The 102,500-nt window shown below is 45.7% G+C and overlaps 4 protein-coding genes and 1 long non-coding RNA gene across 5 annotated transcripts; 2 read left to right on the top strand and 3 right to left on the bottom strand.

Annotated features, from left to right (window-relative positions):
* Nucleotides 1–23,104: 23,104 nt before the first annotated feature.
* On the bottom strand, nt 23,105–53,042 carry LOC138371103 (uncharacterized). Its single transcript, XM_069335843.1, has 4 exons — nt 53,003–53,042; nt 40,700–41,419; nt 31,482–31,660; nt 23,105–23,383 (listed from the first exon to the last, which is right to left on the bottom strand). Exons 1-4 carry the CDS (start codon nt 53,040–53,042, stop codon nt 23,105–23,107), a joined length of 1,218 nt encoding a protein of 405 aa, XP_069191944.1.
* A 716-nt stretch (nt 53,043–53,758) lies between these two features.
* Nucleotides 53,759–60,638, top strand: LOC138371101 (antifreeze protein Maxi-like). Its single transcript, XM_069335839.1, has 2 exons — nt 53,759–53,769; nt 59,903–60,638. Exons 1-2 carry the CDS (start codon nt 53,759–53,761, stop codon nt 60,636–60,638), a joined length of 747 nt encoding a protein of 248 aa, XP_069191940.1.
* Nucleotides 60,639–60,844: 206 nt separating this feature from the next.
* Nucleotides 60,845–61,417, top strand: LOC138371100 (uro-adherence factor A-like). Its single transcript, XM_069335833.1, has one exon. It carries the CDS (start codon nt 60,845–60,847, stop codon nt 61,415–61,417), a length of 573 nt encoding a protein of 190 aa, XP_069191934.1.
* Nucleotides 61,418–61,750: 333 nt separating this feature from the next.
* On the bottom strand, nt 61,751–70,718 carry LOC138371099 (putative per-hexamer repeat protein 5). The gene is made up of 3 exons (XM_069335826.1): nt 70,281–70,718; nt 69,671–69,798; nt 61,751–63,497 (listed from the first exon to the last, which is right to left on the bottom strand). Exons 1-3 carry the CDS (start codon nt 70,716–70,718, stop codon nt 61,751–61,753), a joined length of 2,313 nt encoding a protein of 770 aa, XP_069191927.1.
* Nucleotides 70,719–72,360: 1,642 nt separating this feature from the next.
* On the bottom strand, nt 72,361–99,017 carry LOC138369801 (uncharacterized). The gene is made up of 2 exons (XR_011229978.1): nt 98,876–99,017; nt 72,361–72,715 (listed from the first exon to the last, which is right to left on the bottom strand). It is a non-coding gene; the product is annotated as an uncharacterized lncRNA (long non-coding RNA).
* Between the last annotated feature and the right edge of the window lie 3,483 nt (nt 99,018–102,500).

Below are 102,500 nucleotides of genomic sequence, written 5' to 3'. Positions count from 1 at the left end.
TGTATGTATGTATGTATGTATGTATGTATGTATGTATGTATGTATGTATGTATGTATGTATGTATGTATGTATGTATGTATGTATGTATATATGTATGTATGTATGTATGTATGTATGTATGTATGTATGTATGTATGTATGTATGTATGTATGTATGTATGTATGTATGTATGTATGTATGTAACATACTAACTCTGGCCCCAGGCAGCACTCGGTACCCCTTACTCAAATCTCTGAATATGTTAGATATTAATTCACTGCACATCCTCTCTTGTGTATTCTATATATTTAAAACTCTGAATTGTAATGTTAATCCTGACCTTCAACGCTTCCTAGAAGGTTTTAACAGAACTCATTGGCACCACACCAGAAACAAATACCTATTTGATATTCCAAGAGTTAGACTTAGTCAAACTAAGAATGCTCTACAAATCAAGGGACCCAGAAGGTGTAATGACCTTGCCAATTATGTCAAAGATTGTACCTCTCTCAACCAGTTTAAGATGAAAACTAAGTACTACCTAATTAACTCCATGTAACCTACCTGACTTCTAAATGTCAACCCATGTCTTACTATTTAAAAAAAAAATGCTGTTTATTAGCCAACTTGTATATTGGCTATTTTCTACCAAGTTCCCCCTTTTTTTATATTTTATTATTATTTTTTTTCATTCAACACAATTTATACTTTAAGCTCAATTACAATTAAGTTTTAGTCTATGTTTTTTCCCCCACCTCACCTTGCCCGAAACGCTATACATACTAGTGGCTTTAGGTATTGTATTTACTACCTCTATCTTTAAATCTAACAGAATGTTTGTACTGTAACTCTGCAACTATGTATGTACTTTTCCTAAATAAATTATTATTATTATTATTACATACATACATATACGTCCAGTCACCATATAGCTATTTCAGAACAAAATCCAATACAGTTTATATTAGTGATACGCCACTGTGATGAGGAGTTTAAATATCACAGGAACTGCAGGTTAATGTGTGACATAAGTGAGGTTAGATGAGGCATCTACAAGCACAAGCTGGAGGCTGGGGGAGTGTTGTGGAGGCTGCTGGTACTATGTCCAGATGTTGGAGGGTGAGTTTGATCCCCCACGTTGACCGCAGAACGTCTAAGGTTACCTGCCACTCTCGCTTACCAAGGGTATCGCCCCCCCCCCCCAGACACATGCATCAGATTCTCAACTTACAATACTTATGATTTACCAATTTATGTTACTACACTGACTCTCCATTTCACAATATTGCATAAACTTGGAACTTAAAATTTGTCAATTTGTTTCATAAATTGATAACTTTGTTACCCATCATCTGGGTGGTAGTGAACCCCAAACCCATCTTGTGGGTGGTAGTGGACCCCAAACCCATCATCTGGGTGGTAGTGAACCCCATACCCATCTTGTGGGTGGTAGTGGACCCCATACCCATCTTGTGGGTGGTAGTGGACCCCATACCCATCTTGTGGGTGGTAGTGAACCCCATACCCATCTTGTGGATGGTAGTGGATCCCATACCCATCTTGTGGGTGGTAGTGGACCCCATACCCATCTTGTGGATAGTAGTGGACCCCATACCCATCTTGTGGGTGGTAGTGGACCCCATACCCATCTTGTGGGTGGTAGTGGACCCCATACCCATCTTGTGGGTGGTAGTGAACCCCATACCCATCTTGTGGATGGTAGTGGACCCCATACCCATCTTGTGGGTGGTAGTGGACCCCATACCCATCTTGTGGGTGGTAGTGGACCCCATACCCATCTTGTGGGTGGTAGTGAACCCCATACCCATCTTGTGGATGGTAGTGGACCCCATACCCATCTTGTGAGTGGTAGTGGACCCCATACCCATCTTGTGGGTGGTAGTGGACCCCATACCCATCTTGTGGGTGGTAGTGGACCCCATACCCTTCTTGTGGGTGGTAGTGGACCCCATACCCATCTTGTGGGTGGTAGTGGACCCCATACCCATCTTGCGGGTGGTAGTGGACCCCATACCCATCTTGTGGGTGGTAGTGGACCCCATACCCATCTTGTAGGGGGTAGTGGACCCCATACCCATCTTGTGGGTGGTAGTGGACCCCATACCCTTCTTGTAGGTGGTAGTGGACCCCATACCCATCTTGTGGGTGATAGTGGACCCCATACCCATCTTGTGGGTGGTAGTTGACTCCATACCCATCTTGTGAGTGGTAGTGGACCCCATACCCATCTTATGGATGGTAGTGGACCCCATACCCATCTTGTGGGTGGTAGTGGACCCCATACCCATCTTGTGGGTGGTAGTGAACCCCATACCCATCTTGTGGATGGTAGTGGACCCAATACCCATCTTGTGGGTGGTAGTGGACCCCATACCCATCTTGTGGGTGGTAGTGGACCCCATACCCATCTTGTGTGTGGTAGTGGACCCCATACCCATCTTGTGGGTGGTAGTGGACCCCATACCCATCTTGTGGGTGGTAGTGAACCCCATACCCATCTTGTGGGTGGTAGTGAACCCCATACCCATCTTGTGGATGGTAGTGGACCCCATACCCATCTTGTGGGTGGTAGTGGACCCCATACCCATCTTGTGGGTGGTAGTGGACCCCATACCCATCTTGTGGGTGGTAGTGGACCCCATACCCATCTCGTGGGTGGTAGTGGACCCCATACCCATCTTGTGGGTGGTAGTGGACCCCATACCCATCTTGTGGGTGGTAGTGGACCCCATACCCATCTTGTGGGTGGTAGTGGAACCCATACCCGTCTTGTGGGTGGAAGTGAACCCCACACTCATCCTGTGGGTGGTAGTAAACCCCATATACCATCCTGTGGTTGGTAGTGAACCCTATACCCATCCTGTGAGTGGAGGTGGACCCCATACCCATCTTGTGGGTGGTAGTCGACCCCATACCCATCTTGTGAGTGGTAGTGGACCCCATAACGATCTTGTGGGTGGTAGTGAACCCCATACCCATCTTGTGGGTGGTAGTGGACCCCATACCCATCTTGTGGGTGGTAGTGAACCCAATACCCATCTTGTGGATAGTAGTGAACCCCATACCCATCTTGTGGGTGGTAGTGGAACCCATACCCATCTTGTGGGTGGAAGTGAGACCCACACTCACCCTGTAGGTGGTAGTAAACCCCATATACCATCCTGTGGTTGGTAGTGGACCCTATATACCCATCCTGTGGGTGGTAGTGGACCCCATACCCATCTTGTTGACGGTAGTGGACCCTATACTCATCCTGTGGGTTTTAGTGGACCCCATACCCATCCTGTGGAGGGTAGTGGACCCTATACCCATCCTGTGGATGGTAGTGGACCCTATACCCATCCTGTGGGTGGTAGTGAACTCCCATATCCATCCTGTGGGTGGTAGTGGACCCCATACCCATCCTGTGGGTGGTAGTGGACCATATACCCATCTTGTGGGTGCTAGTGGACCCTATACTCATCGTGTGGGTGGTAGTGGACCCCATACCCATCTTGTGGGTGCTAGTGGACCCCCACACCCATCTTGTAGGCGGTAGTGGACCCCCATACTCATCCTGTGGGCAGTAGTGGACCCCATACCCATCCTGCAGGCGGTAGTGGGCGCCATACACATCCTGTGTGTGGTAGTGGACCATATACCCATCCAGTAGGCGGTAGTGGACCCCATACCTATTCTATGAGTAGTTATTGGGCCCAGACCCATCCTACAAGTGGTATGGACCCCCTTACCCACATAACAGGTGGTAATGGACCCTATACCCATCCTACAGTAGGTAGTAGACACTATACCATCCAGTTTGCAGTAGTTTACCCCATAGACTTTCCAACGTAATGTCGTTTTCTGTTGACGTTCCTACAATACATTCTTTAAAGATTTTTAAAGCACAAACTAGTGTATATAACGTTATATGGTGAAGCACTATTATTCTATGTAATAATTTATAGTGCTTATTATAATTTACTAAGAACAACTAATATTTCTTAAAACAAAGCTACGAAACTTCAGTAGAATGTAACTGATCTGTTATATTATAAGAGCATCGACAATAGCAGGTAAATTTCACAACCCATGTGGGACCTGAAAACTACAATTTTCATTATAATTGAACCAATCACGACTATTCTGCTGTCTACGGCGATGGACGGGTACTGTGAGACGTAAATTGGTACGTGAGGAAGAGTTTGGGCCTTGGAAAAAATGTAACTGGGAATATACCACATATGTACTAATTCATTTTCAACATATTGACTTTAAGAATTAAGTCATATATGTGCTGCCTTGTGCAAGAGCGAGTTGGGGGTGAAGTGGAGAGTGGGGGTGCTGGGTGTAGTTGAGTGTGGGGTGAGGTGGGGTGTAGTTGGGTGTGGGGTGTAGTTGGGTGTGGGGTGAAGTGGAGTGTGAGGTGTAGTTGGGTGTGGGTTTAATGAAGTGTGGGGGTGTAGTTGGATGTGGGGTGTAGTGGGGGTGTGGGATGTTGTGGGGTATAGGTGGGTGTAGGATGTTGTGTGGTGTGGGGTTTGGGGTGTAGTTGGGTGTGGGGTGTAGTGGAGTGTGGAGTGGGGTGTGGTGTATAGTGGGGTGTAGCAGAGTGTGGGGTGTTGTGGTGTAGTTGGGTGTGGGGTGTAGTTGGGTGTGGGGTGTAGTTGGGTGTGGGGTGAAGTGGAGTGTGAGGTGTAGTTGGGTGTGGGTTTAATGAAGTGTGGGGGTGTAGTTGGATGTGGGGTGTAGTGGGGGTGTGGGATGTTGTGGGGTATAGGTGGGTGTAGGATGTTGTGTGGTGTGGGGTTTGGGGTGTAGTAGGGTGTGGGGTGTAGTGGAGGGGTGTAGAAGGGGTGTGGGGTGTAGTGGGGGGTGTGTAGTGTAGTAGGGGGTGTGTGGTGTAGTGGGGGGTGTGGGGTGTAGTGGGATGTTGAAGGGTGTGTGGTGGAGTGGGTGAGTGGGGTGCTGAAGGGAGTGTGGTGTTGTGGGGGGTGTTGAAGGGTGTGTGGGGGTGTGGAGTGTAGTGAGGTGTTGAAGGGTGTGTGGGGTGTTGAAAGGTGTATGGTGGAGTGGGGGGTGTGGGGTGTAGTGTGGTCTAGTAGGGTGTAGTGGGGTGAGGGAGCCTGCCAGATGAGGCTCGGGCTCGCCCGGCCATAACGGTCTTGTGGTTAACGCGTCTGAAAGCGTTTAATTTTGATGACTTTGTAAAACTAAATTTCGTAGCTATTCAACTTTCATTGTTTTTCAGCAAGGAAATAAGACATTTCAATGCAATAAAATGATTACATAAATAATTTGATCACAATAATTTAATATGCAAATTACAAAAATGATGGAAATATGTCTAAATTAATATTCTTATAATGTTGTTGAGCATTTCAAATTCAGGATCCTGGGCCAGAGGCCGGTCACGGAGGCCCCACATTCCTTAGTCTGTCTGCCTCGTTGTTAATGTTAACTTGTATACTCACGCTGCACAACACCACCACCAGCACCCCTCCCCCACTCTTGAAATACTTCAAGAGTCAGAGAGAGAGAGAGACCTGGGGGTTGATATCACGCCAGACCTGTCCCCTGAAGCTCATATCAAGAGGATAACATCAGCGGCATATGCCAGGTTGGCTAACATAAGAATGGCATTTAGAAACTTGTGTAAGGAATCTTTCAGAACATTATATACTACATATGTCAGACCAATCCTGGAGTATGCGGCTCCAGCATGGAGTCCATATCTAATCAAGCATAAGACTAAACTGGAAAAGGTTCAAAGGTTTGCCACCAGACTAGTACCCGAGCTGAGAGGTATGAGCTACGAGGAGAGACTACAGGAATTAAACCTCACTTCGTTGGAAGACAGAAGAGTTAGGGGGGGACATGATCACCACATTCAAGATTCTCAAGGGAATTGACAGGGTTGATAAAGACAGGCTATTTAACACAAGGGGCACACGCACTAGGGGACACAGGTGGAAACTGAGTGCCCAAATGAGCCCCAGAGATATTAGAAAGAACTTTTTTAGTGTCAGAGTTGACAAATGGAATGCATTAGGCAGTGATGTGGTGGAGGCTGACTCCAGGCAGAGTTTCAAGTGTAGATATGATTGAGCCCAAAAGGCTCAGGAACCTGTACACCTGTTGATTGACGGTTGAGAGGCGGGACCAAAGAGCCAGAGCTCAACCCCCGCAAGCACAACTCGGTGAGTACCACCGCTACCAGCAACACCACCACCACCACCCCAGCAACACCGCCACCAGCAACACCACCACCAGCAACACCACCACCAGCAACACCACCACCAGCAACATCACCACCACCACCACCACCACCAGCAACAACACCACCACCAACATCACCACCACCAACACCAACACCACCACCAGCAACAACACCACCACCAACATCACCACCGCCACCAGCAACACCGCCACCAGCAACACCACCACCACCAACACCACCATCACCAACACCACCAACACCAACACCGCCACCAGCAACAACACCACCACTAACATCACCACCACCAACACTGCCACCAGCAACACCGCCACCAGCAACACCACCACCAACACCAACACCACCAACACCACCACCACCAACACCGCCACCAGCAACACCACCACCAGCAACACCGCCACCAGCAACACCACCACCAGCAACACCACCACCAGCAACACCACCACCAGCAACATCACCACCACCACCACCAGCAACCACACCACCACCAACATCACCACCACCAACACCAACACCACCAACACCACCACCAGCAACAACACCACCACCAACATCACCACCGCCACCAGCAACACCGCCACCAGCAACACCACCACCACCAACACCACCATCACCAACACCACCAACACCAACAACGCCACCAGCAACAACACCACCACTAACATCACCACCACCAACACTGCCACCAGCAACACCGCCACCAGCAACACCACCACCACCACCAACACCACCACCACCAACACCGCCACCAGCAACACCACCACCAGCAACACCGTCACCAACAACACCACCAACACCGCCACCAGCAACACTGCCACCAGCAACACCGCCACCAGCAACACCACCAACACCACCACCACCAACACCACCACCAGCAACATCACCACCAACAACACCGTCACCAACAACACCGCCACCAGCAACACCACCACCACCAACACCACCAACACCGCCACCACCAACACCACCAACACCGCCACCAGCAACACCACCAGCAACATCACCACCACCAACACCACCACCAGCAACATCACCACCACCAACACCGCCACCAGCAACACCACCACCAACACCGCCACCAGCAACACCGCCACCACCAACACCGCCACCACCAACACCACCCCAGCAACACCGCCACCACCAAAACCGCCACCACCAACACCACCTTCAACACCGCCACCCCAGCAACAACACCACCACCAACACCGCCACCAGCAACACCACCACCAACACCGCCACCAGCAACACCACCACCAACACCGCCACCAGCAACACCACCACCAGCAACACCACCACCACCACCAACACCGCCACCAACAACACCACCCCAGCAACAACACCACCAGCAACACCACCACCAACACCGCCACCACCAGCAACACCGCCACCAGCAACAACACCACCAGCAACACCACCACCAGCAACACCACCAACACCGCCACCAACAACACCACCACCAACACCACCCCAGCAACAACACCACCACCAACAACAACACCAACACCACCACCAACACCACCCCAGCAACAACACCACCACCAGTACCGCCACCACCACCAACACCGCCACCAACAACACCACCCCAGCAACAACACCACCAGCAACACCACCACCAACACCGCCACCACCAGCAACATCGCCACCACCAACACCACCACCAACACCGCCACCACCAGCAACACCGCCACCAGCAACACCCCCACCACCAGCAACACCGCCACCAGCAACACCACCACCAACACCACCCCAGCAACAACACCACCACCACCAACAACACCACCAACAACACCACCCCAGCAACAACACCACCAGCAACACCACCACCAACACCGCCACCAACAACACCACCCCAGCAACAACACCACCAGCAACACCACCACCAACACCGCCACCACCAGCAACACCGCCACCACCAACACCGCCACCAGCAACACCGCCACCACCAACACCGCCACCACCAACACCGCCACCACCAACACCACCACCACCAACACCACCACCAACCCCGCCACCAGCAAGACCGCCACCACCAACACCACCACCAGCAACAACACCACCACCAACACCACCACCAACACCGCCACCAGCAACACCGCCACCACCAACACCACCACCAACACCCCCACCAACACCACCACCAGCAACATCACCACCACCAACACCACCACCAGCAACAACACCACCACCAACACCACCACCAACACCGCCACCAGCAACACCACCACCACCAACACCACCACCAACACCACCAGCAGCAACACCACCACCAACACCGCCACCACCAACACCACCACCACCAACACCACCACCAACACCGCCACCACCAACACCACCACCAGCAACAACACCACCAACAACATCACCACCACCAACACCACCACCACCAACACCACCACCACCAACACCACCACCACCAACACCACCACCAACACCGCCACCAGCAACACCACCACCAGCAACACCGCCACCAGCAACACCGCCACCAACAACACCACCCCAGCAACAACACCACCACCACCAACACCGCCACCACCAACACCGCCACCAGCAACACCGCCACCAGCAACACCGTCACCAGGAACACCACCACCAGCAACACCGCCACCATCAACACCACCACCAGCAACACCACCACCAACACCAGCACCGCCACCAGCAACACCACCACCAACACCACCCCTGCAACACCGCCACCAGCAACACCGCTACCAGCAACACCGCCACCAGGAACACCGCCACCAGCAACACCACCCCAGCAACACCACCACCAGCAGTGCCCGACAGACCACTGGAACATTATCTAACACACATAAAGATAACATAAAGATTACATAAAGATGCTTAACGCAAATGTGCGAGATATGAGTAGAGAGTACCGGAGACATCCCACTGAAAGTAACCAAGAGTTGTTTAAAACTGTGTGTCAAGTAGCCAGGGAAGAGAAGATTAAAGAGCGGGAAAGACAATGGCTTGAGTTCACTAGCTCTATTGGACGGGAAACATCTGCAAGACAAGTGTGGGCAAAAATTCAGATAGCTAAGGGGGGCAGAGCCCGGCCTGCGGCTCACAAAGACCCCCAGGGTAAGGCTGAGGAACTAATTCACAAGTGGAGTGATGCATCCTCCTCCTCCTCTCTCCCTGCAGAAATCAGCAGGGAACAGCTCCTGCGACATGATGACAGAAGAATTAGGATAACAAGAGCACTGTCTAGTGATGACGAATATGGGGAACCAATCACAGCCCAAGAAGTAAGGGGCGCTATGAAAAAGGGTAAAAGTACAGCACCTGGTGAAGATGGCGTCACCTACGACATACTCAATGCACTGTGTGAAGTGTCTGGGAATCCACTACTCCACCTGTTTAACAAGTCATTCCTAAGTGGAGTGTTGCCCACACAATGGAAACACGCAATAATTATTCCCATACCGAAGCCTAATGACCCTGGCAATTACAGACCTATCAGCCTCGTGTCATGCACTTGCAAGATGCTCGAAAGGATCATCCTAAACCGACTGTTGCACAAAATAGGCAGGTTAGGGGAGGGGGTCAATGGATTTGTTAAAAGACGGAGCACAGCAAATTGTATAGTTAATTACTTGGCTAATGACACGGCTAGGTACTCTGTAATTGTTGACATCAAAGGAGCCTTCGACAAAGCACAGGGGATTGCGATCCTGGACGAGCTTGCATGCATAGTTGTCAAGGGGAGACTCATGAAATGGGTTGAAGACTACCTCACAGGAAGGAAAGCCAAGGTTTGCTTCAATGGAGCAGTCTCCAGAACAATGAATATGGAACTCGGGACCCCCCAAGGCGGAGTCTTAAGCCCTACACTATTCAATGTATTTATGAACGCCATTGCAAATATTGATTTTCCGGAAGGAACACAACAAGTGGGATATACAGATGATGTCCTAATACAAGCTCCCACCTTGAGAAAAATTGAACAGTCCATTGAACTCCTTGGAAGGAAATGTATTGAGCTCGGTTTCACTCTCTCCACAAACAAGACGAAGGCATACTCCCATCACAAGCGGAGAGCAAATGAAGAACTGCAAATTAATGGTGTAACACTTGAATGGGTTGACCACTATCGGTACCTTGGCGTCACTGTCGGCTCTAACAAGGGAAAGAAAGAGGAGCTCAATCAACTCATAGGAACATGCAAAAGTCGACTCAGGGCACTGAAAGCTATGACCTGGAATGGACATGGAGCCTCTATTGCCGTGCTTAAGATGATGTACACAGCCTATGTGCGCTCCGTCATAGACTATGCCGCACCAGTTCTGTGCACCTACTCCCAAAGCGATATGAAAAGGCTTGAAAGCATTCAAAATGAAGCCATGACAATCATTCTTGGAGTTCCAAGAACTGCCAAAACGTCTAATCTACGAGAGGAGTTGCCCTTCCCAGTGTTAAAAGCAGAATTCAGGAGCTGAATGCTAAGCTTGCAATTAGGATAGCCAGAGATCCCCATTACAATGATATTGCCAAGAAAAAACTGAGCTCTGTGCTACTTTCAGGGGGAAACAGGAGAAGCAAAAAATGGCATCACAGAGCAGTCTGCTACCTTGAAGAGCTTCACCTGCTTGAGCAAGCCCGTGAGCTCCTGCCTGTAGAGAGGTTACCTCCCTGGGAGGATGATTCATGCAAGATCATCATCAATGAAATGGCAATGAAAAAATCCAACATGATACCACAAGAAATGAGGCACAAATATCTCGAGGAAATTTATAAAGAAGCCGGAGATGAACTAGATCAAATCTACACTGACGGGTCTTCTAATCCTATCAATTGCAGGGCTGGTGCAGCATACACGGTAATCAAGGATAATACTTTCCAACGCAGAAATGAAGAAAAAGCACGTATTGAGAACTATGCCTCTTCAACGCAAGCAGAGCTAACTGCCATTGTTATGGCGTTAAGGTTTCTTGAACGGAACACTAATGGTGCAGTGATTTGCACCGATTCAAAAGCAGCACTGTAAAGCCTAAGTAAAAATCAGGCAGAAAATCTTGCAATAGTCGCTGAAATCAAGAGAGCTGTGAGAGTACTTACCAATCAGGGAAGAGTCATCAAGTTTCTGTGGATCCCCTCCCATGTTGGAATATGTGGGAATGAACGAGCAGATGTGCTGGCTGCTGAAGGCGCTGAAGGAGACCATATTGAATACTTCATACCCGAGACTCAACTACAAATTAGAGGTATTATCAGGCAACATCACCGTGACAAGGTAACTGAGGAAAGGAGGATAGAAGCACAAACCAGTGAATCTGTACGATGGTACAACATGGTTGCAGCTGGCAATCCCAGTCATTATGGCCGAAGAGGAGGACGACGAGGGAGAGAATTAGTAATAGCGAGAATCCGTCTTGGATACAAATATCCATGGAGATTTGGAATGGAAACAACAGTTGATCAGCGAAGTTGCAGAATCTGTGGTGAGAGTGATGGACACCGCCTTGACCACTATCTACGTGAATGTGAACACCTGAGAGACATTAGGAATATGTGTAGAATAATAAACCCCACATTGTTTGAGTTAGGAAAACACTATTTGTCAAATATTGATACTGTTCTTAAAAGATTTCCCCATTTTGCACCCGCAAGATAACGTAAGCTTTTAAGGGTTGATAAATGTTAATCTTCTTGTTTGAGGAGCTGATCACTTGAGACAGTTAAGCAAGTCCCAGCTGTGTCTGGGTACAAGTGACAGGATGAACAACCCAGCGGGTTTTCTTCCTATTGGGGAGTGTTGTACATTCTGCTATGGCGGTATGTTCACTCACAAGATGAGTGGTGCTGCCCAATAAACTCGTCCCTCGGGGCAAAATTAAAAAAAATAAATTATTATCTAACACAGTGCACAGTTACAAACCCATTTTGATTTCAACTTAGATTCAACAGAGCAGAAGAAGTTGTTAAACACATATGGCAAAATCTTACTGAAGCGACCATACGAGTCATAAATACTCATATTCCGCACTAGTAAAACAGAAACAAGCAACACTTAGTGGGCCAGCCAGAGGCTTAGGGCCCGCCCAGTGGGCCAGCCAGAGGGTTAGGGCCCGCGCAGGAATATCCCTGCAAAAAAAAATAAAAACAGCAACACTACCACCACCCCTGCAACACCGCCATCAGCAACACCACCACCCCTGTAACACTGCTACCAGCAACACCATCATCAACACCAGCAACACAACCACAACCAACACTTCCCCAACAACACCACACCAGCAACACCACCTCAGCAACACCACCACCACCAACACCTCTCTAGTAGTGGGGGTTATGCCATAGACCGACCGTTTTGTTTTTCCCGGGGTCGGTTTATGCACCCCCGATTATGCGAACTTTTTCCGGGGCCAGTCTATGCACCCCCGGTTTTGCAAACTTTTTTCCGGGATCGGTCTATGCACCCTGGGTTTTCTCAAATGTTTTCCACAAGTCGCTCTATGGCCCTTGCCATTTAGCGCATGAGGATTAAACGGTCGGTCCCTGTCATAGTCAAATTTTGCTACCCCAGTGACCCTTGCACATGCATCGCTAATGGTCAATGACGTAATCATCAAGCCAGTCTTCAATTTGCCTCGGGGTGGGATTAAAAGGCCGGCTCCTGGTGCACCCAAATTTCATTACCCCAGTGACCCATGCACAGGCATCGTTAATGGACAAATGACGTCATCAGCTAGCCAGTGTTCATCTTCCCTGAATAAGTCAATTTACTTATTTACTTATTTACAATTTATTTATTTACTTAAGTTCTTCTCCGATTGCCTTGAAATTTTCACACAACGTTCCATTCGCACCTGAGCGGGTTTTTATATACATATAATATAAATGTCATGTCTGTGACAGGAAAAAAACATGCTTTTTTTGAAAAGCTGTCTTTTTTGTGTGTTTTTTAAGTGAAGGAAATCTTTGAAACCTCTTTACCGATTGCTTTGAAATCTTGACACAACATTGCATTCAAATAGGCGAGTGTTTTTATATATCATTTATATACATGTCTCACCTGTACCAGGAAAAAACAGTTTTTTTTTTAATAACGCCATCTATAGTATGTATGAGCAACACACGCTAAAATCTCTGAAAGTTCTTCACCAATTGCTCTGAAATTTTGCCACAACGCTCCTTTCGAATACGTGTGTGTTTTGATATACTTACTATTTAGATGCCGCAACTGTGACAGGTAAAAACTTGCATTTTTTGAAAAACAGTGCTATGTGTTGCACGTAAGAGCAACATACAATATACAAGATATGGTACGATTCAACTTCAATGTTTCCGATTGCATTGATATATATTATTTTCATAGATTTTGATTTATTTTCATTTTGATTGAATTATTTTGTGTGACATTGCGTTACAATTGAGCTGTGTTGTTTACCATACCGTTCATTTCGTAAGTATAGGTAATTTGTTTCTTTTTTTATTGTTTTTTATTCCGTCTTTTTAACAGTTGTTCTTATTTTTCAGTGCAATTGGTGGTGAAATTGAGCTGTGTCGATTGGTCGGCGTTTGAATTGACATATTTCGTTAGTATTTTTTGTTTTTGTTTTGAAAACAAGAAAATGGACAACACGTTTATTTCACAGCTGCAAATGTGCAACAAACAGCTATGAATCCACCGGCTATAATGATAACTTCTTTCTTCACGTTACGTCAAAATGACTCATTTGCGAAAACATTGCTGTATTTGGAAGTGCCTACATATTTCACATGGAATGCCAGTAGAAAATCATTTGAACGATATAAACGAGGAGAGCGAGTCGACGCACAACCTGGCATATTCAAACAAACTACGATAGGCAGACTACACCATGCATTCCAATCAAAAAGATTGCTTCTTTCTTTGCATACTGTTGGTAAATGTCCCCTGTCCAACTTCTTTCCAGCAATTTAGTTTTGTCAGTGACGTAACACATGCCAATTTTCGTAGTGCATGTCAAGCTCTGAATTTAATGGAGAACGACCGACACTGGGATGTATGCATTAATGATCAAACGAGGTGGGGTCCCTCGATTGTTTCAAATGTGGGTTGACATTTATGAGTGAAATTGGGTGGTTATAAATAGGGGTTGCTTCGTATGGGCCAATAGGCCTTCTGCAGTTACCTTTGTTCTTATGTTCTTTTCCAACAGAATTTTTTAATTCACGCGATCTTCCAGGGATGCCATCACCGCACGAACTGCTCTTAAAATCGGTGTGCCAATTATCATGTTATGAAATATCAACCAGCCAAAGCTTAGCAACGGCACGCGACTTGCAGTAAAAAATTATTCAGCAACGTCGTAGAAGCAACAATCTTGACAGGACCTTTCAAAGGTGAAGATGTCCTCATTCCTCACATTCCTATGATTCCAACGGATTTGCCATTTCAATTTAAGAGATTGTAATTCCCAATTCGATTGGCATTTGAAATCACCATCAACAAAGCTCATGACCAATCTTTAGAATTGTGTGGTTTAGATCTAGATACGGATTGCTTCTCACATGGACAATTATGTGTTACGTGTTCTATAGTCGGCTTTTAGATAATCTTTATATCTTCACAGACAGTGGAACAAGAAAAAATATTGTATACCCACAAGCATTGTGAAATTAAACATGTTATAAACATAAATTTTCTCTTTTATGTCTTCTATTTCTCCAGACTTAGCCACAGCAACGGGTGGCGGGTTCAGCTAGTAATAAATGAAATTGCACAAGGCCTTTTGCTGGATCTCCTATTTATTTCCAATCTAAGTCAACCAAAACATGAACTAACGCTATTAGATGAAGTGCAGTATGCTTTTTCGCAAATAATAACCCCTTTCTTCTCCATTTATAGGCGTCAATAATGTAGCTCCATTAATATTCAGAAGGTCCTATTTATTCCCCTTACTTATCAAGAGGCTCTATATATAGTGTCCAGCCAAGGATCGTTTATTGAGCTTAGGAATGAAATCCATTCATATGAAACAAAGGGCAGCAACACAGAGCATAAACTAATGTGCATCTTAGAGTTCGCCCCCTGATACCTGTTTTTACCCAGGTCTTTTCCTAAATCTAAAACTTATCCAATTTATACCCATTGTTTCCTGTTCTGTCTCGTGTTGATACATTTAACAGGCTATTAATATCCCTCTTTATCATGTCCATTCAGTCACACCTCTATCATGTTGCCCCTTTTCTTCGCCTTCAAAGATATAATTTAAGCTTTGTCAATCTTTCTTCAGAGATTGCTTATCATGCATAGGGCAAATAAAAATGAAAACCGCTATCATCCATTTGTATAAAACAAACCCCCCCCCCAGGCATTGTGACTTCAATGCGAGTTCAGTAGTAATCCAATATTGCTGCATAAACACACACATTTATATGCACATGCATATATATATACAAGCACATCTCACATTCACTCAAAAACATGCCTCCCACACCCTACTGCAGCATATAACAAATCAAAATACTCATTCAGTGTACAAATATATGAACTACAATGAGTAACAGCAAGCTTCTCATGCGGTACAATGCACCAATGAGAGCGCAGCTTTTAGCTGACATTCTAAATGTGGTTCCTAGGAGGTTTATACATTAGTGCAATCTCTTAATTGCTCTCAATATCTCAACTGTACTCTGACATCACAGACGATATTCAGGTACCTTTGCTCGTATTTTTTCGCTCATTGCTCATATTTTCTGTTATTCAATTCATAAGCCCTAACAAACCATCCTAACCTAACTTATTTTATAACAAACAAATACATTTCTACAGACTCGTTATTTAGCGAAGTCACGAAAAGCGACCTCAGTATGGGGATCGAGTATTAGCTCCCATTAACAAATAGGTGTTAAGACACCACAGCAACCCGACTGTTCAACTATGTAAGACGTCACCAGATGAGCAATGTGGCATTGGTCTCCTACTTGCATATGTACTGTATTTGATGTTGATATTAAAAAATGGCTAGACTAGCCTAACCTAAGAATATACATTTTTAATCAGCTGCAACTGCAATCATTATGCAATAATGGATTCAAAACTAAAATCGTGACGTCATGGATAGGATGGATTACGAGAACTTTCAAATCCAGGGATCCCATCACAATGGTTGTACTCTTCAAGGCACTTGTGCTGTCCCGTCTTGAGTACTGCTCAGTACTCACTTCCCCCTTCAAAGCAGGAGAGATTGCTGAAATAGAGGGAATACAGAGAACATATACGGCACGCATAGACGCAATAAAGCACCTAAATTATTGGGATCGTCTCAAAGCCCTCCAAATGTACTCACTAGAAAGAAGACGAGAGAGATATCAAATAATATACACCTGGAAGATACTGGAGGGCCAAGTACCAAATCTACACAGTAAAATAACAACGTACTGGAGTGAACGACATGGAAGAAAATGTAGAATAGAACCAATGAAGAGCAGAGGTGCCATAGGCACAATCAGAGAACACTGTATAAACATCAGAGGTCCGCGGTTGTTCAACGTCCTCCCAGCAAGCATAAGAAATATTGCTGGAACAACCGTGGACATTTTCAAGAGGAAACTAGATTTATTCCTCCAAGGAGTGCCGGCTGTGGTGGGTATGTGGGCCTGCGGGCCGCTCCAAGCAACAGCCTGGTGGACCAAACTCTCACAAGTCGAGCCTGGCCTCGGGCCGGGCTTGGGGAGTAGAAGAACTCCCAGAACCCCATCAACCAGGTATCAACCAGGTCAATGTTGTACCGCAATTTAAGCAGAATCGTACGTCTCGCCGTACAGTAGGTAAGTTGTCCTAGTATCCATCTTAATCTAGGGCTGGAGAATAAAAATTTTATACATATATATTTTTTACTAGCTGTACCCGGCCACGCGTTACTGTGGCTCAGCAACTGAGCCACAGCAATCTTTCCCTGTCCCCCAGTCCTTCCCCATCATTCCGCCCTACCCTATTCCCTAGTCCACCCAACGATTCCCCACTCCTCCGTCCCCTCGTCCTGCGAACCATTCTCCTCTCCCCCACCCTCTCGTCCTCCCCACCATTCCCTCCCCTCCCCACCTGTCCCCTTGTTTTCCCCATTATCCCCCACTCCACTGTCCCCTTGTCCTCCCCACAATTCTCCCACTCCTCTCCCATCCCCCTCGTCCTCCCTACCATTGCCCCCTCCTCTCTCCCCTCTTCCTCCCTCACCATTCCCCACTCTTCTGTCTTCTTGTCCTCCCATCCATTATTTATTCCACCCTCCCCTTGTCCCCACCATCCCCAACTCTCCCATCCCCTCATCCTCCCCCCATTCCTACTCTGTCCCCTCTGTGTCCCCTACCATACCCCACTCCCATCCTCTCGTCCTCCCCACCATTCCCCACTCCCTTGTCCGATGCATTCCAATATGATCTGGTATTCCCCTCAGAAAATTTGGAACAACAAATAATCTGATGTTCCCATCACTGAAAAATAAGAACAGTAAAAAACCAAATGAAAAACAATGAAGTAATTAAAAAATAAACTATACTCATGAAATGAATGGTATGGTCAAAAACACATCTCAATTCTAAAGCAATGTCACACAAAATAATAAAATCAAAATGAAAATAATTCGAAACCGATGTAATTTCAATTTATCAATGCAATCAGAAACATTAAAATGGAATTGTAGCATATTTAGTATTGTGGGTACTACGTACAACAGATGGTGCTGTTTTTCAAACAAAGCATGGTTTTACCTGTCACAGGTGTGGCATCTACACTTATTCTCACAAAATGAACGGTATTGTAAACAACACAGCTCAATTCCAACGCAATGCCCAACAAAATAATTAAATAAAAATGAAAATAAATCAAAATCTATGAAAATTCAATTTATCAATGCAATCAGAAACAGTGAAATGGAATCATAACATTTAGTAAAGCATGTGTTGCTCTTACGAGCAACAGATGGTGCTGTTTAAAAAAAAATGCTAGTTTTTACCTGTCACAGGTATTTTATCTATATAGTAGGTATATAAAAGCATGCGAGTATTCGAATGGAACGTTTTGTCAAAATTTCAAAGCAATCGGTGAAGAACTTTTGGAGATTACAGCGTGTGTTGCTCTTACGTCCAACAGATGGCGTCGTTTTTCAAAAAAACATGTGTTTTCCTGTCACAGGTGAGGCATGTATATAGTATGTATAAAAAAAATATGCGCTTATTCGAATGCAACGTTGTGTCAACATTTCAAAGCAATCGGTAAAGAGGTTTCGAAGATTTCACTCACATAAAAACACATAAAAAACACAGTTTTTCAAAAAAGCATGTTTTTTCCCAATCACAGACGTGGCATCTATATGGTATGAATATAAAAATCCTCTTCGATGACAATGGAACGTAGTGTGAAAATTTCAAAGCAATCGGTAAAGAACTTTCGGAGATTAGTGATTTTGAACAAACGAACATTTCCATTTTTATTTATATAGATATCATGTATTTTCGTCGTACATGTAACAGATGGCGCTGTTTTCAAGAAATGCATAGTTTTACCTGTCACAGGTGTGGCATCTATACTTACACTTACAAAATGAATGGTATGGTAAACGCAGCAGCTCAATTTCAACACAATGTCACACAAAATAATTCAATAAAAAATAAAACAAATCGAAATCTACGAAAATAAAATTTATCAATGCAATTGGAAACATTCAAATGGAATTTGTGACATTTAGTATAGCGTGCATGTTGCTATTATGTGCAACAGTTTTCGCTGTTTTTCAAAAACGCATGTTTTTACCTGTCATAGGGGTAGCATCTGTATAGTAGGTATATAAAAAGATGCGCATATTCGAATGGAACGTTGTGTCAGACTTTCAAAGCAATTGGTGAAGAACTTTGGGAGATTACAGCATGTGTAGCTCTTACATCCAACAGATGACGTTGTTTTTCAAATAAAGCATGCTTTCTCCAGTCACAGGTAAGGCATGTATATAGTAGATATATAGAAACGAGCGCCTATTGGAATGCAACGTCGTGTCAAAATTTCAAAGAAGTCGGTAAAGAGGTTCCAAAATATCTCTCACAAGAAAAACACAGTTTTAAAACAAAAAACGTTTTTTTCCCTGACAGACGTAACATCAACATAATATGTAGATAAAAACCTACTCGGATGCGAATGGAACATTATGTGAAAATTTCAAAGCAATCGGTGAAGAACTTTCGGAGATTAGCGATTTTTGACAAGCGAACATTTCCATTTTTATTTATAGAGATTCGGAAAAGCATAGTTAGCATTTTATGACAAAATATACATTTCACATCAGAAAGAGTAATAAACTAATTGCTGATCGGAATAATCACACTAGTGCTACTACTGCTGCTTCATTGCAGGGGGGAGGGCATCAATTCAGTTCCTCAAGCATTTTCATGAACGAGGGAATTCCCCACTGTAACAGCAATTATGCAACACTGTATATAAATTATGTGCTTTATACTGCACAAAACTGTTTTTCTCGTACATCTGGCAACTCAGTACATTAATACCTGTGTTTATCAGCTAGACATTTTCCCCCCAGTCCTGAAAATTTTACAGCGAAAAAAAAATGCGTCTGGAGATGCAATTTTTTTTATGCATTCTCAAATTCAACCAAACAGCCAAACCCACCCTATCCTATCCTACTCCAACTAGCACTAACATATCCTCTCCATTCCAAACCAAACATAACCTAGCCGAACCTAGATCCAACTAGCAGTAACATATCCCATCCTTGTATGAATATTCCCTAACCTGGCCCTATCGGACCCAATTCTATAGAAAGCGAAGCCAGTCTAACCCATCCTAACCTTTCCTAACCCATTCCGAACGATACCTAACCCGACCTAATCTACCATACTCCAGCAATACACAATCGTATTCAAACCAAACCTAACCTATCCTATCCTAACCTGACCTAGTCTAACTGACTGGTGCTATCACATCCTATCCTCCAATCCAAACCTAACTTATCCTACTCCAGCTTGCACTAACATATCCTATCCAACAATCGAAACTAAACCTAACTTATCCTAACCCGACCTAGTCTAACTGACTGGTGCTATCACATCGTATCCTCCAATCGAAACCTAACCTCACCTATCCTCCAATCGAAACTAAACCGAACTAGACCTAAACTAGCTCAGACCAGCTAGTTCGGATATATCTACCCCTATCCTCCAATCCGGGCCTAGTCTATAACCAGACCTATCCTATCCAATCCCAATCCTAACCTATCATAGGCGTGCTTGTCCTTCTTTTAGTTATATTATGGGTTGTATATTGTGCATTTTATCATTTAAAAAAATTACAGCTACTTAGGTAAAAAACACAAAGCATCCTATTCCAATCCTATGCCGTGCTCTTTTAAGCCTCTTCCACATTCAACAGACAATAAAATGCAATAGGTAAAGATGAATACAGTTATACATTTTAGTCTTTATTATTACACACGAAGTAAGTAAGTAATTATCAATAAAAGGCACCAAACCAGGAAGGCTATGTAGCACCATCATATGTGCAGGATAATCAAGAGGGCACTAAATATTACCAAGGATGCCAATACGAGAACAGAAACGCATAAGGCGAATGATATCAAAAGTATCCGAGTCGCCAAGAATTCTATTGAGGGAAAAGTGACCGAGGGGGATGGTCGGAAAACAAGACACACGCTCGTCCTGGAAGTCAGGATTTTCAACAAGGATATGCACGACCGTAAGAGGGACAATGCAATTTGGTCAATAAGGAGCAGGGCGGCGCTCCATTAAGTGACCGTGAGTTAAACGGGTATGGCCAATACGTAAACTAGCCAGAGCCGTTTCCCACCTCCGGTTACGGTGGCAGGAGGAAGGCCACTGGGACACACGACTCTTATGAGTACGCAGTTTGTTACCAATAACAGAAGACCAACAACTCTCCCAGGGGGCAAGGATGGAGGCATGAATAACTGGGTAAAGGTCGGAAAAAGGAATACCTTTACAGGAGATGGGACAAGCGTGGATAGCTTCCTTAGCGGCAGCATCCGCACGCTCATTTAAAGAGAGACCAACATGGCTGGGAACCCAGCAAAACGAAACTGACTTAAATTTACTGGAGATAAGAAACAGCCAATGTTGAATCTCGACAACCGCCGGGTGGACTGGATTAAAGGACCCTAAAGCCAGGAGGGCGCTACGAGAGTCAACCACCACCACAAAGGAGGATTGACACCGGGAAAGCAGGAGACGGAGAGCATAGAGAATAGCATAAAGTTCTGCTGTAAAGATGCTAGCCTCCGGAGGAAGGCGACACATATAAGTGTTGTCAGGAAAAACAACAGAGTAGCCCACACCGGCAGCAAACTTAGACCCATCGGTGAAGATGGGAACGGAGTGGGAGTGAGAAGAAAAGTGCTCAAGGAAGAGGCGTTTCAGAACTGTAGGAAGGGTAAAAGCTTTAGTGATGCGGGTCAGAGAAGTACAAAATTTGGGAAGGGGGACCCTCCACGGGGGCAAGGATGGAACAATATGAGGAGAAACATTGGTAATATGAACCGAAAGAGAATCCTGTAAGCGAGACAAACGGACAGAAAGAGGAAGGAGGTGAAGAGGAACGGGAACTACATGAGGGGTAAAAGTCAAAGCACGATAGAGGCGAGAGTGAGGATGTTGTAAGGATCGCGCAAGATAGCGAAGACTGTAGCAATCACGGCGATCCTGGAGAAACAGAGAGTCAGTGTCAGCGTACAAGCTGAGGGTAGGAGTGGAACGAAAAGCACCAGAGCTGAGGCGCATCCCAGTATGGGGCAAAGGATCAAGACGGCGAGGAGTAGAAGGAGAAGCAGAAGAGTATGCAGGGCAACCATAATCGAGTTTAGACAAGACGAGAGAAGAATGCAAATAGAGGAGTGTGCGCCTATCCGCTGTGTTTTGTCCCATACTTCTTGGGGAGTGTGCTCTCCAAGATGTATGGGACAAAACCTTAAGTTGGTTAAGAGCCTTAGAGAATTCTACACGGAGGTAAGAGACATGGGGCGACCAAGACAAACGAATGTCAAAGAATAACCCCAAAAGCTTAGTGGAATCTTTGTACTCAAGGGGATGAGCATAAAGTGACAAAGAGGGACGAAGAACGACCCGCTTCCGAGTAAAAGTCATGGCACAAGTCTTAGTAGTAGAGAACTTGAAGCCATGATCGGTGGCCCAAGATGACACGGCATCAATCACAAGTTGAAGCCGCCGTTGAAGGAGAGGCGAATCATCACCTCGACAGCAAAGAGTAAGATCACCAACATAAAGAGCGGAGAAGATGCCAGAGGGAAGGGAGGAAAGGAGACCATTGAGAACAACCAGAAAAAGAGTAGTACTCAGAACACTACCTTAGGGTTTACCTTCACACTGCCGAAAAGAGGCAGAGAGAGTGGCACCAACCCTGACTCGAAAGGTGCGACGAAAAAGCTTTGAAGGAAGAGAGGGAGATTACCACGAAGGCCAAAAGAACGAAGTTGGGACAAAATATGGTATCTCCAAGTCGTGTCATAAGCCTTTTCCAGGTCAAAAAGGACGGCAGCAACGGAGGTCTTCGCAGCAAAAGCAGTACGAATATAGACCTCCAAGTTCACCAGGACATCAGTCGTGCTGCGGCACTTTCGAAAAGCAAATTGAGAAGGAGAGAGGTGGTGATGGTGTTCCAAGAACCACATCAGACGGACATTTACCCTACGCTCAATCAGGTTGCAAACACAACTCGTGAGAGCAATAGGGTGGAAGTCCTTAGGGGACGTACCGAGAGACCCCGGTTTCCGAATAGGGAGTACAACGGCATCGAGCCAGTCCTCAGGGACGGACGACGACTCCCAGACCTGGTTATACAGATTCAGTAAATACTGAAACGTGCACTGAGGGAGACGTCATCCGAGCCCTCTGCCATAGATCAGCAGAGGCCCAGGGCAGACTGAAGTTCAGAAAGAGAGAATGTATCGTTATAGGGAAGGCGGAGATGAGTGTGGAAATCTAAAGGAGAAGATTCAAGAACAAGCTTACGGAGAAGGAAGGATTGAGGAAGATGAGAACCAGAGCTAACAGAAGAAAAGTGGGAACCCAGTTCGGCTGCGACCTGCACTGGATCAGCCACAAGAGTCCCACGGAGGTGGAGAACTGGCGAGACATCTGGAACGAACTTGCCCGCAACTTTGCGGATCTTCTTCCAGATCTGCGGTAGAGGAGTATCGGACGTAATGATGGAAACATAAGATTTCCAACTCTCACGTTTAGTAGTACGGATGGTCCTACGGGCCACCACACTCGCCTTCCGAAACATATTAAAAGAAACAGCCATCTGCCGGCGGCGGTGTTTTTTTCCAGGCTGCACGCTTACAGCGGACCGCCCGAGCACAGTCCGCATTCCACGAGGGAACACACTTCCGTGTGCCCCAGGAGGATGACCGAGGGATAGAGCTGAGGGCAGGGTTGAAGACAGTGTCATAAAAAAGGAGGAGGGCGCGAGGAAGAGGCAGAGAGGAGAGGTCAGAGAGAGTAACACGGAGGGTGAATAGGCACCAGTCAGCCTTAGCAAACTGCCACCTAGGGAAGGAGAGGGGAGGGTGGAAAGAGAAAAAGAAAACGAGGATGGGGAAATGATCACTGTTATGGAGGTCATCAAGAACCTGCCACGTGAAATCTAAGTAAAGGGACGACGAGCAGAGAGAAAGATCAAGACAGGAAAGGGTGCGAGTGCGAGAGTCCACATGAGTGGGCTCACCAGAATTCAGAAGAGATACAGAAGAAGCGAGGACAAACGGTTTGAGAAGACGGCCTCGGGTGTTTGTCAGAACATCACCCCAGAGGGAATGTCGACAGTTGAAATCACCCAAAAGGAGCACCGGCTCTGGCAAGGAGTCCAGAAGGTGCTTAAGATCAGGAAGGGAATGAGGGACATTTGGAGGGAGATAAACGGAACAGACTGTATACCATTTACCCACAAAAACACGGGCAGCAGAACAATGGATAGGTGACGGAAAAAGGAGGGGGACGAAGGGAATATCAGAACGAATTAAGAAAGCAGTAGAGTTATGGGCCCTCGCAAAACCTGTCGGTGGAGAAAGAAAGAAATAACCACGAAAGTGACCAGGACGAGCACCAAGCATTGGTTCCTGGAGACAAACACAAAGTGGTGCAAACTGTGTAATTAGAAGTTGGAGTTCATGGAAGTTGGCATAAAATCCACGAATATTCCACTGAAGAATAGAAATAAATAAATGTAAATAGGAACACAGTTTATTAAAGAATCTGAGGATCAGGGTCAGGATCAGGAGCAGGGTCGGCAAAATCAGGGTTAGGGGGCATGGGTAAACTTAGTAAGAAGAGAGGGAAAGAAGCGGGAGGACAGACCAGAGGTGGACGAGCAGGGTCTGGAGGAGGAGAAGGAAGAGGAGGAGGAGGGGCAGAAAGAGGGGAGCGCACCTCATCAAGGGCGGTAATCGAGATGGAACCGGCGGCTAAAGAAACCCCCACAGTAGGAACAGGAGGCTCCACCACCGAAGCGGGAGGGGAAGGAACGATAGAATCAGAGATAGGGGGTGAAGAAGAAAGCGAAGCCTTCTTACCGACTGTGGAGGAGGAAGAAGAGCCAGGTTTACGCTTCTGACTCAAAGAGACAGGCGTCCCAGCAGCAATGTAATGGGCAACAGACTCCAGCGTCTCGATAGGAGAAGAGCGAGAGCAATGAACACGACCACCAGGAGAGCGATGGACATCGGCCCGCACAGTCAGGCGGCGTGGAGAGCCAAGAGACAGAGGAGAATGACGGGAAGGAGGACCAGAGGGAGAGGAGAAAGAAGACACAGGAGACGTGACAGACTGGGTAGAAAGAAGGGGATTCCTAGACAGAGAACCAGGACGGGTACCCTCCGGGACAAAACGGAGAGAAACAGAGGAGGTATTGGAGGGCGTGTCCGGGTCTAAGGCTTGGAAACGGTTGTGAGACTGAGGAAGGTGGGAAGGACGAGAAGAGGAAGAGCGCACCATGCGAGCATAGGAGTCGCAAGCGAAAGAGGGGAGACGATGAACTTGGCGCCGAGCCACAGGAAAAGACAAACTGTCCCTGTGCTTCAAGTTGAGGACAGCCGCCTCAAGTTTGTAACGAATACTCATTCGAGAGAAGGTAGGGTGGGCCTCACCGCAATTGAGGCAGCGGGCCTGGGGAGAAGTGCACTCCAACTTAGAGTGACCTTCGCCTCCACACAAGGGACAGAGAGAGACAGGACTAGAGCGTTTTAGGGCACCATGCCCTAACCTCCAGCATTTACTGCAGAGCCGAGGAAATGAAATATACTCCTGAACGGAGCATCTGGCACCAGCAAGAATGACAGAGGGTGGAAGGGACCTACCATCAAAGGTAACCTTCACAACTCTAAGGGGCAGACGGTGATGACCGCGAGGTGGACGAGTAAACGTATCCACCTGGAGGACAGAATGACCCTGGGCCTCGAGGATATGCTTGATATCCTCGTGGCAGTCTTTGAAATCCCTAACACCGGTCGCAACATGGTGCGGGAGGAGAGCAGTGCCAACACTGGCATTCAACTGAGCGTTCTTCGAGACCCAAACAGGGGTCTCGCCAAGGCAGGATAAGGCGGCCAAGTGGGTGGCCGCATCCTGAGAAGGAGCAGCAATGACATGGGTACCAAGACGGGTGGGGTTGAAGGTGACAGAGGCATCTACGGAATCGACAAGATGCCTATGAAAGGAATAATCGTCAGGAGGAGTTGAATCAAAAGGACGGAGGTCAAAGTGCTTAGTCCACGTAGCAGGACCAAACAAACCATGGAACGAATTAGGATGGGAAGGAAGCATACGAGAGCGGCCGTGGCGGGGACGGTGATGAGAAACTTTAGAGAGAGGCGGGTCAAAAGTGCAGTAGTCACAAGAAGAGATGGAGCCGTGCAAGGGGACGAGACGGTCACCACAGCAGGCTTGCGGTTCGACCCAACCACAGAGGAGGGAGGAGAGCAGGGAGGAAGAGTCCGGTCTGGGCCTAAACCGGGATCTGTAGTGGAGGGCTACAGATCACCGTCTTCCAGGATGGTCCGACTCAGGGGCCTGGTCACCCACCCCATGAGCCTGGGTAGGAGTAGTCAAGTCGTCATCTATGCAGCAAACCAATATCTAAAGAATGGGACCTGGAACCGAGGGATACCACCTACCAGGGCAGCCAGGGAGGCCGAGTGCGGGCCAGTGCAGGAAGGGTGTATCACCCCCAGCGGTGCTCCCCCTTTTCAACAGGGGAGTCCTACTACTTCGTCCATTCTCCCACACTGGTGCTAAGACTTCAGTCCCCCTATTGCCCCAGCCTGGACACCCAACCATCCACTCAGGGTGGCCTCTCACAGGCGACCCTTCTAGCGGGCGGTCCGATGGCTCAAAAGGCCCCTACATGGTACCCCTCAGCACATACACCACCTAAACAGGTGGCACAGGCAACCCACACTGATCCCAGAGAGGTGTACGTGAGCCCCTCACCACGGCAAGGAGGCACCACGGAGGGGTACCTCAGGCTATAATCGTTATTTGTTGGAAATATAGAGAAATGCATGTAATCCCCCTCAACCTCGGAGGAGAAGATGTAAACAGACCTGAGTGCTAGGTGTTGGGAGGGAGGGGGGGGGGGGTGGGGGACCTTCTGGGTATGGTGTGTGGTAACGTCTCATTTAGTTCAGTTATGTGTCAAGCTCCCAAAAAGTTACCCGACACCCCGAAGCCTTCCTCCTCGGCCAAATTATATATAAAAGATTTACGCCTGTAACTATTTATTGTCTGGTGAAAGACATACAAGACCACAGGCTGATACATGCCCACGGTATTATGATTAATATTATCGTTGTAAATCGCTTAAGTGTTTATATAAATTTATTCTTTTATTAATGTGATTACTTTTTCTCTCGTTTGTTGTGGACTGAGAAAATGTGAAGTGTGGAATTGTTGAGTGATTGATGATGACTGTCACCTGCATGGGAGGGGGGTGATGGGAGGGGGGGGAGGGTGCGACATGACCCCACCTCTTTAACGTGAACACAGTCCACTCATGAGCAAGGCGTGAAAAGACCACACACCGGGGGTTCGCGACATGGAGGAGATACACAGCTCCTAGTAGAGTTCACGGCTTTTATGTGGTCTGCTGGTATGTGGTGAGAACCTCATGTCTATGTGGCCACATGTGGGCGTGAGGTCATGTGATGGTGCTGAGTATATACCGCTCTGGAAGCAAGCAAGATGTGGGAGTGAGGGGAGAGACCCACCCACAATGTTTACAGAAAAAAACTATTTACGGCTCATTGACACAGTCCATTTGCTGCCGAGACGCTCTACCGCGAACACAGGGCTGTCAAACGTGAAAGTAAGTAATTATCAAAAGAAGACACCGAACCAGGAAGGCTATGTAGCACCATCAAATGTGCGGAATAATCAGAGGGCGCTAAATATCACCAAGGATACCAATACGAGAACAAAAACGCATAAGGCGAACGATATCAAAAGTATCCGAATCACCAAGAATTCTATTGAGGGACAGGTGACCGCGAGGGGCGGTCGGAAAGCAAGACACACGCTCGTCCTGGAAGTCAGGACATTCAAGAAGGACATGCACGACCGTAAGAGGGACAATGTAATTAGGACAGTAAGGAGCAGGGCGGCGCTCCATCAAGTGACCATGGGTTAAGCGAGTATGGCTAACACGCAACCTCGCCAGAGCTGTTTCTCATCACTGGATATGGTGGTAGGAGGACGGCCACATGGAAACACAACATTTAAGAGTACGTAATTTGTTACCAGTAACAGACGACCAAGAAGCCTGCCAACGGGTAAGGATGGAGGAATGGATAACCGGGTAACAGTCGGAATATGGAATGCCTTTACGAGAGATGGGACAAGAGCGGACAGCTTCCTTGGCGGCAGCATCTGCACGCTCATTTAAAGACACACCAATATGGCTCGGAACCCAACAAAACTCAACCGACTTAAATTTACTGTGAACAAGAAACAGCCAATGCTGGATCTCGACAACTACTGGATGAACCGGATTAAAGGACCCGAGAGCCATGAGGGCACTATGAGAGTCAACAACAACTACAAAGAAAGACTGACAACGAGAAAGCAGGAGACGAAGAGCATAGAGAATAGCATAAAGCTCCACTGTAAAGATGCTAGTCTCCGGAGGTAAGCGACACATAAGCGCGATCAGGAAAAACAACAGAGGAGCCAACACCGTCCGCAGACTTAGACCCATCGGTGAAGACAGAAACGGAGCGGGACTGAGAAGAAAAGTGCTCAAGGAAAAGGCGTTTTAGAACCGTAGGAGGGGTAAAAGCTTTAGTAATGCGAGTCAAGGATGTACAAAACTGCAGAAGGGGGCCTCTCCACGGGGGCAAAGAAAGAACAACACGAGGAGAAACATTGGAAACACGAACGGAAAGAGAATCCTGTAAGCGAGATAACCGGAAACAAAGAGGGAGGTGGTGAAGAGGAACAGGAACCGCAGGAGGGGTAAAAGTTAAAGCACGACAGAGGCGAGAGGAAGGATGTTGTAAGGACCACGCAAGATAGCGAAGACAGTAGCGATCACGGCGGTCCTGGAGAGACCGGAAGCCAGGGTCAACATACAAGCTAAAGACGGGAGTCAAACGATTGGCACTAGAACTGAGACGCAACCCAGTATGGTGCAAAGCATCATGACGGAGAAGAGTAGAAGGAGAAGCAGACGAGTAAGCAGGGCAACCATAATCGAGCTTAGACAGGACGAGAGAGGAATGTAAAGCAAGGAGAGTGCGCCTATCCGCTCACCAAGAAGTATGGGACAAAACCCGAAGGAGGGTAAGGGCCTTGGAGCACTCAACACGGAGGTAAGAGATATGGGGAGACCAAGACAAACGCGTGTCAAGAAATAACCCCAAAAGCTTCGCGGAATCTTTGTACTCAAGGGGATGACCATAAATTGACAAAGAGGGACGAAGAACGACCCGTTTCCGTGTAAAAGACATGGAACAAGTCTTAGAAGTAGAGAACTTGAAGCCATGATCGGTGGCCCAAGACGACACGGCATCAATCGCAAGTTGAAGCCGGGGCTGAAGGAGAGGCGAATCATCACCCTGACAGCAAAGGGTAAGATCATAGACATAGAGAGCGGAGAAGACACCTGAAGGAAGAGAGGAAAGAAGACCATTGAGGGTAACCAGAAAAAGAGTAGTGCTCTGAACACTACCCTGGGGCACACCTTCATATTGCTGAAAAGAGGCAGAGAGAGCGGTACCAAGGTACACCCGAAAGGAACGACGAGAGAGGAAGCTGCGGAGAAAGAGTAGGGAGATGACCACGAAGGCCAAAAGAATGAAGCTGGGATAGAATATGATATTGCCAAGTGGTGTCGTAAGCCTTTTCCTGGTCAAAAAGGACGGCAACAACGGAGGTCCTCGCAGCAAAAGCAGTACGAATATAGACCTCCAAGTTCACCAGGACATCTGTCGTGCTGCGGCACTTGCGGATACCAAATTGAGAAGGGGAGAGGAGGTGATGGTGTTCCAGAAACCACATCAGACGAACGTTAACCATACGTTCAAAGAGTTTGCAGACAACTTGCGAGGGCAATAGGGCGAAAGTCCTTAGGGGAAGTTCCCAGAGACCCTGGTTTGCGAACAGGGAGGACAACGGCATCGAGCCAGTCCTCAGGGACTGACGACGACTCCCAGATCCGATTATACAGACTCAGTAAATACTGAGCCGTGCATGGAAGGAGATGGCGAAGCATCTCATAATGAATACCATCGGAGCCCGCCGCCGTAGAACCGCAGAGGGCCAGGGCAGAACGAAGTTCAGAGAGAGAGAAGGGATCGTTATAGGAAAGTCGAAGACGAGTGCAGAAATCTAAAGGACGAGACTCAAGGACAGGTTTACGAAGAAGGAAAGATTGGGAAAGATGAAGACCAGAGCTAACAGAAGAAAAGGGGGAACCCAGTTCGGTAGCGACCTGCAACGGGTCTGCCACAAGAGTACCACGGAGGTGAAGGACCGGTGAAACATCGGTAACGAACTTACCCGCTATCTTGCGGATACGCTCCCCAGGCAGGGGAGTTTCGGACGTAATTGTGGAGACATAAGATGCTCAACATTCACGTTTAGCCATACGGATGGCCCTACGGGCCACCGCACTCGCTTTCCGAAAGAAAAGAAAAGAATCGGCCGTCTGCCGACGGCGGTGTCTCTTCCAGGCTGAACGATTACAGCGGACAGCCCGAGCACAGTCTGCATTCCACCAGGGAACGCATTTCCTTGGAACCCGAGAGGAAGAGCGAGGAATAGAGCAGAGGGCAGCGTCGAAGACAGTATCATGAAAAAGGAGAAGCGTGTGAGGGAGAGGCAGAAGGGAGAGGTTAGACAGAGCAGCACTGAGGGTAAATAGGTTCCAGTCCGCTTTAGCAAACTGCCACCTAGGGAAGGAGAGGGAAGGGCGAAAAGAGAAAAAGGAAACAAGGATGGGGAAATGGTCACTGCCATTGAGGTCATCAAGAACCTGCCACGTGAAATCTAAGTAAAGAGAAGAAGGGCAAAGAGAAAGATCAAGACAGGGAAGGGTGCGAGTCCGAGAGTCCAAATGAGTGGGCTCACCAGAATTCAGAAGTGACAGGGAAGAAGAGAGGATAAACGGCTCAAGAAGGCGACCTCGGGTATTCGTCAGAACATCACCCCAAAGAGAATAACGACAATTGAAATCACCCAGCTGGAGCACAGGCTCCGGCAAGGAGTCCAGGAGGTGCTTCAGATCAGGAAGAGAAAGCGGGACACTCGGGGGGAGATAAATGGAACAAACTGTGAACCATTTCTCCACAAAGATACGAGCAGCAGAACAATGGAGAGGCGAAGGAAAAAGTAAGGGGACAAAGGGAACATCAGAGCGAATCAAGAGAGCAGCAGAATTAGGAGCCCCAGCAACAGCTGGGGGGGGGGGAGAAAGGAATAGCCACGAAAACGACCAGGACGAGCACCAAGCATCGGCTCCTGAAGTCAGACACAAAGGGGCGAAAACCGCGAAATTAGAAGTTGGAGTTCGAGGAAATTGGCGTAATAACATCGAACGTTCCATTGAAGAATAGACATCGACGAGAAGAGAAAGGACAACAACAGAGAACAAGGAAGAAACAAAGGCGAAAGAACAACATAGCACGTTAAAGAATATCAGGGTCGGGATCAGGGTAAGCAAAGTCAGGGTTAGGGGACATGGGTAAACTGAGCAAAGACGGAGGGAATGAAGCGGGAGAACAGACCAAAGGTGGGCGGGCGGAGTCCGGAGGAGGAAGAGATGGAGACAACGGAGAGGAGCTGTCAAGGACAGCAGCAGGAAGAGGGGGAGTCGAAAGAGGGGAGCGCACCTCAGCAAGGGCAGCAACCGAGAGGGAAGCAGGGGCCAAAGAAACCTCTATAACAGGAACAGAGGGCACAACCACTGAAATGGGAGGGGAAGGAGCAATAGAGCCAGTAGTTGAGGCCGAGGAAAAAGCGAAGCCTTCTTACCCGCCGGGTAATAGGAAGGAGAGGAGCCACGCTTACGCTTCTGACTTAAAGAGACCGGTGTCCCAGCAACTACGTACTGGGCAACGGATTCCAGCGTCTCAACAGGAGAAGCTGAACGAGAGCACACACGACGGCCGTTAGGAGAGCGATGGCCATCAGCCTGCACTGACAGGCGGCGGGGAGAGTCAATAGATGGAGGAGACGGATGGGAAGGAGGATCGGAGGGAGACGAGGAAGAAGACAGAGGAGACATGACAGACCGGGTAGAAAGAAGGGGAACCCCAGACAGAGGACCAGGAGGGGGACCCTTCGGGACAGAACTCAAAGGAACAGAGGAGGGGGCAGTGGGTGTATCAGGGTCCAAGGCCCGGAAACGGTTGTGAGTCTGAGGAAGGTGGAAAGGACGAGGAGAGGAAGAGCCCAACACGCGAGCATAAGAGACGTTAGCATAAGGCAGGAGCTGGCGAACCTGGCGTCTCGCCTCAGGAAAAGATAAACGCTCCCGATGGTTCAAGTTGAGGACGGCTGCCTCAAGCTTGTAATGGATACAGGCACGGCAGAAGGTAGGATGGGCCTCACCGCAGTTGAGGCAGCAAGCCTGGGGACAAGTGCACTCCGACTTAGAGTGACCTTCACCCCCACTCAAAGTACAGAGACAGGCAGTCCCAGAGCAGCGGAGGGCACCGTGCCCAAACCTCCAGCACTTGTTACAAAGCCGACGAGAAGGAATATACTCCTGGACAGAGCACCTGGCACCAGCAAGAATGACAGAGGATGGAAGGGTCCTAACGTCAAAGGTGATCTTCACAACCCGAAGGGGTTGACGGCGACGACCACGATGGGGACGAGTAAACGAGTCTACCTGGAGGACAGAATGGCCTTGGGCATCAAGGATATGCCGAATGTCGTCGTGGCAGCACTGCAGATTCCGAACACCGGTCGCAACATTTGGCGGGAGGAGAATAGTGCCAACACTGGCATTCAACCGAGCGTTCTTTGAGACTCTAACAGGGATCTCGCCAAGGCAGGATAAGGCAGCCAAGCGGGAAGCTGCATCCTGAGAAGGAGCAGCAATGACACGTGTACCGAGACGAGTGAGGTTGAAGGTAAGAGAGGCATCCACGGAATCAACAAGATGCCGATGGAGGGAGAAATCGTCAGGAGGCGCAGAATCAAGAGGGAGGAGATCAAAGTATTTGGCCTATGAAGCAGGACCAAACAAGGCCTGATACGCATCAGTACGGGAAGGAATCGAGCGAGTGCGGCCGTGGCGCAGACGGCGTTGAGAACCCCCAGAGAGAGAAGGGTCAAAAGGCGCAGTAGTCACAACGAGAGAATTAGCCGCACCAGGGGACGAAGTGGTCACCACTGGGGGCTTGAGGCTCGACCCAACCACAGAGGAGGGAGGGGAGCTGGGGGAAGAAATCAGGAGAGTCAAAGGAGGAGCAAGGTCGGGGCCCAACACAGCAGAGGCTACAGAGCTCGTTCTTCCAAGACAGGCCAACTCGGGGGCTTGGTCGCCCACCCCACGAGCCCGAGAGGGTACAACAGAAACATTCAATGACATACAGACGAAGAGTGATAAATTCATCCATGAATGTGCCCCCATACCCACCATGGAGCCACAATTAGAGGCAGGACACCCAACAGGAAGCAATCGCCGATCATGCCGAGGGCCCCTTAGGGGTGTGTCGTGAGTATATGCCCCACAAACGCCACCTTAAGAACCATCAGTCCGTCGAGATTGGGTTCAGCGACGAAAGGGGGATTGACAATAAAAGGTTTCCCTCGCTCGAGACGTTGGGTACTACAATTTTACGGGTGCAAGAGAATGCCTCCTCAAGAACCCGGGCGTCAAAATAGAAGAAGTCCAAAGGAATAACCAAACAACAAAAGGTCGGCAGGAAACGACAAGCAGATAGGAGAAGAGGGGGGGGGGGGGGGGGTGGGGAGAAAAACTAAACAAAAGGAAAAGGAAAAGCGATCCGGCACAATTAGAGAAGACAGCAGCAGGAGTGCAAGGCCACAAAAGGACAGAGGACTTTCCCACGGAGCATCACACTCCGGCAGCCGTCTACTAAGCCCCCTCACGGCGCCAAGAGGCCTGATAGAGAGTGGGTGTCTAACGTGAAAACTAATCGCCGACATTGAACACCAACGACACAAACAGAATTGGGTGAGAAAGTCATACATTTTTTTTTACATAAAACAGACTGTTTAAAAAAATGAATGAGACCCCCACTATCAGACAAGCTACTGCCAACTCCCCTCCCTCCCACTCTCCCCTATCCTCCTTCACATGCCCTACCCCTAACCACCCATCTCTAAAGCCAGGTATCCTACCCTGTCAGGGGTAGGGGGTCCCCCACTACACCTCCTCAACATATCCCACATACTGTTATTTAACTATATATATCTACACGCGATTAACTGTACGGCACATACTCATACATATTTATCTACTACTACTATTGCTCACCTGTTCCTATACTTACCCTTTTACCCTACATGACCCACACGAGCTCACCATAACCCGTGCTACATGGAACTTTTTGTTCCAGGTAGCGAATCTTTAACCCTTAAACTGCGCATGGCGTATATATGCGCCCTGAGTAACATGTCCCATGGTGCGCATGGCGTATATATACGCCATAGGGTGCCAGGCCTGATTCAAATGGCCCGCGGCTACACGGGGTTCACAGTAGCTTCCTCAGGGCTCTTGTAAACAGATGCCATTTTAAAAAAAAATCGTGGGCAATATTCTCAGGTGTGAGAGGCACAGTACTGTTGGAGCAACCAAGGCCGGCGCACGCAGCATTAGCGAACAGCATTGATGTTCAGCTTGTGACCACAGCATCGCCGAAAAATGTCAAAATAAATATATAATTGTTATTATTTAGTGATGACAATATTACAGATGACCAATGACTGTGATATAAATAACCAGGGTTGTGATAATAGCAGGATTGTTGTAATAATTAGCGCTGTGGGAGGAGTGATGCTGAGAGATGGAGGGAGACAGCATCGTTTACTGACTGTATGGCTACCTGTTATTGTTTGCATTCACCATACCAGGTCAGTGGTTCCCTATGGTGAACACAAATGTAGATACTTATATATAATGTGTGTATTAGTGTAATAACAGCAAAAGGATTATGCTGGGAGGAGCCATATGGGTGACGGAGGTGACGTCGTCTGCACGATTTGTCTAGCTGTTTAGAGGGTGGCCACTATGCTCTTTGGGCGCACTACAAGCTTAGGTGTACAGTTACGGTGCATAAAACATGTAGACATTTATATATAATATGTGTATATAGGGTAATAACACTGCAAAAGGTATTGTTGGGGGAGAAAGTTTAGTGCTTGTGACCTTGAAAGAGTGAGGGAGCCGCCAGCCGCCATCTGTGTATAGCGACGACTCTTAGTGCCTGTACTAACTATATCAGCTTAGCTGTACAGTTTTGGTGAACAAAATATATACATACTTATATATAACGTCTGTATATAGTGTAATAACACAACAAATGGTATTGTTGGGGGAGAAAGTTTAGTGCATGTGTTGAGGGAGTGGCAGCGAGTGGCTGGCTGGTGTGTGGCGGTAACTCCTCATTGCTTTTCGACTCTCAATACCAACTTGGTGGTTCGTTATGGTGACCAAAACATGCCAATACTTATATATAACCTGTGTATAGAGTGTAATAGCAGCAAAACTATTTGTTTATTGTTTTATAAACATAATAATTGAATCACTAATATGCACATCATACTTTTGAGTATAGCGATTATTAACCACTTTTATTATATAAATATATTACAATACACACTATTGAATAATATTACTGCAAAAAAACTAAGAAAAAATCAATCGGAGACATTGAAACAATTAGGTAATAATATCTTTGTGGTAACTCCCATCTGTCAACGCGGGTGACGCTGACCGGGTCTGACGACCGCTCTGTCAACGCCCACTTTTTGCCAGACATCCTCGGTCAATTGCGCCCAAAATATGTCACCTACGATTTTTTTTTTTTTCCGTGCTCAGGGGACACAAATTAACATGTTTAGAAGACGAAAAAAAAAATTTTAATTTTTTTTTTCTTGCGCACAGGGGTGTAAATGTCCCAAGGACCCCTGAGCAGTGTAAGGGTTAACAACAACAACAACTACATGACCCACAATGTCCCACATGCCACTGCCCATCCCACACCATGTGGGAGCACCCTCCCTCCTCCGTCCCTCTCTCACTATCAACTTGTTTCTGTATACCTTTCCCATTACTTATCCTCCTGTGGTGTTTGTGTGTAGCTGAGGAAGTCTAGGTTGTAGGGTTGATATAAAGCCATTACTTGGTTACTGACTTTAATACTTATAAACGATTACATGACTAGTAGCTACCAAGCTTGGCGGGCGTCCTGTACGCTCTCTTGTTTACCTCTTCTGTTGGCGTCTGAGCCGCAGCACATACAAACTGTTGGTACCGTTTTCTATGAACATGACATCCCTCCTTTTCTTTAAAAAGAATGAATACAGGATGTCTACCATGCTTGTATGCACAAAGCAAAGTTATTAACACAAAGTAAGTTATTAACATATCAAGAGATATTGCATACATTTAACATTAATTAAGCACACAAAGAATTTAAACAACTTAATCTTTACCACACAGGATTTCAATGTTAAAAATACAAATACAATGTTAAACAAAAATGAAAGAAACTGTAATACAAAGTTACAAAATATTGAATGAGATCTGCATTATTCAAACAATATTAAATTTAGTTTAGCATTACAAGTAAATAATTTGCATTACATAGGAACACAAGCGCATATGCCGCTGATGTTATCCTCTTCATATGTGCTGCAGGAGACAGGTCTGGCGTGATATCAGTAGTGTAAAAGGAGACAAATTGTGAATTGATTTTCAGAAACGGTTGGGCACTTCCATGCCGACTCGACCCCGGCGGGCCAAATCGTGAAAAAACTTTTCAAGTGATCGAGTCAGGACGCTCTCGGCGCGCACCTGGCTGGCTGGCTGACGGGGTGGGGTGGTCCATTCCCCCCCCCCCAGGGGTACCCAGGGCCCACCACCCAGGGTGTACCTAAGGAACTGGTGCCCTATCCTAACCTGTTTTTTCACTTTTTGTCTCTTTGCTTTAAGATGAGTCTAGGGCCTCAAGAAGGGGGCCTCTACTTATGAGAGGTACTGAGGATGAATGTTCAATAGTTGGAAACCAAAAAATACACTGGTGAAAGGCATATAAACGTTTTTGGAGTATTTTAATGGCATGAGCAAAATTCATGATTTGGCCCGGGGGTGTTACGAGAGTACTACGGTATCAATTTGGGGGCCCTTACTTTTGAATGGATCAGAGGGTGAATGTTCAATAGATTCAAACCAAGAAACACAGTTGAAAGCGAATATAGAAGTTTTTGGAGTACTTTAATGAGGCTATGACTGAATAGTACAGGGAGCCCTTGGGAACAGCTCCATTTTCTGTAATGGTCAGAGGTGAGTGGTGAGAACGGGGCGCGATTTTTTGACCAATCAGGAGCCGAGTAGGAAAATTCTCTTTCTGTCTCGGGGTCATGGGCCAATCAGGTGAAATTTTCCTTATTTGTCGCGGGGGTGTCACGTGACATGACGTCGGCAATAGGGACCCCCTACCTATGATTACCCCAATGGGATCAAGCATAGAACGGGGGGTCAAGATTCCTTACAAAGACCAAGTTGGATATATAGGTGTAGTAAGCCTTATCTTGAATTTGCATGATACTGTGGGGTACATTGACATGAAGGGCGAGTCATAGAACAGGATCTGGATGTGAGATGGGTCATATTAGGGTTTTAAAGAAGTTAAGATAGTTTAAAGAGTCCTGTGTGCTTGAATGTGTGTAAATGTTCAGTCAATAATTCTCGTGTTTTGAATCTGAATGAGGGGTCCTAGTTTGCGTTCTAGTCGTAAAATGAGTTCCTTAGTATATTTGCTATGGAAAATGAGCTTTCAGTACTCTATATAATTTGAAATGAGGTCAAGAAAGACATGTTTATGTGCGAGAAGAGTCAGGTTGGAAACTGTTTATTCCAGTCATCCCCCCTTGGCTTTGCTCCGTTTTCTGTAGCTAAAGTAAAGATTTCATTTTCTGTGGCATTCAGTTGATTACTGGTGAAAAAGGCATGCTTGCCTTTGTATGGTTCTAACCTGTTTATAGATTTTATAGATATATTTTTCGGGCCTCAAATTAGATTTTAATATGAAAAATAGCATCAAATGTATGTCTATCTTTTGTAATAAACGTTACAAGCATTAACAATACCTGTGATATTTCATAGAATACGAAAAGAAGGTTAAATAGTGGGGCCTCAGCCATATTGTGTTGGGTTTGACACGCCAAACATTAATTTGACACTCTTAAATATACTATCAAGGAAAGTAGTTGAGTGGTTTAAGCAATTTAATACGTACTAGGAATCTGTTCATATTCTGTATTAAAATTCATTATTTAACATCATAATAGTTTGCAGCTATTGTGGTGGGGGCCCAATAACTTCATATAACGCATCGACTGGCACTATCTGTTGCTATGAAATGCTTTTTGAAATCATATGTTAAAATTTAAAAGTCGACTCCATCAGTTGCCATTTATGTCAGTGCCGTGGTATATCAAGCGCAAAGGTTTTCAGAAAATGTTACACCTCCACCTTTCAAAAAGTGAAAAGATGAATTCATTTTGGCATTACTGTCATTACTTTGAAAATTTTTTAATGATAGCACATGCTTAAACAAACTCGCTCTCAAAAAAAACTTTTTTTTTTTTTTTTCAACTTACACAAATAAACCCAGGGCTTTCACATTCGCGCAAAATACTTAGTCCCCCCTAAACTTAAAACAGTTGCACAATCTTACTTAAACACATTGCTAAACTCTTATACACAAACAAAAACTCAATTTTTAACTTTCACAAATAAACACGGGTTTTGCACATTCACACAAAAAAAATGCTTAGTCCTCCCTAGACTTGAACACTCACAATCTTACGGTGCTTTAATTGCCAAAGCCTTCCAAACCTGCATTGGGTCCTGCCCAGCAGACTGCGGCAACCCGTTTTCGCAAATGTAATAAGTCAATATTGACTTATTTGTTGCGTGCATAGGTGACATACTAAACATAATAGTTTCCCTTGAAAAGCTTCATAGAAAACACCAACCTTACCTAACCTACTTAGTATGTTAAAATAAGCATCTTATAGCTTCGTAATTACAATTGTTACTTAACCTATTATAGGTATAGGTTAGGTAATAATTGTAATTACGAAGCAATGAGATGCTTATCTAAACCTACTAAGTAGGTTAGGTAAGGTCGGTGTTTTCTATGAAGCTTTTCAAGGGAAACTATTATGTTAAGTATGTCACTTATGCACATATTTAATAAGTCAATATTGACTTATTAAATTTGCGAGAACGGGTTGACTGCGGCTGGATGGGTTACAATTGAGTCAAAAACAGTTGGTCAGGGCGAGATACGGCATCATTTTAGAGACATTTACTATAGCAAAAGCTTAAACGTCGGAAACTGAATGCGGGCCTGCACGAGAGTTGTTCTTGGCACTCAAATGTTTAGAGATTAAAATACATAGAATCAGCAAGAGCCCACCCCAGTCGCTCACGCGGGCAATAGACATGTTTTTCGCCCAACTGTATTTATTTAAAATAATACGTCAGATAGAAAGAGTTTCGCATTGCTATTATATTTACCTTATAAAGCCTCTCTATAAAAATGATATGCCACTGCGTATTATGATTGTTTTATAATAAATATTGCATAAATACTTACACGATTTCATAAACAAAAAAAAAATTTAATGAGCCATGTTTGGAAGGCATCATCATTATGATAAATATAAACTTATAAAACTAACTAAAAATATATATCTCATAGAGGAAGATTTATTCTTCAGGATATATATTATTGATTAAAAGTTTTATTCTGTATAAAAAATGTTGCCAATATTTTCAAAACTCTGGCAACAAATTTTTTTAAAGGTTTTCCAAGGGAGTAAATCTTGCTTCCTCTCTTTCTCCCAAATGTTTTCTCATTTGCACAGGAGCAGAGCAACCTTCGTGCGGGCCCTGGTTCAGTTCCCCATCGTCTGAGCTAATGGACATTACAAATTTCACTAAATGATGCAGTATCTTAGCTGTCTCTCTAATTATAAAGGTGTTAATCTTTTTTTTAACCTTTGAGTGCTAGGTCTCAAAAAAGGTTCTTTACCTCAGAAAGAGAGAGAGAGAGAGATTCTATTTTTGTCCATATTCGAGCGGAATGTTGAACAACCTTCGTGCGGGTCCTGGCTCAGTTCCCCAACGTCCAAGATATTGGACATTACAAATTTCACTAAATGATTCATTATCTTAGCAGACCCTCTAATTATAAAGATGTTAATCTTTTTTATAACCTTTGAGTGCTAGTTCTCAAAAGGTTCTTTACCTCAGAAAGAGAGAGAGAGATTCTATTTTTGTCCATATTCGAGCAGAATGTTGAGCAACCTTTGTGCAGGACCCGGTTCAGTTCCCCAACGTCCGAGCTATTGCACATAGCAAATTTCTCTAAATGAGGCAGTATCTCGCCCCCACCCCCCGGACCAACGATTTTAGGGAAGTAAATAAGCAATTGCAATCTAATCCCCCCCCCCCCAAAAAAAAATACTGTTCATGAAAATGTGAGCTTATTTATACTAATTTATGAATATAAAAAAACAACTCGACATTTGTACAATTTTTATTTACATAAATAAATTAGTCTCTAAGCCTTTTTTTTTTTGTCTTCTTAGGAAATAATCGGTTGAAGGACATGCGAAATGGTGCATCTGCAAATGGGGCAGTTTCTCATAGATACAAGACAATTACTGCATGTTACCATATGTCTGCAGGGCAGCAGTACGACACTCAACGCATTGTTAAAGCACACCTTACACAAAATATCAGCAGCCCAAGACGTTGGCGTAGATGTGTTCATCACAGTTTCAACATGGGATGTCGCATCAAAGTCTGTGGCCTCTTCGCCAGTTTCAACATCCATTTCATTAGCGACTATAGTCGTCTCTTCCGCCTCTGTTTCAACAGGAGAAGGCAAAGCCCGCAAACCAAGATTAGTGGTCATGAACCCGCTCATTGATCCAACAACGTCGACATCCATTTCATTAGCTGTGGCGACTGTTTCCATGTCAGAGGGCGCGGATTGCCATTCCAGATTCGCAGGCTCTACCCTACCTTCCACATCCTCATGATGAATTCCCCTTAAACCCATTTCGGCTTTAGTGCTCTCTTGCATATACCACAACATTAATTCTATACATCTGGCCTCCGTAACAAACGGTAATAAATCTTTGGTGCTTTTGAGATATTGCCTTAAGGCAGGTCTCACACAGACATCAGGAAATCCAAAATGTTCAATTAATGCTGGGAAAAAACCCAAACCTTCCATCAGACCAGTTAAAAGATGTTCATCTATGGGTTTTATAGTTCGACGCTGCGAAGATTCTCTAGCATTCTTAATGAACTGTGCATCCTTTTTAATGTTGACAAAGGTGCACTCAGGATACCATTGCGCGTGCAGTGTCCAAGGGTCGTCAGCAGGTTCCCAATTACGAAAACCATTCCCACAGAAAAAGCAGCGCATGTGGTCACTTAGGCCTGTAAATTTAAGAAAAAAAATATTCCCATTCATTATTATTATTATAGCTCACATCCGGCAATGTTGTAATACAAAACACACACACACTTCCCGGGACCAAACAGCCAGAGCCCCCCCCCCCCCGGTGCCAATATGGGAATAGGGGGGGGGGCTGCATTAATAAAATGAATTAAAACTAACATTCAATTATATATTCTCAAACTTATGCAAAAAAAACTTTACAATCACATTTGCAAACTTGCACAAATTAATTTTGGCAATTTCGTTTACCCATTATTTGTTTGTTTTTCTTGCTTGAGCCAAAAATGAATTGTTGGGTTCATTACCAGAGTCCATTTCCCACCGTGATAACCCTTCCCACTACCCGCCCCACATGATGGGATTCATAATAAATGAACTAAACTAGCATTCAATTATATTCTCAACAAACTTATGCAAACCCAATACAATTACAATAGCAAGCTAACACAAATTCATTGAGCAAGTTTAACTATTCGCATACTTTGCGTCATTATATAATGGAATACGAAAAAGAAATTCGCAGAATTCAGAGATAACACCATCAATGGAGTCCAAGAAATGCGCATGTACTTCATTCATAATGATGCGCTGCCAGGAATCTTAGCAAAGTAACCAAAATATTTGCTTACTGTATGTATGTGAAGGATGCACATGACTCTCCGGTTAGGCGGTTGTGGAGTGAGACCAGCAACTGCAGACTTCCCATAGTCGTAAAAATGCTTTGCATAGAGACCGTTGCAAGCCCCTTGTTGAATCACTTAGGGTGCATATATGTGTGTGTGTGTGTGTGTGTGTGTATGTAGCAGTGACAATCGAGTAACGAGCTTTCAAGAGATTGTCACTTACATAGCTAAACAATATGTAGGGTTCAGTTTCCAAATCAATTATGCGGCTCTCGAACCCTTTTCCCCCGTTACATGCGGGAGATCCCTTTTATTTTCACCTAAAATATGCATTATATTCAGGGGGTTCGCCGTGTCATAGCACAACCAAAAAGCCCAATATACTCCCCTAAACTTTCCCTATCCCATCTAAATTTAAAAAAATGCATTTCCAATACCCAATATATGGTCAATATATATATATATATATATATATATATATATATATATATATATATATATATATATATATATATATATATATATATATATATATATATATACACACACACACACACACCCAACGCATATTATACAACATCCCCAAGACCATTTCATGAGAGTTAGTGCTGCACCCCTCCAGGTAATTTTACCTAAAATTTGTTGTGTATGGCACAACCAAAAGCCCAATTTCCCAAAGCTTAAAAAAAAAAAAACAGCCCAAGCTAAATTTATTTAAATTTACTCTAGTTTAAAGACAAGTCCACCAAAAGTTATCTCCAATTATAAAAAAAAACTAAAACTGAATTTAAATGTAACTAATCATATAAGAACCAAAAGCTAAATTTCACTGTCCCACCCACTCAACCCCCACCCCACCCCAGGAATAGGCCTGATTTGTTCAAGCCAAAGCCCAATTCACCCGAGTTTTCTCTATCTCATCTAAAAATAACGTTCATTTAGAATGCCCATTATCCAGCCACCACATATTCCCCATTCCCAAGACCATTTCATAGTGTTAGTGCTGTGGCCATCTACCAAATTTCATCCCAATTAATGACAATTCCCCATTAAATATTGGCAAAAATATGCCAAATCATATCACAGCCAAAGCCCATTTCACCCAAGTTTCACCTATCCCATACAAATTTAATGTGTATTTTCAATATCCAATATCCAGTTGCCCCATGTCACGCCCTATTCCCAAGACTACCAATTTAATCCAATTTCCACCTAATTTGATCCAATTTATTCTAATTTAATCCAATTCCCGCCAAATTTACCCGAGTTTACCATTTGATAGCACAACCAAAGCCCCAATTTGACCAAGTTTCACCTATCCCAATTAAATTTAATGTGCATCTTCAATATCAGGTCGCCCCCAATGTCACAGTCTCTTCCCAAAGACCATTTCATAGTAATAGTGCAGTGTTCATCAAGCCATTTCCATGTTCCAGATGTGTTTATATATCATCAAACCTACCAAAAAGCAGACCTAACCCAATACGGCTAAGGCCAAATTTAACCAAATTTTCCCCAATTTAAGATAATTTCCACCTAATTTGCCACAATTTTATCCAATTTCCACCAAATTTTACCATAGTTCACCTTATCATAGCACAGCCAAAGCCCCAGTTTGTCCAAGTTTCACCCATTCCATATAACTTTTATGTATATTTCCAGTATCCAATATCCAGTGGTCGATGTCATACTCCATTCCCAGAGACCATTTCATAGTGATAGTATAGGGTCCGACGAGCCATTTCCAATATACAGATGCGTTTATATACATCAATCTTACCTAAATAACCAGACCCAACCCTAATATGGCTAAGACCAAATTTAACCAAATGTCTCACAATTTAAGACAATTTCTACCTAATTTGCCCCAATTTATCCAAACTTAAGACATTTTCTACCAAATTTACCCGATTTTACGTATTATAGCAAGGTCAATGACCAATTTTCCCCCCAAGTTTTGCCTATTCCATACACTGCAAATTTAAGGCGCATTTTCAATATGCAGTCCAATATTCTCGACTGTTTTTTTTTTTATTTGTTAGTTATGGATCTTTGTTAAATATTGTATTTTATATTCTTAGAAAAGTATTTGTTTGGATATTAACCCAACTACCTTGTACCCTAACCTGCGTGGATCTTTGCCAAATATTCCTGTCATTGTTGTTTATGGACTCAACAACCCTGAAGCTAACCTGCTGTTACGGACCCAAGCCCTTCGTCCAAGCACGGAGCAATGACGACCACGCCATCTGTGGGTCAGCTCCCGAAACCCCCTCCAAATGGACGGCGCCATCAAGTGAGGACAGGAAATACCAGCCACAAGGGCTAATTTCCCGTCCTAATCAGCTCATAACACAGCCGCTGCTGACCTCTGGTGAGGTGGATCTTAGACAGCAACGCCATCTATGGAGTGGATAGATGGGCGTTTGGGTCTGAGCCGGTAAGTGACGTGCCCTAGAGTGTCCCGATTACTGATGACGTGTCTGATTACAGAGTCGACCTGGGACTGCTGAATCGGATATATATATATATATATATATATATATATATATATATATATATATATATATATATATATATATATATATATATATATATATATATATATATATGTATATATATATATATATATTGGGTATTGGAAATGCATTTTTTTAAATTTAGATGGGATAGGGAAAGTTTAGGGGAGTATATTGGGCTTTTTGGTTGTGCTATGACACGGCGAACCCCCTGAATATAATGTATATTTTAGCTGAAAATAAAAGGGATCTCCCGCATGTAACGGGGGAAAAGGGTTCGAGAGCCGCATAATTGATTTGGAAACTGAACCCTACAAATTGTTTAGCTATGTAAGTGACAATCTCTTGAAAGCTCGTTACACGATTGTCACTGCTACATACACACACACACACACATATATGCACCCTAAGTGATTCAACAAGAGGCTTGCAACGGTCTCTATTCAAAGCATTTTTACGACTATGGGAAGTCTGCAGTTGCTGGTCACACTCTACAACCGCCTAACCGGAGAGTCATGTGCATCCTTCACATACATACAGTAAGCAAATATTTTGGTTACTTTGCTAAGATTCCTGGCATCGCATCATTATGAATGAAGTACAAGCGCATTTCTTGGACTCCAGTGATGGTGTTATCTCTGAATTCTGCGAATTTCTTTTTCGTATTCCATTATATAATGACGCAAAGTATGCGAATAGTTAAACTTGCTCAATGACTTTGTGTTAGCTTGCTAATGAAATTGTATGGGGTTTGCATAAGTTTGTTGAGAATATAATTGAATGCCAGTTTAGTTCATTTATTATGAATCCCATCATGTGGGGCGGGTAGTGCGAAGGGTTACCACGGTGGGAAATGGACTCTGGTAATGAACTCAACAATTCATTTTTGGCTCAAGCAAGAAAAACAAACAAATAATGGGTAAACGAAATTGCCAAAATTAATTTGTGCAAGTTTGCAAATGTGATTGTAAAGTTTTTTTTGCATAAGTTTGAGAATATATAATTGAATGTTAGTTTTAATTCATTTTATTAATGCAGCCCCCCCCCTATTCCCATATTGGCACCGGGGGGGGGGGGGCTCTGGCTCTTTGGTCCCGGGAAGTGTGTGTGTGTGTGTTTTGTATTACAACATTGCCGGATGTGAGCTATAATAATAATAATGAATGGGAATATTTTTTTTCTTAAATTTACAGGCCTAAGTGACCACATGCGCTGCTTTTTCTGTGAGAATGGTTTTCGTAATTGGGAACCATAATTGGGAGCTATGTGCAATAGCTCGGACGTTGAGGAACTGAACCGGGTCCTGCACAAAGGTTGCTCAACATTCTGCTCGAATATGGACAAAAATAGAATCTCTCTCTCTCTTTCTGAGGTAAAGAACCTTTTGAGAACTAGCACTCAAAGGTTATAAAAAAGATTAACATCTTTATAATTAGAGGGTCTGCTAAGATAATGAATCATTTAGTGAAATTTGTAATGTCCAATATCTCGGACGTTGGGGAACTGAGCCAGGACCCGCACGAAGGTTGTTCAACATTCCGCTCGAATATGGACAAAAATAGAATCTCTCTCTCTCTCTCTTTCTGAGGTAAAGAACCTTTTTTGAGACCTAGCACTCAAAGGTTAAAAAAAGATTAACACCTTTATAATTAGAGAGACAGCTAAGATACTGCATCATTTAGTGAAATTTGTAATGTCCATTAGCTCGGACGTTGGGGAACTGAACCAGGGCCCGCACGAAGGTTGCTCTGCTCCTGTGCAAATGAGGAAACATTTGGGAGAAAGAAAGGAAGCAAGATTTACTCCCTTGGAATACCTTTAAAAAAAATTGGTGGCCAGAGTTTTGAAAATATTGGCAACATTTTTTATACAGAATGAAACTCTTAATCAATAATATATACCCTGAAGAATAAATCTTCTTCTATGAGATATATATTTTTAGTTAGTTTTGTAAGTTTACATTTATCGTAATGATTATGCCTTCCAAACATGGCTCATTAAAATTTTTTTTTGTTTATGAAATCGTGTGAGTATTTATGCAATATTTATTATAAAACAATCATAATACGCAGTGGCATATCATTTTTATAGAGATTCTTTATAAGGTAAATATAATAGCAATGCGGAACTCTTTCTATCTGACGTATTATTTTAAATAAATACAGTTGGGCGAAAAACATGTCTATTGCCCGCGTGAGCGACTGGGGTAGGCTCTTGCTGATTCTATGTATTTTAATCTCTAAACATTTGATTGCCAAGAACAACTCTCGTGCAGGCCCGCATTCAGTTCCCGACGTTCAAGCTTTTGCTATAGTAAATATCTCTAAAATGATGCCGTATCTCGCCCCTGACCAACTGTTTTTGGCTCAATTGTAACCCATCCAGCCGCAGTCAACCCGTTCTCGCAAATTTAATAAGTCAATATTGACTTATTAAATATGTGCATAAGTGACATACTTAACATAATAGTTTCCCTTGAAAAGCTTCATAGAAAACACCGACCTTACCTAACCTACTTAGTAGGTTTAGATAAGCATCTCATTACTTCGTAATTACAATTATTACCTAACCTATACCTATAATAGGTTAAGTAACAATTGTAATTACGAAGCTATAAGATGCTTATTTTAACATACTAAGTAGGTTAGGTAAGGTCGGTGTTTTCTATGAAGCTTTTCAAGGGAAACTATTATGTTTAGTATGTCACCTATGCACGCAACAAATAAGTCAATATTGACTTATTAAATTTGCGAGAACGGGTTGCCGCAGTCTGCTGGGCAGGACCCAGTGCAGGTTTGGAAGGCTTTGGCAATTAAAGCACCGTAAGATTGTGAGTGTTCAAGTCTAGGGAGGACTAAGCATTTTTTTTGTGTGAATGTGCAAAGCCCGTGTTTATTTGTGTAAGTTAAAAATTGAGCTTTTGTTTGTGTATAAGAGTTTAGCAATGTGTTTAAGTAAGATTGTGCAACTGTTTTAAGTTTAGGGGGGACTAAGTATTTTGCGCGAATGTGAAAGCCCTGGGTTTATTTGTGTAAGTTGAAAAAAAAAAAAAAAGTTTTTTTTGAGAGCGAGTTTGTTTAAGCATGTGCTATCATTAAAAATTTTTCAAAGTAATGACAGTAATGCCAAAATGAATTCATCTTTTCACTTTTTGAAAGGTGGAGGTGTAACATTTTCTGAAAACCTTTGCGCTTGATATACCACGGCACTGACATAAATGGCAACTGATGGAGTCGACTTTTAAATTTTAACATATGATTTCAAAAAGCATTTCATAGCAACAGATAGTGCCAGTCGATGCGTTATATGAAGTTATTGGGCCCCCACCACAATAGCTGCAAACTATTATGATGTTAAATAATGAATTTTAATACAGAATATGAACAGATTCCTAGTACGTATTAAAGTGCTTAAACCACTCAACTACTTTCCTTGATAGTATATTTAAGAGTGTCAAATTAATGTTTGGCGTGTCAAACCCAACACAATATGGCTGAGGCCCCACTATTTAACCTTCTTTTCGTATTCTATGAAATATCACAGGTATTGTTAATGGTTGTAACGTTTATTACAAAAGATAGACATACATTTGATGCTATTTTTCATATTAAAATCTAATTTGAGGCCCGAAAAATATATCTATAAAATCTATAAACAGGTTAGAACCATACAAAGGCAAGCATGCCTTTTTCACCAGTAATCAACTGAATGCCACAGAAAATGAAATCTTTACTTTAGCTACAGAAAACGGAGCAAAGCCAAGGGGGGATGACTGGAATAAACAGTTTCCAACCTGACTCTTCTCGCACATAAACATGTCTTTCTTGACCTCATTTCAAATTATATAGAGTACTGAAAGCTCATTTTCCATAGCAAATATACTAAGGAACTCATTTTACGACTAGAACGCAAACTAGGACCCCTCATTCAGATTCAAAACACGAGAATTATTGACTGAACATTTACACACATTCAAGCACACAGGACTCTTTAAAGCTATCTTAACTTCTTTAAAACCCTAATATGACCCATCTCACATGCAGATCCTGTTCTATGACTCGCCCTTCATGTCAATGTACCCCACAGTATCATGTAAATTCAAGATAAGGCTTACTACACCTATATATCCAACTTGGTCTTTGTAAGGAATCTTGACCCCCCCTTCTATGCTTGACCCCACTGGGGTATTCATAGGTAGGGGGTCCCTATTGCCGACGTCATGTCACGTGACACCCCCGCGACAAATAAGGAAAATTTCACCTGATTGGCCCATGACCCCGAGACAGAAAGAAAATTTTTCTACTCGGCTCCTGATTGGTCAAAAAATCGCGCCCCGTTCTCACCGCTCACCTCTTACTATTACAGAAAATGGAGCTGTGCCCAAGGGCTCCCTGTACTATTCAGTCATAGCCTCATTAAAGTACTCCAAAAACTTCTATATTCGCTTCCAACTGTGTTTCTTTGTTTGAATCTATTGAACATTCACCCTCTGATCCATTCAAAAGTAAGGCACCCCCAAATTGATACCGTAGTACTCTCGTAACATCCCCGGGCCAAATCGTGAATTTTGCTCATGCCATTAAAATACTCCAAAAACGTTTATATGCCTTTCACCAGTGTATTTTTTGGTTTCCAACTATTGAACATTCATCCTCGGTACCTCTCATAAGTAGAGACCCCCTTCTTGAGGCCCTAGACTCATCTTAAAGCAAAGAGACAAAAAGTGAAAAAACAGGTTAGGATAGGGCACCAGTTCCTCAGGTACACCCTGGGTACCCCTGGGTGGGGGGGGATGGACCACCCCACCCCGCCAGCCAGCCAGCCAGGTGCGCGCCGAGAGCGTCCTGACTCGATCACTTGAAAAGTTTTTTCACGATTTGGCCCGCCGGGGTCGAGTCGGCATGGAAGTGCCCAACCGTTTCTGAAAATCAATTCACAATTTGTCTCCTTTTACACTACTGATATCAACCCCCAAGTCTTTTTCTTTCTCTGACTCCTGAAGAATTTCCTCTCCCAGATGATACCTTGTATCTGGCCTCCTGCTCCCTACACCTATCTTCATTACATTACATTTGGTTGGGTTAAACTCTAACAACCATTTGTTTGACCACTCCTTCAGCTTGTCTAGGTCTTCTTGAAGCCTCAAACAGTCCTCTTCTGTTTTAATCCTTCTTATAATTTTGGCATCGTCCGCAAACATTGAGAGAAATGAATTGATACCCTTCGGGAGATCATTTACATATATCAGAAACAAGATAGGGCCGAGTACAGAGTCCTGTGGGACTCCACTGGTGATTTCACGCCAATCGGAGGTCTCACCCCTCACCGTAACTCTCTGCTTCCTATTGCTTAGTTACTCCCTTATCCACTGGAGCACCTTACCAGCTACACCTGCCTGTCTCTCCAGCTCATGTACCAGCCTCTTATGCAGAACTGTGTCAAAGGCTTTCCGACAATCCAAGAAAATGCAGTCCGCCCAACCCTCTCTTTCTTGCTTAATCTGTGTCACCTGATCGTAGAATTCTATCAAGCCTGTAAGGCAAGATTTACCCTCCCTGAACCCATGTTGGCGATTTGTCACGAAGTCCCTTCTCTCCAGATGTGTTATCAGGTTTTTTCTCACGATCTTCTCCATCACTTTGCATGGTATACAAGTCAAGAACACTGGCCTGTTTTTCAGTGCCTCTTGCCTGTCGCCCTTTTTGTATATTGGGACCACATTCGCCGTCTTCCATATTTCTGGTAGGTCTCCTATCTCCAGTGACTTACTATACGCTATGGAGAGTGGCACGCAAAGTGCCTCTGCACACTCTTTCAGTATCCATGGTGAGATCCCGTCTGGACCAACAGCCTTTCTAACATCCAGATCCAGCAGGTGTCTCTTGACCTCCTCTCTCGTAATTTCGAATTCTTCCAAGGCCGCCTGGTTTACCTCCCTTTCTCCTAGCGCAGTGACCTCACCTTGTTCTATTGTGAAGACCTCCTGGAACCTCTTGTTGAGTTCTTCACACACCTCTTTGTCATTCTCTGTATACCTGTCCTCGCCTGTTCAAAGTTTCAATACCTGTTCTTTCACTGTTGTTTTCCTTCTGATGTGACTGTGGAGTAGCTTTGGTTCGGTCTTGGCTTTGTTTGCTACATCATTTTCAAAACTTTTCTCTGCTTCTCTTCTCACCCTGACGTACTCATTCCTGGTTCTCTGGTATCTCTCTCTGCTTTCTGGTGTTATTCCAGAAGTTCCTCTACGCCCTTTTGTTCTGTTTCTTCGCTTCCATACATGCCCTATTATACCATGGATTATTTTGTTGCTACTCGGATTTTTCCCTTTGGGCCGGGATGAACCTCTTTACTGCCTCCTGACACTTTTGGGTAACATAGTCCATCATACCCTGTGTCCCAAGGTATTTCACTTAGGAAACTTCTCATCTGTTCATAATTCCCCTTTCGGTATGCCAGCCTTTTGAATCCTAGTTCTTTTTTGGGGGAGATAATTCCTAGCTCTACCAGGTACTCAAAGTTCAATACACTGTGGTCACTCATTCCCAAGGGCGCTTCCATCTTAACTTCCCTTATATCCCACTCATTTAGGGTAAATATCAAATCAAGCATTGCTGGTTCATCTTCTCCTGTGATTCTTGTTGCTTCCTTGATGTGCTGGCTTAGAGGTCGGTAGGGGACACACACGTTTAGTGAGGTCTGCGGAAATTCGTCAATTTCTCGGGACATTGAAGGAGTATAGAGGCTTGATCATAGTATGTGGCCTCTCGCAGTGGTAGCTAGCAGGGTGCAACATAGCATAGTAATTTTGTTTGTGTCAGGTCAGGTCAGGTCGCTTAGAGGTCCCCTTGACCTCAAGATAACCTCCCATGGTTGAAGTCTCAATAATTAGTAGTCCAGATACATTCCTGCTAGCAACAGAAGCTGCTCTTTCTATTTTATGTTATGGTGGTCATGTTGTTTCTATCATATTCCTGTCTGGGTCTTCTGTCATTTGGTGGTGGATTATATATGACTACGACTATAATTTTTTGCCCTTCAGTTGTTATTGTACCTGTTATGTAGTCACTGAAACCTTCACATCCCTGAACAACCATCTCCTCAAAATTCCAGCCTTTTCTTACCAGCTGGGCTACTCTACCACCACCTCTTCCTTCTCTCTCTTTCCTCATAACATAATAGTCCTGTGGGAACACTGCGTTTGTTATCGTTTTTGTTAGGTTTGTTTCTGTGAGGGCTATTATGTCTGGGTTTTCCTCTAGTACCCGTTCTCCAAGCTCATTTGCTTTATTTGTAATTCCATCTATGTTAGTGTATATTGCCTACAGACTCACTTTCTTTTGCCCCTTCTCAAATCGCCTCCTCTGTGAGTGTTCTGCTGGTGGGGGAAGCTGTTCTCTGGGTGTGAGGACCTGTGAGGTGGATAACAGGGTCTCAGAGGATACTGGGATGAGGGGCGGGGGATTCAGTGAAGGGGGAAGGACAGGGAGGGTATGGGGTGAGAGGGGAGGGAGGACAGGAAAGAAAGGGGGGGGAGGGAGGACTCGGCGGGAGGAGGGGAGGGGTAGAAGGGTGGGGATTGGGTGTGGGGGGAGGGAGATTTGGCTGAACATTTGAATGGGGGCAGGGAGGGTTTGGCGTAGGGGGGTTTTCTATGCAGAGGAGGGTGTCGGGGTTGTCCTTCCCTTTGGTGTTACTGGGTAGCTGGTTGTGGGTTCCCCCCCCCCCTCTCGCTTCTGGGGGTGCTGTGTTGGGAGCTGTGACTTCCTGGTTTTCCCCTCTCGCCCTGTGCCTCTTCCTTGCTTCTGCCGCCACGGCTCTCTCCTCCCGTGTCATGTCTCTCTGAAGGAATACATTTTTTAATTTTCCCACTTTTTCAGGGAGCTCTTCTCTGATAGAATCTTCTCCTTTGTGCTCTCGTTTGCAAACACTATCTTTATCATTCGGTCTCGGTCTTTGTAGTGCCAACCTAGCCTGAAAACTTTCTCAATGCTATGATCAGCCCCTTCCATGTCTAGTGCCTTCAGTACTTCATTCACTGCTGCTTTGTCTTTGTCATTCCACTCTGTCCTATTAGAGTCTTCGTGCTCTTTAATACCCACAGCAACCACTGATCTGTTCCTTTCCAGCAGTTGGCTAGTGGAGCGTGCCGCCTCCTGTGAGGTGGCTGCTTTCATGGCCACCTCCATCACTGCAGTCATTACTTCAGAGTTATTTTTTTTTAGTATTTCTGCAAATGTTGCTTTTATTGTGGCATTCTCATCCAAAAAACTATTACCACCTTCTCCCTGGATTATTTTCTGAGTCTCAGCCTCGATACCATTCTCTTTGAAGGCTCTTATCTCCTCCTTTGCTGCTGTCAGCTCTCGTTTCAGGTTGCTTATTTCGTTCTTCATTTCCTGCATCATTTCCTGCATCTCACTCTTGATGTCCTCCAGAAACTGGGCGAACAATTCCTTCATTTCGTCCCCTTGACTTTTCCCTTTTCCCCTGGTACCTCTGGCTGTCATGCTTGCTCCTGTTCCTATAGTTGTGCCGTGATAGGATTTGTCAGGAAGGCAGAGCAGGATGGGGGAGGGAGAGAGAGAGAGAGAGATAAAGGGAGAGATAAATGGGTGGGTGGGGGCGATCCGACCCTTCCACTGAAGTGAGAAGAAAGTAGAAGGGGGAGGGGGAGGAGATGGAGAGAGAGGAGGGAGGGAGAGAGAGAGGGAAAGAGAGGAGAGGGAGAGAGGTGGAGAGGGAGAGAGGTGAAGAGGGAGAGAGATGGAGAGGGAGAGAGATGGAGAGACGGGGGTGAGGGAGAGCGGGGGAGAGGGGGGGAGGTGTGTGTGTGTGTGTGGGCAGAGAGGGGGGGGGGAAGGAAAGAGAGGGAGGGAGAGTGAGAGAGAGAGAGAGAGAGAGAGAGAGAGAGAGAGAGAGAGGGGGAGGATAGGGAGAGAGAGAGAGAGAGAGAGAGAGAGAGAGAGAGAGAGAGAGAGAGAGAGAGAGAGAGAGAGAGAGAGAGAGAGAGAGAGAGAGAGAGAGAGAGAGAGAGAGAGAGAGAGAGAGAGAGAGAGAGAGAGAGAGAGAGAGAGAGAGAGAGAGAGAGAGAGTGGAAGAGGGAGAGAGTGGGGAGGGGGAGAGTGCGTGTATGGGGGATGCGGGGGACTGGGGGTGTGGGGGGGGGGGGGCGGAGATGGCGACCAGGTCAGATCAGGACAGGTGGGGGGGGTAAGAGGGTGTGGGGTGGGGTGGGGGGTGGGGTATAGTAAGGTCCTGTCCTCTGTTCCCAGAAGGCGTTAATACTTTTTTGCCTGTCTGAACGTTTGTGTGTGTGTGTGTTTTCACCTAGTTGTTTTCACCTAGTTGTGTTTGCGGGGGTTGAGCTTAGCTCTTTCGGCCCGCCTCTCAACTGTTAATCAACTGTTTACTAACTACTTTTTTTTTCCACACCACACACATACACACACCCCAGGAAGCAGCCCATGACAGCTGACTAACTCCCAGGTACCTATTTACTGCTAGGTAACATGGGCATTCAGGGTGAAAGAAACTTTGCCCATTTGTTTCTGCCTCGTGCGGGAATCGAACCCGCGCCACAGAATTACGAGTCCTGTGCGCTATCCACCAGGCTACGAGGCCCCCCAGGTGTGTGTGTGTGTGTGGGAAACATGGGAAACAGCATGGGAATGCATGGGAAACAGACCCAGGTCTGTTTCCTATGCTATATCTGCTAGGCATTTTCTTATCTCCTCATAGTTACCCTTTCAGTATGCTAACCTTTTGGTTTCGGTATCCCTCCTCGAGTTCAATAACCCTTCTTCAATCAGGTACTCAAACACCAATACACTGTGGTCGCTCATTCCTACTGGGTCCTCAAAACTGATTTCTCTTATGTCAGAGTCGTTCAGGGTGAAAACCAGGTCGAGTCTCGCTGGTTCGTCATTTCCTCTCATCCTTGTGGGTTCACTGACATGCTGGGTTAAGAAGTTTCTAGTCGCCACCTCCAGTAGTTTGGCTCTCCACGTATCCTCGCCTCCATGCGGTTCTTTGTTCTCCCAATCAATCCTGCCGTGATTGAAGTCCTCCATGATGAGCAGGTGGGATCTATTTCTACAGGCAGCAGAGGCTGCCCTCTCAATTATAGTGTTAACTGCCATGTTGTTGCTTTCGTACTCTTGACTGGGTCTTCTGTCATTTGGTGGAGGATTATATATTACTTCTACTACTATCCTTGGTCCTCCCATTGTCATGGTGCCTGCTATGTAGTCTCTGAAACCCTCACAGCCCGGGATAGCCATCTCCTTAAAATTCCATTATTTTCTCATGAGTTTGGCCACTCCTCCTCCTCCCCTACCTTCCCTCTCTTTCCTTATTATTGTGTACTCCTGGGGAAACACGGCATTCGTTATGATTCCAGAGAGTTTTGTTTCAGTGAGTCCAATTACATCTGGGTTCACTTCTTGTGCTCTTTCCCTTAGTTCACTTGCCTTGCTTGTGATCCCATCTATGTTCGAGTACATTGCCCAGAAACTAACTCTCTTCTGCTTCTCCTCTGGGGGGGACCTGTGGGGTCTGGGGTGAGCGGGAGCTGGGAGGATCTGGTATGGGGAGACTGGTGGAGGAGGAAGGGCTTGGGGGGGTAGGGGGGAGGGGGAGGGGGAGGGTAGGGGGAGTGGGTGAGGGGGGGAGGGGGAGGGTAGGGGGAGTGGGTGAGGAGGGGAGGGTTGGTGGGGTGGGTGAGAGGGGGGTTGGGGATGGGGGAGAAATGGGGGTTTGGGGGGCAATAAAGTGGGGAGGGCTTGGGGGGCGTGGGGGGAAAGGGAAGGCTGAGGTGGTTGAGGAAGAGGGGAGGGTTTTGGGGAGTGGTGGAGAGGGGAAGGCTTAGGTGGGGTGGGGGGGAGTGGGGAGCTTAGGGGGGTGGGGGAGAATGGAGGGCTTGTGGGTGAGAGGGACGGAAGGGCATGTGGGAGAAGGGAGGGCTTGGGGGATGGGAGAGAAGGGAGGTCCTGGGGGGAGGGGGGAGTGGGAGGAGGGGGGTGAGTGGGAGGAGAGGGGTGGGTGGGGGGAGGGTGCCTTAGGTGGGTACTTAGTGGGGGGCTGACAGGGGTTGGGGTAGGTATGGTAGGTGGGGTAGGTGTGTGTGTATGTGTGTGTGTGTACTCACCTAATTGTACTCACCTAATTGTGCTTGCGGGGGTTGAGCTCTGGCTCTTTGGTCCCGCCTCTCAACCGTCAATCAACTGGTGTACAGATTCCTGAGCCTATTGGGCTCTATCATATCTACATTTGAAACTGTGTATGGAGTCAGCCTCCACCACATCACTTCCTAATGCATTCCATTTACTAACTACTCTGACACTGAAAAAGTTCTTTCTAACGTCTCTGTGGCTCATTTGGGTACTCAGCTTCCACCTGTGTCCCCTTGTTCGCGTCCCACCAGTGTTGAATAGTTCATCCTTGTTTACCCGGTCGATTCCCCTGAGGATTTTGTAGGTTGTGATCATGTCCCCCCTTACTCTTCTGTCTTCCAGTGTCGTGAGGTGCATTTCCCGCAGCCTTTCCTCATAACTCATGCCTCTTAGTTCTGGGACTAGTCTAGTAGCATACCTTTGGACTTTTTCCAGCTTCGTCTTGTGCTTGACAAGGTACGGGCTCCATGCTGGGGCCGCATACTCCAGGATTGGTCTTACATATGTGGTGTACAAGATTCTGAATGATTCCTTACACAGGTTCCTGAACGCCGTTCTGATGTTAGCCAGCCTCGCATATGCCGCAGACGTTATTCTCTTTATGTGGGCTTCAGGAGACAGGTTTGGTGTGATATCAACTCCTAGATCTTTCTCTCTGTCTGTTTCATTAAGTACTTCATCTCCTATTCTGTATCCTGTGCCTGGCCTCCTGTTTCCACTGCCTAGTTTCATTACTTTGCATTTACTCGGGTTGAACTTCAACAGCCATTTGTTGGACCATTCACTCAGTGTATCCAGGTCATCTTGTAGCCTCCTACTATCATCCTCTGTTTCAATCCTCCTCATAATTTTTGCATCGTCGGCAAACATTGAGAGGAACGAATCTATACCCTCTGGGAGATCATTTACATATACCAGAAACAGTATAGGTCCAAGGACTGACCCCTGCGGGACTCCACTTGTGACGTCTCGCCAATCTGAGGCCTCACCCCTCACACAGACTCGTTGTCTCCTGTTGCTTAGGTATTCCTCTATCCACCGGAGTACCTTCCCTCTCACCCCAGCCTGCATCTCCAACTTTCGCACTAGCCTCTTGTGTGGTACTGTATCAAAGGCTTTCTGACAATCCAAAAATATGCAGTCTGCCCACCCTTCTCTTTCTTGCCTTATTTTTGTTGCCTGGTCGTAGAATTCAAGTAACCCTGTGAGGCAGGACCTGCCATCCCTGAACCCATGTTGATGCTGTGTTACAAAGTTCCTTCGCTCCAGATGCTCCACTAGTTTTTTTTCGCACAATCTTCTCCATCAGCTTGCATGGTATGCAGGTTAGGGACACTGGCCTGTAGTTCAGTGCCTCCTGTCTATCCCCTTTCTTGTATATCGGGACTACGTTAGCTGCTTTCCAAATATCTGGCAGTTCCCCTGTTGCCAGTGATTTGTTATACACTATGGAGAGTGGTAGGCTCAGTTCTCTTGCTCCTTCCTTTAGAACCCAAGGGGAGATTCCATCTGGGCCTATAGCCTTCGTCACGTCCAACTCTAGTAAACACTTCCTTACTTCCCCACTGGTAATCTCAAACTCTTCCAGTGGTTCCTGGTTAGCTATTCCCTCACTTACCTCTGGAATTTCTCCTTGTTCTAAGGTGAAGACCTCCTGGAATTTCTTATTCAATTCCTCACACACTTCCTTGTCATTTGTAGTGAATCCTTCCGCCCCTATCCTTAATCTCATAACCTGTTCCGTTACTGTTGTTTTTCTCCTAATGTGGCTATGCAACAATTTAGGCTGAGTCTTTGCCTTGCTTGCGATGTCATTTTCGTATTGTCTTTCTGCCTCTCTTCTCATCCTGACATATTCATTCCTGGCATTCTGGTATCTTTCTCTGCTCTCCAGTGTCCTGTTATACACATGTGTATGTGTGTATGTGTGTGTGTGTGTGTGTGTGTGTGTGCGTGTGTGTGTGTGTGTGTGTGTGTGTGTGTGTGTGTGTGTGTGTGTGTGTGTGTGTGTGTGTGTGTGTGTGTGTGTGTGTGTGTGTGTGTGTGTGTGTGTGTGTGTGTGTGTGTTTTGTGTGTGTGTGTGTGTGTGTGTGTGTGTGTGTGTGTGTGGGCGGGAGGGGTCTTGGAAGGGAAGAAAGAGAGTGTGTGTGAGTGTGTGTGTGAGTGTGTATAAGTGTGTGTGAGAGTGTGAGAGAGTGAGAGAGAGTGAGTGTGTGTGTATGTGTGTGTGTGTGTGTGTGTGTGTGTGTGTGTGTGTGTGTGTGTGTGTGTGTGTGTGTGTGTGTGTGTGTGTGTGTGTGTGTGTGTGTGTGTGTGTGTGTGTGTGTGTGTGTGTGTGTGTGTGTGTGTGTGTGTGTGTGTGTGTATGTGTGTGTGTACTCACCTAGTTGTGCTTCCGGGGTTGAGTTCTGGCTTTTTGTTATCGACTCTCAACTTTTAATCAAGTGGGGTATAGATTCCTGAGCCTACTGGGTTCTATCATATGTACATTTGAAACTGTGTATGGAGTCAACCTTCACCACATCACTGCCTAATGCATTCCATCTGTTAACTAATATTACAGTCAAAAAGTTTTTTCTAACGTTCCAGTGGCTCATTCGAGTACTCAGTTTCCACCTGTGTCCCCTTGTTCGCGTATCTCCCGTGTTAAATAATTTATCTTTATCTACCTTGTCAATTCCTCTGAAAATTGTGTAGGTATTAAACATGTCTCCCCTTACTCTTCTGTCGTCCAGTGTCATGAGGTGCATTTCACACATCCTTTCCTCGTAATTCACGCCTCTTAGTTCTGGGACTATCCTAGTGGCATACCTCTGAACCTTTTCCAGCTCCGTCTAGTGCTTGACAAGGTATTAGCTCGATGATGGGGCCCACATACTCCAGATTGGCCTTTCATATGCGGTATAAAGGCTCTGTAGGATTCTTTACACATGTTTCTGAAGTCAGTTCCGATGTTAGCCAGCCTCGCATACGCCGTCGATGTTATTCTTTTGATGTGCTCTTCAGGAAACAGATTTTGGCGTGATATCAACTCCTAGATCTTTTTCTCTGTCCGTTTCGTGAAGGACGTCCTCTCCCATTCGGTATCCAGTGTCTGGCCCCTTATTTCCTCCACCGAGTTTCATCACCTTACATTTACGTGAGTAGAACTTTAGCAGCCATTTGTAGCCTTATACTGTTTTCTGTCTTAATCCTCCTCAATTTTTTTGGCATCATCAGCAAACAATGAAAGGAACGAGTCTATTCCCTCTGGGAGATCATTTAAATATATCACAAACAGTATAGGTCCAACGATCCCTGTGGGACTCCACTGGTGACGCCTCGCTTCTCCGAAACCTTCTCCCCCTCACAGTGACTCGCTGTCTTTTGTTGCTTAGGTACTCCCTTATCCTGTGGAGTACCTCCCCTTTCACTCCCGCCTGCCTCTCCAGCTTGTGCACTAGTCTCGTATGAGGTAGTGTCAAAGACTTTCAAGGAATCCACAAATAGGCAGTCTGCTAAGCCCTCTCTATCTTGCCTGATTTTTGTTGCCTGGTCATAGAATTCAATTAATCCTGTGAGGCATGATTTTACCATCCCTGAACCCATGCTGATGTAGTGTTGCAAAGTTCTTTTGCTCCAGGTGTTCAATTTGTTTTTTCGCACAATTTTCTCCATCATCTTGCGTGGAATGCAAGTTAGGGACACTGACCTGTAACTCAGTGTCTTCTGTCTATCACCCTTCTTGTATATTGGGAGTACATTGGCCGTTTTCCAAATTTTTGATAGTTCACTTGTTGCCAGTGATTTGTTGTACACCATGGAGAGTGGAAGGCACAGAGGTTCTGCACCTTCCTTTAGTGTCCATGGTGAGATTCCATCCAGGCCTATAACTTTTGTCACTTCCAAATCAAGCAGATGCTTCCTCACCTCCCAACTAGTAATCATAAACTCCTCTAGTGGTGTCTGGTTAGATATTCCCTCTCCTATCTCTGAGAGTTCTCGTTGCTCTACTCTGAAGACCTTATTTCTTACTGAGTTCCTCAATCACTTCCTTGTCGTTTGTAATGAATATGTATGTCCTCCATTTCATTTCCTGTTCTATCACTGTTGTTTTTCTCCTGATGTTGCTTTGCAGCAGTTTAGGCTATTACAAAACTCTCATTCAGTCCAAAATTCACAGCCAGTGCAAAACTCAAAGCTAGTTCAAGACTCACAACCAGTGCAAGACTCACTGCAAGTAATGGATTCGAGGCCAATGCAAGACTCGCAGTTAGTGCAAAACTCACAGCCAGTGCAAGACACACCGCTAGTGCAAGTCTTCCAGCCAGTGCAAGACTCGCAACCAATGCAAGACTCACAGTTAGTGGAAAACTAGCAGATAGTGCAAGCCTTGCAGCCAGCGACACTCACGCAGCAAGTGAAAGACTCCCATCAAGTGCAACACTCTCAGCCAGTGCAAGACACGCAGCCAGTGCAAGACTCGAAGCCAGTGCAAGATTCCCAGCCAGTGCAAGACTTGCAACCAGTGCCAGACTCACTGCCAGTGCAAGACACAAAGCCTGTGCAAGACATGCAGCCAGTGCAAGACTCGCAGCAATTGTAAGACTCACAACCAGTGCAAGACACACAACCAGTGTAAGACTCACAGCTAGTACAAGACTTGCAGCAAGTGCAAGACTCACAACCAGTGTAAGACTCGCAGCTAGTACAAGACTTGCAGCAAGTGCAAGACTCACAGTCAGTGGAAGACTCGCAGACAATGAAACTCTCGTAGTAAGTGAAAGACACATCCAGTGCGACACTCTCAACCATTGCAAGAGTCGCAGACAGTGCAAGACCCACAGCCAGTGTAAGACACGCAGCCAGTGCAAGACTCACAACCATTTCACTACTCACAGCTGATGCAAAACTCACCACCAGTGGGAAACTCGCAGATAGAGCAAAACTTGCAGCCAGTCCAAGACTTGTAGCCAGTGAAACACTCGCAGCAAGTGGAAGACCTGTAGCCAGTCCGAGACTCTCAGCCACTGCAACACTCACAGCCAGTAAAACACTTGCAGTCTGTGCAACACTCGCAGCCAGTTCATTATACGATATCAGTGCAACACATGCAGCCAGTGCAAGATTCGGAAACCAGTGAAGCACTTGTAGCAAGTAGAAGACTAAGATCCAGTAAATCATCCGCATCCAATGAAAGACTCGCAGAAAGTGAAAGTCTCACAGCCAGTGCAACACTCGCAGCCAGTGCAAGACTCTCAGCCAGTGCAACACACGCAGCCAGTGCAAGATACGATACCAGTGAAAGACATGCATCTAAAGAAATACTCGCAACCAGTGAAACACTCACAGCTAGTGAAGCACTCACAGCCAGTGCAATACTCGAAGCCAGTGTAAGAATCACAGCCCGTGCAAAACTCGTAGCAAGTGTAAGACTCGCAGCAAGTGTAAGACTCATAGACAGTGCAAGACACACGACCAGTGCAAGACACAACCAGTGCAAGACTCGTAGCCACTGCATGACACCCAAGCAGTACAAGATACACAACCAGTGCAAGACTGGAGCCAGTGCGAGACACAAAACCAGTGTAAGAGCTGCAGCCACAACAAGACACACAACCAGCGTAAGACTCACTGCCAGTGAAATACTTGCAGCTAGTGTAAGACTTGAAGTTATTATATGAATCACCGCTAAAGAAAGACTCAGAGATAGTGAAAGATTCTGAGGTAGTGCAAAGCTCGAAGTCAGTGTAAGACTCGAACCGATTGCAAGATTAACAGCTGCAAGACTTGCAAGACTTGAAGCCAGTGAAACACTTGCAACAAGTGAAACATTCACAGCCAGTGAAACACTCACAGCCATCCCAAGATTCGCAGCCAGTGTAAGACTCGTAGCCAGTGTAAGACTGTCAGCACGTGCAATAATCAAAACAAGAGCAAAACTCACATCCAATGCATGTCTTCTAACCAGTGAAACACTCGTCGCAAGTGGAAGACTCATAGCTAGAGCTAAACTTTCATCCATTGCAAGACTCGCAGCCAGTGCTAGACTCGCAGCCAGTGCTAGACTCGCAGCCAGTGCCAGACTCGCAGCCAGTGCTAGACTCGCAGCCAGTGCTAGACTCGCAGCCAGTGCCAGACTCGCAGCCAGTGCTAGACTCGCAGCCAGTGCTAGACTCGCAGCCAGTGCCAGACTCGCAGCCAGTGCTAGACTCACAGCCAGTGCCAGACTCGCAGCCAGTGCCAGACTCGCAGCCAGTGCCAGACTCGCAGCCAGTGCTAGACTCGCAGCCAGTGCTAGACTCACAGCCAGTGCTAGACTCGCAGCCAGTGCTAGACTCGCAGCCAGTGCTAGACTCGCAGCCAGTGCTAGACTCGCAGCCAGTGCCAGACTCGCAGCCAGTGCTAGACTCGCAGCCAGTGCTAGACTCGCAGCCAGTGCCAGACTCGCAGCCAGTGCTAGACTCGCAGTCAGTGCCAGACTCACAGCCAGTGCCAGACTCGCAGCCAGTGCCAGACTCGCATCCAGTGCCAGACTCGCAGCCAGTGCCAGACTCACAGCCAGTGCTAGACTCGCAGCCAGTGCCAGACTCGCAGCCAGTGCCAGACTCGCAGCCAGTGCTAGACTCACAGCCAGTGCAAGACTCGCTGCCAGTGTAAGACTCGCAGCCAGTGCTAGACTCGCTGCCAGTGCTAGACTCGCAGCCAGTGCTAGACTCGCAGCCAGTGCAAGACTCGCAGCCAGTGCAAGATTCGCTGCCAGTGCAAGACTCGCAGCCAGTGCTAGACTCGCAGGCAGTGCAAGACTCGCAGCCAGTGCAAAACTCGCTGCCAGTGCAAGACTCGCAGCCAGTGCAAGACTCGCTGCCAGTGCAAGACTCGCAGCCAGTGCTAGACTCGCAGCCAGTGCTAGACTCGCTGCCAATGCAAGACTCGCTGCCAGTGCAAGACTCGCAGCCAGTGCTAGACTCGCTGCCAGTGCTAGACTCGCAGATAATGCAAGACTCGCAGCCAGTGCTTGACTCACAGCCAGTGCTAGACTCGCAGCCAGTGCAAGACTCGCAGCCAGTGCTAGACTCGCAGCCAGTGCAAGACTCGCAGCCAGTGCTAGACTCGCAGCCAGTGCTAGACTCGCAGCCAGTGCAAGACTCGCAGCCAGTGCTAGACTCGCAGCCAGTGCTAGACTCGCAGCCAAAGCAAGACTCGCAGCCAGTGCTAGACTCGCAGCCAGTGCTAGACTCGCAGCCAGTGCCAGACTCGCAGCCAGTGCTAGACTTGCAGCCAGTGCAAGACTCGCAGCCAGTGCTAGACTCGCAGCCAGTGCTAGACTCGCAGCCAGTGCTAGACTCGCTGCCAGTGCAAGACTTGCTGCCAGTGCAAGACTCGCAGCCAGTGCCAGACTCGCAGCCAGTGCTAGACTCGCAGCCAGTGCAAGACTCGCTGCCAGTGCAAGACTCGCTGCCAGTATAAGACTCGCAGCCAGTGCTAGACTCGCTGCCAGTGCTAGACTCGCTGCCAGTGCAAGACTCGCTGCCAGTATAAGACTCGCAGCCAGTGCTAGACTCGCTGCCAGTGCAAGACTCGCAGCCAGTGCAAGACTCGCAGCCAGTGCTAGACTCGCTGCCAGTGCTACACTCGCAGCTAATGCAAGACTCGCAGCCAGTGCAAGACTCGCAGCCAGTGCTAGACCCGCAGCCAGTGCAAGACTCGCAGCCAGTGCAGGACTCGCAGCTAATGCAAGACTCGCAGCCAGCACAAGACTCACTGCCAGTTTAAGACTCACAGATAGTGCACGACTTATAGCCAGTGCACAGACTCGCAGCCAGTGAAACACTTGCAGCAAGTGTAACAAACTAGGCTGTTGTAAGAATTATCCAGAGTGGTTTATCGACAAAAGAGAATGGGAAGCTGAGCCGCATGGTGACCTGACCCCCAGGGGAATTCGCGGTGGAAATAACCGACGCTTTGTTCATAGCTGCGTATAATGAACCATCCTATAGTATTCAGTAATTTAGAGAAAATTAGCCTTTATTCATTTTGCATTAAAATTGTATTGTATAATAGTACTGGATACAATATCAAGAGTATTCTAATTATTGAGTTTAAGTCACCATCAGTGACGTCACGAATCAGATCTAACTTTTAAAGCGGAGTGACCGGCGGTCATAGGTCATCAGGGGTTGACAGGTCTACTATTTCTCAAAGTTTTAATAACCATTTTTGTGATCGGGAACAGCTCTGCCGTTAGATGTTTGTGTAATTTATTTCAGTAAAATAATTCAACCAGTCGGGATCAATTAAGTACAACAGAGTTTAATTGTTATAACTTAAACCTTGCTAGTAACTTGGTGAAACTTTGACTAGGCGGAAGGATACAATGTTCTGTCTGGGGTAGACCAGACAAGGAAGAAATCAGTGTGGTCACGGAAGCAGCTGGGAGAGGTCAAACATCTTACCTCTCCCCGAGACCAGCCCAACATCTTAGCTGGAAAACATAGAGGTATAGTTGCTATGGTTATGTATAGAAATAGTCTCATTTGCCATTCAGGTCAAGTAGGGAGTGTTAAAGTGACAGGGAGTGAACATATTTAGCTTTTTGTTTTAGTTTTCTTTTAATAAATTAATTAAGTTAAGAATTTGCATTTTTATTGTTTCCATGTGTTTTATGTGTACACTTGTCCTGGTCACGTGGTCCACAAGAGGCAGAGTTGTATTGGGCGCCGATTCTAACATCAAATCGGAATTATCATTACCGTGTAATTTATTCCACACTCAAGGTCATCGTATATAGTGGGGATCAAGCCCCTAGGTTGATTAATTAGCATGATCGATCCAGACCTCGATCATTGCTCTTCTTTTTACTGGTCTGGTGGTGGCAGCGTAGAGGCGACTCTAGGGTTTTGCTCAGAGCCTAGGTCACGTCATACTGGGTGTAGAATCCTAAGTCGGTCAATCGTCTTAGGACCACGTGGCGTGGAGTTGGCTTTGGTAAAAGTTTTGGAGTCCCTTGGTAGAGAATAAAAAGTAAGAGTCCGGGTCGAGGGTGTACTATAGGGTAGTTTAGAAGAGACGTAACACACATATTTAAAAAGCGAACGAAATGCCCACGAATGTCACGCTGGTCTCACGAACTTTCGGCCCACTTATTCCAGATCTTGTACAAGCCTGGTCCAGCACATGTTGTGCCAGATACGCTAAGTAGAAATATAGCGGCAGTTCAGATTAATGAAAATATTGAAACCATTCCATCAGATAAAATGAGAGAATACCAGATGAGCGAGCCTAGATGGAAAGAGATTATTGAGTATTTAGAGGGAGGAAAATACCCCAAAAAGAAAAAGAATTTACCTATACATGATTTTGAAATGAAACAGGGCGTCCTGTATTATGTTAATAGCCAGAATGATAGGGCAGTATTTCAGCTAGTTATTCCGGACGCGTTGCGGTCATCAGCGTTAAAGCTTGCGCATGCTTCAAAAATTGCAGGGCATCCGGGGATCTTTAAAACGCACTTAAAAGCAAAGTCTCTATTTTATTTTCCAGGATTACTTTCTGAGGTAATCAATTTCGTGAAGTCGTGCCCTCGTTGCCAGAGGAGAAAAGGCACCCTTAAGGTACAAGCCCCACTTCAGGAATTCCCTGAAATTCGTGAACCGTTAGATCGTGTGGGGGCCGATCTGATTGACTTACACCACAGTCATTCAGGAAATAGATATGTGTTGGTGCTAGTTGACCATCTGTCTAGATACACTACACTAGTTGCATTACCTCAGAAGGATTCTCGTACGGTTGCAGATGCGTTCTTGCGTAGGTTCGTTACTGTATTCGGACCTCCTAAAGTTTTAGTCTCTGACCGGGGTCAAGAATTCAATGGGAATATATTTAGAGAAGTTTGTAAGATTTTAGAGACAACTTCGGCTTTTACAACAGCCTACCACCCACAAGCAAACGGAATGACGGAACGGACTAATCGTTCAGTCAAGGATATGCTTGCAATCCTTGCTGAACATGATGCAAACACCTGGGATGAACACCTACCCTATGTTCAGTTCGCCTTGAATACTGCCATCCACCAATCAATTAACACCCAACCACTTCATTTGTTTACTGGTAATTCATGCAATTTCCCCTCAGGTCTGCTTAACAGACATAATGTTGCATACGGGGAGGACTATCCTTCAGAGGTCCTTGGAAAAATGAGAAATGCATGGAATATTGCAGCTGAAGCGTCCAAGAAGGCACGGACTCGGTATGCTCATTTTTATGACAAGAAAGTGCGCCCTCTTGAGTTGACGGAAGGAAGCCTCGTATTGAGAGTGAATGAGGCTGCGCCCGCCAATCAGAGCAGGAAACTAGCTCCGAGGTGGCGAGGACCCTATAGAGTAATTAAAAGGGCGGGGCCGGTTAATCTTGTTATAAAGGGAGTGTTCGAGGACCAGGTGGAAAGGACAATTCACGTGAATAAATTGAAACATTATCATGCTAGAGAGGAATTAGAACTGCCTTCAGCGGGTCTAGTTCCTGACTCAGCAGTGCTGACTCATGGCTTCACCGACGAGTCAGAAGATGAGGATGACCCTGTCATCGCTCATCAGTAGTCAGGTGCAGTCTCGCCACCCTATGGTGACGAGATCTCGCGCTATACAGTAAAGTAACTTCCTTGGTTAGTATAATTTAGTATTCATTAGATTTTCCTGTAAAGGCAATGAGATGTACTATGTCTATACTTGACTCAGGTAGCAACTTTTACCGTGCTCTGGGGTTCCACCTCCACCAAACCCAGAGTATATCTATGCTTCCGCTGTGTTGTGTCTGTCTGTTCCCAGGTCTGATTGGTACACCGACCCAGTTGTTCCAGCCACACGTGAACCCTTGTCTGTAAAGACCGAGGGGGGAGGCACGTTACACAAAGCCCTCCCCCCCACCAGACCCAGTAACCCATACATCAGTTACTTTGGGGATAAGTGACTGTCCAAGAGTCACCCGGCCGACGCCTCACGTCACTAACGAGGTTGTCAGGGCCAGCGAGCTGTCCACATTATAGCAGTCACCGGAGGTGCCATACAACGCCGGGGTAGCTGTCTCGAGATCACCACTACCCACCTGCTGCGTCATCAAGACTGCAGCCATTCCAGCAGTGTTGGAGGAGAGGTCAAGAAATGGAAAGCACGTAGCAGTACTCAAGAATTTCGCCGGAAGATTAATGATTACGTCATCTGAAGTAACAAGAAAGCAGAACTAAGGCGGTCACAGGTGGAAGGCACGGTTTCCCTACAGAGTACCGGGACTCGCCATAGAAGGTCGCAAAATTGTCTCCTTTGGCCTAAAGTCGGCGGTACGAGGGTATACACAGTTGGTGTTTACGGCCTAGTAACCTGGTGACATCAAGAAACGCCTGAGATGACGTGAGCAATGATGGAAGACGAGATTCACCTGTTCTGCAAACAAGCAACCCGCGTCTACGACCTTCTGACACCACTCCTGCTAAGAGACACCGTTGGTACATCCAGTCCTGCTCTGCTGTGGTCATCTGCGCCGTCAAGTTTAACATCAAGACTGCTGTGTGAACTGTGATTGATACGAAGGCGTGTGGACTGTCGAGAGCAAGATTAATGGCCTAAGTAACAGTATTCTACAGCTGTCACTTGGCACTCCGCTCTACTACACTCTGTCGTCATTCAAGATTACCGGATGGGAGTACAAGAGGACCAGGTATTGATGTCTACACATGAGAAGAAGCAAGATCGACACCGACACCGTCATCGTCAGCGACTACATTCAGCATCCAGCAGCATCGATTTTTTTTTCTCGTTTACTCAATATGAACAATTGATACAAACAACAAAGTTGGCTCTGAACATCTGTGTAAAGAACATCTGGACACTTTTGTTTAAATGTTGAAAAACAGATTTAGAATCAATACTTTATAAATGTTGAAAAACAGATTTAAAATAATAATTCTGGTATAATATATGAATTTTACTCTATAAATTGGTCAGTAATCAAAATCGAAGCCCCTGTGTAATTGTCTCAGCCCAGAACAAACGGTTATGGAAAATTATGTTGTGCTATGTTTTGCAGAATGTTTGAACACAGGAGAGGCGGACCAATATAAACATTGACACTTCTAGTGAGTGAGAACACTTGGCTGTACAGTCAGCTGAAACCTGTGATATAGTATAGGAATTTTTTATTTTTAGATACATGTAATAAACATTAGGTGTGTTCCTTAACATGTCAAGGTTGACATTGATGGGGAGTGGGTAGTACACGGATGTGAACTTGATAGTTCCGTAGTACGCTCCCGGATGACTGAAAGTTCAGTCTGATGATATAACTTTAATGTTTGTTTGAGCACGGTGTGGCCGGCTCTAGAGGACACATGGACTTGGCTAGTGAAGAGCCAAGAGAGTTTAATAGCTAGTCTTTGATGATAGAGTAGGGCCATGTTATTTAGCTATGTCAGTAAGGATAGGATGTATGTTTCCTGATATTAGAGGATTGCTGTCAGTTGACAGCTGAGAAATTTACGAAATATGAACATAGTTATTATGATGTTGGACTATTAATTGTCAAATTTTATTAGTTAGGTTAGCTTTTGTTTGTGGCATGAGTTGAATTGTGGGTTTGGATACTAAACCTCGCGAATTTTAGCAAATTAACAAGGTTTATTAAGTGCTTGTGCGGGGGGGTTGTAACAAACTAGGCTGTTGTAAGAATTATCCAGAGTGGTTTATCGACAAAAGAGAATGGGAAGCTGAGCCGCATGGTGACCTGACCCCCAGGGGAATTCGCGGTGGAAATAACCGACGCTTTGTTCATAGCTGCGTATAATGAACCATCCTATAGTATTCAGTAATTTAGAGAAAATTAGCCTTTATTCATTTTGCATTAAAATTGTATTGTATAATAGTACTGGATACAATATCAAGAGTATTCTAATTATTGAGTTTAAGTCACCATCAGTGACGTCACGAATCAGATCTAACTTTTAAAGTGGAGTGACCGGCGGTCATAGGTCATCAGGGGTTGACAGGTCTACTATTTCTCAAAGTTTTAATAACCATTTTTGTGATCGGGAACAGCTCTGCCGTTAGATGTTTGTGTAATTTATTTCAGTAAAATAATTCAACCAGTCGGGATCAATTAAGTACAACAGAGTTTAATTGTTATAACTTAAACCTTGCTAGTAACTTGGTGAAACTTTGACTAGGCGGAAGGATACAATGTTCTGTCTGGGGTAGACCAGACAAGGAAGAAATCAGTGTGGTCACGGAAGCAGCTGGGAGAGGTCAAACATCTTACCTCTCCCCGAGACCAGCCCAACATCTTAGCTGGAAAACATAGAGGTATAGTTGCTATGGTTATGTATAGAAATAGTCTCATTTGCCATTCAGGTCAAGTAGGGAGTGTTAAAGTGACAGGGAGTGAACATATTTAGCTTTTTGTTTTAGTTTTCTTTTAATAAATTAATTAAGTTAAGAATTTGCATTTTTATTGTTTCCATGTGTTTTATGTGTACACTTGTCCTGGTCACGTGGTCCACAAGAGGCAGAGTTGTATTGGGCGCCGATTCTAACATCGAATCGGAATTATCATTACCGTGTAATTTATTCCACACTCAAGGTCATCGTATATAGTGGGGATCAAGCCCCTAGGTTGATTAATTAGCGTGATCGATCCAGACCTCGATCATTGCTCTTCTTTTTACTGGTCTGGTGGTGGCAGCGTAGAGGCGACTCTAGGGTTTTGCTCAGAGCCTAGGTCACGTCATACTGGGTGTAGAATCCTAAGTCGGTCAATCGTCTTTGGACCACGTGGCGTGGAGTTGGCTTTGGTAAAAGTTTTGGAGTCCCTTGGTAGAGAATAAAAAGTAAGAATACGGGTAGAGGGAGTAGAAGGTAGGAAGTAGAGAGAGGAACCCGAACCCGTGTTACACAAGGAGAAGAGTTAAAGCCAGTGCAATACTTGCAGCCAATGAAAGACTCACAGCGAGAGCAAGATTCACTGCAAGTACAACACTCACAGCCAGTGCAAGAGTCGCAGTAAGTGCAACACATGCAGCCTGTGCAATACATGCAGCCAGTGCAATACGTGCAGACAGTGCAATACGTGCAGACAGTGCAATACGTGCAGACAGTGCAAGATTCGATACCAGTGAAAGTCTTGAAGCCCGTCAAACCCCTTGCAGCAAGTAGAAGACTTAAAGCCAGTGCATCACAGGCAGCTAATGAAAGACTCACAGCCCGTGCAAGACTCGCAGCCAGTACAAGACTCGCAGCCAGTGCAAGACTCATGGCAAGTTCAAGACTCGCAACCAGTGCAAGACTCACTTAACGTGCAGGACGCGCAGCCATTGCAAGAATTGCAGCTAGTGTAAAACTCCCAGCCAGTGGAAGACTCACAACTAGTGCAAGCCTTGCAGCTAGTGCAAGACACGCAACCATTGCAAGACTCACAGTCAGTGGAAAACTCGCATATAGTGCAAAACTTGCAGCAAGTTTAAGATTCGCAGTCATTGAAACTCTCAAAATAAGAGACACTAACATCCAGTACAACATTAGCAACCAGTGCAAGACACGCAGCAAGTGCACGACTCGCAGCCAGTGCTAGACTCAAAACCAGTGCAAGTCTCGAAGCCTGTGCAAGACTCAAAACCAGTGCAAGACTCGAAGCCTGTGCAACATTCACAGCCAGTGCAAGATTCATAGCCATTGTAAGACTCGCAGCTAGTGCAAAACTCACCACCAGTGAAAGACTCGCAGATAAAGAAAGACTTCCAACCAGTGTAAGACTCGCAGCCAGTGAAAGACTCTTATTATGTGCAATACTCATAGGTAGCGTAAAACATTTATCCAATGCAATATTCGCAGCCAGTGCAAGACTTTCAGCCAGTGCAACACCCGGACATTGTGCAAGACTCAAAGCAGGTTCAAGACTCTCAGCCAGTACAAGACTAAGTTCAAGTGCAGGACTCGCAACCATTGCAAGACTCGCAGCTAGTGTAAAACTCACAGCCACTGAAAGACTCGCAACCAACACAAGACTCACAGTCAGTGGAAAACTCACATATAGTGCAAGACTTGCAGTAAGTGAAACTCTCAAAATAAGGGGAACACTAACATTCAGTGCAACATTCACAACCAGTGCATGACACGCAGCAAGTGCACGACTTCTAGCCAGTGCGCAGACTCGCAGCCAGTGAAACACTTGCAGCAAGTAGAAGACTCACATCCAGTGCAAGATTCACTGCAAGTGCACCACTCACAGCTAGTGCAAGAATAGCAGCCAGTGCAACATGCTCAGCAAGTGCAACACACACAGACAGTGCAAGATTCGTTACCAGTGAAAGACACGCACACAGTGGAAGGCTCACAGCCAGTTAAACACTCCCAGACAGTGAAACACTTACAGCCAGAGAAACACTTACAGCCAGTGTTACACTCGCAGCTATTACAAGATTCGCCGCTAATACACAACTCAGACAGTGCAATATTCACAGCCAGTGCAACACTCGCACATAGTCTTGAACTTGATTTGAGTCTTAAACTCAATGTAAGTGCAAGAATCACTGCAGGTGCAGGACTCGCAGCCAGTGCAAGACTCGCAGCTAGTTTAAGACTCACAGCCAGTGGAAGACTCACAACTAGTCAATCCTTGGAGCTAGTGCAAGACTCACAGTTAGTGGAAAACTCGCAGAAAATGCAAAACTTGCATAAAGTGCAAGATATGCAGCCAGTGAAACTCTCGCAGCAAGTGGCAGACTCACATCCAGTGCAACATTCTCAGCCAGCGCAAGATATGCAGCCAGTGCAAGATATGAAACTAGTGCAAGCCTGGCAGCAAGTGCAAGACACACAACCAGTGCAAGACACAACCATTGCAAGACTTGCAGCCACTACAAGACACAACCAGGGAAAGACTCGCAGCCAGTGAAAGACTCGCAGCCAGTGTAAGACTCGCAGCCAGTGTAAGACTCGCAGCCAGTGTAAGACTCGCAGCCACTACAAGACACAACCAGGGCAAGACATGCAACCAGTGAAAGACTCGCAGCCAGTGTAAGACTCGCAGCCAGTGTAAGACTCGCAGCCAGTGTAAGACTCGCAGCCACTACAAGACACAACCAGGGCAAGACATGCAACCAGTGAAAGACTCGCAGCCAGTGTAAGACTCGCAGCCAGTGTAAGACTCGCAGCCAGTGTAAGACTCGCAGCCAATGTAAGACTCGCAGCCAGTGTAAGACTCGCAGCCAGTGAAACGTTTGTAGCTGGTCAGAGACGAAGTTATTATATGACTTATTATATGACGATAGTGTAAGACTAAGCGATAGCGTATGACTGATTTTGTAAGGCTCATGGATAGTTTAAGACTCTATGATCGAGTAAGACTCAGAGATAATGTAAGACTTTAAGACTGTGAAAGACTTTCAGATAGTGTAAGACTTTCATGTAGTGCAAAGCTCATCGCTATTGCTCGATTCACAGCTGTTTCAAGAATCTTAACTGTTACAAGATTCTCACCCCCTAATTCACGTGTTATAACAAGCTCTTCACTTTCTAACTACCTCATAATTTGTGATAGATTGAAAATTAACAATGTTCCTTTCAGGATAATTAACTAACAGGGATTTGCAAATGCCTCTTTATATGATATGATAACACCTAAAATGATAACCTAAATGATAACATTAAAATAAAACAATATTAAACAAGCCAATTAATCCTTTCATAGAGAGGCGCCTCAACATCCTTAATTGGGAGGATGATACTGACAAACAAATTCGGTCACAGTCGAGCAGGTGCGATCATTGAGCATCCTGTCAAGATGCATTCGAAATTTTCCGCAGAATTCATCTCCGTCACTGTTGTTGGGTTCACCACGATACCAGTCTGCGGCGTCGACTGGGCGACCATCCAACCACTTCCACGTGCCATTTCTCCCTACGTCCGTGAAGCCTAGGTGCACATGAAGTTTATCGATTCCTGTGATAAGAATACAAAGAAACCGTTGTAATAATATTGTAATATTAAGTAAAATTGAACACGTATTCTCACTCAGTGCAGTTTTAGCACACGCACACAAAGTGCCTAATAAAAATTACACCCTCACAATTGAATGCATGAAAAAGAAAATAATTATGTGCAATTGTATTCAAAGCAATTACAGTCGGAATAATTGCATTTCAGATCAATTATAATCGGAAGAGTTGCAATCAGAGAAAAACTCCGTAATCGTTTTGCCTTTAAAAAAAAAACTTTTACATATTTAAATTTAACCATAGTTATATTAATTTACGACTGTATATATATATATACTACAACTTAAAACAAGAATCACATACAAAGTGTGGTGGGTTGCCTAGACATGTTTTTTTTTTTTTTTAAAAGCAAGTGATTGACTGCATTTTTAATGGTGTTGTACCAGGTATACAAGTAAAAGCCTCGAACATAGTATAGAAATGTCTCTTCATGCCATGCAACCTCTGAAGAGACAACTAACACAACACCTATACCCCCTATTAGACAATTTTACAGAAACTTCTTTTCTACAGCTCATAAAACGGAGGAAAGGGTCCTGAAAGATATTGTTAATAGAAACGTTATCCCTACAGACGAAAATCAGAGGACACAACTGACGATTTACTATAAAACCAGAAAAACGGCCAGCCTACTCATGAGAAACTCTCCAGACACAAAGCAGAACGCTTTAAAAGAGACCAACGTCGTCTATGCCTTCAAATGCCCTCTTGGGGACTGTAAGCTCCAAAAAAAACAGTATATAGGCAAGACAACAACATCTCTTTCTAGGCGTTTAACGATGCATAAGCAACAGGGCTCCATTAAGGAACATATAATCTCTTCCCACAACCAAACCATCGCCAGAGTTGGCATACCTAGTAAACAACACAGAAATCATCGATAGATACAGCGATAGCAGGCGGCTTGACGTCTGCGAGGCACTACACATCAAGAAGTCAACACCAGCAATCAACAGCCAATTAATGCACAACTATATTCTACCCACCTCAAGACTCCGCTCCAATATAGAAGCATCAAGAAATATGGACCAATAGGCTTTCTACAATCACTTCCATTCAATACCCATTGTTTCGTGTTCTGTCTTGTGTTTAGGAATTTAATACCCTATTAATACCACCTCACCCCATCCACCTCACTCAAATGTAGATATAAACAAATCGAAGATGTGTAAGTTCTATTCAGTTGTGTATGTGTAAACTAAAGTCTTTGAAAATGTAATAAGTTTTACAAAACGCGCTCAAGTGTCGCGTCAGACTAGAAATAAAAATGAATTTTGGAGAATCGATTTTTGAATTACCACCAACAGTGAAAAGAAACGTACGAAAGATCGAGAAAATTCGTGTTAGAATTATTAACCGAATTATGACCGAAAAAGTAAGATTAATAATTCTAACACGAATTTTCTCGATCTTTCGTACGTTTCTTTATATATATATATATATATATATATATATATATATATATATATATATATATATATATATATATATATATATATATATATATATCGTTTCATCGAAGACATCATAAGAAGGAAAGTGAAAAGCCATGCAACCTCTGAAGAGACAACTAACACAACACCTATACCCCCTATTAGACTATTTTACAGGAACTTCTTTTCCACAGCTCATAAAACGGAGGAAAGGGTCCTGAAAGATATTGTTAATAGAAACGTTATCCCTACAGACAAAAATCAGAGGATACAACTGACGATTTACTATAAAACCAGAAAAACGGCCAGCCTACTCATGAGAAACTCTCCAGACACAAAACAGAACGCTTTAAAAGAGACTAACGTCGTCTATGCCTTCAAATGCCCACTTGGGGACTGTAAGCTCCAAAAAACCCAGTATATAGGCAAGACAACAACATCTCTTTCTAGGCGTTTAACGATGCATAAGCAACAGGGCTCCATTAAGGAACATATAGTCTCTTCCCATAACCAAACCATCGCCAGAGAAATCCTAGTAAACAACACAGAAATCATCGATAGATACAGCGATAGCAGGCGGCTTGACGTTTGCGAGGCACTACACATCAAGAAGTCAACACCAGCAATCAACAGCCAATTATTGCACAACTATATTCTACCCACCTCAAGACTCCGCTCCAATATAGAAGCATCAAGAAATATGGACCAATAGGCTTTCGACAAGCACTTCTATTCAATACCCATTGTTTCTGTTCTGTCTTGTGTTGATACTTTTAATACCCTATTAATATCCCCTGTTCTGTCTTGTGTTAATGCCACATCATCCTTCCCACCTCACTCAAATGTAGATATAATATCAGAGAGACGTAAGTTCTAATCAGTTGTGTATTTGTGAAGTCTTTGAAAATGTAATAAGTTTTACGAAACGCGCCCGTGTCACGTCAGACTAGAAATAAAAATGAATTTTGGAGAAGTGATTTTTGATTTACCTCCAACAGTGAAGCGTAATGTACGAAAGATTGAGAAAATTCGTGTTAGAATTAGTAATCTTACTTTTTCGGTCATATTTAATAATATATATATATATATATATATATATATATATATATATATATATATATATATATATATATATATATATATATATATATATATATATATATATATATATATATATATATATATATATATATATATATATATATATAAAATTTGTGAGGGTACCACCTCTGGTGCCAATGTGGGGACCCATAGCCTCGGAGAAGAAAATAAAAAGTATTCAGAGGAGACCTTGTGGTTTCTCACTGAACACTAATATTATCTTCTCCTACCACCCCCATTCTTTTGTAAGTACACATATATATTTACTTTAATTGAACTTTGTTACAAAAAAGGAGTTACATATCGGTTACAAAGATGGTTATCATAGGTTGTCGAGTTCCTCCAGCTCCTCAGATGGCGGGCAGGAACCCTGGATGCAGTGCGCATTCCCCCTCTGTATCGCCACACTGAGGTGCTGGAAAAGAAAGCTTGCAGCTCTTGGGTCCCTTGTTGTTTCAATGAGCCTAGAACCCAGTTCCTTCAAAAAACTGGTAGCACTTTTACCCCAGGCGCTGAGTGTCTCAGAAGCAATGGGGACAAAATATATATATATATATATATATATATATATATATATATATATATATATATATATATATATATATATATATATATGTCGTACCTAATAGCCAGAACGCACTTCTCAGCCTACTATGCAAGGCCCGATTTGCCTAATAAGCCAAGTTTTCATGAATTAATATATTTTTCCTAATTTTTTGCTTATGAAATGATAAAGCTACCCATTTCATTATGTATGAGGTCAATTTTTTTTTATTGGAGTTAAAATTGACGTAGATATATGACCGAACCTAACCAACCCTACCTAACCTAACCTAACCTATCTTTATAGGTTAGGTAGGCGAAAACAACATTCACTTTTTTCACTTGAAAACACACAAAAAACACAGATTTTCAAAAAAAGCATGTTTTTCCAGTCACAGACATGACATTTATATAATATGTATATAAAAACCCGCTCAGATGCAAATGGAACGTTGTGTGAAAATTTCAAGGCAATCGGTGAAGAACTTTCGGAGATTAGCGATTATGTACAAACGAACATTTCCATTTTTATTTATATAGAAGATATATATATATATATATATATATATATATATATATATATATATATATATATATATATATATAAATATATATGTGTGTGGTACCTAGTAGCCAGAACGCACTTCTCAGCATACTATGCAAGGCCCGATTTGCCAAATAAGCCAAGTTTTCCTGAATTAATATATTTTCTCTAATTTTTTTCTTATGAAATGATAAAGCTACCCATTTCATTATGTATGAGGTCAATTTTTTTTTATTGGAGTTAAAATTAAAGTAGATATATGACCGAACCTAACCAACCCAACCAAACCTATCTTTGTAGGTTAGGTTAGGTTAGGTAGCCGAAAAAGTTAGGTTAGGTTAGGTAGTCGAAAAACAATTAATTCATGAAAATTTTGCTTATTAGGCAAATCGGGCCTTGCATTGTAGGCTGAGAAGTGCGTTCTGGCTACTAGGTACGACATATATATATATATATATATATATATATATATATATATATATATATATATATATATATATGCACAGACTTTGTGATGTGATGGTCGTGATGGTCAAGCGGATTAAGGCGTCCCTGTACATACCAGTTGCGTTGCTCCTGGCAGTATGGGTTCGAGTCACTTCTGGGGTTGTGAGTTTTCAGTTGTATATAGTCCTGGGGACCATTCAGGCTTGTTTGCATTTGTGTTCCTCACGTGTTGCCCCAAAGAATGAGGTGATTTGATAAAATGCTATGCCCAAGATTACTATCCGAGCGCCGGCGGGGAAGTGGTTCAAATAGCTTAGGCTATCACCTCCTTTTGTCCGGTCGTGATGGTCAAGCGGATTAAGGCGTCCCTGTACATACCAGTTGCGTTGCTCCTGGCAGTATGGGTTCGAGTCACTTCTGGGGTTGTGAGTTTTCAGTTGTATATAGTCCTGGGGACCATTCAGGCTTGTTTGCATTTGTGTTCCTCACGTGTTGCCCCAAAGAATGAGGTGATTTGATAAGATGCTATGCCCAAGATTACTATCCGAGTGCCGGCGGGGAAGTGGTTCAAATAGCTTAGGCTTTCACTTCCTTTTGTCCGGTCGTGATGGTCAAGCGGATTAAGGCGTCCCTGTACATACCAGTTGCGTTGCTCCTGGCAGTATGGGTTCGAGTCACTTCTGGGGTTGTGAGTTTTCAGTTGTATATAGTCCTGGGGACCATTCAGGCTTGTTTGCATTTGTGTTCCTCACGTGTTGCCACAAAGAATGAGGTGATTTGATAAAATGCTATGCCCAAGATTACTATCCGAGTGCCGGCGAGGAAGTGGTTCAAATAGCTTAGGCTATCACTTCCTTTTGTCCGGTCGTGATGGTCAAGCGGATTAAGGCATCCCTGTACATACCAGTTGCGTTGCTCCTGGCAGTATGGGTTCGAGTCACTTCTGGGGTTGTGAGTTTTCAGTTGTATACAGTCCTGGGGACCATTCAGGCTTGTTTACATTTGTGTTCCTCACGTGTTGCCCCAAAGAATGAGGTGATTTGATAAAATGCTATGCCCAAGATTACTATCCGAGCGCCGGCGGGGAAGTGGTTCAAATAGCTTAGGCTATCACTTCCTTTTGTCCGGTCGTGATGGTCAAGCGGATTAAGGCGTCCCTGTACATACCAGTTGCGTTGCTCCTGGCAGTATGGGTTCGAGTCACTTCTGGGGTTGTGAGTTTTCAGTTGTATATAGTCCTGGGGACCATTCAGGCTTGTTTGCATTTGTGTTCCTCACGTGTTGCCCCAAAGAATGAGGTGATTTGATAAAATGCTATGCCCAAGATTACTATCCGAGCGCCGGCGGGGAAGTGGTTCAAATAGCTTAGGCTATCACCTCCTTTTGTCCGGTCGTGATGGTCAAGCGGATTAAGGCGTCCCTGTACATACCAGTTGCGTTGCTCCTGGCAGTATGGGTTCGAGTCACTTCTGGGGTTGTGAGTTTTCAGTTGTATATAGTCCTGGGGACCATTCAGGCTTGTTTGCATTTGTGTTCCTCACGTGTTGCCCCAAAGAATGAGGTGATTTGATAAGATGCTATGCCCAAGATTACTATCCGAGTGCCGGCGGGGAAGTGGTTCAAATAGCTTAGGCTTTCACTTCCTTTTGTCCGGTCGTGATGGTCAAGCGGATTAAGGCGTCCCTGTACATACCAGTTGCGTTGCTCCTGGCAGTATGGGTTCGAGTCACTTCTGGGGTTGTGAGTTTTCAGTTGTATATAGTCCTGGGGACCATTCAGGCTTGTTTGCATTTGTGTTCCTCACGTGTTGCCACAAAGAATGAGGTGATTTGATAAAATGCTATGCCCAAGATTACTATCCGAGTGCCGGCGAGGAAGTGGTTCAAATAGCTTAGGCTATCACTTCCTTTTGTCCGGTCGTGATGGTCAAGCGGATTAAGGCGTCCCTGTACATACCAGTTGCGTTGCTCCTGGCAGTATGGGTTCGAGTCACTTCTGGGGTTGTGAGTTTTCAGTTGTATACAGTCCTGGGGACCATTCAGGCTTGTTTACATTTGTGTTCCTCACGTGTTGCCCCAAAGAATGAGGTGATTTGATAAAATGCTATGCCCAAGATTACTATCCGAGCGCCGGCGGGGAAGTGGTTCAAATAGCTTAGGCTATCACTTCCTTTTGTCCGGTCGTGATGGTCAAGCGGATTAAGGCGTCCCTGTACATACCAGTTGCGTTGCTCCTGGCAGTATGGGTTCGAGTCACTTCTGGGGTTGTGAGTTTTCAGTTGTATATAGTCCTGGGGACCATTCAGGCTTGTTTGCATTTGTGTTCCTCACGTGTTGCCCCAAAGAATGAGGTGATTTGATAAAATGCTATGCCCAAGATTACTATCCGAGCGCCGGCGGGGAAGTGGTTCAAATAGCTTAGGCTATCACTTCCTTTTGTCCGGTCGTGATGGTCAAGCGGATTAAGGCGTCCCTGTACATACCAGTTGCGTTGCTCCTGGCAGTATGGGTTCGAGTCACTTCTGGGGTTGTGAGTTTTCAGTTGTATATAGTCCTGGGGACCATTCAGGCTTGTTTGCATTTGTGTTCCTCACGTGTTGCCCCAAAGAATGAGGTGATTTGATAAAATGCTATGCCCAAGATTACTATCCGAGTGCCAGCGGGGAAGTGGTTCAAATAGCTTGGGCTATCACTTCCTTTTGTCTGGTCGTGATGGTCAAGCGGATTAAGGCGTCCCTGTACATACCAGTTGCGTTGCTCCTGGCAGTATGGGTTCGAGTCACTTCTGGGGTTGTGAGTTTTCAGTTGTATATAGTCCTGGGGACCATTCAGGCTTGTTTGCATTTGTGTTCCTCACGTGTTGCCCCAAAGAATGAGGTGATTTGATAAAATGCTATGCCCAAGATTACTATCCGAGCGCCGGCAGGGAAGTGGTTCAAATAGCTTAGGCTATCACTTTCTTTTGTCCGGTCGTGATGGTCAAGCGGATTAAGGCGTCCCTGTACATACCAGTTGCGTTGCTCCTGCCAGTATGGGTTCGAGTCACTTCTGGGGTTGTGAGTTTTCAGTTGTATATAGTCCTGGGGACCATTCAGGCTTGTTTGCATTTGTGTTCCTCACGTGTTGCCCCAAAGAATGAGGTGATTTGATAAAATGCTATGCCCAAGATTACTATCCGAGTGCCGGCGGGGAAGTGGTTCAAATAGCTTAGGCTATCACTTCCTTTTGTCCGGTCGTGATGGTCAAGCGGATTAAGGCGTCCCTGTACATACCAGTTGCGTTGCTCCTGGCAGTATGGGTTCGAGTCACTTCTGGGGTTGTGAGTTTTCAGTTGTATATAGTCCTGGGGACCATTCAGGCTTGTTTGCATTTGTGTTCCTCACGTGTTGCCCCAAAGAATGAGGTGATTTGATAAAATGCTATGCCCAAGATTACTATCCGAGTGCCAGCGGGGAAGTGGTTCAAATAGCTTGGGCTATCACTTCCTTTTGTCCGGTCGTGATGGTCAAGCGGATTAAGGCGTCCCTGTACATACCAGTTGCGTTGCTCCTGGCAGTATGGGTTCGAGTCACTTCTGGGGTTGTGAGTTTTCAGTTGTATATAGTCCTGGGGACCATTCAGGCTTGTTTGCATTTGTGTTCCTCACGTGTTGCCCCAAAGAATGAGGTGATTTGATAAAATGCTATGCCCAAGATTACTATCCGAGCGCCGGCGGGGAAGTGGTTCAAATAGCTTAGGCTATCACTTTCTTTTGTCCGGTCGTGATGGTCAAGCGGATTAAGGCGTCCCTGTACATACCAGTTGCGTTGCTCCTGGCAGTATGGGTTCGAGTCACTTCTGGGGTTGTGAGTTTTCAGTTGTATATAGTCCTGGGGACCATTCAGGCTTGTTTGCATTTGTGTTCCTCACGTGTTGCCCCAAAGAATGAGGTGATTTGATAAAATGCTATGCCCAAGATTACTATCCGAGTGCCGGCGGGGAAGTGGTTCAAATAGCTTAGGCTATCACTTCCTTTTGTCCGGTCGTGATGGTCAAGCGGATTAAGGCGTCCCTGTACATACCAGTTGCGTTGCTCCTGGCAGTATGGGCCCGAGTCACTTCTGGGGTTGGAGTTTTCAGTTGTATATAGTCCTGGGGACCATTCAGGCTTGTTTGCTTTTGTGTTCCTCACGTGTTGCCCCAAAGAATGAGGTGATTTGATAAAATGCTATGCCCAAGATTACTATCCGAGTGCCGGCGAGGAAGTGGTTCAAATAGCTTAGGCTATCACTTCCTTTTGTCCGGTCGTGATGGTCAAGCGGATTAAGGCGTCCCTGTACATACCAGTTGCGTTGCTCCTGGCAGTATGGGTTCGAGTCACTTCTGGGGTTGTGAGTTTTCAGTTGTATATAGTCCTGGGGACCATTCAGGCTTGTTTGCATTTGTGTTCCTCACGTGTTGCCCCAAAGAATGAGGTGATTTGATAAAATGCTATGCCCAAGATTACTATCCGAGCGCCGGCGGGGAAGTGGTTCAAATAGCTTAGGCTATCACTTCCTTTTGTCCGGTCGTGATGGTCAAGCGGATTAAGGCGTCCCTGTACATACCAGTTGCGTTGCTCCTGGCAGTATGGGTTCGAGTCACTTCTGGGGTTGTGAGTTTTCAGTTGTATATAGTCCTGGGGACCATTCAGGCTTGTTTGCATTTGTATTCCTCACGTGTTGCCCCAAAGAATGAGGTGATTTGATAAAATGCTATGCCCAAGATTACTATCCGAGCGCCGGCGGGGAAGTGGTTCAAATAGCTTAGGCTATAACTTCCTTTTGTCCGGTCATGATGATCAAGCGGATTAAGGCGTCCCTGTACATACCAGTTGCGTTGCTCCTGGCAGTATGGGTTCGAGTCACTTCTGGGGTTGTGAGTTTTCAGTTGTATATAGTCCTGGGGACCATTCAGGCTTGTTTGCATTTGTGTTCCTCACATGTTGCCCCAAAGAATGAGGTGATTTGATAAAATGCTATGCCCAAGATTACTATCTGAGTGCCGGCGGGGAATTGGTTCAAATAGCTTAGGCTATCACTTCCTTTTGTCCGGTCGTGATGGTCAAGCGGATTAAGGCGTCCCTGTACATACCAGTTGCGTTGCTCCTGGCAGTATGGGTTCGAGTCACTTCTGGGGTTGTGAGTTTTCAGTTGTATATAGTCCTGGGGACCATTCAGGCTTGTTTGCATTTGTGTTCCTCACGTGTTGCCCCAAAGAATGAGGTGATTTGATAAAATGCTATGCCCAAGATTACTATCCGAGCGCCGGCGGGGAAGTGGTTCAAATAGCTTAGGCTATCACTTTCTTTTGTCCGGTCGTGATGGTCATGCGGATTAAGGCGTCCCTGTCCATACCAATTGCGTTGCTCCTGGCAGTATGGGTTCGAGTCACTTCTGGGGTTGTGAGTTTTCAGTTGTATATAGTCCTGGGGACCATTCAGGCTTGTTTGCATTTGTGTTCCTCACGTGTTGCCCCAAAGAATGAGGTGATTTGATAAAATGCTATGCCCAAGATTACTATCCGAGCGCCGGCGGGGAAGTGGTTCAAATAGCTTAGGCTATCACTTCCTTTTGTCCGGTCGTGATGGTCAAGCGGATTAAGGCGTCCCTGTACATACCAGTTGCGTTGCTCCTGGCAGTATGGGTTCGAGTCACTTCTGGGGTTGTGAGTTTTCAGTTGTATATAGTCCTGGGGACCATTCAGGCTTGTTTGCATTTGTGTTCCTCACGTGTTGCCCCAAAGAATGAGGTGATTTGATAAAATGCTATGCCCAAGATTACTATCCGAGTGCCAGCGGGGAAGTGGTTCAAATAGCTTGGGCTATCACTTCCTTTTGTCCGGTCGTGATGGTCAAGCGGATTAAGGCGTCCCTGTACATACCAGTTGCGTTGCTCCTGGCAGTATGGGTTCGAGTCACTTCTGGGGTTGTGAGTTTTCAGTTGTATATAGTCCTGGGGACCATTCAGGCTTGTTTGCATTTGTGTTCCTCACGTGTTGCCCCAAAGAATGAGGTGATTTGATAAAATGCTATGCCCAAGATTACTATCCGAGCGCCGGCAGGGAAGTGGTTCAAATAGCTTAGGCTATCACTTTCTTTTGTCCGGTCATGATGGTCAAGCGGATTAAGGCGTCCCTGTACATACCAGTTGCGTTGCTCCTGGCAGTATGGGTTCGAGTCACTTCTGGGGTTGTGAGTTTTCAGTTGTATATAGTCCTGGGGACCATTCAGGCTTGTTTGCATTTGTGTTCCTCACGTGTTGCCCCAAAGAATGAGGTGATTTGATAAAATGCTATGCCCAAGATTACTATCCGAGTGCCGGCGGGGAAGTGGTTCAAATAGCTTAGGCTATCACTTCCTTTTGTCCGGTCGTGATGGTCAAGCGGATTAAGGCGTCCCTGTACATACCAGTTGCGTTGCTCCTGGCAGTATGGGTTCGAGTCACTTCTGGGGTTGTGAGTTTTCAGTTGTATATAGTCCTGGGGACCATTCAGGCTTGTTTGCATTTGTGTTCCTCACGTGTTGCCCCAAAGAATGAGGTGATTTGATAAAATGCTATGCCCAAGATTACTATCCGAGTGCCAGCGGGGAAGTGGTTCAAATAGCTTGGGCTATCACTTCCTTTTGTCCGGTCGTGATGGTCAAGCGGATTAAGGCGTCCCTGTACATACCAGTTGCGTTGCTCCTGGCAGTATGGGTTCGAGTCACTTCTGGGGTTGTGAGTTTTCAGTTGTATATAGTCCTGGGGACCATTCAGGCTTGTTTGCATTTGTGTTCCTCACGTGTTGCCCCAAAGAATGAGGTGATTTGATAAAATGCTATGCCCAAGATTACTATCCGAGCGCCGGCGGGGAAGTGGTTCAAATAGCTTAGGCTATCACTTTCTTTTGTCCGGTCGTGATGGTCAAGCGGATTAAGGCGTCCCTGTACATACCAGTTGCGTTGCTCCTGGCAGTATGGGTTCGAGTCACTTCTGGGGTTGTGAGTTTTCAGTTGTATATAGTCCTGGGGACCATTCAGGCTTGTTTGCATTTGTGTTCCTCACGTGTTGCCCCAAAGAATGAGGTGATTTGATAAAATGCTATGCCCAAGATTACTATCCGAGTGCCGGCGGGGAAGTGGTTCAAATAGCTTAGGCTATCACTTCCTTTTGTCCGGTCGTGATGGTCAAGCGGATTAAGGCGTCCCTGTACATACCAGTTGCGTTGCTCCTGGCAGTATGGGCTCGAGTCACTTCTGGGGTTGGAGTTTTCAGTTGTATATAGTCCTGGGGACCATTCAGGCTTGTTTGCTTTTGTGTTCCTCACGTGTTGCCCCAAAGAATGAGGTGATTTGATAAAATGCTATGCCCAAGATTACTATCCGAGTGCCGGCGAGGAAGTGGTTCAAATAGCTTAGGCTATCACTTCCTTTTGTCCGGTCGTGATGGTCAAGCGGATTAAGGCGTTCCTGTACATACCAGTTGCGTTGCTCCTGGCAGTATGGGTTCGAGTCACTTCTGGGGTTGTGAGTTTTCAGTTGTATATAGTCCTGGGGACCATTCAGGCTTGTTTGCATTTGTGTTCCTCACGTGTTGCCCCAAAGAATGAGGTGATTTGATAAAATGCTATGCCCAAGATTACTATCCGAGCGCCGGCGGGGAAGTGGTTCAAATAGCTTAGGCTATCACTTCCTTTTGTCCGGTCGTGATGGTCAAGCGGATTAAGGCGTCCCTGTACATACCAGTTGCGTTGCTCCTGGCAGTATGGGTTCGAGTCACTTCTGGGGTTGTGAGTTTTCAGTTGTATATAGTCCTGGGGACCATTCAGGCTTGTTTGCATTTGTGTTCCTCACGTGTTGCCCCAAAGAATGAGGTGATTTGATAAAATGCTATGCCCAAGATTACTATCCGAGCGCCGGCGGGGAAGTGGTTCAAATAGCTTAGGCTATAACTTCCTTTTGTCCGGTCATGATGATCAAGCGGATTAAGGCGTCCCTGTACATACCAGTTGCGTTGCTCCTGGCAGTATGGGTTCGAGTCACTTCTGGGGTTGTGAGTTTTCAGTTGTATATAGTCCTGGGGACCATTCAGGCTTGTTTGCATTTGTGTTCCTCACATGTTGCCCCAAAGAATGAGGTGATTTGATAAAATGCTATGCCCAAGATTACTATCTGAGTGCCGGCGGGGAATTGGTTCAAATAGCTTAGGCTATCACTTCCTTTTGTCCGGTCGTGATGGTCAAGCGGATTAAGGCGTCCCTGTACATACCAGTTGCGTTGTTCCTGGCAGTATGGGTTCGAGTCACTTCTGGGGTTGTGAGTTTTCAGTTGTATATAGTCCTGGGGACCATTCAGGCTTGTTTGCATTTGTGTTCCTCACGTGTTGCCCCAAAGAATGAGGTGATTTGATAAAATGCTATGCCCAAGATTACTATCCGAGCGCCGGCGGGGAAGTGGTTCAAATAGCTTAGGCTATCACTTTCTTTTGTCCGGTCGTGATGGTCATGCGGATTAAGGCGTCCCTGTACATACCAATTGCGTTGCTCCTGGCAGTATGGGTTCGAGTCACTTCTGGGGTTGTGAGTTTTCAGTTGTATATAGTCCTGGGGACCATTCAGGCTTGTTTGCATTTGTGTTCCTCACGTGTTGCCCCAAAGAATGAGGTGATTTGATAAAATGCTATGCCCAAGATTACTATCCGAGTGCCGGCGGGGAAGTGGTTCAAATAGCTTAGGCTATCACTTCCTTTTGTCCGGTCGTGATGGTCAAGCGGATTAAGGCGTCCCTGTACATACCAGTTGCGTTGCTCCTGGCAGTATGGGTTCGAGTCACTTCTGGGGTTGTGAGTTTTCAGTTGTATATAGTCCTGGGGACCATTCAGGCTTGTTTGCATTTGTGTTCCTCACGTGTTGCCCCAAAGAATGAGGTGATTTGATAAAATGCTATGCCCAAGATTACTATCCGAGTGCCGGCGAGGAAGTGGTTCAAATAGCTTAGGCTATCACTTCCTTTTGTCCGGTCGTGATGGTCAAGCGGATTAAGGCGTCCCTGTACATACCAGTTGCGTTGCTCCTGGCAGTATGGGTTCGAGTCACTTCTGGGGTTGTGAGTTTTCAGTTGTATATAGTCCTGGGGACCATTCAGGCTTGTTTGCATTTGTGTTCCTCACGTGTTGCCCCAAAGAATGAGGTGATTTGATAAAATGCTATGCCCAAGATTACTATCCGAGCGCCGGCGGGGAAGTGTTTCAAATAGCTTAGGCTATCACTTCCTTTTGTCCGGTCGTGATGGTCAAGCGGATTAAGGCGTCCCTGTACATACCAGTTGCGTTGCTCCTGGCAGTATGGGTTCGAGTCACTTCTGGGGTTGTGAGTTTTCAGTTGTATATAGTCCTGGGGACCATTCAGGCTTGTTTGCATTTGTGTTCCTCACGTGTTGCCCCAAAGAATGAGGTGATTTGATAAGATGCTATGCCCAAGATTACTATCCGAGTGCCGGCGGGGAAGTGGTTCAAATAGCTTAGGCTTTCACTTCCTTTTGTCCGGTCGTGATGGTCAAGCGGATTAAGGCGTCCCTGTACATACCAGTTGCGTTGCTCCTGGCAGTATGGGTTCGAGTCACTTCTGGGGTTGTGAGTTTTCAGTTGTATATAGTCCTGGGGACCATTCAGGCTTGTTTGCATTTGTGTTCCTCACGTGTTGCCACAAAGAATGAGGTGATTTGATAAAATGCTATGCCCAAGATTACTATCCAAGTGCCGGCGAGGAAGTGGTTCAAATAGCTTAGGCTATCACTTCCTTTTGTCCGGTCGTGATGGTCAAGCGGATTAAGGCGTCCCTGTACATACCAGTTGCGTTGCTCCTGGCAGTATGGGTTCGAGTCACTTCTGGGGTTGTGAGTTTTCAGTTGTATATAGTCCTGGGGACCATTCAGGCTTGTTTGCATTTGTGTTCCTCACGTGTTGCCCCAAAGAATGAGGTGATTTGATAAAATGCTATGCCCAAGATTACTATCCGAGTGCCAGCGGGGAAGTGGTTCAAATAGCTTGGGCTATCACTTCCTTTTGTCCGGTCGTGATGGTCAAGCGGATTAAGGCGTCCCTGTACATACCAGTTGCGTTGCTCCTGGCAGTATGGGTTCGAGTCACTTCTGGGGTTGTGAGTTTTCAGTTGTATATAGTCCTGGGGACCATTCAGGCTTGTTTGCATTTGTGTTCCTCACGTGTTGCCCCAAAGAATGAGGTGATTTGATAAAATGCTATGCCCAAGATTACTATCCGAGCGCCGGCGGGGAAGTGGTTCAAATAGCTTAGGCTATCACTTTCTTTTGTCCGGTCGTGATGGTCAAGCGGATTAAGGCGTCCCTGTACATACCAGTTGCGTTGCTCCTGGCAGTATGGGTTCGAGTCACTTCTGGGGTTGTGAGTTTTCAGTTGTATATAGTCCTGGGGACCATTCAGGCTTGTTTGCATTTGTGTTCCTCACGTGTTGCCCCAAAGAATGAGGTGATTTGATAAAATGCTATGCCCAAGATTACTATCCGAGTGCCGGCGGGGAAGTGGTTCAAATAGCTTAGGCTATCACTTCCTTTTGTCCGGTCGTGATGGTCAAGCGGATTAAGGCGTCCCTGTACATACCAGTTGCGTTGCTCCTGGCAGTATGGGCTCGAGTCACTTCTGGGGTTGGAGTTTTCAGTTGTATATAGTCCTGGGGACCATTCAGGCTTGTTTGCTTTTGTGTTCCTCACGTGTTGCCCCAAAGAATGAGGTGATTTGATAAAATGCTATGCCCAAGATTACTATCCGAGTGCCGGCGAGGAAGTGGTTCAAATAGCTTAGGCTATCACTTCCTTTTGTCCGGTCGTGATGGTCAAGCGGATTAAGGCGTTCCTGTACATACCAGTTGCGTTGCTCCTGGCAGTATGGGTTCGAGTCACTTCTGGGGTTGTGAGTTTTCAGTTGTATATAGTCCTGGGGACCATTCAGGCTTGTTTGCATTTGTGTTCCTCACGTGTTGCCCCAAAGAATGAGGTGATTTGATAAAATGCTATGCCCAAGATTACTATCCGAGCGCCGGCGGGGAAGTGGTTCAAATAGCTTAGGCTATCACTTCCTTTTGTCCGGTCGTGATGGTCAAGCGGATTAAGGCGTCCCTGTACATACCAGTTGCGTTGCTCCTGGCAGTATGGGTTCGAGTCACTTCTGGGGTTGTGAGTTTTCAGTTGTATATAGTCCTGGGGACCATTCAGGCTTGTTTGCATTTGTGTTCCTCACGTGTTGCCCCAAAGAATGAGGTGATTTGATAAAATGCTATGCCCAAGATTACTATCCGAGCGCCGGCGGGGAAGTGGTTCAAATAGCTTAGGCTATAACTTCCTTTTGTCCGGTCATGATGATCAAGCGGATTAAGGCGTCCCTGTACATACCAGTTGCGTTGCTCCTGGCAGTATGGGTTCGAGTCACTTCTGGGGTTGTGAGTTTTCAGTTGTATATAGTCCTGGGGACCATTCAGGCTTGTTTGCATTTGTGTTCCTCACATGTTGCCCCAAAGAATGAGGTGATTTGATAAAATGCTATGCCCAAGATTACTATCTGAGTGCCGGCGGGGAATTGGTTCAAATAGCTTAGGCTATCACTTCCTTTTGTCCGGTCGTGATGGTCAAGCGGATTAAGGCGTCCCTGTACATACCAGTTGCGTTGTTCCTGGCAGTATGGGTTCGAGTCACTTCTGGGGTTGTGAGTTTTCAGTTGTATATAGTCCTGGGGACCATTCAGGCTTGTTTGCATTTGTGTTCCTCACGTGTTGCCCCAAAGAATGAGGTGATTTGATAAAATGCTATGCCCAAGATTACTATCCGAGCGCCGGCGGGGAAGTGGTTCAAATAGCTTAGGCTATCACTTTCTTTTGTCCGGTCGTGATGGTCATGCGGATTAAGGCGTCCCTGTACATACCAATTGCGTTGCTCCTGGCAGTATGGGTTCGAGTCACTTCTGGGGTTGTGAGTTTTCAGTTGTATATAGTCCTGGGGACCATTCAGGCTTGTTTGCATTTGTGTTCCTCACGTGTTGCCCCAAAGAATGAGGTGATTTGATAAAATGCTATGCCCAAGATTACTATCCGAGTGCCGGCGGGGAAGTGGTTCAAATAGCTTAGGCTATCACTTCCTTTTGTCCGGTCGTGATGGTCAAGCGGATTAAGGCGTCCCTGTACATACCAGTTGCGTTGCTCCTGGCAGTATGGGTTCGAGTCACTTCTGGGGTTGTGAGTTTTCAGTTGTATATAGTCCTGGGGACCATTCAGGCTTGTTTGCATTTGTGTTCCTCACGTGTTGCCCCAAAGAATGAGGTGATTTGATAAAATGCTATGCCCAAGATTACTATCCGAGTGCCGGCGAGGAAGTGGTTCAAATAGCTTAGGCTATCACTTCCTTTTGTCCGGTCGTGATGGTCAAGCGGATTAAGGCGTCCCTGTACATACCAGTTGCGTTGCTCCTGGCAGTATGGGTTCGAGTCACTTCTGGGGTTGTGAGTTTTCAGTTGTATATAGTCCTGGGGACCATTCAGGCTTGTTTGCATTTGTGTTCCTCACGTGTTGCCCCAAAGAATGAGGTGATTTGATAAAATGCTATGCCCAAGATTACTATCCGAGCGCCGGCGGGGAAGTGTTTCAAATAGCTTAGGCTATCACTTCCTTTTGTCCGGTCGTGATGGTCAAGCGGATTAAGGCGTCCCTGTACATACCAGTTGCGTTGCTCCTGGCAGTATGGGTTCGAGTCACTTCTGGGGTTGTGAGTTTTCAGTTGTATATAGTCCTGGGGACCATTCAGGCTTGTTTGCATTTGTGTTCCTCACGTGTTGCCCCAAAGAATGAGGTGATTTGATAAGATGCTATGCCCAAGATTACTATCCGAGTGCCGGCGGGGAAGTGGTTCAAATAGCTTAGGCTTTCACTTCCTTTTGTCCGGTCGTGATGGTCAAGCGGATTAAGGCGTCCCTGTACATACCAGTTGCGTTGCTCCTGGCAGTATGGGTTCGAGTCACTTCTGGGGTTGTGAGTTTTCAGTTGTATATAGTCCTGGGGACCATTCAGGCTTGTTTGCATTTGTGTTCCTCACGTGTTGCCACAAAGAATGAGGTGATTTGATAAAATGCTATGCCCAAGATTACTATCCAAGTGCCGGCGAGGAAGTGGTTCAAATAGCTTAGGCTATCACTTCCTTTTGTCCGGTCGTGATGGTCAAGCGGATTAAGGCGTCCCTGTACATACCAGTTGCGTTGCTCCTGGCAGTATGGGTTCGAGTCACTTCTGGGGTTGTGAGTTTTCAGTTGTATACAGTCCTGGGGACCATTCAGGCTTGTTTACATTTGTGTTCCTCACGTGTTGCCCCAAAGAATGAGGTGATTTGATAAAATGCTATGCCCAAGATTACTATCCGAGCGCCGGCGGGGAAGTGGTTCAAATAGCTTAGGCTATCACTTCCTTTTGTCCGGTCGTGATGGTCAAGCGGATTAAGGCGTCCCTGTACATACCAGTTGCGTTGCTCCTGGCAGTATGGGTTCGAGTCACTTCTGGGGTTGTGAGTTTTCAGTTGTATATAGTCCTGGGGACCATTCAGGCTTGTTTGCATTTGTGTTCCTCACGTGTTGCCCCAAAGAATGAGGTGATTTGATAAAATGCTATGCCCAAGATTACTATCCGAGCGCCGGCGGGGAAGTGGTTCAAATAGCTTAGGCTATCACTTCCTTTTGTCCGGTCGTGATGGTCAAGCGGATTAAGGCGTCCCTGTACATACCAGTTGCGTTGCTCCTGGCAGTATGGGTTCGAGTCACTTCTGGGGTTGTGAGTTTTCAGTTGTATATAGTCCTAGGGACCATTCAGGCTTGTTTGCATTTGTGTTCCTCACGTGTTGCCCCAAAGAATGAGGTGATTTGATAAAATGCTATGCCCAAGATTACTATCCGAGCGCCGGCGGGGAAGTGGTTCAAATAGCTTAGGCTATAACTTCCTTTTGTCCGGTCGTGATGGTCAAGCGGATTAAGGCGTCCCTGTACATACCAGTTGCGTTGCTCCTGGCAGTATGGGTTCGAGTCACTTCTGGGGTTGTGAGTTTTCAGTTGTATATAGTCCTGGGGACCATTCAGGCTTGTTTGCATTTGTGTTCCTCACGTGTTGCCCCAAAGAATGAGGTGATTTGATAAAATGCTATGCCCAAGATTACTATCCGAGTGCCGGCGAGGAAGTGGTTCAAATAGCTTAGGCTATCACTTCCTTTTGTCCGGTCGTGATGGTCAAGCGGATTAAGGCGTCCCTGTACATACCAGTTGCGTTGCTCCTGGCAGTATGGGTTCGAGTCACTTCTGGGGTTGTGAGTTTTCAGTTGTATATAGTCCTGGGGACCATTCAGGCTTGTTTGCATTTGTGTTCCTCACGTGTTGCCCCAAAGAATGAGGTGATTTGATAAAATGCTATGCCCAAGATTACTATCCGAGCGCCGGCGGGGAAGTGTTTCAAATAGCTTAGGCTATCACTTCCTTTTGTCCGGTCGTGATGGTCAAGCGGATTAAGGCGTCCCTGTACATACCAGTTGCGTTGCTCCTGGCAGTATGGGTTCGAGTCACTTCTGGGGTTGTGAGTTTTCAGTTGTATATAGTCCTGGGGACCATTCAGGCTTGTTTGCATTTGTGTTCCTCACGTGTTGCCCCAAAGAATGAGGTGATTTGATAAGATGCTATGCCCAAGATTACTATCCGAGTGCCGGCGGGGAAGTGGTTCAAATAGCTTAGGCTTTCACTTCCTTTTGTCCGGTCGTGATGGTCAAGCGGATTAAGGCGTCCCTGTACATACCAGTTGCGTTGCTCCTGGCAGTATGGGTTCGAGTCACTTCTGGGGTTGTGAGTTTTCAGTTGTATATAGTCCTGGGGACCATTCAGGCTTGTTTGCATTTGTGTTCCTCACGTGTTGCCACAAAGAATGAGGTGATTTGATAAAATGCTATGCCCAAGATTACTATCCAAGTGCCGGCGAGGAAGTGGTTCAAATAGCTTAGGCTATCACTTCCTTTTGTCCGGTCGTGATGGTCAAGCGGATTAAGGCGTCCCTGTACATACCAGTTGCGTTGCTCCTGGCAGTATGGGTTCGAGTCACTTCTGGGGTTGTGAGTTTTCAGTTGTATACAGTCCTGGGGACCATTCAGGCTTGTTTACATTTGTGTTCCTCACGTGTTGCCCCAAAGAATGAGGTGATTTGATAAAATGCTATGCCCAAGATTACTATCCGAGCGCCGGCGGGGAAGTGGTTCAAATAGCTTAGGCTATCACTTCCTTTTGTCCGGTCGTGATGGTCAAGCGGATTAAGGCGTCCCTGTACATACCAGTTGCGTTGCTCCTGGCAGTATGGGTTCGAGTCACTTCTGGGGTTGTGAGTTTTCAGTTGTATATAGTCCTGGGGACCATTCAGGCTTGTTTGCATTTGTGTTCCTCACGTGTTGCCCCAAAGAATGAGGTGATTTGATAAAATGCTATGCCCAAGATTACTATCCGAGCGCCGGCGGGGAAGTGGTTCAAATAGCTTAGGCTATCACTTCCTTTTGTCCGGTCGTGATGGTCAAGCGGATTAAGGCGTCCCTGTACATACCAAGTTGCGTTGCTCCTGGCAGTATGGGTTCGAGTCACTTCTGGGGTTGTGAGTTTTCAGTTGTATATAGTCCTGGGGACCATTCAGGCTTGTTTGCATTTGTGTTCCTCACGTGTTGCCCCAAAGAATGAGGTGATTTGATAAAATGCTATGCCCAAGATTAGTATCCGAGCGCCGGCGGGGAAGTGGTTCAAATAGCTTAGGCTATAACTTCCTTTTGTCCGGTCATGATGATCAAGCGGATTAAGGCGTCCCTGTACATACCAGTTGCGTTGCTCCTGGCAGTATGGGTTCGAGTCACTTCTGGGGTTGTGAGTTTTCAGTTGTATATAGTCCTGGGGACCATTCAGGCTTGTTTGCATTTGTGTTCCTCACATGTTGCCCCAAAGAATGAGGTGATTTGATAAAATGCTATGCCCAAGATTACTATCTGAGTGCCGGCGGGGAATTGGTTCAAATAGCTTAGGCTATCACTTCCTTTTGTCCGGTCGTGATGGTCAAGCGGATTAAGGCGTCCCTGTACATACCAGTTGCGTTGCTCCTGGCAGTATGGGTTCGAGTCACTTCTGGGGTTGTGAGTTTTCAGTTGTATATAGTCCTGGGGACCATTCAGGCTTGTTTGCATTTGTGTTCCTCACGTGTTGCCCCAAAGAATGAGGTGATTTGATAAAATGCTATGCCCAAGATTACTATCCGAGCGCCGGCGGGGAAGTGGTTCAAATAGCTTAGGCTATCACTTTCTTTTGTCCGGTCGTGATGGTCATGCGGATTAAGGCGTCCCTGTACATACCAATTGCGTTGCTCCTGGCAGTATGGGTTCGAGTCACTTCTGGGGTTGTGAGTTTTCAGTTGTATATAGTCCTGGGGACCATTCAGGCTTGTTTGCATTTGTGTTCCTCACGTGTTGCCCCAAAGAATGAGGTGATTTGATAAAATGCTATGCCCAAGATTACTATCCGAGCGCCGGCGGGGAAGTGGTTCAAATAGCTTAGGCTATCACTTCCTTTTGTCCGGTCGTGATGGTCAAGCGGATTAAGGCGTCCCTGTACATACCAGTTGCGTTGCTCCTGGCAGTATGGGTTCGAGTCACTTCTGGGGTTGTGAGTTTTCAGTTGTATATAGTCCTGGGGACCATTCAGGCTTGTTTGCATTTGTGTTCCTCACGTGTTGCCCCAAAGAATGAGGTGATTTGATAAAATGCTATGCCCAAGATTACTATCCGAGCGCCGGCAGGGGAAGTGGTTCAAATAGCTTAGGCTATCACTTCCTTTTGTCCGGTCGTGATGGTCAAGCGGATTAAGGCATCCCTGTACATACCAGTTGCGTTGCTCCTGGCAGTATGGGTTCGAGTCACTTCTGGGGTTGTGAGTTTTCAGTTGTATATAGTCCTGGGGACCATTCAGGCTGGTTTGCATTTGTGTTCCTCACGTGTTGCCCCAAAGAATGAGGTGATTTGATAAAATGCTATGCCCAAGATTACTATCCGAGTGCCGGCGGGGAAGTGGTTCAAATAGCTTAGGCTATCACTTCCTTTTGTCCGGTCGTGATGGTCAAGCGGATTAAGGCGTCCCTGTACATACCAGTTGCGTTGCTCCTGGCAGTATGGGTTCGAGTCACTTCTGGGGTTGTGAGTTTTCAGTTGTATATAGTCCTGGGGACCATTCAGGCTTGTTTGCATTTGTGTTCCTCACGTGTTGCCCCAAAGAATGAGGTGATTTGATAAAATGCTATGCCCAAGATTACTATCCGAGTGCCAGCGGGGAAGTGGTTCAAATAGCTTAGGGCTATCACTTCCTTTTGTCCGGTCGTGATGGTCAAGCGGATTAAGGCGTCCCTGTACATACCAGTTGCGTTGCTCCTGGCAGTATGGGTTCGAGTCACTTCTGGGGTTGTGAGTTTTCAGTTGTATATAGTCCTGGGGACCATTCAGGCTTGTTTGCATTTGTGTTCCTCACGTGTTGCCCCAAAGAATGAGGTGATTTGATAAAATGCTATGCCCAAGATTACTATCCGAGCGCCGGCGGGGAAGTGGTTCAAATAGCTTAGGCTATCACTTTCTTTTGTCCGGTCGTGATGGTCAAGCGGATTAAGGCGTCCCTGTACATACCAGTTGCGTTGCTCCTGGCAGTATGGGTTCGAGTCACTTCTGGGGTTGTGAGTTTTCAGTTGTATATAGTCCTGGGGACCATTCAGGCTTGTTTGCATTTGTGTTCCTCACGTGTTGCCCCAAAGAATGAGGTGATTTGATAAAATGCTATGCCCAAGATTACTATCCGAGTGCCGGCGGGGAAGTGGTTCAAATAGCTTAGGCTATCACTTCCTTTTGTCCGGTCGTGATGGTCAAGCGGATTAAGGCGTCCCTGTACATACCAGTTGCGTTGCTCCTGGCAGTATGGGCTCGAGTCACTTCTGGGGTTGGAGTTTTCAGTTGTATATAGTCCTGGGGACCATTCAGGCTTGTTTGCTTTTGTGTTCCTCACGTGTTGCCCCAAAGAATGAGGTGATTTGATAAAATGCTATGCCCAAGATTACTATCCGAGTGCAGGCGAGGAAGTGGTTCAAATAGCTTAGGCTATCACTTCCTTTTGTCCGGTCGTGATGGTCAAGCGGATTAAGGCGTCCCTGTACATACCAGTTGCGTTGCTCCTGGCAGTATGGGTTCGAGTCACTTCTGGGGTTGTGAGTTTTCAGTTGTATATAGTCCTGGGGACCATTCAGGCTTGTTTGCATTTGTGTTCCTCACGTGTTGCCCCAAAGAATGAGGTGATTTGATAAAATGCTATGCCCAAGATTACTATCCGAGCGCCGGCGGGGAAGTGGTTCAAATAGCTTAGGCTATCACTTCCTTTTGTCCGGTCGTGATGGTCAAGCGGATTAAGGCGTCCCTGTACATACCAGTTGCGTTGCTCCTGGCAGTATGGGTTCGAGTCACTTCTGGGGTTGTGAGTTTTCAGTTGTATATAGTCCTGGGGACCATTCAGGCTTGTTTGCATTTGTGTTCCTCACGTGTTGCCCCAAAGAATGAGGTGATTTGATAAAATGCTATGCCCAAGATTACTATCCGAGCGCCGGCGGGGAAGTGGTTCAAATAGCTTAGGCTATAACTTCCTTTTGTCCGGTCATGATGATCAAGCGGATTAAGGCGTCTCTGTACATACCAGTTGCGTTGCTCCTGGCAGTATGGGTTCGAGTCACTTCTGGGGTTGTGAGTTTTCAGTTGTATATAGTCCTGGGGACCATTCAGGCTTGTTTGCATTTGTGTTCCTCACATGTTGCCCCAAAGAATGAGGTGATTTGATAAAATGCTATGCCCAAGATTACTATCTGAGTGCCGGCGGGGAATTGGTTCAAATAGCTTAGGCTATCACTTCCTTTTGTCCGGTCGTGATGGTCAAGCGGATTAAGGCGTCCCTGTACATACCAGTTGCGTTGCTCCTGGCAGTATGGGTTCGAGTCACTTCTGGGGTTGTGAGTTTTCAGTTGTATATAGTCCTGGGGACCATTCAGGCTTGTTTGCATTTGTGTTCCTCACGTGTTGCCCCAAAGAATGAGGTGATTTGATAAAATGCTATGCCCAAGATTACTATCCGAGCGCCGGCGGGGAAGTTGTTCAAATAGCTTAGGCTATCACTTTCTTTTGTCCGGTCGTGATGGTCATGCGGATTAAGGCGTCCCTGTACATACCAATTGCGTTGCTCCTGGCAGTATGGGTTCGAGTCACTTCTGGGGTTGTGAGTTTTCAGTTGTATATAGTCCTGGGGACCATTCAGGCTTGTTTGCATTTGTGTTCCTCACGTGTTGCCCCAAAGAATGAGGTGATTTGATAAAATGCTATGCCCAAGATTACTATCCGAGCGCCGGCGGGGAAGTGGTTCAAATAGCTTAGGCTATCACTTCCTTTTGTCCGGTCGTGATGGTCAAGCGGATTAAGGCGTCCCTGTACATACCAGTTGCGTTGCTCCTGGCAGTATGGGTTCGAGTCACTTCTGGGGTTGTGAGTTTTCAGTTGTATATAGTCCTGGGGACCATTCAGGCTTGTTTGCATTTGTGTTCCTCACGTGTTGCCCCAAACAATGAGGTGATTTGATAAAATGCTATGCCCAAGATTACTATCCGAGTGCCGGCGGGGAAGTGGTTCAAATAGCTTAGGCTATCACTTCCTTTTGTCCGGTCGTGATGGTCAAGCGGATTAAGGCGTCCCTGTACATACCAGTTGCGTTGCTCCTGGCAGTATGGGTTCGAGTCACTTCTGGGGTTGTGAGTTTTCAGTTGTATATAGTCCTGGGGACCATTCAGGCTTGTTTGCATTTGTGTTCCTCACGTGTTGCCCCAAAGAATGAGGTGATTTGATAAAATGCTATGCCCAAGATTACTATCCGAGTGCCAGCGGGGAAGTGGTTCAAATAGCTTGGGCTATCACTTCCTTTTGTCCGGTCGTGATGGTCAAGCGGATTAAGGCGTCCCTGTACATACCAGTTGCGTTGCTCCTGGCAGTATGGGTTCGAGTCACTTCTGGGGTTGTGAGTTTTCAGTTGTATATAGTCCTGGGGACCATTCAGGCTTGTTTGCATTTGTGTTCCTCACGTGTTGCCCCAAAGAATGAGGTGATTTGATAAAATGCTATGCCCAAGATTACTATCCGAGCGCCGGCGGGGAAGTGGTTCAAATAGCTTAGGCTATCACTTCCTTTTGTCCGGTCGTGATGGTCAAGCGGATTAAGGCGTCCCTGTACATACCAGTTGCGTTGCTCCTGGCAGTATGGGTTCGAGTCACTTCTGGGGTTGTGAGTTTTCAGTTGTATATAGTCCTGGGGACCATTCAGGCTTGTTTGCATTTGTGTTCCTCACGTGTTGCCCCAAAGAATGAGGTGATTTGATAAAATGCTATGCCCAAGATTACTATCCGAGTGCCGGCGAGGAAGTGGTTCAAATAGCTTAGGCTATCACTTCCTTTTGTCCGGTCGTGATGGTCAAGCGGATTAAGGCGTCCCTGTACATACCAGTTGCGTTGCTCCTGGCAGTATGGGTTCGAGTCACTTCTGGGGTTGTGAGTTTTCAGTTGTATATAGTCCTGGGGACCATTCAGGCTTGTTTGCATTTGTGTTCCTCACGTGTTGCCCCAAAGAATGAGGTGATTTGATAAAATGCTATGCCCAAGATTACTATCCGAGCGCCGGCGGGGAAGTGTTTCAAATAGCTTAGGCTATCACTTCCTTTTGTCCGGTCGTGATGGTCAAGCGGATTAAGGCGTCCCTGTACATACCAGTTGCGTTGCTCCTGGCAGTATGGGTTCGAGTCACTTCTGGGGTTGTGAGTTTTCAGTTGTATATAGTCCTGGGGACCATTCAGGCTTGTTTGCATTTGTGTTCCTCACGTGTTGCCCCAAAGAATGAGGTGATTTGATAAAATGCTATGCCCAAGATTACTATTCGAGTGCCGGCGGGGAAGTGGTTCAAATAGCTTAGGCTATCACTTCCTTTTGTCCGGTCGTGATGGTCAAGCGGATTAAGGCGTCCCTGTACATACCAGTTGCGTTGCTCCTGGCAGTATGGGTTCGAGTCACTTCTGGGGTTGTGAGTTTTCAGTTGTATATAGTCCTGGGGACCATTCAGGCTTGTTTGCATTTGTGTTCCTCACGTGTTGCCCCAAAGAATGAGGTGATTTGATAAAATGCTATGCCCAAGATTACTATCCGAGCGCCGGCGGGGAAGTGTTTCAAATAGCTTAGGCTATCACTTCCTTTTGTCCGGTCGTGATGGTCAAGCGGATTAAGGCGTCCCTGTACATACCAGTTGCGTTGCTCCTGGCAGTATGGGTTCGAGTCACTTCTGGGGTTGTGAGTTTTCAGTTGTATATAGTCCTGGGGACCATTCAGGCTTGTTTGCATTTGTGTTCCTCACGTGTTGCCCCAAAGAATGAGGTGATTTGATAAAATGCTATGCCCAAGATTACTATTCGAGTGCCGGCGGGGAAGTGGTTCAAATAGCTTAGGCTATCACTTCCTTTTGTCCGGTCGTGATGGTCAAGCGGATTAAGGCGTCCCTGTACATACCAGTTGCGTTGCTCCTGGCAGTATGGGTTCGAGTCACTTCTGGGGTTGTGAGTTTTCAGTTGTATATAGTCCTGGGGACCATTCAGGCTTTTTTGCATATATATATATATATATATATATATATATATATATATATATATATATATATATATATATATATATATATATATATATATATATATATAGTTGTGTTCTCGTTTGCCAGTTAGCAGCTCGGTCAAGACTGCTGTTTGGTGGGATAACGATAACTGGTTGATGATCACTGCAGAGCGAAGCTCCTCCAAGGCATTCTCCTCAGTCATGGGCTGACCAGTCACCACCACCACCGCCAGGAGCAGTAAGGAATACATAGTTACCGTGTTAATCTTAGCTCTGGTGGCGCTGTCTTGATGCTTCCCAGGCCCGTCTAAGGCACACAACTTGGCCCTCCGGTGTGTAGGAGTGGAGTGACGCCCATGTCGCTGTCTTCTCCAGAAGACAGCGAGAGGGGAAGTGATGCCCCTGTCTGGGGAAATTTACTCACACAACACATAAGAGTAACCAGTATCACGTAGCTGGGAATACTGAGGTTAGCTCGTATCTGCCCACAGTGTTTCCACGTAAGTATTTAACAGTTGTTAAAACATGTTTTCTCCATCTAAGTGGTATTTCCCACTATGAAGAAATACACATTTCTTCTCCTATCGAAGAGCAGTGAAGACTGTCGAAATTATAATAAATATTTGTCTACCGCGAGATTTGCCAGTGATGAAACAACAACCCACACTAAGCTGATATGGTTCGAACGACTTTCTAATGACTTCTCCAGAACATTACTCGATTTAGTCCGACCTAGAGTAACATCCCCCTACATCTATGAGTCACGTAAGCAAGACAATATCATCACTCGACTGGTTGTGGGTAATATTGGTAATATGGTTTTCACAGGAAAAGACGTCATCAATCGCCCTCCAAATTTCAGGAATATCTTGGGTTACCAGCATTCCAAAAGAGTTTTCTGTTGCTAGAGCTTCTAATCTAGAAAGGGTCTTCCAGGCAAAATGCATATATAAAGACGGTGAACCTCTCAACAGGATCATTAATGTTTGGCAAGGCAGGTAACCTCCCACTCAACATTACACCTTCTCTGGACGTTTCATCCCAGCAAGTTCTATCAGACCTTGGGGGTCGTCTCCTGTTGTCTGGTATAATTGCCACGGTACTCATCATGTTTCTAAGTACTGTCGACGTGACCCAGCTGTCGACGGGCACCTGATAGCTGGGTGGACAGCGCTTCAGACTCGTAGTCCTGAGGTTCCGGGTTCGATCCCCTGTGAAGGCGGAGACAAATGTACCAAATGTTTCTTTCACCCCTGATGCCTCCTGTTACCTAGCAATAAATAGGTACCTGGGAGCTAGACAGCTGCTACGGGCTGCTTCTTGGGGATGTGTACTGTTGGGGTTTCACCTCTCTTCTCTCTAGTCTGGGGTGAGCAATAGTTACGCTCAAGGTAACTCACCGTAGCCCTGCGGGTCTTCCCTCGATCCTCACGGCGCCACTGCACGCCAGGAGAGTCTCCCAGTCAATCTTAACGGCCTCTTATTAAGAAAGAGTGAGAACACGACTCGATCACATCGACCGTCGTGTGCCCTCCCCAACAATAGGGCTCTACGGTTAATCACAAAGTCGCCAATTGGTGTTTAAGGTGGCCAATAACACCATCAGTGGACTGGTGTATACAGTGGTAGCCTTGGCAAGGTCACACTCAAAGATCAGGAATCAGGCAGGTACTTATTGTTATCACTCTATGTTTACCAGTATAATATAGCCACAAGATCAATGGAGGGAATGATAAAAACCACTAAGATAGTTTTGTATTTTACTTAAAATGTATGAAAGATGTCACAAAGCCAAACAACAACAAATAAATCAGCAAATCCTGACGCGGCCGGAAGTTCCCACGAATAGTCCGCGATCATTAGGTGGCAACACCTCCCCCTCCTCATCAAGTGTCAAGAACAGCTGATCGTAATGGACTCTCCGCGCGAAATTTGCTTGTTTGCTAGATTCACGCGCGCGGTTTCTTTAAATTCTCCAATATTACTAGAAACTCGCACACTCTATATTGGCACAAATAAACCGGATTACTTAGTTACACTGTACTCAGGCTCAGACAGTCTTTTCTACAATCAATTCTACAATGATTCACTGTAATGGTCTTACACTGTTATTTATCCAACAATATATTATGAAATATTAACACGGGAGTTTTCAGTACTTTCTCCCGTGGGCGATAACGCAATAATTCACTGTACTCACAAATGATTATTCACTGAATGAACATAGACATATATATGGTATATAAATCAATGTTCAATACATGGAAAATAAATAGTTTCTGGGCACATAGCCTAACCTCCAAATACTGGCATAATCTTATATATAATTCACCACTATATGTTCATATCAAAATCTATAGAAAGATATACACGACACAGTAAATTTATCACTGGTTCCTGGTGCCTGTACACACCAATAATCAACATGAATATTACAAGTACTCTTGATAGTACTGTCTAGCACACTGGTGCTTTACCGTGACATAGGTGAGACTTGCTCACGACATATAAAATCTTCGGGCTAGATAATATAGCCAAATAATATAGCTAACTAAAGGGGAATGGGGAGGGAACTAGAACCACCTACTTCACCCTATCCTCCGATGAGAGTCGAGATGTAGCTCCTGGTCCTCGTGTCGGGAACGCCCCCACACTACACGTCGTCGTGTCCTACCAGAGCCTCTCGTCGTCCCACCGTTTAGCGCGTCGTCTCCGTGCCTCCTCACTGCAGGTCCGTCCTCCTTCTTGACTTCTTGAAGGTTGGAGTCGGTTTCCTGGCCGTCGTCTTCTCCCAGCAACGGCTGTCGCCTACGTCTCAGCTACAGTCGTTCGGTTTCCCCAAATAGTCCTCTCTTCCTCAGCTACCCAGTAGCTCTGTCAGCCACTACGCTGTCACGAACTGGTGAATTGCCACAGGCGTCAACATACGTCACTGCACGGCTTCACTGCTACTGGCACAGTACCTGACTGGAGCACTTGTTGCTCAAATAACCGTCAATTCCCTCTTCTGGTTCAACACATGAACTAGGGAAGACTTCTCAGAGTACTGGCGGACTTCAGGTGACGCGTAAATCCACGGTAGTGGGAAACAGCTGTCCGACAGACAGGACCACTCGTCGCACGTCCGACCTCTATGACGTGTCGTGTCTGACTGCTGGCGCCAGCCCGGCGCGCTGGCCGGACCCCCTTCCTTCGTGACGTCACTTTTACTATGGGAAGTTTTCATTGGCTCCCGGTGCCACCTTGCTGTCGATGACCAATCCGGTGCCACTGACGTCACACGGTTTTGGCGGGAGATCAGAGAGGCCAGCGCCATCTTGGCTCCCTAAAGGGCCTATACCACAGGCCAAAATATTACTATTTCACAAATTTCTCGGCTCTCCGAGAACACTTCACTCTCTCCCATATATCAAATTGTAGCCTGCAACGTAGAGAACACTTGGGAAAAGCAGACATGACTCTTACTGCAGGCGTGGGAGAATTATAAGGGGGGGAACTCCGTCACAGTACAAAAAAGGAGGCCTGGTTGAGGACCGGGCCGCGGGGACGCTAAGCCCCAAAATCATCTCAAGATAACTTCAAGACAACGTGACTCATTGTGGGCTCTGTGTTCAAAACCACTGTACGAGGCAGTGTCCTCACAGAGGACCCCCAATCCTAGAGGACGGGGAGGGAGCCTATCCTCCTATCCTTGAGGACGGGGCGGTAGCCTATCCTCCGGTCAAAAAGTGTCCCCGGTGTTTGCTTGCAGGTGTTTGGCATGGTGACGGTGCAGCAAACAAACAAAGATACAGAAGAAATTGACTGGTTAAAAAGAAAATGATGGAATTGGAAAGTAAAATAAAAACATCAGAGAGAAATCTGCCTGGTGATAGTGGTGAA

The sequence above is a fragment of the Procambarus clarkii genome, chromosome 4 (genome assembly GCF_040958095.1).
Source record: "Procambarus clarkii isolate CNS0578487 chromosome 4, FALCON_Pclarkii_2.0, whole genome shotgun sequence".
In the NCBI taxonomy this organism is placed as follows: domain Eukaryota; kingdom Metazoa; phylum Arthropoda; class Malacostraca; order Decapoda; family Cambaridae; genus Procambarus; species Procambarus clarkii.
The sequence above is the reverse complement of the archived record's forward strand: the minus strand, read 5'-3'. Positions and strand labels throughout refer to the sequence as shown.

Bases quoted from the DNA above. Each gene is read 5' to 3' on its own strand.
- LOC138371100 (XM_069335833.1), top strand. From the start codon at position 60,845: ATGCAGCCAGTGCAAGATTCGGAAACCAGTGAAGCACTTGTAGCAAGT.
- LOC138371099 (XM_069335826.1), bottom strand. From the start codon at position 70,718: ATGGTTGCGAGTCCTGCACTTGAACTTAGTCTTGTACTGGCTGAGAGT. The intron at 69,799-70,280 runs GTTAGTGTCTCT...TGTATTGCACAG, and splicing joins TTGCTAATGTTGTACTGGAT to GCTGCATGTGTTGCACTTAC. The intron at 63,498-69,670 runs GTAACACGGGTT...TTAAACTGGCAG, and splicing joins GCTTTAACTCTTCTCCTTGT to TGAGTCTTGTGCTGGCTGCG.
- LOC138371103 (XM_069335843.1), bottom strand. From the start codon at position 53,042: ATGAAGGAATTGTTCGCCCAGTTTCTGGAGGACATCAAGA. The intron at 41,420-53,002 runs GTGAGATGCAGG...TTAAATTTACAG, and splicing joins GTTTCTGGAGGACATCAAGA to GCCTAAGTGACCACATGCGC. The intron at 31,661-40,699 runs GTAAGGTGTGCT...CTCCCATTTCAG, and splicing joins TTGGGCTGCTGATATTTTGT to TGGTTGTGCCCTCTGTTCCT.